At 43.3% G+C, this 121,472-nt stretch overlaps 4 protein-coding genes and 1 long non-coding RNA gene across 11 annotated transcripts; 2 read left to right on the forward strand and 3 right to left on the reverse strand.

The window, feature by feature from the left end:
- Window positions 1-35,096: 35,096 nt before the first annotated feature.
- Window positions 35,097-41,439, reverse strand: LOC143442793 (putative olfactory receptor 2W6). Its single transcript, XM_076936739.1, has 2 exons — window positions 40,537-41,439; window positions 35,097-38,755 (listed from the first exon to the last, which is right to left on the reverse strand). Exons 1-2 carry the CDS (start codon window positions 40,558-40,560, stop codon window positions 37,787-37,789), a joined length of 993 nt encoding a protein of 330 aa, XP_076792854.1. The 5' UTR covers window positions 40,561-41,439; the 3' UTR covers window positions 35,097-37,786.
- A 3,534-nt stretch (window positions 41,440-44,973) lies between these two features.
- Window positions 44,974-63,405, reverse strand: LOC143442794 (uncharacterized). Of its 3 annotated transcripts, none has more exons than XR_013111285.1 (3): window positions 63,018-63,405; window positions 50,125-50,422; window positions 44,974-45,576 (listed from the first exon to the last, which is right to left on the reverse strand). It is a non-coding gene; the product is annotated as an uncharacterized LOC143442794 (long non-coding RNA). The 3 variants fall into 3 exon arrangements; XR_013111286.1 differs by lacking the exon at window positions 63,018-63,405 and adding an exon at window positions 59,230-59,293; XR_013111284.1 differs by lacking the exon at window positions 63,018-63,405 and adding an exon at window positions 59,182-59,293.
- Window positions 63,406-64,024: 619 nt separating this feature from the next.
- On the forward strand, window positions 64,025-68,793 carry LOC117709855 (olfactory receptor 2B11-like). Its single transcript, XM_034504258.2, has 2 exons — window positions 64,025-64,153; window positions 67,294-68,793. The coding sequence occupies exon 2, from the start codon at window positions 67,303-67,305 to the stop codon at window positions 68,260-68,262; it is 960 nt and encodes a 319-aa protein (XP_034360149.1). The 5' UTR covers window positions 64,025-64,153; window positions 67,294-67,302; the 3' UTR covers window positions 68,263-68,793.
- A 10,909-nt stretch (window positions 68,794-79,702) lies between these two features.
- On the forward strand, window positions 79,703-85,432 carry LOC117711278 (olfactory receptor 2B11). Of its 3 annotated transcripts, none has more exons than XM_076936740.1 (3): window positions 79,703-80,054; window positions 83,251-83,373; window positions 83,683-85,432. In XM_076936740.1, the coding sequence occupies exon 3, from the start codon at window positions 83,991-83,993 to the stop codon at window positions 84,945-84,947; it is 957 nt and encodes a 318-aa protein (XP_076792855.1). In that variant the 5' UTR covers window positions 79,703-80,054; window positions 83,251-83,373; window positions 83,683-83,990; the 3' UTR covers window positions 84,948-85,432. The 3 variants fall into 3 exon arrangements, with proteins under 3 accessions (XP_076792855.1, XP_076792856.1, XP_034362722.1); XM_076936741.1 differs by having other exon boundaries at window positions 83,251-83,348; XM_034506831.2 differs by lacking the exon at window positions 83,251-83,373.
- Window positions 85,433-88,665: 3,233 nt separating this feature from the next.
- Window positions 88,666-111,374, reverse strand: Nlrp3 (NLR family pyrin domain containing 3). Of its 3 annotated transcripts, XM_034506525.2 has the most exons (10): window positions 110,841-111,366; window positions 110,252-110,571; window positions 107,090-107,203; window positions 104,445-106,200; window positions 102,976-103,146; window positions 98,418-98,588; window positions 95,918-96,088; window positions 90,223-90,393; window positions 89,584-89,754; window positions 88,666-89,432 (listed from the first exon to the last, which is right to left on the reverse strand). In XM_034506525.2, exons 2-10 carry the CDS (start codon window positions 110,532-110,534, stop codon window positions 89,333-89,335), a joined length of 3,108 nt encoding a protein of 1,035 aa, XP_034362416.1. In that variant the 5' UTR covers window positions 110,535-110,571; window positions 110,841-111,366; the 3' UTR covers window positions 88,666-89,332. The 3 variants fall into 3 exon arrangements, 2 of the variants coding, with proteins under 2 accessions (XP_034362416.1, XP_076792857.1); XM_076936742.1 differs by lacking the exon at window positions 88,666-89,432 and having other exon boundaries at window positions 89,649-89,754; window positions 90,242-90,393; window positions 110,841-111,370; XR_004607107.2 differs by lacking the exons at window positions 88,666-89,432; window positions 89,584-89,754 and having other exon boundaries at window positions 90,355-90,393; window positions 95,918-96,010; window positions 110,841-111,374.
- Window positions 111,375-121,472: the final 10,098 nt, after the last annotated feature.

A 121,472-nucleotide genomic window follows, 5' to 3' on the forward strand; every position in this document is an offset into this window, starting at 1 on the left:
ACGTGACTTGTACAAATTGTTGTAGCTGCCCAAGCTTTACAATTTTTCCCACTCTAAACACACACACACGCCTAATCATCCTAATTTTTGTCAATAATTAACAAGCTGAACTATGATGATCTCATAGCTGCGCTCTTGGTTTTGAATGAGTGTAAATTGCAGAGAGAGAAATGCAGCAATACAAAGCAAAAGATCATCTAATTGATGTGTACAATATCCACCAGAGTGTATCTAAGGAAGCCATGATAGAACCGTGATGCTAGAGCTAAAAGCAGCTAGAGAAGCATGGTGTGGGTTAAGATCAGATAGACTTGTGAATGTTGAACACGTGAAGAGATGATCTGGGCTGCCGGGGAGATGGTAACCAGTGTATGGAGAATGTTTTCTTAGAGCTCTTTTTACCTAATTGTTTCCCATCCTAATTTTGTAAGATTTAAATTGTCAGTATCTCAATTCTACATAATAAAGATTTCTCCTTGCTGGGCAGTGGTGGTGCACACCTTTAATCCCAGCACTTGGGAGGCAGAGGCAGAGTCAGAGGCAGGCAGATTTCTGAGTTTGAGGCCAGGACAGCAAGGACTACATAGAGAGACCCTGTTTCGAAAAACAAACAAAACAAAACAAAACAAACAAAAATCAAAACAAAACAAATAGATTTCTCCTGCTCCAATAATAAATCAAAACTTCAACCTTCCAGAATGGAGAGTTTTTTTGTTTGTTTGTTTGATTGGTTTTGTTTCTTTTCTTCTTTATATATTCTGATTTTGAATGCTTTGTCTATTTCCAACTGATTCCCTAGTGGGGTAGTGTCCCATACTAGGTGCTTCTTAGCAATCAGAGCTCACCGAAGACGTCCACAGAGCATGGCTCAGAACTCCACATTTGCTTCCTTCCACATCAGTGGCACAGTTCACTCACTGTCTCTTATTCAACCTCCAGGTTGACTCAACCAGTGACAAGGTACTTTACAATTCTTTGCATTTCCCCCTTGGTTTTGTGCACAAGAATTACTTAGTCACTGTAATAAGCCTAACCCAGGTTTCTGAGAAACTTTCCATCCTGCTATCATTATTGATCTGAAAGAGTGCCATTCATCTGAGATCCTGGAGGCCACCATCATGGGGGTGGAGCAAGCCTCCTCCAAGGGAGAGGATCTGAAACTTGCCTGGATGGACTTCAGATGGATTCCAGAGAATCCCTAAATTGTAGGGGGAAGAATAATCTTGGTGTCTCATAAAGGAACATATGAACAAGGTGAAAGTAGTTTTGCAAGGGCAATGTTCAAAAAGCAGATTGCCAGACCTCAAACTGGCCTAGCAAACACACTTACCCAAAATGGCCTTTGTCTTTAATCCTTGACATACCTGTTGATTGCATCCCACTCCATTGGTGGGAACTTGACTTCATACTCTGACATAATTGGCTGATCCACACAAAGTGGAAGGGAAGGTTCAGGAACTATGGGCCCTTGTTAAGCTAATTACTTTTTATAAAAAGACAAACAAAACTTTTCTCACATTAATATGCTCAGGGTTCAAGGGTCAATCTCCAGTAACACATACACAGATACACACTTGCACGCACACACACACTCACATGAGGTTGAACACCAATAGAAGCCAAGAATGTCAGGTATGGTGCACGGATCTCTAGTTGCTTAGGAAGGTTAAGTCAGGAGGTGACCCAGACCAGCAGGAATAAGGGTCTTGAACAATGAGGTGTTGAGTGGGAAGATGGGGATGAGGAACAGAGATGAGGGAAATAAAGAAGACAAAAGCAATAGCTGGGACCAGGAGGTTGTGCATAAGCTCATGACTAATGTCAAACAAGTTTGTTGAGAGGTACAGGATCCTATAGTGTGTGTGTGTGTGTGTGTGTGTGTGTGTGTGTGTGTGTGTGTGTGTGTAATGGCCAAAGCCAGCAGAGACCTACATTAGGCAAAGCTGGCAAAGAACATAGAATACCTCAGATACAGCTGCCCAAGGACTGATAACAACAGAAGATGCTTCTGAAGGAGCACTGGTCCAGCCTTGCAAAGTTCACTCATGGACAAGGACCTTTAACTCAAATTCCCTTTGTCATTTTATCAGGGCCTCTGAGAAAGTCTTGGATCAATCTGAATCCCCACAAAGAGGATTACTTTGGCCTAGGAGTTTGGAACCAGCCTGGGCAACATAAAGAAATCCCATCTTATGAGGAGTAGAGGGCTAGAGCGATGGCTCAGTGAGCACTGGTGGCTCTTCCAGAGGTCCTGGTTTGATTCCCAGCACCCACATTCCCAGCAGATCACAACGGTCTGTAACTCCAGTTCCAGAAGATGGAACAGAACACCTTCTGACTTCTATGAGCACAGGCACACATTGCACAGACATATATGCAGGCAAAATACACACATTAAAAAATTAGTATTAGTGGAGCTGGAGAGGTGGCTCAGCAATTAAGAGCACTTGTCTGGTTGCTCTTCCTAAGGTCCCAGGTTCAATTCCCAGGACCCACATAGCAGCTCACAACTGTCTGTAACTCCTCTTCTGACCTCCTTGGGCACCAAGCACACATGTGGTGCACAGACAGAGAAGCATGGAATATATATATATATATATAGACTACTTATAGAAAAAGAACAGAAGGAAGAAAAGAAGGAAGAGGAGGAAGCAGAGATGGCTTCTAGTGGGAAATTGCACATATGTGCATCATTACAGTGCATTTCTTCTTGAAGAATGTGTATGTTTGAAAAATACATAGATAAGGTCACATATATTATATAATATACCTGCTATAATACCATGTATTACATATACACATATACCTGCTCATGCACAAGACAGTTCTTTTTAGTTAACCTATTCTATAGATTTATATTGTGTATAGCCGGGCAGTGGTGGCGCACACCTTTAATCCCAGCACTTGGGAGGCAGAGGCAGGGGGATTTCTGAGTTCGAGGCCAGACTGCTCTACAGAGTGAGTTCCAGGACAGCCAGGACTACACAGAGAAACCGTGTCTCAAAAAACCAAAAAAAAAATATATATATATATATATATTGTGTATAAATTGTTTTTATGGTGTATTCATGCTTTTGCATGCACCAGAATTGCACCGTCAAGGGCAGAAGTGACAAGTGATGGTTTTCTGTTCAGACTCACCTCTGCTCCCCTGTCTCACTAGAGCAAGTTCCAATGTCATACAGTTTCTTCCACAAATATTCAGGTATGTCTGTAAAACATAAGGACTCTCTTAACAAAGTAGCTGCACCATCACCATCATGCCTAAAAACACCTCGAGCATAATCTACGCCATCAAATTTCCATAAGTTACTTCCAGCTATCTCATAAAAACATGAAGTATTTTTTGTCTAGAAAAAAGAACTTGAAAAAGAAGGAAAATGTTAGTCCAGGGAGTAAATTGGTGTAATTTCCTTGGAGTTTTGTTTAATGATATTATCAAAAGCCTTCAAAATATGCTTTTCTTTTGCCCTGGCTATCCCAATCTAGAAATGTATATGAAAAGAAAAGAGAGTCCCATAAATGTAGCTCAGCTGAGTACCCCACTGCACCACACTACATATGGTGAAGGCGCTTGAGAAAATATCGGCTGGAGGTGAGTTACGGCATGCTTGGTGATGCCATTGTCTATAGAGGGAAAACTAACCATAAGGTTAGCTCAGCAACAAGGTAGATCCCCAGGTGGAGTGCTGCTTTGCTCTTCAGAATGAGAGCCTATTATTGATGCTGTAGAGACCAGGGTGCACCGGTGTAGAAATGTAGTCTTTTTACAGAATAGAGAAAGAACAGACAGCACAAGTTATATAGGCTGTCATATACCTGTGATGTACATAATGACAAGGACACCTCATCTTGATGGTTTTCTGTCCCAACCCCATACCCTCAGTCTTAAGAAAGAAACATCAGCCCCACACAAACAAGGAGCATTCCCATAATACACGAGTGCTCTGCACAGTTCCGCAAATGCATGAGAGGGGTGCACAGTTCCCCGAACTCCCTGATGACCCTCTATCATTTTCCAAAAATGTCTTAGAACTCCACAGTTTCCCAAATACCTGATTGCTGTGCACAGTTCCCACAAATACTTGAGCACTCTTTATAGTTCTCAAAATACTCAAATACCTTGCACAGCTTTCCAAAATTCCTGAGCACCCTGAAAAGTTCCCCAAATATCTGAGAGCTTTGCACAGTTCTCCAAGTCCCTGAGCACCACGCACAGTAACTACAAATGCCTGAGCACTGTGCACAGTTCCTCAGAATACTGGAGCGCTCTTCACCGTTCCCCGAGTGCCTGAGGATTCTCACAGCCCCCAAAGAATCTGAGTGCTCCTTATAGTTCTTCAAGCACCATTACTAAGCTACCTAAGAGCTCTACACAGTTCCCACGGACTGGGCAGCATACACCACGTCCACTGCAGCCTGCTCTGCGGCTATGAAGCTCGTGTATGGTGCTGAGGGCTAGTCTGATGGCTGAGAATGATGGTATCTGAGGAGCCCTGCAGAGGGGCACCCAGTGTGCCAGCAGAGCCATAGCACAAGCAAAGGATGCGAGGTAGAGGTGAGCAGGTGAGCTCGGAGGCAAAGGGACACCCAGCCAGGGGAGAGAAGAGTTGGACCTAGGGTTTATGGAGGCCTTTAGACCTCATTAGGAGGCTCTGCTTTACTTTAAGAGCATCCAGAATCTGTGGTGGGGGGTTGTTAGACACAGGAGTGGCTTTTTAAAAAATTTAATCAATTAATTTATTTTTCCTTATTCACTTTACAATCCACTCATTGTCCCCTCCTGGTCACCTCCTCCCACAATACTTCCCCCAAACTCCCTCTCCTTCTCCTCTGAGAGGGTAGGGACCCCCTTGGGTATACTCCCCACCCCCTGTGGTGGATTGAATATGCTTGGCCCAGGCAGCAGCACTATTAGGAGGTGTGGACTTATTGGAGTAGGTGTGGCCTTGTTGGAAGAAGTATGCCACTATGGGCATGGGCTTTAAGACCCTCATCCTAGCTGCCTGCAAGCCAGCCTTCTAGCTGCCTTCAGATGAAGATGTAGATCTCTCAGCTCCTCTTGTACCATACCTGCCTGGAGGCTGCTATGCTTCTCGCCATAATGATACTGTACTGAACCTCTGAACCTGTAAGCCAGCCCCAGTGAAATGTTGTCCTTCTAAGAGTTGCCTTGGTCATGGTGTCTGTTCACAGCAGTAAAACCCTAAGTAAGACACCCCCACAGGGGTGGCTTTTAACATGCATGGAATGGATGGATGTGGGGGGGGGATGGCAGAAATGAAAGGAAAGAGGAACCTGTAATTATGAGGTTGGACTACACAGAGGAACATGTCTGAGATTTGGTTTTACAGTAAAAACAAGAGGGACAGCAGTCCCACATACCCAAACCTCAGGACCAGGAATCAGGCTGTGCTTGAGGCTCACTCATTTGACCCCAAAGCTCTACCCCTTCTTCTGTTGGTGACTAGGCACTAATCTGAGCACTCTCTTCCTTAGTACACCCACCTGTCCCTGACAGTCCCTGTCAGTCACTTAGAGTAGGTGCCAGGCTGCATGTGGTGTTCTGGGTCTGGTGTCTTTCCCAGGGTCTGGGCCTCACACTCTTTGGGGGCTAGGACAGTCCCTAGTTAATGGGATGATAGCTTAGGCCATTTGGTGTTTTGTTAGTTTTTCCCACCAGGAAGCTTTCCTGAGAGCTTGTAGGATGGAGGGGAAAAGAACTAGGTTGCTCTGGCACTGGGGATACACTAAAAGAGAAGAATTACTTCAGTTGCACCAGAAGGGTCTTTGGTTTGATCTAAGGATGGTCATTTAAAACAAACAAGCAAGCAAACAAAGCAAGCAAGCTGGATATAGCCCAGGGTTACAGTACTTGCTTAGCATGTACTTGGTTCAATCCCCAGCACTGAAACCAAAACCAAAAAGCTGACATCCCACCCACAAAGGGATCCTTTGAGGCCCCCAAGAATGTGATGGCTCACTCCTGAGAGGGCACTGCTGAAGCTTAGCCTAGAGGGTTCTTTTCCCAGCATCCCAAGGGGAGAGCTTTCTCCATCTCCAGAGTCCCCTCCTCAGAGGTGACAGAGTTGGTCTATGCATTACATCTCATTCTAAAGCCACCTTATTTGTCCTCTGCAGCAGAATGCCAGCTCTACAAGACAAGATGGTTGTTCTGTCTCCCATCTCCGGCTGGAGTCTGGCACATACTGGAGGCTCCATAAGGCTTGTGGAGAGTTTGGGTAGAGTAGGTGGGCATCTGCCCTCACAGAGCCAAGCACACACAAGCCCTGCCAATCTGACTATATGGTGCCCTCCAGCATCCTTGTAAATGAAGTACCCTAATGAAGGAGGTCTTGCATTGAGATGCACCAGACCCTCCCAAAGCTGGAAGGTAAGATCACTATCCATGAGTGTCCAGGCAGCATATGACAGTCTCAGGTGGTTCTCTAGAGGACCAGAGGTTGGCTACAGGTCTGTAGGCACACCACCTTTCCACTCACTGGTTGGTTCTCCATCCAAGCACAGGTTTTACTGTCCTCTGCCATCACCACGTGGGTATCTAGACCTGCTTAGGCACAATCTGTTTAAGAGCATTTGCCTGCCTGGAAGAGTGGCTGGCCCTGCAGCCCAGTGCCACATAACAGCTGGATATCCTATTGCCCATGGCCTCAGCTGGATTCAGCTCTGGGCACACATGTGTCTCCGCCCAGGTGAGGCCTTCAGGCTTGCCCTTCTAGGTGCTGTTTGTCATACCTGGCTGACATCAGCTGGGTGTGCTTAGACCACCTGGAGTTTGCAAAAGCCTTGCTGCCTGGCTGATGAGGACTCCTTCCTGACTGGCCCCACCCAGAGGTGAGTCAGCCCGTGTTGAGCAACGATGAGTGGGAGTCAATTCAGCTGCCCCTCACAGGAGATGGTAGAGAGAGGGGCTCCAAGGAATAAGAATCAGAGTACATGTCTTCATAGAACCTTACTGCCATGTGTGCATGGGCATGACTTTCAACATTATGTGCCATAAAGATGGCCTCTCTTGTGTGCCCATTTCAGGCCCGAGCTAGGCTCTAAGTCCTTTCGTCCTCACTATGGCTTCCTGGCTTCAGTATCAGTTTCATTACGCAGAGAAGAAACCAAAGCTAGAGGAACATGTCCGTGTACCTAGAGTCAGCTGACAGGAGCTCCGAGTCAATTAGTGTGATGCCATGACTTCCTAGTTCTTAAGCAATACACCCAGCAGTTCACAGAGTCATAATGGGTACCCAGTGGAAGGGTAGAGGAAACAGGAGGCACTTGGGTAGTGCTCTGGCTGGGTCTTTCTCTTGCATTGACCTTGGTTGCATCTCCCAGTCCCACTGGGCTTCAGTTTCATCTCTGTGAAAGGAGAGGTGGTGGTATACACCCATTCTAGCCCCACAGGCTATTAATGGGAAGGGAATAAAACCAAGCCCCCGTGAAAACTGTCAGACCCTGCACCTTTGGTGTGTTTGCCCCACAGGTCTATTCTGCATGCTATATGCTCATTTCTTCCCGTCCATCAGAACCTCCTGCCGTGTAAGAGACCAGGACAAAACAGCCTGCCCCTCCATAGTTCTCAACCAGAATTGGCTCAAAAGAGTCTTTATTGGGCTAGACATTGTGTTGAATGCCTTAGGCCCAGCACACTGAAGGCAGAGGCAAGTGGATCTCTATGAGTTTGAGGCCAGCCTGATCTACATAGAGTTCCAGCCTAGCCTGGGCTACATAGTCTATAAGTTTGAGAGGAGTTCTGGTCTCAAGAGGAAAAAAAAATTTGTCTGGGGTGTGGCTCTGTGGTAGAAACCAGCATATGAGAGGCTCTACAAAGGAAGAAAAGCATGAAAAGCCAGTGCTGCCACAGTAAGGAGCTCAGCCCAGCACCAAAGGGCCCCATTAGTACACGGATGAGACTACATGTCAGCCACTATGACTACTTCCTGGAGTTAGGATGATGGGGGTGTTCTGTCTCCATCATGTGGTCAGTGTGTTGGTGAGCACTACACTTCAAGTGTAGGCTTGTGTGAGACCAAACACTGTTTTTAAACTAAAATGTAAAACAAGGATGTCTGGGGGGGGGGGGGGACCATGGGCTCTGTCACCTGGGATAAGGCTCAGATTTATTGTTTGTGAGCTGGGTGACTTTGGTTACCATCACTGTGTCTCTTCAGGTGTGAGTGAATGGCAGGTATGAGTGAGAATGGCAGGTGTGAGTGCTGATGGCAGGTGTGAGTGGGAATGGCAGGTGTGAATGCAGATGGCAGGTGTGAGTGGGAATGGCAGATGTGAGTGAGGATGACAGGTGTGAGTGGGAATAGCAGGTGTGAATGCAGATGGCAGGTGTGAGTGGGAATGGCAGGTGTGAGGGGACTGTGGAGATGAAAGGCAGGACATCCAGTGCTTCGCACCAAGTCCAGAGCACAGGGATTCTTCAATAATTGACAGCTGTTATCAATAATTAAAGAGTAACACTGGGAACCACAAATATTTGCTAAGCACTCTGTGTGCCAGATACCCAGCTGGGCTCCAGAGAGAAAACAGACCTGGATCCTTTGCCTGCACAGCTGACCTAGCTCGTTCTCTCCATCAACACATTCACCATGACATGCCCAAAGCTGCACATCTGGTAGACACCCTGGCTGGGGCCCAGGCTGTCCTTCTTGGGCTATCTGTCCCCTTGCACTGATTCAGATGTCCTGGCCACATCCATACCCTCTCACCGATGCACAGAAAAGTTAAACTTCCTCCTCCCACCACTGTCTCACGTTCTACTGGTGCTTCCTAGGATTGTGCCACTCAAACAAGGTGCTCAGTGCTAGCATCTTCGTCTCAACATCTGTTTCAAGGAGCCCTCTTCTGAGACAGTCAGTTGGGCAAGTGTGGTATAGAGGCAGCGGGTAGGGCAGCTTGAGAGGTACAGGATGGTGTGGGGTGAGAAGCCTGCTATCCTCAGAAGGTGCATAGCAGCACCGATGCCTTGGAATTCTCTGCACCCTGAATCTCCAAGGCATTCCTGGCTGCCCTCCTCAGTCCTGAGTGGACAGTCATCTTGAAGACAGGAGACCCATTCATGTAGGACTCATTGGTAGATCTGTGCATCAGATGTTGCTACTCCTGCCTGCCATGAGTACCCACCCCCTTTCCACTTCCAGCCCTACAGAAGCTAACTGCCTTTAGCCAGTAAACTGAAGCTCTGGGCTGAATGGCACTTCCAGAAGCCGTGTAGCCATGCCATTCCCCCAGGCCCGGTCTTATGGTCTCCAAGGCCAGATAGGCTTTTATGAAACACGGGTCTGGGAACTATAAGACACAGAGCTGGGTCAAATAAAGCAGGAGGAACAGGTGACAGGGGTTCATCAGAGGGAGGGGAGATAACACAGGCCTAGGTTTAACAGCCAAGAATCCTCTCAAGACCCTGCTTCTGGCTGCGAATCCTGCAAACTGTGCCTGCAGCTGTGCAAACAACTACTGCATCTTCCATGCAGCTAGGGTAGGCCCCACCACAATAGATTAATCTCTTCATATCAAGATGAAACTGGGTACAAACCCACTCACTGAAGAGGCCTGTGTAATGACATCAGCTGTTGTCAGGCTGGCGCTTGGAGGATAACATTCACACAGGGTCCTGGGTGGGCCTTCCTGCATGGGGAGAGCGATTTCACATGTTATTGCTGCCCAGCCAGTGGCACTTGGTCAAACTTTGGCAGACTAATCCATCTACATCTTTATGGAGATATCATTCATATACCTTATATATGCCTAGATATCCGTTCTGCTTTCTGTCCTGTTCAATGGGCAACTGCCACCGCAGCCTAATTTTGCACATTTTTTTGTTAATTTTTTTTTTTTTTATTTACATGTTTATGTGTATGTCTATGTGTGGGGATGTGCACATGAGTGAGGTGCCTATAGAGGCCAGAGACAGAGGGAGGTCCCTTGAAGGTAGAAGCTAGGCTGTTGTAAGTCATGTGACATAGGTGCTGGGAACTGAGCTTGAGTCCTCAGCAATAGCAGCAAGTACTCTTGGTTGCTAAGCCACTTCTCCCATTCTTACGTATTCTCTTCATGCCAGTGTGAATCTATGTCTACACCGGGCTGCAACTCTAGTAGCCCCTGCTGTGTCACGTTCTGTATGGCTGTAAGGGTTGACCTAAGTGGGGTGTTGAAGGGATGAAGAAAGGATACACACAGAAAAGCTGGGTTCAAGTGGGTTGTGCTCACCTTGATGGAGGGCACCAACTGTGCCACCAACAATGGGGAATCTCAGCACCTTTAGTTATACGCTGAACCAAGGTAGATAGAGTATCATATATAGCTGGATACGGAAGCAGGCTCATGGTATACAGCCAAACAAGGAGACAAGTTTAGTTAATCTCCCTGAGAGGTCTTTGTAGGGGATCAGTCTTGGGCTGCAGTCATCTCAGAGGAGGAAGTTGGGTGGTAGTATCTGAATACACTGTCTACATTCACACTCGGACCAGATGAAGGCTTTGCCAGTCCCCATGGGTCTGAGGCACTGGGGTCCTTGACACAGCTGTGTTCAGCAACACACATGCACTCAGACCTTTCTCTGCTCTTCCCATGCTGATGGCCCTCATCTGACCTCTGACTCTTGGACTTGCCCATTTGGACATTTCCCATTAAAGTCATATGTCATATGGCACATGATCTATGGTCTGCTGCTTTCAACCAGCATCATGGTTTCAAGCTTCACCCTCCTGGTACCTGTGGGCATACGATTCTTCTATGGCCAACTCATAGGCTGTTACATGGATGTAGTGCGCGCGCGCACACGCACGCGCGCGCGCACACACACACACACACACACACACTCACACACACACACACACACACACGTTGAGATAGGGTTTCACTATGTATGTAGTTCTGGCTAGTATGGAATTTCTTATGTAGACCAGACCAGACTGGCCTCTAACTCAGAGATCTACTTGCCTGTGCTTCCTCCCGAGTGCTGGAATTAAAGGTATGTGCTATTACCACCCAGCCAGATTTCATATTTTAGTATTAGCAAATACATTTCAAAATATATGTTGAAAGAAGCCAGGCAGGAAGTTACAATTGAGCACTCAGGATGCTGAGGTTGGAGAGATGCACAGGGTAAAACCAGCCTGGGCAGGAAAAGGAGACCCTGTCTGAAAAAAAAATTAAAAATAAAAAAATAATAATAAACATCAAAAGAGACAGAGACTGCATAGCAAGACATTAAAGGGAGATAAAGAGTTGCTGACCCACAATAGGGAGAGACGGCCCTATGTGACAGTTTGTATGTGCTTGGCCCAGGGGGTGGCACTATTAGGAGGTGTGGCCTTGTTGGAATAGGTGTGTCACTGTGGGTGTGGGCTTTAATACCCTAGTTTTAGCTGCCTGCAAATGAGGATTCTGTTAGCAGCCTTCAGATGAAGATGTAGAACTCTCAGCTCCTCCTGCACCATGCCTGCCTGGACGCTGCCATGTTCCTGCTTTGATGATAATGGACTGAACCTCTGAACCTGTAAGCCAGCCCCAATTAAATGTTGTCTTTTATAAGACTTGCCTTGGTCATGATGTTTGTTCACAGCAGTAAAACCCTAACTAAGACAGCCTAGTATGAAAGAAAGAGAAAAAGATTCCAGAGTGTTTTTTCCCAACTTCCTGTTCTATATAAACAGAAACATTTCCCAAGCCTTGGTCTGTGAGGCTACATTCTGTATGATGCCTTCTTGTCTATATTCCCAGAAGGCCAATGCTCAGCAAAAGTATGGAATGTTTCCTGAGAGCAGAAGGGTCTGGCCACACCCCACTTAGCCTAACCTGTGTCCCCAGCCACTGTAACCAACCACAGATGACCTGCTGCAAACGCTGAAGAGGAACTTCCTACCTCTCATGCTAACCACTGGGATGGGTGCCTGAGTCACTTCCTGCTTGAAAGATAGATAGCTTGGTGCATACCCCAAAGCTCAGAGGTTAAACATGTTTGGGAGCTACGGTGTGGGCTAGCCTGCCACCTCTACTTATCCACTGCGGGCCTATGCTTTACATTCAGTGTTCTATTCAGTCTTCCAAACAGATACAAAAGGGACTGAGAGTCATGCATACCTAAGGTGGAGCTCAGAGACATAAAACACTGACCAAAGGTCCCAAGACCTGAACTTAAACATGTTCTGCAACTGCTGCTACACCCTCCTGGTAAACCTGACAAAATATTCTTGGACTGTGGAGCTTTCTGTGACCCAGAACCATCACATTTCCCTGAGCTGTGAGGCTACCTGGAAGGGACCTTTTGTTTCTATGAGTCCCTGTGGACTTTCCCCTGCTGTCACCTGTGACAAAGCCATGCTGACAGCATTTGGAGCACTTCAGCTATAGTACAACCTTGGCCTAGAGAAGAAGCCATTTCAGAGTCCTTTGTGAGCTACAGATGAGGAGAACAGACTGGTTCACATCATTTACTAACTGGGCCATGCCAGCCCTTGACCATCCTCCCCAAGGCCCTGCCTGGCACTGTGTCAGCCAGTCTTGTCTGTGCCTCGGGTATATGAGGAGGTACTCCCTTCTCAGTAACAATGTTCAGAAGGAGCCAAATGGGGGTGGGCGGGCAGACCCAGAGTCCCCACCTACAAGACTGGCATTTTCCCCTTAAGTTCTTGCAGAATGAGGCTATGTGGCTTCCCTACTATGGCTTGGGTACTTGTGGCATTGTTGAAATGCCAAAAAGGGCTGGTACCCCTGCTTCCAGTGGCCCAACAGCCACTGCCCTCATCTTGGCAGCCCTGAGCTATGTGCTGAGCAGGTGGCCCTTCCCACTCAATCTGAGTCCAAGAATGTTGTCATCTGCTTGCCCAGGGCCTTTATCAGTGTGGCCTTTCTTAACGGTGGCTGGGACAAAGGGTGTGGGCGTCCTCAGGACTCTGGGGGATTCTGGGAATGTATCTTTGCCTCCCCAAATTCCAGCTGTCCTAGCTGTAAGGAATTCTCATCTATCTTGCTGAAGAGATTTGAGACCTGTTAGTAGGGTCAGGATACAGTTCAGTTGCTAATTGCTTTGTTAGTGTGCATTGAGACTGACTTAGAGTCTTCTTACCATTTCTGAGTCATGCAATGAGAAGAAAGTTCTTTTTTTCTTTTTTTTTTTTTTTTTTTTTTGGTTTTTCTAGACAGGGTTTCTCTGTGTACTCCTGGCTGTCCTGGAACTCACTCTGTAGACCAGGCTGGCCTCGAATTCAGAAATCTGCCTGCCTCTGCCTCCCAAGTGCTGGGATTAAAGGCATGCGCCACCACTGCCCAACGAGAAGAAAGTTCTAGATCATCACTCAGATGCCTAAGAGCTGGGCATACGGCATCAAGAGACAGAGTGGAGTGGCCTGGTAAGAGGACTGTGTCCTTCAAGCCTCAACCTTTTCTGACAGAGGTACTTTGTCAGACAGCAGACTCATTTTTCCAAAGATTCAAACAATTAATCAATACATTTAAAAAGTAAAAAAGTTGTATTTCTGTAAGGAAACTACTGATATTCAAATGTTGGCAATGAATTCAATTTTTAAAAATTGAAGTTGTCTTCCACTTAAGCACATCTGTCCTCCAGATGCAGGCTGGGATGGCCAGGTTATAGCCTGGCTCTCAGCCTGACTCTACAAAAAGGTACAACCCACATTTGAACCTAGGAACCACAGCCCCTCATCTAGTGGTGTGGCAGCCTCAGGCTGGAGGTGACAGAACATGGGTAAGCAGTTGAGGTCAGGCTTTGACCTCCACTTGCCTGGACTTGTTAGCGAGAACTCCAAGGGCTGTCTAGTTTCAGTGTAGGAACACCCACAGTGGTTAAACAAGCCAGCTGGGGAGCAGGAGGGAGGAAGGAGCTGAGATCAGAGCAAGGAGTCTGCCCCAAGTCATGCCACAGAGCCTGGGAGCGAGGGGGTACAGGGAGGTAGATGGTCAACAGACATAACTCAGCTCCGTTCCGTTTGTTCTGCCTCTCACGCTTTAGTTCTACAGAGTCTTGCCACTGACTCATGTCTGGAGTCAGAGAGACCTGGAGGTAGAGAGTGACTAAACACTGCAGTCCTTAAGTGTTTATGGGACTGGTTGTAGGGCCCCATGCAGATGCTCAAACTCACAGATGCTCAAAGGTCCAATGCACATGCTCTCCTGGACTTCAAAGTTCACCTAGATTGCACATAATATCCAGCACAATGTAATCATGTAAATTGCTATATTATTCAGGATGTAATGACATTTAAAAAAAAAGTCTGTTATATTCATCACAGACACGATTTGAAGGGAATATTTCCTCTTTTTCTTTTCCCCCTCACCCCCTTTCCTTCTTTTTTTATGGATACAATGTATCATGTATCCAGACTAGCCTGGAACTCACAGGTGGCAGAGAATGAATACCAACCCCCACTTCGGTTTTTTTGCCCCATGGACGCTGGGTCATAGGTATGTATCGTCTAGTGCACTAGCACTATAGATGGAACAAAGAACTTCATCCATGCTGGTGCAAGCACTCTGCCAAATAAGCTATGTCCTCAGACTCTTTTTGGCTTTATTTATTTATTTATTTATTTATTTATTTATTTATTTTTGAGACAGGGTCCAACCCTGTAGCCCAAGGTAGCCTTGAATTCAGTCTGCATCTGTAACTGACTCTGAATCCATGGTGATTCTTTGACTATTCATTCCTCAGCACTATCTTCCTTGACCATCTGCCCCTCTGTTCTTGGCTCCAGCTGCTGTACCTCCCATCCCTTCCTCTGAATGGCCGGAAGCTCTACTATGGGCAGCAGACCCCTGGGTGTCCCCTGTCCTCAGCCCTAGCCTGGTATGCTACATATCAGACTGTTCGGGATCCACAAATGAGTTCTGGAATCCAGCTTGGCATCTTACAAAGGCCAAGGATTTCGTCCCTCCCTGGGTGTGGCCTAGGACAGACCTGGAAGGAACCCTGTATAGGAAGGCATCCTGGATTGGGAAAGCCATTGTGGCCCCTGACTGATACTGCCTGCCTCTGGGTGAAGATTGTGATCCCAGAGGCTCTGCACTGGCTGAACAGGTTTCCCAACTGGCTTGGCAGGATTGCTGGGAGAGCACTCAATTTCTATGACAGAGTAGTCCATCACTTGTGGGCTGCCTACCATGTAAAGCATCATGGATCTGGGTAAGGGCTCTCTGGCTGTCTCTATGAGGACTATAACCCAATTCCTCTGGCCATTTATGTAGCCATTTCTTCCACAGACTAGCAAAGAGCTCTTACTTGGGGTCCCAGGCTTGTATAAGATTTGTGTAAGTTGCTGGTGCCTAGTATACAAGAGACGGTACAGAGTAGAGTGGGGCGCACCTGGTTTCTTGGTAGGACTTGTCCCTACAGCAATCTCCCCAATATAAGCCTAGGATCTAAGTGCAGGTGGCTCCTATGGGGTCCACAGACTGGCAGGGGTGACCAGGAGGCAAGGAGACCACAGTCCAGGAGCCAGCCAGTGACTACAGGGCCTTCTGGGGAACTTCCTTCTAGGTTTTTTTCTAGTAGCATTCTCCATCCTGAGCCCCTCCTGTACAGTCGTGTGTGTGTGTGTGTGTGTGTGCACGCACATATATATATGTGTGTGCATGTGTATGTGCGCGCATGTATGTGTATATGGGTATATGTGTATATGTGTGTATATGTGTATGTGCATATATATGTATATGTGTGCATGTGCACATGTGTGTGTGTGCACATGTATATGTGTATGGGTAGGTGTGTGTGTGTGTGTGTGTATCCCATTATAACGGAATCTTGCTGAAAGACAGTGTGGGCCCTTGCCAGTTCTCAGCCCATTTGCATTCTTTGCATGGTTTATTAGTTACCTCCCCATTTCTTTGGTAAAACAGCATGGCCAAAAGCAACTTCACAGAAGAAAGCATTTATACGTGCTTATGGTTCCAGAAAAAGAAACTTTCATCATGACAAGGAAATGTAGCAGCAAATGGCAGGTATAGTGACAGGAGAAAGAAACTGAGAGCTCAACCAGAAGAGTAAAGCAGAGGATGTGAACTGGAAACTGCTCAAGGCTTTTAATCCCAAAGCCCACCCCCAGGGACACACTTCCTCCAGCAAGGCTGTGCCACATACCCCCCCCCAAAAAAAAAACAGTGCCACCAACTGGAGACCAGGTGTTCAAATGGCCAAGACAATGGGGTAATTTCTCTTGCAAATCACCACACACAGTGTCTGGGGCAGGCTTTCGAGGATCCACTGCCTCTGACTTTGGAGGCTCTCATGAGCACAAGAGAGACCCACTGTCCACCCTTCAGAGACACTCAAGAACTATGCAGTAGGGGGCTGGAGAGATGGCTCAATGGTTAAGAGCACTGACTGCTCTTCCAGAGGTCCTGAGTTCAATTCCCAGCAACCACATGGTGGCTCACAACCATCTATAATGGGATCTGATGCCCTCTTCTGGTGTGTCTGAAGATAGCTACAGTGTACTCGCTTACATAAAATAAATAAAATATTTAAAAAAAAAAAAAAAAAGAACTATTCAGTAACTCCATCTTCTGGCGGTGAGGCAAGGACAGAGTAGAGGAGGGTGCAGTACCCAAGTCTGGGCTGACTAAGACGGGTTATTCATCGCATGGACCTGGTAATCAGGGGACCCAGGTTATCGGGAGGAGCACTTGCTTGGAGGAAGAAAAACACGCCATTCAGACCCTGCTCCTAAGAACCTTAATGTGCGGAAATGCAGATATCATGTTTTCTTTCACCACTGAAACCAATTCTGGGGATTTTAGCCAGGACAAAGTAGGCAGGAAATGGAAAGACAAAGAAAGAAGCGAAGAACTATTGGCTGCAAAGGACGGATCTGGAAATGAGACAGAAGAGGCAGAAGTAATATGTAGCGTTTTCCCTCCCTTTGCTCCATTGTTAAGTCACTCAACACAAGATACAAATTACTTCCTCCTCTGCCTTCTCCTCCTCTTCCTCCTCTTTTTTTATTATTATTTTTTTTTTGTTTTGGGTTTTTTTTGGGGTGGGGGCAAGGTTTCTCTGTGTAGCTCTGGCTGTCCTGGAATTCACTCTGTAGACCAGGCTGGCCCTGAACTCAGAGATACTCCTGCCTCTGCCTCCCAAGTACTGGGATTAAAGGTGTGTGACACCACTGCCTGATTTAAACTTCTTTACTATGTAAACTAGTTCTATAAGTTGATAAAGCAAGATGGTAAAAGAAAAATGAGATACAAAACAGGCAATTCATAGAACAAGAAACACAAATGGCTCTTAGACGGAGGAGAAGCATTCAGTCAGGGATCACTGGCGAAGTGTAAATCCAAACTGTAGTCCAAGACCTATCTGATTGGCAATGATCCAGAACTGTGATAACACTGTTGGCACGGGCATGTCAGTTGCTATAGACATTATAAATTTTTAAAACACACATGCCTTTTCATCTAGAAAGCATTTATCCCACATGGACACTTTGTGTATTGCCTGTGACAAGCTAGCATGTGAATATTTATCAAAGAATGCTTTTCTTGCAATAGCAAGAACAGGAACAAAACCCCACCCATAGAGGTAGGTAATATACATGATAATGTATCCAGTGACAAATGCTGCATAAAAGCTAAATTGAGAAAGGCAGGTTTATAAGCTGGAGCCTGAACTTGCCTAGATATACTATGAAGTAGAAAGGACAGAAGATTAACTACATGTGTGTGTTGCCGGAAGCTTCAGTGTCCTGTCTCTTTGTTGGGACCATTCCCGTCCATCTTGTGACTACTCTCCTTGCTGGGTGCATGCTGAGTCCTCATGCTACTGTCTTGTGTGCATATGGCCTAAATATACCTTTACTTTCACTCTGCACACTAGTGATTCTTTCCAGGACAGTCACAGTCCTTCTAAGGCCTCTTCAATTCTACCTACAGGGCTGGAAAGTGCCACCATTTTCCAGAGAGACCAGGAGGAGAGATAGCTTAGGCTGGGATCCTGCCTTGGGACCTGCCTTGTGGGGCTGCCCCAGAGAGCAACTGAGCCTATGGTCTGTAAAACTATGCCTTGTGTGGCCCCTCTCCCATTGGATATCCATCCTCTTGCCTGTTCCCTTGGGCACACATCCTTAATGAGCTGTTGGCATCCAAACCTGTTATAATTTCAAGAGAGGCCCAGTGTCTGCTTTCCTCAGCATGGAGCCCAACAAATTCTTGGCCCAGTTGGTGTCATGGAACAAAAGCAAGAGCCCTTCTCTAAACACAAATTCAGGGAAGAGGAGGAAAGGAAATGGGCCATGTCTCCTCTCATCTCTGTTGCTCACAATCTGCAAGCAGGCTGTGAGTGTGGACATGAGGTAGCACAGGGTGCAGTCAGTCCTATCAGATATATGAGGGAACAGAGGCTCTGTGGGCATCAGTTAGAAGTGGTGGGTGACTTCATTACCAGAGAGACCAGCTCAGTGTCAGACTCAGGCTCACGGAAGAGGAGAGCTCCATGAATAGAGAACACGCCATGAATGGAGCAGGCCAGGGAACGAGAAGTTGCTTAATTTTCTAGAAGATTCTCCTTTGCAGTCATCTCTTTGTGACTACATATTCACTCCCAGATGAATCCTGGGCATAGATGTGGCGCCTGAGGGAAAGCTGACGTCCTCAGAACAGCAATCTTGAGGGATGGGAAGGGACCTGTTTCTGGCTTTGCTTTTATGCTACCTCTGCTCTGCATCCACAACTGCTGGGATCTCCATCAGGTTTATAACGGAGGATGGATAACAAGCTCATCCTCAGACCACAGGAAAGACAGACTGCTTTCTAGTCTTGTTCTTTCCCACTTACTGTGTGATGGGTTGTCAACGTAACTACATCTGGATTAACTAAAACCTCCAAATTCCTTTGAGGAATTTTTGCTCAATTTGAAGTGGGAAAACCCACTTCTAATCTGGGTTTTTGAGGTGGGAAACCCCACTCCAATCTGGGCTACATCTTCTGCTGGAAGCCTATAGAAGGTCATGGAAGAAAGAAGCTTTTGTTCTTGCCTTGCTTGCTCTCACATCGATAGCAAATCCATTCCTTCACTGGCATTACAGCCTACTTCCTCAGGATTCCAGAACATACTGAAGACCAGCTGAGACTTCCAGCCTGATGGACTGAACCACTACTGGATTCTTGGACCTCCTATTCACAGGAAGCTATTGTTGGATTATCTGGACCACAGGATGTAAGTTATTCTAATAAATTATATATATCTGTTACTCTACAGAACCCTGACTAATACATTGTATGACCCCATTCCTGGCCTAGCATTCATGTCCTGGTGTCTAGCTGACCAGGCAATGAACAGGAAAGGAAGAAAGATTTTGTGAAGCCAGTCCCACCTGGGGTCACTAGAAACAACCCATCTGGGTCCAAGGAAAAGCCTTCAGACCAATAAAGTGTGGCTTTGCCAGCCTACCATATACCAGCTCTAGGACACTGCCACAAACCCTGGAGCCCCATGCGAGGTGACAGAAGGAACACAGGGTGGGGAGGGGCTGAGGTCTCAAGCTAGATGAGTGGATGTCAACCTCACACACAGTAGAACTGTGACTAAGAAAACCATGGCTGGAGGCCTTATAGGTTCCCTGAGAATCAAGCCTCAACAGCTGTGTTCTGCCTGCTTCTGAATTCATTCAGGAAGCTAGGAAAGAGGCCAAGTCCATAGTTCCTTTTCAGCCCTCCTCTCCCATCTGGCCTTGCTAACCAACCAGTCAGAGGACTCCACTGCTCACAGAAGGCTCTGTTCAAGAGGCCTGTCCCTGGAGAGGACTGACTGCTCAATGCCTTTTGCTCTGTGGGACATCAGTAGAATCTGAGACCCCTATAAAGACAGTGAGGGAAAGCAGACCTCACCCAGAGCAAACAGTGTGGAGAGAGATATAAGAAAGAGAAAGAAGCAGTTGTATTTTATTGGAGACCCTGTGGAGATGTCAGCTCTCAAGGGGAAGACTTGAACTATTTCATTTCCTCCATGCCTAGCCAACAGTGTGGATCCTAGGAGGAATCTGTCTTGTGATGATCTCCAGAGGACAAGACACATGCATCCACCTGGGTTGTTTGAACTCAGACTACTCTGGTACCCAATACAGGCTTCATTGTCACTCCTGGGCTATATATTAGTCCCAAATCATGAGAGTAATTTGGGACTTGATTGCACTTAATGACTACAAACAGGGCTCACTGGTGTGCATGGATTAATGTTGTGTTTCTGAAGTGCACCAATCAGCTCTTCATTACAGCCATAGAGAGAAGCAGCCTAGAAAAAGAAGAGATTGGTTCTGGTTCCCAGTCTTAGAGATCACTTGCCCTTGGAAGAGAGCAGCATGTCATAACTTTTCAGTACACTACGCTGGAGTTTGTAGTGGAACAGAGCTCAACTTATGGTCAAGAATAAAAGTGGCGAACCATAGGCTGAGGTTCTCCCATCCCTTTCAAGGATAGACCCCAACTTCCTAACATCCTTTTTATAGGCTCTGCCTCTTAAAGGACCCACCTCTGACATCACCATAGGATTGCAGTGATCATGCTGAGTAATGAATGCACAGAGGATGCCCAAACTTGGCCCCACAAAATGAAGTATGTCTCTACCCAGGAGTGACGGGGCTACTGTGGTGGGACAAACAGAGGAAGAAGGGCCACTCCTCATCAAAGGTGTGTCTGTCCTCAACTCCCGTGGACTCTTCTGTATTCATGTCTTTGGAAACCAGTTTTTCTCTTTGAACACAAAGTACAATGTGACAATTTGTTGCACACAATGCAGAGTGCTTGAGTGCTTGGTGCTCTGTCTCTTTAGACATATACTATTTCTTGTGATGAGAGTTCGTGAACTCCCCACTTACAAAATGATTTATTTCTTTACGCATTTCTTACTTACTTTATGTGTGTGTGCCTGGGTAGATATACATGCAGATGCCTGCAGAGGGAATTTATTCTCCTGAAGTTACAGGTAGTTTTGTTATAAACTGACCAATGTGCATGCTGGGAACTAAACCTAGGACCTCTGTAAGAGCAAGTGCTCTTAACCACTGAGCCACCTCTCCAGCCCCATTCTCTTCAAGGCTTTAAAAATATATGAATAGTTTCTTGACCAAGGGTGGGAGTTTGTGTCTACCTCCCCTTCTCTGTGCTAGGTTCTGGCTGATTTGAACCCATGCAGGATTCCTGCATGCTGCCACAGTATCTGGAAGTTCATATGTGCATCAATCCCGTTGTGTCTGGAGGATACTGTTTCCTTGGAGCCATCCATCACCCCTGGCTCTTACAATCTTTCTGCCTCTTCTTCCACATAGATCTGTAAGCCTTGTGTGGAGAGGCTTGAAGGGGGGAAAAGTCAGTTTTGTTCAATGCAATGTCACTAGCTTCTATATCAAAGTATACTCCAGGCCAGGCCACGCCCAGGCGTAGTTTACTAATACAAAGCAGACTACTTTTTTTGGTTGTTTTTGTTTCATTTTTTGCTTTTTATTTTGGTTTGGTTATTTTGTCTTTTGTTGTTGTTGCTTTGGTTTGACCTTTGGGAGGGTGTTTTTGTTTTTGATCTGATAGAGAAAACACACATGAAGTTGAGCAGGCAGGCAAGTAGGGAGGATCTGAAAGGAGTTGAGGCAGGGGAATAATATGATCAAAATATATTATATGTAACTTGTTTTTAAATAAGAAAAGAACAAAAGCATACTAAATAGGGAACTGCAATTACCCCACTACGCCGCGTGCTGGGACTTGCTCTTTCCTGAGCAGCTGTGCCGTGACCGCTTTCCATCTCGACCTGTGCAACTGCTACCCAGCCCCTTCCCTCTCTGTCCTCTATCTTATCATTCTGACAAGTTTCAAAATAGGTTAAGACCATCAACATGTATTTCTCCGAGTACTTCAGCATGAATATTATTAACGAGAGGGAAACGACATGCTTAAAGTCATTAATGATGCAGAAGTTCAGGTGCACACATCAAAGAGACTGTGATAATGAAAACTTACACATTGTTCACTGTCTGCTGTCAGGATGACCAAGGCTCCCCAGTCTTGCTTCCTATACCTTCCCTCCCACTTTTCCTTTTCCTGATGGGGGGAAAATCACTTCAACCTAAAAGAATGTTTTAATTTAAGCTGTAAAATTTGGGTGTTGGTGCATCCATAGCGATGGTAGAGTGGGGTGCTATGCTGGTGCTGAACTGCACTGGACGTCGAAGGACCATTTCAAAGGAGGCACAATTGAGACAACATACTAGTGTCTGTGAGGCTCGTTATTTACATGCAAACCCAGATTCATTGGATGAGAACAGCCGTATACACACGTACTGTTACAGAAACAATTTAAATGTAATATTAAAGGAGGGCCCATGGGTATGGGGCATCTGCACTTATGAAAATTCTATAAAAGATAAAAGGATGTACTACTTCATCGATGCACATACACGTATGTGCCGTTACATGCCGTCATTGTATGGAAACACCACACAGCTGCATGTTTGCAAAATTGATGTCGTACTATGCAGAGTATAAACAGATTCACATTTACAACAGAGCGGATGGAGGTTCCTGTACAGCTCTAAAGATGCCTTAATTAGAAATATATGACACATGTTTTTAGGTGTACAACAGTGCTCTGAGATGGACACACACAGGGAAATAATAAACTTATGGTGGCAAGAATGGCTGTACTAGTCTGCACCAAACACAGACGTGTGCAACAGAAGTGATAAAAATAGTATTAGAAATCAGAACATGTGAGCATATATTTTTTTTCTGGTTTTTCGAGACAGGGTTTCTCTGTTTAGTCCTGGCTGTCCTGGAACTCACTCTGTAGACCAGGCTGGCCTCGAACTCAGAAATCTGCCTGCCTCTGCCTCCCAAGTGCTGGGATTAAAGGCGTGCGCCACCACTGCCCGGCTTGTGAGCATATCTTTCTAACAGTGTACTTGGATGTTGAAGAACTAGCTCAGAGGTAGAGTGATTCTAACTGATATCCTAGGATCCATGAGACCAAGCGTTCACAAGCTCATTCAAGCACATTGTTGGAGAACAGTTGTAAACAAATACACTGTTACAGAAACACACACAAATGTAAAAGTCTAGTAGGACTCAGGGGTGCTAGACATCCACAGTCACGGAATTATGACACAGGAGGCCGAGGTTGTACTACCACATCACTGCGTGTGAGTGTGCTAGCAGAGCAGAGCAGCTCATACCCCTTTGTATAAAAACAATTACACATTTGCATGTTTGCAAAAACCAATGTCCTACTGCTGCAGTCCTAATAACACCACACCAGGACATTGACAATTAGTTCAGAGGTAAGGCAATTCAAGCTGCTAACCTAGTGTCTCTGGGACTAATATTTACAAGTACTTCTGTCTTAGTTAGGATTTTACTGCTGTGAACAGACACCATGATCAAGGCAAGTCTTATAAAGGACAGCATTTAATTGGGGCTGGCTTACGGGTTCAGAGGTTCAGTCTGTTATCATCAAGGTAGGAAGCATGGCAGCATCCAGGCAGGCATGGTACAGGAGAAGTTGAGAATTCTACATCTTCATTTGAAGGCTGCTAGCTGAATACACACTTCCAGACAGGTAGGATGATGGTCTTAAAGCCCACACCCACAGCGACACACCTACTCCAACAGGGCCACACCTTCTAATTGTGCCACTCCTTGGGCTGAGCATATGCAAACCATCATAACATCTGAGCCCATTTTATGAAAGAGCCCTAGGCAGATGTACTGCTACTTAAGGCAATTCTAGAAAGCATGACTCATGGATGTCCAACCTCTGCTCTGATGGAACAGAGGAAACAGGAGCTTACAAGGGTGTACTACTACCTCGTTGCACATGAGTGGGCTTGTAGGCAACTTACACCTTCCTCTTCCTCTTCCTCCTCCCCCTCCTCCTCCTCCTCCTCTTCCTCCTCCTCCTCCTCCTCCTCCTCCTCCTCTTCTTCTTCTTCTTCTTCTTCTTCTTCTTCTTCTTCTTCTTCTTCTTCTTCTTCTTCTTCTTCTTCTCTTTTTCCTCCTCCTCCTCTTTTTCCTCCTCCTCCTTTTTATTCTAAAGATTTATTTATTTCATTTATATGAGTACACTGCAGCTGTCTCCACACACATCAGAAGAGGGCATCAGATCCCATTACAGATGGTTGTGAGCCACCACATGATTGCTGGGAATTGAACTCAGGACCTCTGGAAGAGCAGTCAGTGCTCTTAACCGATGAGCCATCTCTCTAGCCCTTATACCCATTTCATATGAAAAGAAACAACACATTTGTAGTTTGCCCCTTTGCAAAAACTGATGCTCTATTGCTGCATTGTAAGTGAAGAAGGGGGATGCTTTTGTACAGTTCTGAGCATGCTTGAACTAGTGCAGTAACCTGGACATTTTGAGTAGTGCAACAGTGCCCTGAGATGAACAGGTACCCAGGAAGAATATGTGAAGCCATAGCAACAAGAAAGGTGCAGTAGTCATGCATCTAACACAGATGAACAGTAGCAAGTGTGATTACATCTGATTAAAGATTTACTGGCCCTGTGCCTTTAATTCCAGTACTTGGGAGGTAGAGGCAGCAGGATCTCTGTGAGTTAAAGGCCAACCTTTTCTACAGAGTGAGTTCCAGGACAGCCAGGGCTACACAGAGAAACCCTGTCTCAAAAAAACAAACAAACTACACACACACACACCACCACCAACACCACCAACACCACCAACACCAACAACAAAATATTTGCTAGAAGGTAGCACAAATGAGAATATTGCTGTAGCTGTGCACCTGAACAATGAAGAAGTCGTTCAGATGTAGAGCAGTTGAGACTGACATCCTAGTATCTGTGGAACCAAGTGTTCACAGGCACATTTGACTGTATTGTATGTGAACTTCAGGACCCACATGTACTGTTACAGAAACACACACAAATGTAGTACTCAGGCAGGATCCATGGTTGTATGACATCCGAACTCACTAACTAGTCTACACTACCACACCAAAGCACATGAATGTATCAGTAATGCACCTCATATCCTCTTCACATGAAAATAACTGCACAGTTGTGTTTGCAGGAATGCAAGCTAAATGTGCGTTTATGGGCTGGAGAGATGGCTCAGTGGTTAAGAGCACTGATTGATCTTCCAGAGGTCCTGAGTTCAATTCCCAAAAACCATATGGTGGCTCACAACCACTTGTAATGGGATTCAATGCCCTCTTCTGGTGTGTCTGAAGACAGACACAGTGTTCTCATATACATAAAATAAATCAATAATTTTTTAAGTGTGCATTTACAGCAAAGCAGACAGAGGTATTTGTACAGTGCTGAACATGCCTGAAGAACAGGACGTATGTTCTTAGGACTGCAGCAGAGCGTCCAGATGAACCTGTACACAGGAAAAAAACGTAAAGCTACACAGTGAGAATGGTTATACTAGTCACACAGAACACACTGGCACAGAGGTGACAAAGGATCTGTTAGAAAACAGTGCACATATTTTTACAGCAGTGCATCTGGACATGGAAGAACTCGTTTAGAGATAGAGCAATCCAAACTGCTCTCCTATGATCTGTGAGACCAAGAGTTTACAACCACATTTGAGCACATTGGAGAGCAGCTATACACCAATATACTGCTACAGTGAAATTATCCAGGCGAGATAATCATTGACAACCACGCTGACTAAGCTAATTAAAAGTTTGGAGTCCTTTTTGTTAATGACTAGATCAAGAGTGACCTGTGCTGCTGCAAAATCTCTTGGTGCCCAGGTCAGGTGTATGGCATTTTAAAAGAAAGCCACAATTACATCAGTGCTTGATGTGGAGGTTACACTAGGGAGGGATTTGGAGTGGCCTAGAAACATCTTTCCTTACAATGCTCAGCTGTATATTCCAGACACTACATAATATGTTTGGACCACGGTCAAGTTCATGGACTGTTCCAAAAAGCGTTGCCAAGGCTGTTGGGGGATGGACGACTAAGAAGCATCTAGGCAGACACAAAATAAAGTTGGCACATGATGGATTTCCTTAGTCATTTCGTTCCTCACCCCTCCACTCCCGTTCTGTTACTTTTGTCTTAGATCTTGGCTAAGGAGTAAATACTGGGTCCTGAGGATCATTAGCTTGACCAAGGCAATTTGTCTGATGAACTTTAAAAGTCATTTTACTATATAAGGCAAGTCTTATAAAAAAAAAAAAAGAATCAGAAGGGGCCATTCAGGCCAATGAGGAAGGTTTTAAGCCATGGATTTTGATCAAATATTTTATGATACCAGGAATTATTGTTGTTTTGTTTGTTTGTTTATTTGAGACAGGGTCTCACTTACCTCTGGTTGTCCTGGAACTAGCTCTGCAGACCAGGCTAGCCTTGAACTCACAGAGATCTGCCTGCCTTTGCCTCCTGAGTACTGGGACTAAAGGCATGGGTCATCACCACCCAGCTATTTGTTTTTTATCTATATGATCTTTAATTTTTCATGAAATTTCTTTATAATAATAATAAATATATAATGTTTTATAATCATGTAGGATTTTAGAAGGCATTCTTTCCAAGCCTGTCAGAGGTAACTTTTAGCCTTGACTGTGGGACGGTTTAAGGTGGCATAGCTTTAGCTCCAGAACTCAGGAGGAGCATGTGGATCGCTGAGTTCGAGGCCAGCCTGGTCTACAGAGTAAGTTTCAGGACAGCCAGGGCTACACAGAGCAACCCTGTCTCGAAAAAAAAAAAAAAAAGTTTTATGAGATCAGTTTTAAACATATGCTGTTTGGCTTCAGTGCACCTTGTCTCTGTCAGGATTTTCCCAGTGTGGAAGAGGAAAGAATAAAGGAATAGGTAGACAGTCTAGCCAGACTCAGAGGGAATGCATAATCAAACAGGAGTAGAGTTTGTGAGAGAGCCTTAGCTTGAGCGCATCTGGTCCAGGAGAGCTGGTTTCCATTTCTGGTCCTGGTCTGGAATAGGCTTGCCATGGAGCGATGAGTCCACGCAGGCATCCTGTTAATCTGGACTGCAATCGGCATTGTCAGGATGATAGAGTGAGGTCCTTTCCAGGCAGGTGTCAAGTTCCTATTTCAGAAACTTCTTGATATACACTTAGTCCCCAGGTCAGAATGAATGACAAGGCACCAAGGAAGGAACTGGATGGGTGTCTCGATCCCTAGAACGGACTGCAGTCTGGACCTGTTAGAGAGACTGGAGACTCTTTGGAAGAGACCTATCAGTAATGTCTGCAGTGATAGTTTCTTTTCTTTTCTTTTCTTTTTTTCGAGACAGGGTTTCTCTGTGTAGCCCTGGCTGTCCTGGAACTCACTTTGTAGACCAGGCTGGCCTTGAACTCAGAAATCGGCCCGCCTCTGCCTCTCAAGTGCTGGGATTAAAGGCGTGCGCCACCACCGCCTGGCTGCAGTGATAGTTTCTTAAACGGGGTGAAAGGGGGAGTGGCTTTTAAACCAAATCTCATGGAGGAGGAATCCTGCCTTCTTAGGGGTTACATCTTGCCCTAGGAAGGGCCAGGGGTAAAAAGTTGGGCCAACTGGTTTTAAAACTTTCACTGGTTTAAAAAATTAATTTAGAGAGGGTGGGCTTAAGTATCTGGTTCATGCCTCTGACCTGTCCATAGCTCTGAGGTCTGCAGCTTTCAGGTTACATTTCAAACTTTATTGGCCTTTTCAGTGATAGGTGAAGTGAAGGCTTGTCCATTATCTGATCCAGGGGCAGCCAGAACTTAGGAATAATATGATGTAAGGAGTCTTGGCCACTGTCAGAGCAGTCTTCCTCCGGGTACCAAAGGCTTTTACCCATCTTGACCAGGTGTCCACAAACACTAACAAACACTCATATTTTTTCTCTGTGAAGCTGACTTCCATTTTTCACAAGGATCCTAGTCCTCTCAGATGAAGTGAGAGGCATAGGGGAAGGATTGGAAAGAGAAGAAAGAGGGAAACAATGTAATTATATTTTAATTAAAAATAAGGATTTTTTTAAAAATAGTATTTACTAATAACAATACTATGCCTTATATAATGACAAAAGTCTATGGAGTCCCATAATACCACAGCACATTTTAAAAACTCTGTGGATTATCTGAACAGCATTGTACCTATGAAAGAAGTAGAACTGTGTTTTTAAACAGCATTCAGATAAGCTTATAGCTTTAAGAAAACAAAACAGAAGTTGGAGAGATGGCCCAGCAGTTAAAGCATGCTGGCTGCTTTTCTAGAACTCAGAGTGGCTCAAAAGTACATCCTCCAGTTTCAGGGGTTCTGATGCCCTCTTCTGGCCTTCACAGGCAACTGGCATGCAAATGGTACACTTACAGACATGCAAAGCAAACACTCACTCACATAAAAAAAAAGTTTATTTACTTTATATCCTGATCTCTGCCTCCTCCTGGTCACCTCCCCAATCCCAACCCCCATTCCCATCCCCTTCTCTGAGAGGGCAGAGGCCCCTCTGGGTATCCCCCCTGCCCCCAACCCTGGCAAATCAAGTCTCTGTGGGACTAGGCACATCCTCTCCTACTGAGGCCAGACAAGGCAGATAGAAAAACATATCCCACAGACAGGCAACAGTTTTGGGATAGCCCTGCTCCAGTTGTTCAGGACCCACATGAAGACCAGGCTATTCATCTGCTACATATATGCAGGGGTGGGGCTCTAGGTCCAGCCTGTGTAGGCTGTGGTTCAGTTTCTGAGAGCCCCAAGGTTCAAGGTTAGTTGATTCTGTTGGTCTTCCTGTGGAGTTCCTATCCCCTTTGGGGCCCTCAATCTTTCCTGAACACAACCCCACTCCCTTCTCCCACCTGTTTCTTCCCTCCATCTGCCTCCTAGGACTATTTTATTCCCCCTTCTAAGCCTCTCAGAGGACAGCCACACTAGACTCCTGTCTGCAAGCATAACAGAGTATCATTAATAGTGTCAGGGGTTGTTGCTTGCCCATGCCCGCCATGGTTCTCTAGTTGGACCTGCTATTGCTAGTCTATTCTCAGTCTCTGCTCCATCCCTGCATTTCTTGTAGACAGGATAAATTTGGGTTTGAAGGTTTTGTGGGTAGGTTGGTGTCCCTATCACTCCACTAGTATTCCTGCCTGGCTGTAGGAACTGGCCTCTTCAGGTTCCATATTCCCAGTGCTGTGAGTCGCAGCTAAGGTCACCCCCATTGACTCCTGGACACCTCCTCTGTCCCAGATCTCTGGCACGTCCTTGAGATCCCCTCACCTCCCCATCCCTGTCAGTTGCAGATTTCCATTTGTTTTCATGGCCATCTGGCCATCTGTCTTGCCCCTCCCTGCACAGGGTCCTGAATGATCTCCCTCCATTCTCCTCCACATCTCCTCTCCCACCCTGTTTCCTCCCTCCTTCTGCCTCCTATGACTATTTTATTCCCTCTTCTAAGTGAGATTTAAGTATCCTTGCTTGGGTATTCCTCCCTCTTTAGCTTCTTTGGGTCTGTGGACTGTAACATGGGTATCCTGTATTTTATGGCTAATATCCACTTATAAGTGAGTACATACCACACATGTCTTTTGGGGGTCTGAATTACCTCACTCAGGATGATATTCTCAAGTTCCATCCATTTGCCTGCAATGTCTTGGTTTTCAATAACTGACTAGTTCTTCATTGTGTAGATGTACCACATTTTCTTTATATAGTCTTTATATATTGTATCCAGTTTCTGGTTATTATGAATAAAGCTGCTATGAACATAGTTGAGCAGGTGTCATTGTGGGTTGGTAGAGCATCTTTTGGGTATATGCCCAGAAATGGTCATAGCTGGTCTTTAGGTAGAACTACTTCCAGTTTTCTGAGAAACTGCCAAATTGATTTACAAAGTGGTTGTACAAGTTTGCACTCCCACCAGCAATGGAAGAGTGTTCCCCTTGTTCCACATCCTCACCAGCATGTGCTATCACTTGAATTTTTGATCTTAGCCATTCTGGCTGATGTAAGATGGAATCTCAGAGTTGTTATGATTTGCGAAATGCAAAGTGACTAAGGACTTTGAACATTTCTTTAAATGTTTCTTAGCCATTTGAGATTCCTCTGTTGAGAATTTTGTTTAGCTCTGTACCCCATTTTTAACTGGGTTATTTGGGTTGTTGGTGTTTAACTTCTTGGTTTTTTAATTAATTAATTAATTTAATTAATTAATTAATTAATTAAATGTTGAGTACACTGTTGTTGTCTTCAGACACATGAAAAGAGGGCATCCAATCCTATTACAGATGGTTGTGAGCCACCATGTGGTTGCTGGGAATTGAACTCAGGACCTCTGGAAGAGCAGTCAGTACTCTTAACCACTGAGCCATCTCTTCAGCCCTTTTGAGTTCTTTATAAATTTTTAATATTAGCTGTCAGATGTAGAATTGGTGAAGATCCTTTCCATTCTGCAGGCTGCCATTTTGTCCTATTGAAAGCATCTTTTGCCTTACAAAAGCTTTTCAGTTTCATGAGGTCACATTTATTAATTGTTCTTAGAGCCTAAGCCATTGGTGTTCTGTTCAGGAACTTGTCTCCTGTACCAATGAGTTCAAAGCTATTCCCCACTTTCTGTTCTATTAGATTTATTATATCTGGTTTTACCTTGAAGTCTTTAATCCACTTGAACTTGGGTTTGTGCAGGGTGATAAATATGGATCCATTTGCATTCTTCTACAAGTATACATCCAGTTATACCAGCACCATTTGTTGAAGATGCTTTCCTTTTTCCATTGTATGTTTTTGCCTTCTTTTAAAAAATCAAGTGTCCATAGGTGTGTGGGTTTATTTCTGGGTCTTCAACTTGATTCCATTGATCAACCTGTCTGTTCCTATATCAATATCATGCAGTTTATAGTATTACTGCTCTGTAGTACAGCCTGAAGGTCAGGGATGGAAGTACTTCCAGAAATTCTTTTATTGTTCAGGATTTTTAGCTATCCTCAGTTTTTGGTTTTCTCTATGAGGTTGAGAATGGCTCTGTCAAAGTCTATAAAGAATTGTGGAATTTTGATGGGAATTTCATTGAATCTGTAAATTGCTTTTGGTAAGATGTCCATTTTCACTATGTTAATCCTACTGGTTAATCCTATTGATTTTTCTGGCTATAGCTTCAAGTGCTATATTAAATAGATAGGGAGAGAGTGGGCAGCCTTGTTTTGTCCCTGATTTTAGTGGAATTGCTTTAAGTTTCTCTCCATTTAGTTTGTTGTTGGTTTTTGGCTTGCTGTATATTGCTTTTATTATTTTTAGATAAGTGCTTTGTATTCATGATCTCTCTAAGACTTTTAACATGGAAGGCTGTTGGATTTTGCCAAAATTTTTTTCAGCGCCTAATGAGATGATTTAATTTTTCTTTCAGTTTGTTTATATGATAGATTGTGTTGATGTATTCCCATATATTGAACCATCCCTGCATCCTTGGGATGAAAACCTACATGGTAGTTTGTGGCTTTGTGAGTATTTGGTTTGTGAGTATTTTATTGTGTATTTTTGCATCAATGTTCATAAGAGAGATTGGTTTGAAATTTCCTTTTTTGAGTCTTTGTGTGGTTTAGGTATCAAGGTGACTGTGGCTTCATTGAATAAGTTTGGCAGTGTTCCTTTTGTTTCTATTTTGTGGAATAGTTTGAGGAGTATTGGTATTAGCTCTTTTTTGAAGGTTTTGTAGAATTCTGCACTAAAACCATCTGGCCTTGGGCTGTTGTTGTTGTTGCTGTTGTTGAGAGACTTTTAATTGTTTCGGCCCGAGCTGCCCCACATTGCTGTGGTCCATGGTCAGGGTTCAGCAAGAGAGAGAGTGAGGATGGACTCGAATGGAGACCAGAGTATGATTCAATCTCATTTATTTTTCAGTCTCTCTTCCTAGTTCAAATCCTAAGTCTTGAGTTCCTAGTCCCTAGTGCCTCCAAGTTCCAAGTTTGCAGTTCCAAGTGCCTAATGTCTAATACTCTTCCAAGTTCTCTAGTCCAAGTGTCTTCTACCTAATAATTTCTTCTGTCTGCCTCTTGCCTTTTATATGTCTCACTTCTAAGCCATACCATTAAGTCATGCCCTTAAATCACGCCTTTAAGTCTTGTCTCTAAATCTGATCTCTAAGTCACGCCCTTTAGTCACATACCTTTAAGTCTCACACACCCAAGGGAAAATCCTAGGTATCTAAAACAAGATGTTATCAGAGTGTGCTCAGCTGTTGTAGGCTGTTGTAAATCAAGTCTCTTGTCAGGGTACATGGCTCAAGATGGCTGCAAGGATGATAGCTGCCTACTGTCGGCTCCCCACATTTAATGACTGCTTCTATTTCCTTAGGGGTTACAGGGTTGTTTAAATAGTTTACCTGATCTTGACTTAACTTTGGTAAGTGGTATCTGTCTAGAAAATTGTCCATTTTGTTAAGATTTTTCAATTTTGTGGAGTACAGGCTTTTGGAGTAAGACCTCATGATTCTTTGAATTTCCTCAGTGTCTGTGTTATTACTCTTTTTCATTTCTGATTTTGATTATTTGGATATTGTCTCTCTGTCTTTTGGTTAATTTGGCTAAGGGTTTGTCTATCTTGTTGATTTTCTCAAAGAACCAGCTCTTGGTTTCATGGTATTGCTTTCTTTGTTTCTGATTGATTTCAGCCCTGATTTTGGCTATTTCCTGCCTTCTTCTACTTCTTTTTGTGTGCTTGCTCCTCCTCCTCCTCTTCCTCCTTCTTCTTCCTCTTCCTCTTCTTCTTCTTCTCCTTCTTCTTCTTCTCCCCCTTTTGTTCCTCCTCCTCCTCCTCCTCCTCCTTCTCTAGAATTTTTAGATGTACTTTTAAATTGCTCATATGAGAACTTGCAATTTCTCTATGGAGGCACTTAGTGCTATGAGTTTCCTCTTAGCACTGCTTTCATTGTCTCCCATAAAATTGGGTATGTTGTGCCTTCATTTTCATTTACTTCTAGAAAGTCTTTAATTTCTTTTTTATTTTTCTGACACAGAGATCATTGAGTAGAGAGTTGTTTAATTTTTATTAGTGTGTATGCTTCCTGGTGTTTCTGTTGTTGTTGAAGTCCAGCTTTAATCCCTAGTGGTTTGATAAGATACAAGGCATTAATTAAATTTTCTTGTATCTGTTGAGGCTTGCTTTGTGACCAACTATATGGTCAATCTTAGAGAAGGTCCATGAGGTGCTGTGAAGAAGGTATATTATTTTGTGTTTGGGTGAAATATTCTGTAGATGTCTGTTAGGTTCATTTGATTCATAATGTCTGTTAGCTTCATTATTTTTCTTTTTAGTTTTTGTCTGGATAACCTGTCAATTGGTAAGAATGGTGTGTTGAAGTCTTCCACTATTAATGTGTGGGGTTCAGTGTGTGATTTAAGCTTTAGTAATGAGCAATGTTTCTTTTACAAATGTTGGTGCCCTTGTGTTTGGGGCATAGACATTCAGAATTGAGATATCATCTTGGTAGATTTTTCCTTTGATGAGTATGAAGTGTCTTTCCCTGTCTCCTTTGATTAATTTGGTTGAAAGTTTATTTTACTAGATATCAGAATGGCTACTCTAGCTTGCTTCTTGGGTCCTTTTGCTTAGAAAACGTTTTTCCAGCCCTTTACTCTGAGGTACTGTCTATCTTCATTTCTGAGGTATGTTTCTTGTATGCAGCAGAATAATGGGTCTTGTTTGCTCATCCATTCTGTTAGCCTGTGTCTTTTTATTGGGGAATTGAGTTCATTGATGTTGAGAGATACTAATGGCAAGTGATTAATTAATTAATTCTTGTTATTTTGATGTTGTTGTTGTTGCTGCTGCTTCTGTTGTTGTTGTTGGTGGTGGTGTGTGTGCTTCCTTTTTTTTTTGCTAGTATTGAAGTACCAGGTATTATTTCCTGTGTTTTCGTGGATGTAGTTATCCTCCTTGGATTGAAATTTTCATGCTAGTATTTTCTGTAGGGCTGGATTTGTGGATAGATCTTGTTTAAATTTGGATATGTCTTTAAATATCTTGTTTTCTCCGTCTATGCTGGTTGAGAGTTTTGCTGGGTTCAGCAATATAGGTTGGCATCTGTGGTTTTTGAGAGGTTCCTAGATATCCTTCCAGGCCTTCTAGCTTTTAGAGTCTCTGTTGAGAAGTTGGGTGTAATTCTGATAGCTCTTCTTGTGTCTGTTACCTGGTCTTTCCCCCTTGCCACCTTTAATATTCTTTCTTTGTTCTGTAGATTTTGTTTTGATTATTATGTGGCAGGAGGATTTTCTTTTCTGCTTCAGACTAATTGGTGTTTTATAAGCTTCTTGAATGTTTATAGGCATCTCTTTCTTTAGTTGAGAAAGTTTTATTCTATGATTTTGTTGAGAATATTTTCTAGTCCTTGGAGCTGGGACTCTTTGCCTTCTTCTAGTCCTATTATTCTTAGGTCTTTTCATGGTGTCCCAAATTTTCTAGATGTTTTGTGTCAGGAAGTTTTTAGATTTAACATTTTATTTGTATCAATTTCTTCCATTGTGTCTTCTCTGCCTGAGTCTGCCTTCCATCTCCTGCATTCTGTTGGTGATGTTTGCATCTGTTGGTCCTGCTCTCTGTGTTAGGCTTTCCATCTCTAGGATTTCCTCAGTTTGTGTTTTCTTTATTGCTTCAGTTTTACTTATTTCCTTTGCCTGTTTGATTGTATTTTTCCTGTATTTCTTTAAGGGATTTATTAATTTCCTTTTTAAAGGCCTCTATCATGTCTATAAGATTGGATTTAAGACCATTTTCTTGTGCTTCGATTGTGTTAGAATATCCAGCACTTCCTGTAGTAGGGTAGCTGGGCTCTGAAGGTGTCACATTGCTCTGACTTCTGTTGATTGTGTTCTTTTGAAGGCCTTTAGCCATGTGGATGGCCTTGGTTCCTGGATGCTCCTTTTGTAGTAGATACTGGGAGGGAGGTTAACCTCCATGGTCATGGGGTTGTGATGGTTCCAGAGCATCAGGTCTGTATGGTTCAGGATCCGCAGGTCTGATGAAGGTGGAGGTCTGCTTGTGATAACAGACTGCTTAGGGCAACTGGGGATGACCCAGAGGATTTGATGAGCCAATAAACAAAATACACACACACACACACACACACACACACACACACACACACACGCGCGCGCGCACATGTATATAAAGATGATGAACTTATGTGAGTAAAATCAGTATACATCTTTAATTAAAACTCCATCTGGAATACATCCAGAAACTTCAATCATATTTAATAGTTAATCTTAATAAAACTATCAAACACAAAGCCTTTATAATGGAAAAGAATGGAGTTAATGATTTCCTTTGTTCAGAAAGCAAAGGGCAGACAGAATCTTGAAGTAGAGCCATTAGACCATTCACATGTTCTTATTCTCTGTGTTATTGTAATATTTATATTTGTTCACTGAAAACTAAACATTCTTTTTTTTTTAAGTGAAAACCAATAGGTTTCATATACATCTTCTAAGCCAGGCGTTGGGTGTCAGCTATGGAAGCTATAGCTTCAGAAATTTTATTAGAAAAGATTAAGTGTATGCATTAAAAGTTGTAAATTAAATTTTACACAGTGGAAATTGCCTTTAATTTTGTGATAATTAATCTTACCAACATGGTTATAATTAATACTCCAGGCATGTAGAAATTAGAAAAGGTCCACGAATAGAAAGTTGCTAATTGTATTTTCCCCCCTTTGGACGGAAATAAAACTGCAAGAAAAAAAAAAATCAAACACTAAAGGATTTATTCCAGCAAAACATAAAATTCTGTTTTAGCACAGCTGTTTGACCCAGTTTGCAGAGACAGGTGGTGCTGAGTGAAAGTCTGCTTAGAGAAGATGGTGCACAGATGCCTGGAGAGCAGCTCATCATGCCCAGTAGATGCAGAACAAAGACAGCAAAACCGTAAATGAGAGAAAAGCAAAAAAGGACACAAAGGAAAAGGACTCCATTGGTTTGCTTTTCTTCTAGCGAGATCAGAGAGTGCACAGTAGGACGATGACCTGACCCCTCCCCACTACACTGCCTGTAACAGCCTCGTGGACAAGCAGCAAAGGTCATACAGTTTGAAGAAAAGGCCATTTGAGCATGAGGAAGGCTGTGAGAAGGGTAGAACCTAAGGCGTTTAGGGGATTTGCTATAAGCAAGCAGGGTGCTGGAGCACAGGTGGGTGGTACAGCTCTTGGCCAGGATGCACAAGGAAGACCCTGGGAGAAGTTCCCAGCACTACAAATAAATCCATGCATAGATATCCAAGCACATTAGTCTCAACAACTTTTTAGAATTAAAGACTACTAGACAGAGTTACTCAAACAGAACTGAGAAAAAGAGAGAGGAGACGGGGAGAGACCTTAAGAAAGGTTCAAAGTCCATGGGACAGGACAGAGACTACAAATGAGGTAACTTTGCATTGAAATCCAAGAGAAGACCATACAACTTCTCTCTTTCCCCTAGTGTTTCCTCTTAAAGTATCACATGATCAGAAGAGGCCCACCAACTGTAAAAGCATGGTTTGTTTTACCTAAAGGCTGATGAGTTAAATGTCTTACCTGAAAAGCTACCCTTGAAGCAATATTCAGCCAGATGTTTGATTAAACATCTGCCTTATAACCAATTTGTCACACAAAATTAACCACCTTAGAAACAATGTGGTTTCCACAAACTAGAAACACTTCAGTGTTCATTTATTTTACAATGTGAGGGCATGAGGAGAAAAGGGGAGAGTCTGGAGTAAGCCCCACTAATGCAAGCAGCTCGTGTATTTGTATAAAATGCTAAAAGGAAAAGAATAAAAGATGTCTACAACAAACTCACATTCTCATTCTGCTATTCCCTGTGGGAATATGTGACGTGAACTGATTTATTATTCAAAGTGAAGACGGCCCTACTTCCTGTCAGCAGGTGAAGGATAACATAACATTGTTTTATCTGCTCATGGTTAGTTAGCACCGCCATCAGCATGGCCATTGAGCGCCTCATCTTGGTTTATCCCTGCTTGCTCCCCAGACACTCCCTGCCCAGGTGTTCCCACAGCACTGCTGCTCTTCCTTCAGCTCCCAGCCTTTCTCTAATGCAGAAGGCCCGACCTAGAACAAAACAACAACAAAAAATGAAGCTAAACATGGTAACCCAAATATTTGCAATTCTAGCACTTGAGAGACAGGAGGGGCGCAGGGCTATAGAGTGAGACCCCGCCTCAAAGGCAACAAAACACACAACTGACTTACCCTACCATGGACCAATGTGTTCTGGTTTGTGCTGTTTTGAAATGTTTGCTGCATTCATAAAACTCATTTTGTGACCTATACATGGCCCATGACCTAAAATTTAAAATAAGCTGTACTTTTAGTCAAACAGTTAAGCCATATGTGCGGGGTGGGGGGGGGGGGAGGGTTGGCTGGTGACCGCCTGAGGACGGTCTGAGGAGAATGTCTGCTCCACAGGGTGGAGCAATAGAGCTGGAAAACTGAGAACACAATATGGAAGAGAGCAAACATTCCTATCACATCTCCGACACACAGGCACATGCCCACACATTCTGTCATACGGTGCCTCTTTCCTCTTGTGTCCGAACTGCTATTGGCGTTATAGCATCACAGGTTAGCTGCAAATAAATCATTATCTCCACTTTGTGCAAAACAAGAAAACCATGGATCTTTTCCTGTCAGTTTGCTGTCTTTTGTAAGTAACCCTATCTCCTTGAATAAAATGGAGGCTCTTTCCTGCAGACAGTAATATACATCACTGATCTGGGACCTATGGGATGCAAGACCCCACATCTTCCCCACTATTGGCTTATTGCCACTATGATTCACTATGGTTCTGAAACACATGAACAGGTGAGGTGAGTCTCAGGTACCATCAGTGCCCCGCAGAGTCCAGCAGGCTTCTATCTTTCCCAAGAACCTTCAACATGGCCGCCTTCATGTCTTTGTTTCTCAGAGAGTAGATGAAAGGATTTAATGTGGGGGTCACCAGGCAGTAGAACAGAGTTAGAAACTTGCCCTGATCCTGGCTTGCCGTATTGCCAGGCTGCATGTACATGTAGATGATGCTACTGTAGAAAAGAGACACCACCACCATGTGTGAAGAGCAGGTGTTGAAGGCCTTGCGCCGACTAGCTGTAGACTTGATCCTCAGGACTGCAGCAGCAATGTAGCTGTAGGAGACCAGGATCATAGTGAGAGGCACAAGGACAATAGGGATGGCCAGGATGAAAACTAGATCTTCTACCCAGCTTGTGTCCACACAAGAGATGTGGATGATGGCCGGCATCTCACACACAAAGTGGTTGATACGGCGACGACCACACCGCCCCAGAGACATGGTCAATGGGGACATCAGTGTGGAGTTGGCCATACCACTGAGCCAGGCAAAGGCTGCCAGCTTCAGGCACAGCTGTGGATGCATGATGGTCAGGTAATGCAGTGGCTTGCAGACAGCTACAAAACGGTCATAGGCCATAACGGATAGAAGAATGCACTCGATGCCCCCCACGGACAGGAAGGCAAAGAGTTGAACGGCACATCCTGCAAAGCTTATGGTCTTTCGTGGGCCCCAGAGGTTAACCTGGAACTGGGGAATGCTACTGGTTGTGTAACAGAGGTCAAGAAGGGACAGGTTGCTGAGAAAGAAGTACATGGGCGTGCGTAGCCTGAGGTCCACGAGGGAAAGGAAGATGATGGTTGAGTTGCCTGTGACAGCGAGGAAGTAAAAGACCATACAGACAACAAAGAGGACCATCTCCAGCCTGGGCTGGTCGGAGAAGCCCAGGAGAATAAAGTCCCCAGAGCTCTCATTGTTCTTCTTCATCAGCTGTGACTCATGTACCTGTTTAGAAAGCACGACACACAAACATTAAGAAAAAGCCAAGATGATCTGGGCACAAAGGGTCTCCTGCACGGACATATTTCATCACACCACTCACATTTTAACTATAGCGACATGTTTAAGGCTTGCCTGCTAAGTAAGGTACAAGGAAAAGCTATTTGTTTACCGTGGATAGAAACTCAAACTTTCCCCCAAAGAGCACTCTAATCCAGTTAGTTAAGGTATATGGATAAGTATTCATTTTTTTTTTTTTTAGTTTTAAAAGAGCAGCTATTGATATTTTTAGAAATAAAGTAACATTTTGAAAAGTCACTTTCCCAGAGTCTTCTAACATTGCAGTGCTTTTTAAAAACTTGATACAATCACCTTTTCATTTTGTGAAATTGTTTCAAGTAGTTTGCTTGGATCTCCCTTTTCCTCACCCCATGTCCATGTTTCAATTTTCATGGATCAATTGCATAAAGAAACTAGTCTATTGTTCTCATGATCTTGTGCCATAAATTACATGTTAGAAGGGAATGAGGCACAAGTTGACATTACAAGTTACTCATAGTAACTATGCTTCCAGGAAATTAAGAGCCCATGGTCCTAAATGTTCTGACCTCTGAAAAGCTAAAGATTTGGTCCCATCTTGTGACCTACAGATTTAAGTGACATTGCCTAAGAGACCCAAAGCAGCTTTCATTGTATGAAGTTTTTCTGAAAATCATGGCATACAGGAGAAAAAAAAAGAGCAAAATGTCTCACAAATGAGACTTGTTGATTTTCAAGCTTTCTGAAGCACCAGCGTTCTAAGATGCTGGTCTGCAAGGAAGAATTCACCTGTCAGCAGGGTGCTTAGGAATTCCCAGGCCCTGTTTGCAGCAATGTCCTCTCCTCAAAACGACCTGCATCTCTAAGAGATGCATGAAGAGACCGAGTCCAGGATTGAAATGTTGCAGCCATATGAAGCCCTCAGATGAAAAAGGAGTCAGGGCATTTTCCCAAGAGAAAAAAATGATTGCTAAAGGCTGAAATACTCCTGGACATGGTTCTCAGGGCTTGGCCTTTCCCTTAAGAAGAGTTGTGGTCATGTTCTTGGGCAACAAAAGCCGGAAGCTATCATCTCTCACACCCCAGCATGCCACGAGTCAACTGCCTGTTACTTGCCTCATGGTCACACTCTAAACATGCTTTGGTTCCAATTCTAGAAAAGGAAATCCAGTAGTATAATGAATGAAAAGTAAAAGCGGTAGAAAACAAATACCACATTCTCGAAGATACAAAAAGAAAATGGCAAAGGGCATGCTCCTCTGACCACGTTCTTTAATTGGAGGTCATAGGCTATTTTCTTGTCCAAAGAAATACCTTGATCCGTGGTTATCTGGTGAGGCTTCAACCGCAAAATCATCGAAACCAGATCTTTATAACAATTCATAAGTTGTCTGAGACAGACTCCTGGAATACTAGTAGTATAAATAAACTAATGGGTTTAATTCATTGCCAGTAGCAAACCCAAATATTCTACTAATGTTTATAGCAGTATATAGTGTAAGCTGAGAGATGTACAATCATAAGTGTTCAGGATAAGCTGGGGGACATTTTTATGGTCCATTCCACACGGCTGCACAAAATACCAGAGAAGGAATAATCTGTAACAAACAGAAATGTATTTGGTTTACATTTATCTTCAGTCTGGGAAGCACGGGGTCATGGGGACACAGTTGGTGAGTGCCTTTTCGCTTTACCATCCAGTAGTAGAAAGACTGCTTTATTCAGAACTCACCTACATGATAACTTACCCAGTTCCATGGTACTAGTGGCATTCATTCGGTGCCTCGGGCAGAGCCTTTGAGACACAGTCACCTTGGACAGTACCTGCTCCCACTCAATACTGCTGCCCTGGGGAGTCAGGGTCCAACACATGAACTTTGGGGGAACATAGTCGAACCATAGCAGTATCTTTGTGGATGGCAAAATTAAAAAGGCTTGTCTGAAGAGAAAAAAAATGATTCTCTGCTGATTGGAAACTGTAATGTAGTTACACAGCAAATATGTAGGGAATAAAGACAAGAATGGTCAAACAGTGGCTTGGTGTTTGCTCTCACTTACAAGGTAAGCTGTAAAAATCAGGAGAAAGTGAAACATTACTTTTCTTTGGAAAGCCTGTCCTGGAAGTGAGTATTCAGCTATTCAGGACATGGTGAACACATCGTGTTTACTGAAATGAGCAACCTCCCCCAGTACAGAAACTATTACCTCACACTCACTCCCTAGAAAGGGGTGAAAAAGATTCCCTGTTCCTACCCCAGCATTTCTTTCCTACTGTGAACGGGAAAGACTTTTAAAGGGTTCAGGCTCATTAGGAAATCAGGAAGCTCCTATAGAGTTCTTCATAAGAAGATAAGTTATTTATGAGACTGAATTCCCTGGGCCCTCCATCCATTCCCAAGAGTTGAAAGGAATAACTCAGTGAAACAGCTCTCAGGAGATTTTTCTTGCAGTGGGTATAGAGAAAGGCAATTAGTCTTAACAGTAAGTTCATTAAGATACATCTCTTAAAATAGACCAAATTCAGAAATAAGAGGAGAAATAATTTCTTCTAAGAGTACTGATTGTTTGACTCTAATGGATTGGCTGGGCACTTTCTTTTCTTTTTTTCTTTCTCTTTCTTTCTTTCTTCTTCTTCTTCTTTTTTTTTTTTTTTTTTTTTTTTTTGAGTTGCAGAGTTATTGGATTTTGTTTGTCTTGTCCTTAAAAATGCTACATTTTCAAATTACAAATTGTTTTACACAACAAGCTTTAATTTCAACTCAATTCTCCTCAACCTGAGACTTGAAAAAGAAAAAAACCTCACGGGGCAGAAATGTTTGTGGAACATTCTTACCTATGTTGCTCACACACGGGGCAGAAATGTTTGTGGAAGATTCTTACCTGTGTTGCTCACACACGGGGCAGAAATGTTTGTGGAACATTCTTACCTATGTTGCTCACACACGGGCAACAGGCAGACAGAGGATTGATGGAATAAAGAAACTGCATGCTGCAAACTTGTCCATGTTGCTGAAATGATCCAGAAAATGTGCACATAGAGAGCAAAGCAGCGGGGAGGGAGGGGCATATGCACAGCCTTCTGGAGTTCGGGGAACTGGAGTTTCCTTTGGATCTGACGATTTCCACTTAACATAAAACAAAAACCTCCAATGACTCACCCACGCTTTGTTATTTCAAAAAGAGTCTTAATTAGCACACAAAGTATCAGGTCCCATTATGACATATGTATTCCACTATGTTGTATGTATTCTCTATCCTCCCCATCCCTTCCTTAAAACTGCTACATCACTTTTCATGAACCTCTTCTGTTTTCATGACCTAAGCCCATACTCACTCCTGCGTAAATGCACACATCTAATAATTAGAAGTCGGGACACACATGAAAGAGAGGACATGCATTATTATTGCGTGGTGGTTGTGAAAATTGTTGACTTTGCCTCAGCAATCTGAATAACACCTGGAAAAAAAAGCTAGCCAACAAGGAGGAAGTTTCCTAGTCAGTACCAACTTTTAACTGGATCTCGAAAAACGCAGTAAAAATTGAAAAAAGAGTCATTAAATAGAAAACATAGAGCTACTTTTAGAAAAAAAGTGTCAATTAGGAAATGATGTAAATAAACTTTAAAATAATCTAACTTGCACAGACACACACTAAAGTATTTGTACAAGTGTATTAATTTGTTTTAATTGAAAAATATTTGTTATGCATGTTATGCATGTTTACAAGATGTATTATGATGCCATGACTATGTACCATAGAAAGAGAACCAGAAAATGATATTGTAAAAACACCACTGACAAAAACTGTTAACAAGAACAAAAAAACTTAGTTATGTTTACTTGCATTTTGAACTACATTAATTATAAATAAGACAATACTTTGAAATTTAAAGAAAAATCTCGTCCTAAAGTCTTTTTCTCACTTAAGAAGATGAAGCACAGAGACACAGTTCAAATAAACCCAAGGATGGGGTAGGGACAGGAGAAAGTCCGCAGAAACAGTAGAAAGTCTGCAAAGTTATGGGAATGGAACAACTCACTACTGGATGAGTCAAGACAGAAATCAAGAAAGAAATGAAAACCTTTTAAGAGTTAAATAAAAATAAAAACACAGCCCACCCAAATCTGTGGGACAAAATGAAGGCAATTCTAAGAGGCTAGCTCATAGCAATAAGTGCCTAGATAAAAAATTCATATTAGTAACTTAATGACACACCTGAAAAGTCTAAAACAAGAAAAAATAACTCTCAAACTGAAGAGATGGAATAACCAAATTCATGACTTAAATCACCAAAATAGAAACAAACAAACATCAATGAGATGAATTAATTTTTTAAAAGAAAATCAACAAAATTGGTAAACTTAGCCAAATTAACTAAAATGTGAAAAGAGAAGATCCAAACTAATACAATTAATGAAGAGATGAAACGAGGGACATAGACATCGAGAAAATTCAGAGAACCACAAGGGCATATTCAAAAACGTGTACTCCCCCAACTGGAAAACCTAGAAGAAATAGATGATTTTTTTTTACATATACAAACTACCAAAGTTAAATCAAGATTAAATAATCAGTTTAAACAAACATGACCCTTAAGCAGACATGAAATAGAAGCAGTTATTAAAGTCTTTCAACCAAAAATAGCCCAGTGCAGATAGAGTCAGCACAGAATTCTAACAGACCTTCAAAAAAGAATTAATGCCAATACTTCTCAAATTAGTCTACAAAATAGAAACACAGGAAACATTTCCTAGTTCTTTTTTTAAATATAAAGCTACTATTACCACTATTTTGATATCAAAACCACAAAGACCACCCCAAAAGAGAAAATTATAAACCAAAAAAGAAAACTATAAAAAGAAAATGAAAAGTTTTCATGGATGAAAAACTTCTCAATAAATACTAGCAAACTTAATTCAAGAACACAACAAAAAAGATTATCTACTATAATCAAGTCAGCTTCATCCCAGAGATGCAGGGATCATTCAGTATATGTAAATCAATAATCTATATGTAATCTACCACGTAAACAAACTGAAAGACAAAACGAGATCATGTTGTTAACTGCAGTAAAGACCTTTGATACAAGATAATGTCTTGTGGGGAGATGGTGGTTCACACTTTTAAACTCAGCACTTGGGAGGCAGAGACAGGCAGATGTCTGAGATCGAGGCCAGCCTAGTTTACAGAGCAAGTTCCAGGACAGCCAGGGCTACACAAAGAAATCCTGTCTCAAACAAACAAACAAACAAATATCTAACATCTCTTCATGATAAAAGTCCCAGAGAGACAAGGATACAAGGACCCTTTTTTTAGCATAATAAAAACAACACAAGCCCACTGCCAACATCAACCTAAATGGAGAGAAACTCAAAGCATTTCCACTCAAATCATGATCCAGACAAGGCTATCCACTCTCATCACACCTACACTGAAGGAGGCCAAGGTTATACAAATAGGAAAGAAAAAGTCAAATATTTTCATTTGCAGATGATACGATTTTATATTTTAAAAAGACTCTAAAATCTCTACTAGGAAACTTCTACAGCTAATAAACACTTTCAGCAAAGTATCAGGTTTCAAAATTAACACACAAAAATTAGTAGCTTTTCTACATACAAATGATAATGTGTGCATGAGTATGTATGTGTATATGTGCGTGTATTTTATCTAATCAAACGGAAGAATTATATATTAAAAGATTTCAGACATTGGAGAAGATACCAGAAGGTGGAAAGATCTCTCATACTCATGGATCAGTAAGATTAATATTGTGTAAATGGTCATCTTACCTAAAGTAATCTACAGAGCCAATATAATTCCATCAAAATTCCAACATAATTCTTTACATAACTTGGAAAAAATCACCTTCATTTGGAAACACACACACAATCCAAGATAGACTAAAACAATACTGAATGGTAAAAAAAAAAAAAAAAAAAAAAAAAAAAAAAAAAAAAAAAAAAAGCCCTGCTGGTGGTCTTGTTGTGTCCACTTAGATCCAACACAACTCAAAAAACCAGATCAATGCAGTTGGCAAAAACAATTGTAATCAAGCCACTACCCATTGATCAGGGCCTAAGAACAGACTCGGAACCTGAACTGAGATAGGAAGGACCTCAGGGAACTGAAAATTTCTGTATGGTAAAGGATCATCACTCCAGCAAAGCAGCAGCATACAGAGTTGGAAAATATCTTTACTAATTATACATCTGATAGCAGGTTAGTATGTAGAACACACACACACACACACACAAAACCTCAAAAAAAGCTGAACATCAAAAGACCCCAGTAAAAACCGGTGTACAAAACTAAGTACAGGGTTCTCAAAAGATGAAACAGAAATGGCTGAGAAACACTTAAAGAAATGTACAATGACCTTAGCCATCAGGGAAATGCAAATTACAACTATTTTGAGATTTCATCTTATATTTCTCAGAATGCCCAAGATCAATAAAACAAAATGGCAGCACATACAAGAAAAGATGTAGAAAAAGGGAAGCATTTATTTATGGCTGGTGGGAGTACCAAACTGTACAGCCACTATGGAAGTCAGTGTGGCAGTTCCTTGGGAAGCTGAGAATAGATCTACCTGAAGACCCAGCTATACCAGTTTGGGGCATCTCCCCAAAGGACTCTCCATCTTTCATCTGAGATAATTGCTCATCCATGTCCATCGCTGTTCTATTCATCATAGGCAGGAATTGGAAACAAGCTAGATGTACATCAATGGAACGGTGTGTCCTTTGCTTTCCCATCCGTAGTCAGCCTTCTTAGAACCAGCTTGCTATGGAAAACATCAAGGGGAAGGTGCAGATGACCGAGGCAGCTCTTCCTATTCAAACGGTAGCTTAAGGGCAAGTCTCTCTTCATGGGGAACCCACACATCCCCAGCACAAAATGCTATGGTTTTACTGATGTTGATGTCTTCCAATGTGAAAAATACCATACTCATAAATATGACAGCTTGGAGAAAAAGTCATGTTTGTTGTCTCATTTTTGTGTGTGTTTCCACAACATTGTATGCAGTCTGTTTAGTGTCTTACTGTAATTAAAATAGGTCTGTGGGTGCACTGAAGTTGTGGATAGTTGATAGAGATAAGGAAAACAGAGTAAAGGCATTCCAGAGTGACACATACAGATAGGGAAAAGATGCTTCCTATTCAAAAATACAGATCAGGTCAGTCTCAAACTCAAAGGCTTCACGCTTGTCAACTCTTCTCTGATCGCACCCAAGATATCAATGCAACCCAAGTCATTGCATTGCACTGATATCTTATTGATATCATTGTGTTGCATGGGTATCTAAATCTTGTCAAACACAAGATTTAGGATGCCTACTCAAGTTAGGCATCCTAAATCTGAAAATCTAAAATCTAAATTTTCAAAGTCCTAAGCTTTTTTAGTACCAATGTGACACTCTCCACTATGAGTGGAAAATCATACCTTTGACGTTATAAAATGGGCCATAGGCAAAGCACAGGTGCACTAAGAATATTGTATAAAGTTACTTTTTGACTCTCTCTCTATATATATATGTATATGTATATGTATATGTATATATATGTATTATATATGAAATATAAATGAACTTCATTTTAGTTTAAGGGTTTTTCCCCAAGTTATTTCGGGCCAACCTTGAATTCACAGAGATCTGTCTGCCCCTGCCTCTCTAGTCCTGGAATTTCAGGTGTAAACCATCACGTCTGACTTGCATTTAACTTTGGGTTTTGGTTTGGTTTGGTTTAAGTACTATCAGTACCACTTCTTGCTTGGAGATAGTAACTTTTTGAGATGTGCAATATGAAATATATACAATATTTGGATTCTGGCTATCCACATTTTTATTGACCAGAAAGACAGTATTGCATACAGTTTGTAAAAGAGGACATTAGCGTCTAACTTTACATAGGAAACGCTAATTTCTAATCATACTGACTGCTTAAGGTCAAATGGCTAGTTGCTGGTGGCCATCCAAAGTAGAGCCCGTTCTCAGAATAGCTTTGTTTTTGCATGCCTGTTTGATTGTTTTTCAAGACAGGGTTTCTCTGTGTAGCCCTGGCTATCCTGTAACTAGCTCTGTAGACCAGGATGGCCTCAAACTTACTGAAATCCACCTGCCTCTGCCACCTGAGTGTAGGAATTAAAGGCATATGTCACTACTTCCTAGCTCTAGAATATTTTTCTTTATGCCTCCATTAAATTAGATAAAACACAACCTGAACTTGTTAAAATGGAAAACAACTAATGAAGAATTCAAACGTTGGTCTTCCAGGCTATAGATAACCAAGTTAAAGCCCCCCACCCCATTTTTCCAAGAAAAAACAACATGTGTTTTTACCAAAAATGATTTGGACCTCTGTCTATTCTTTCAGAGTGTAGACAACGTTTCCAAAAAGTCTAGAGGTGAATTCGAGTGCTCTCCTCACAATGAAGCATTTCTTCACAATGCTTCTGCCTCTAGCATCTGGCATCTGCCCCCTCTCTAATGCTCGGCAGAACAGAGAAAGCAGTCCCAGGTGATATGAAATTGGAGTTACCAGCTTATTTGAATTAAATTCAGGAGTAAGTATATTTCCTCATACCACCTGTTGCTTTTTTTAAATTGCGAAATTTATCTTTGCATGAGGAAAAGATACATAGGAATCTTGATAGACTAACATTGTCTTATTGTTAATGCTACCTTGTTTTCCAAGAAAAAGAAGAGCACAAAGAGCAGGTCAGGTGGTACACTCTGGAGAATAAGCCCAGGGGTGTGCTTCTGAGCTATAACTGTTTAGGACTATTGGCTTTGTTTTCAAAGGGAGAGATAAGAGTAAACCCAATGGGCTACTCAGATTGTTGCTGAACACAACCTCAGGCAGTCCTATGTAGGGTGTCTATAAACATGTACAGATCTGTATGCCTTAACTTTATATATTATGCAAAAGTTTGCATATAAGGTTATTACATGCAAAGTGACCAATGAATGCTCTTCTTTGTGGAATATTCATTATATCTAGATCACCAATACATGAAATGACAATGAAATGCTTTTGATACCTGTCTCTGCTTCCCAAGTGCTGAGATTAAAGGTGTGTACCACCTCTGCTAGGCCACATTTTCATTTTTAGTACATAAAATAAATAAGTTTGGACACTGAAGAGATGGCTCAGCAGGTAAGAGTACTGGCTGGGGCTGGAGAGATGGCTCAGCAGCACCGCCTGCTCTTTCAGAGGTCCTAAATTCAGTTCCCAGCAACCACATGGAGGCTCACAACCATCTGTAATGGGATTCAATGCACTCTTCTAGTGTGTGTCTGAAAGACAACTGTACTGTACTCATATAAATAAAAAAAATAAATCTTAAAAAAAGAGTACTGGCTGTTTTTGAAAAAACCAGGATTCATTTCCCAGAACCCATGCGGCAGCTTACAGCCATCCAACAACTCCAGTGTCGATGCACCCGATACCCCCGTTAGCCTCCGCAGACAGCACGCATACACACAATGCACATACATGTATGCAGGCAAAACACCTATGCACATAAAATAAAAATAAATAAATTATTTTCTTAAATTAAGGAAAATAAGCTTGTTCATGCCTTTCTAAATATGATGATATTTTAATCACACACAGAAGTTATGATTCTACAAAAACTGAAGTGACTCTCAAGACACAGGAAACCAACATTTAAGGAAACTTGGTACATGTAGCAATATATAAGAGGTAGTATGGGTCCATAAATTATTTTATTACATCAAGAACAGTCACTTCTCTTGCTAAAAAGACATACTTTATTGAAATCTTGATTTGTTCTTTTTATATTCCTTCACTTCAATTTCTATCCTGTGCTGTTCTCCCATGAATCTTCCCTAAACCTAATAGAAGTGGTTCTACCATTAAGATCCACGCTCCCTTCCACATAAAATTTAAACCTACTATGATCCAGAGAACATTGGAAAGTTGGTGTAGACTTGAAGGGCACACGAATGTTCTGGCCTCTCTGTGACTAAATCTGTCTTACATTTTAAGGAAATGGGGAGAAAACAGAAGGAAACAGTGGGTATACTTCAAATGTGGGCAGGGGCTTGAAGAGGAAAGGTTGTGACCACTCTGCCTATGATTGGGGCTTACACCAGCTCACCACTAGCTAGGTAGAACAGACATGGTGTCCACAGAAAATTAAAAAACGAAAAAATGTCAGGCTGTTGAGGCTCTGAAGTTCCTTGAAGGTAACTGAGGAGAGCAACATTGGAAGACTAGAGAAAACAGGAACTACAGTGTGGGGAAAGTAAAATTCTAGGAAAGTAGAATTGTGAAATATGTTCCCTCTAGATGCCAAAATGTTTCCCCTATATAGCAACAGTTTTGAGAACTCTAGAATTTTGGTTTCTTTTAAAAACACAGAAATACCAGAAGAATGTGTGTTTGGTTTAACCCTGGGTGTGGGATATGGGGCTTCTTTCAGCTGTCCACAGCAGCTGACTATGTTTTGCCTCGCACTCTAGGGGAAGCATGGTTTTGCCACCTTCAGATAGTTTCTGTGATTGTGTGACATTTGGAATGCTGGGAACTTTTCAGAGGGTCTATAAATGCTAGAGTCCCAATAGACAGGGTGGGTAGTGGTCGTTCAGGGGAATTGTTTGCAATTTGTTAGTAGTCGTGCTCAAAGAAGAAACTAAAGGAAAGAAATTAGATTCAGGAATCTCTAGCTCTCTCTCTCTCTCTCTCTCTCTCTCTCTCTCTCTCTCTCTCTCTCTCCTCTATCCTTCCTTCTTTCTCTCCTATCTAGTGACAGGGGCAAAACTGGGGGTATAAAGAGCAGGAAAAAGAAGAACCCGCAGAGTAGCAAAGACCAGTTACAACACTCTTATAGCAAGAAAATTAAAACCTAGCCAAGCAGTGGTGGTGCATGATTTTAGTCCCAGCACTTGGGAGGCAGAAGCAGGTCAGTCTCTGAGTTTGAGGCCATCTTGATGTACAGAGTGCGTTCCAGGACACCCAGAACTACACAGAAAAACCCTGCCTAAATAAATAAATAACAATCTCAAGTGTTTTGTTGAAGTGACTTGGTTATATTTGAAGTCTACTGTTGTCCTCAAGAAAGTAGACATCAGACTGCCCATGTCACAACCTTAGTTGGGAATCCTGGGAACTCGATGACACCACAGACTATCTCAATTCTGTTTGATGAAATATTTTTTGTCTGGTGTTACGTGTGTAGCTCACTCAGGCATATTCCCCAGAGCAAATATTATTCTAGACACAACAAATTAAAAGAAGCACAATTCCCACTAGATTCCTCTGCTCTACAAACAGACCCTAGACTTAATTATCCTTACAAGACAATTTACCTTAGGTCTCAGAGGATGCAAGGGGTAACCCTCAGAAACCCCAGCTTCCCTCAACATCATCAGATCCCACTTGTCGGCTGGGCTGTGGTTATTCTTCCTTGTGATGCTGAAGAAGAACGTATCTCTGACTAAGGTCTCAGCTTTCCCGTTGCTTGTTCCTTCTACATTCCTTCCTTCGTCAGCCTGGGTAAGCGGGTGGCCATCCAATGGCTCAATGGTGTAATAGACTACCTTCCCCCTTTGTGAGTCTCACAAAGGATCAGAAAGAACGTTCTCTCAGTCAGTGCGGGGGACCATTCTAGCAAATGGGATAGAAAAAAACAAACTTTAAAATAAAAGCAGCTAGGAGATGTTCTTCAACCTAATCATGCTTTCCTTTCACTTACCAGCCTACTGGTTTTCACATCTTAAAGGAATTTACACAGAATTTTTAATTAATTAAGTGTTATTAATGTGTTGCTGGCATGTAATGCCTGTGTGAGGGTACCAGATCCTCTGGAACTGAAATTACAGACAGTTGTGAGCTGCCATGTGGGGCTTGGGAATTGAACCTGGGTCCTCTGAGAGAACAGCAAGTGCTCTTGACTACTGAGCCATCTCTCCAGCCCACATAGGAAGTTTTGTGTGCTTTGAGATGCTAATGGTAAAGAAAATGTGAACTTCAAAAAAACAAAACACAAAGAACAATATCAGAACAATGGATCCAGGACATGTTAGGTATTTGGTTAAGTATTTGGTTACATATTTATATAAGTATTGTAACACAACAAACTAAAATGTCTGTCATCTTGTATTTTATGATACTACGGGAAAATAGCTTCATTAAAACAAAGTCTGAACCAAGTCTAAAGTGATTAGTAGCATTTGAGATGACAAATGGAAAGAATTTTGAATTGTAGCTAAAATAAATACCACTTGAAAGTGACTATGGACAAAAACAGCTACATGTGCTATAAAATTAAAAAGAAAGGCTGACAAAGCTGGGTGGTGGTGGCACACGTCTTTAATCCCAGCACTTGGGAGGCAGAGACAGGCAGATTTCTGAGTTCGAGGCCAGCCTGGTCTACAGAGTGAGTTCCAGGACAGCCAGGGCTACACAGAGAAACCCTGTCTCGAAAAAACAAAAAAACAAAAAAACAACAACAACAAAAAAGAAAGGCTGGCAAGATAATTTATGTGACCATTTGTGTGACACAATGTTTAGAGAAATAACTATGGTTAATAGGATAGAAGCTAATTACATATGCCCATCTGATTAATCCTAGAATCTGTTCATTCATGCATTCATCCAGGGCTCTCTCTCTCTCTCTCTCTCTCTCTCTCTCTCTCTCTCTCTCCCTTCAGGGTTTCTCTGTATAGTTCTGGCTGTCCTGGAACTTGCTCTGTACACCAGGCTAGCTTCAAACTCAGATCCGCCTGCTTCTGCTGGGATTAAAGGCATGTGCTGCCACAACCCCATTCACGTACTAGTTAAATTGTACACAGGCCAAAACTGAGTCTCTGGGAAACATAAACTCCTAAAGTACTTGTAAGGCACAGATAGAGGAGGCCTGAGAGTGACTGGCATGTGGAACACAAATGGAATATAGTAACAAGGGCAGATGATGGGAAGTCTCACAGAGAAAATGACAGCTGTCAAGAAGCCACATCCAGCAAGTGTAAGTAAGGAAAGGCAGACACTCACCCGCACAAAGGTGGTAGGTGGAAGTCAGTGCTTTTATTGCAAAGTGCTGACAGTGGTGGAGGGAATTACTCTGATGAGAGGAAATAACACATAGGCCATGCTGAGGCTCTGAGGGTTCTAATGGGCTGTAATATAGGGTGGTCCAATAAGAACTGCAACTTGTGAAGATTGCTCAGGATTAGTGTGAATGAGATATTAGCTCCGTGTGGGTGTGAACAGGATCATACGCAATATATGTGTGCCACTTAAAATACAAATATGTATACATTTTTAAAAAGTCATTCACAGCGTTACGGGGAGAAGGGCCAGTTTCAGAAAAGACAGGAGACGTCTTTATGTTTACACTTCAGGCAGATGCCTAGCAAAGAAACAGCCTCCATAGTGACAAAATAGCACTAAACAGAATCACGCAGAAAGAAATAAAAAATTAGAGAAGGATGGAAATGGGAAGAATTGTGTTTCCAGGGTGAGGTTTGCTAAGTAGAGAAGGCTCATTCTGAAAGTGGTGGGTACCATCCAAAGATCTGGATCCTGGTCTGACAAAGAGGAGAGGAGAGAACACTACCAACACCACCATTCCTCTCCCTTTCCCTCTCCTCAGATCTCTCTCTCTCTCTCTCTCTCTCTCTCTCTCTCTCTCTCTCTCTCTCTCTCTCCTCCCTCTCTCTCTCTCTCTCTCTCTCTCTCTCTCTCTCTCTCTCTCTCTCTCTTTCTCTCTGCTACACGAACACAATATGACAGGCTGTTTCACGCTTGTGCCACTATAGTTATTGCCATTTTTGTAGTCACACATTTTCTGCTTGCTGGACTCTACCCCCAAATTATGAGTCACAATAAACCCTTTCTCTGTAAGTAGCCTTTGATGTGTTGAAGCAATGAGAAAAGTAGCTAATACAGAAAAGTCATTCATAGGTCTGGGGCTTTTGTAGGCTGTTGTAGAAAGAACGTGTACAGACTAGAGTTATGGGTTACGGAATCCCTGGCTTGGACTGCTGAGGACAAAGCTTAATGAACTTTCTAGTGGGAAATGACAATACCAAAATAAGAGGAGTGAAGATAATAGATATCCAAAGCATGAAGTTTATAGGGAAATGGACTCTATGACAGCAGGACTGGAGACCGTTCATGTTATATCCCAAGCAAAAAATCTGCTGTATTGTTCCCATGTCCTGAAAACTTGAGAGAGGTTGAATTTAAAAGAAGTTGACTAAGATGTTTAGGAGAGGAAATTTCAGGAGGCTAAAATCCTGTCTGTGTCATTGCAGCTGCAACTGATACATAGATCAGTGCAGACGCATCAAGACCTGCATTAGAGGGTTATGAAGGGTGACCTAGGGACAAGGCATCATCATCAAAGACTCCAATTGATGAAAATTCAAATTTATTTAAAAAAAAAAAAGAGCAGAGAAGGCAGATGAATGGTTCTCCAATACTGGCTGATGCATCCATGAATGAGCTGCACAATGTAAATGAAAGTAACCAGCGGCAAGTTTGTAATACTGGGTTATGGAGTTTTTCTAAGGCATTGAATCTAGTTGAAATTAACATAAAACAAGGAAAATGATGGGTATCAAGGTATAGGATTGGGGTGGACATGGAGAGATTGCTTACTGGGTTTAGTTTGAGGGTGTTGTTCTTCTTTCGTTGGTTGGGTTTTTTTGTTGTTGTTTTATACAGCCCTGGCTCTCCTGAAACTTGCTTTGTAGACCAGGCTGACCTCTAACTCACAGAGATCTGCCTGCTTCTGCTTCCTTAGTGCTGGGATGCAAGGTGTGCACAACTGCCATCTTGCTAGTTTGAGTTTGATAAATCAAAATGTTCTAGACATGGATGGTGACAAGAGTTGAGCAAGCATATAAATGCACTTAATAGGATAAAACTCTGTGTTACATACAGCTTACAGTAATTTAACATCATCTGTACATTGAGAAATTCTACCTCATGGGTTCCCGATAGAAAGAGGTCACAGGGTTATATGGCTACATCATAAATATTAACCCCCATCTTTTCATTTGCATCCATCCTTCACCTGCATGGATTTAAATGACACATTATGAGCTATTTAATTATGAAATATATTCTTGAGATATGCTGGATACAAGGACTGTGTGATACTTTCCATATGACATGGCGGTAGTATGAATACGGTAGAAGAACTCAAAAAAATGTTGTGGGAAGACTTTTTTATAAAAATAAATTGTGGGGTAGAGAAACCGAGTGAAAGATTTGCCTAGGCAGATTGCTAGTTGAATTAATGGGGTTATATCAATTTTTCATTAGGTTTAAGAAATCCAAGTTCTAACTAAGCTTACTCGATAGGAAACGGTTCTGCAGTATATAAAGTCAGCTGGGTATTAGAGAAATACTCAAAAGTATTATGGAGAATAATTTACCATTTGTCTTAGGAGTACTAGTGCTGTAATGAAACACTGACACCAAAAAGCAAATTGGGGAGTAAAGGGTTTATTTGGCTTACACTTCCACAGCACCGTTCATCATAGAAGGAAGTCAGGACAGGAACCCAAACAGGGCAGGAACCTAAAGGCAGGAGCTGATACGGAGATCATGTAGGGGTGCTGCTTACTGGCTTGCTCCCCTTTGATTGCTCAACCTACCAGGACCCAGGACCACCAGCCCAGGGTGTCCACAGCTACAGTGGGCTGGGACCTCCCACAGCAATCACCAATTAAGAAAATTCCCGTCGGGCTGGAGTGATGGCTTAGCACTTAAGAGCACTGACTGCTCTTCCAGTGGTCCTGAGTTCAATTCCCAGCAACCACATGGTGGCTCACAACCATCTGTAATGGGATCTGATGCCTTCTTCTGATTTGTCTGATGACAGCAACAGTGTACTCATATACATACAATAAATAAATCCTTAAAAAAAAATGCCCTTCAGTTTGCCTGCAGCCTAATCTTGTGGAAGCTTTTCCTCAACAAAGGTTTTCTCTTCTCAGATGACTTTAGCTTGTGTTAAGTTGACATAAAGCTATCTAGCACATCACTGCATATGGAGTTTTGAGGATTTTCCCATGGAGTTATTAAAGCAGAAAAGTCTCATCTATCCTAATAACCTGTATGATTCCTTTGAGGCATAAATAATGCATGTGACGAAGAAAGGACAAAACATGAGTTTTCCCAATACATTCGAATGCTGGGCTTCTCCTATTATCCATCTGTGGCTAGCGATCCCATCTTTGGCATGGTCCTGGTCTCTTACATCTTCACCTTAATGGGAAACACGTCCATTATTTTTCTCTCCCTCATGGACCCCAGACTCCAGACACGGATGTACTTTTCCCTGGATAACCTCCCTGTCCTGGATCTCTGTCTCACTTGCCCCACTTTGCCACAGATGTTGCTTGACTTCCTGGGCCCAGAGAAGCCGATTGCTGCCGGGGTGCATCACACAGGTCTATATTTTCAGCCGAGTGGGCTGCACTGAATGTGCCCTGCTGGCAGTAATGGCCTTTGATTACTACCCTAAGACATAAGATTTTACATCTAGAAGGCCTTGATTACAAAAGGAGACAACAGGGAGTAAAGCCAATGAACTTGTCAGATTGTTGCTGAGCATAGCTCTGAACATACTTACGACTGAGTACATACTCATAGTCTCATATGAGTACTACCTCATAGTCTCAGGGTTCATTCTACTGTTCTTAAGAATCGTGATGACAAACGTGTGTGTGTGTGTGTGTGTATACACACACATATGGTGTGTTTGTGTGAGAGAGAGAGAGGAGAGAGAGAGGGAGAGAGAGAGAGAGAGAGAGAGAGAGAGAGAGAGAGAGAGAGAGAGAGAGAGAGAGACTGAGTAGATACAGGTAAAATTCTTACATCACCTAACCAATAACTTTTCTGCTCCTGGAAACTCCCAGGAAAGAAAATAGACTGTTCTACAAAAATGCAGAAGCCAAAGGCAGTGGCTACTTGATAGAACTTGTTACTAAATAGTATCCTTATCCATAGTAACCTTATCCATCTGCCTCCATCTCCATGGAAAGAAAGCATGTTTCCATAGTGACTCAGTGTCTTCTTTAGACAATGATGCTCTGCCCTTCAATTCTTAGATGCATTCTGTGGCTGCGAATCTTTCCCAACAGACCCACTGTTTCTTTAAAATCCTCTTGTGCTTTAAATTCCAAGTATAAATGTCTGCAGGGCACTTTGCTTTAATATATAAACAGAAAACATAGATAGCAATAAGAGAAGATTGTATTTTGAAGCAACTCAGCTCAATGAATTAGCGGTTTGTTGAGAGTCAGGCTCATTCAACATTTTCCCTGAGGCTCCGATGCTTGGAGAAGGAACATAATTCCTCGTCTAAAATCAAGAACATACTTGGCAAAGCCAGTAACAGCCTGAAGCCAGGGTCTTGGGGGACGGAGGTCTGTGGCTTTGGATCCTGAGAAATCCTCTTAGCTTAGGTTATCAGTTCCAAGGTAATTATGTCTTGGTCTGTGACAAACTTGAGAGATTTTGTGTTCCTTTTGTACAACATTGTTTGATTAGCTTCTTGCTGATTTTATTCTATTGTACAGTAGCTTTCTGCTAATTCTGTCCCATCCCCAACGCTGAATATGGTTTGTATATAAGAGTCTGTACTTAATAAGCTGGCTTGGCATAGGCATAGCTTGTGCAATAGCTCCCGAACTCTGCTTACTTACTTTTATCTTTTCATCCTCTTATCTTCCTTCCTAGTATCGCTGGAGAAAGACCAGCTGGGCCAGGTCAATGGATTTTCTAGAATTCTCTTTGGATTGACTTCTCTTCATCCAGAAGACAAATTGATTATGCTCTAGATACCTGCTACGGACTGAATATTTATCTCCTTCCCTCCCACCCTGATACACATCTCCATGGGAAGGCGTTAGTAGTTGTGGTCTTAAGTATTGGTTCCTGACAGTATATCAGTGTATTCCCCATAATTAGATCAAGACTCTTGAAGAAATAGAAGTTAGAAAAATGGCAAAAATCTGGAATCCAGAAAGAGGAGTTTTGAGTATAAACCACCTCTGCCAAGCCCACAGAACTATGAGAAGCAAATGCCTGTTGTTTAAAACTACCAAGTGTGCAGCACTCATGATCACAGCTAGGAAGAATAGGATGTTCTGCACAAAGATGCCCTCTTTCCCTCCCTGTTGAAGCAGGAGCCTGTTATACACTGAGATGTGGAACATACTTAGCAGGACTTGTCTCCATAGAAGTCTCACCCCAGAGCAGGCAAGATGTGCAACCCTCAGTGAGGTAAAAAGGAGTCTTCAAGTTGATACATACCTCATACTGTGCCATTTGCACATTGAGCAGTAAGTACATCCGGAGACACTGTGAGTCATAAGAAATGAATGAGAAGGTGAGCACCAGTGCACTGGTTCTGCTAGGGCAGAGTGGCCAACATACCAAAGTGATATGTAATGGTCTGTAGTTTGACGTGTGAATATGCATTTATTCAATATCTTTTGAATGTTATCAAAAGATGTTTGGGTCTGTGAAATCTTTATGCAAATTGAGAGGCCAAATCTTTTAAGTTCAGACTCCATTTTAGAGAACTGGAGTTTGAACTCAGGTAAACTAACAGGCTAGTACCTAGCATTAGTTTCCAAGTTGCCCCCCCCCCCAACAAAACTCAAGCCTAGCTCCAGTCTCTAGGATAATCCCCAACAAGACCAGCATCTCCAGGTTACACCCTCAAAAAGACCAGTGTCTCCAGGTTATTCCCCCAACAAACCTGCACACCCAGGTTACAAGCTAACCTCCTGCCTAACAACACCAATGCAGAAGGAAGCAGAGATTAAGTTTATGATTTGACACTCAGCACCAACCAGTTATGTTAAAGGCCATGATAGCTTTCCAATTAGATGCTTTCACACTTATCCCCCACTTCTGCTTACTATAAAACCTTGCCCTGATAGATATTCCGGGCTCCCCCACCACCAAAACTGTCCTGCATGACAGCGGCATATTGGGGGTCCCAAGCTAACTCGAATAGAATAAAGAGCCTGTTGTGAGTTGCATCAGATTGGCTCCTGTCTGTTTTGTTTTGTTTTGGAATCAAACACTTCCTTGGCTCTACAAAATCTCTAGAAGAATGACTGAGCTATGAAAAACAATGACCTCACTAAGTCATTGGAGGAATGACTCAATAATTAATATCACTTGCTGCTTTTCCAGAGGCATCCTGCACTCACATTACACACACACACACACACACACACACACACGTGTATAAATAAAAATAAATCTCAGAAACTGTAGCTTCATATTTTACATAGTTTTTAGATGCTGCCAAAATGAACTTGGTTCATTCATTAAACAGCCACAAGGGCTGAGTGGTTTTGCTCATTTCCACCATCACTCCGAGATTCATGCTGTAACTGTAAAATCTACATGCTGCATCCCCAAAGCAAACAATCTCCCCCAAACACACAGAGACTTAACAGGGTTTTGAAACAATAATATAGAATTTTCTGCTCACAGTACTAAAGCCCCTAAAACAAATATTCGAAACAACCTTTGTGTTTCAACACAAGATGGTAGGCAAGGAAGGTGTCCTTTAGAGATGGGGGTGCCTGTAGCTTCACAGATGCGGCGTCCCCACAGCTTCTGTAATGCTTTAAACTTAAAGGGCACTCACAGTGAACTTGAAGAGCAGAACCCTAAAGGCAGACTTCCCTCTGCAGACAGCTAGTGATTGAAGTGGTGGGAGATGTAAACCCTGAGCTGAGTTTTTAAAGTACTTTTGAACTTCGTGATTGAAGAGAGAAACAGCTACAATATTCCAGAAGCATCAAAAACACCCAGGTAAACGCAGAGTTCAAAGAAAACAGATAAACATGGCACATCACAGGTACAGTAATGAATTTACTCCATGAGATTGCCATGCCTGTAACAGACAGTGGAATTCATTAGGCTGTGTGCCCATTAGAGCTGGATGTCAAAGACTGCTCTTGGCACAGTAAGTAAACAACAATAGCTAAGCTGACAGTTAATATTTAAACGAGGTGAATGACAAACTAGAGAGATAGAAATAACAAAGAACAGCATGCCCCTCCCCAGCTATTTCCTTTCCAGCCTCATGACTTATGGAAGTAAGTGATCAGAACAGGGAGAGTAATCTTTGTATGTTTTAAATTAGACACGTAAAAGAATTAGGGTAAAGGATGCCTACTTAGCCACTTCTCAATCAGCTTCACCCACAGTTTTGATTGAGACTGTTGTGAAGTGGAAACTTCTGGTTTCTTTGGAAACACATGAAGGAACGTTTTGCTGAAGTGGACGTAGGTGAAAGGATTTTTTGCTAAAGCAAGCACGTGAAAGGACACATGATGAAGAATTCTTTGCTAATGACACACATTTCTTGGTTTGCTTACATGCACTGTTGAGCTCCATTTGTCAGGACTCCATAGAAAGAAACATACCAAAAATCTTCTAGAGAGGTTCCTACAGCTTCTTGGCGCTTCCTCGGACTCCGGCCGATTAGCACAGTAATGTCAGCTGACACATACTCATGTGTAGTTTTGCTAAGACAGACTCATGTGCTGAGGCAAGACGTGGAGGACACGTGATGTTTGGAAGGAGTATAAGTAGGACTCAGTGGACAGTGACGGGGCTTAGCTTGCTTGCATAGCTAGCTTTGCAACTCTTCTTGGTCTCACATCTTTGCTGATCTTCGATTCACTGAGAAAGGCAAGTCAAAGAACTCCTGGTATCCCTGGTGATCCTGGTCCCTTCCTGCTAACTCAATTTGGCTGAGGCCTGGCTGTCTCATCTAGGTCATGCCACCACTGCTGATTTCTGGTTGCTATCCCAATGCTACCAAACTGGACTGCTGGTATATTTGTGTAGTGTTTGCGAGTGGATCAAGCCACCACTGATGATTTCTGTGAACTGAACTGCTGATTTCCTGACAACACAGATGGGATTTGCTCCAAAGAACAATTTCTAAACAGGTCCACTGCCCCCGTATCCTAATAATGGTTCTTTTCCACTACCTCTGGTGAGTGATGGACTAGAAGGGAAGTTAAAGCATTTAAAAATTGGGGCTGGAGAGATGGCTCAGCAGTTAAGAGCACTGACTGCTCTTCCAGAGGTCCTGAGTTCAATTCCCAGCAACCACATGGTGGCTCACAACCATCTGTAATGGGATCTGACACCCTCTTCTGGTGTGTCTGAAGACAGCTACCAGTGTACTCACATAAACTAAATAAATGATTTTTTAAAAAAAGCATTTAAAAATCATTATTAAAAGTAGGTTGAGAAAAATTAAAGACTACACAGTTGAAACCATTAGGTCACCATTTTCCACATAGTTCTTTTTTTTTTTTATCTATAGGAATTGCAGGCCTAGATATAGAACGTGATGTTGTGATTTCTACATATAGTGTGGAATGTCAAGAGTGAAACCATCTATTCATCGTCTCACACATTTGTACAGTTCGTGATGTAGACAGCTTAGATGACCCTCCAAGCCACGTTCTGCTCACGATCAGCTCTGTTCACTGTGTCCAAATGTTAGAAGCCAGAGTGTAGCAGAGATGCCTGCCCACTCGTGTTCATTTCTAGACTAGTCAAAGGAGGACAGCATTCATCAAGGGGAAAATGGAGAAAGAAAAGGTGGCAGTATACAAAATAGGTTAGTAGTCCTCCCTAAAACTGAAATTCTACCATTTGTGACATCATGGCTGGATTAGGGTAACACAAGGTAAAGTGAGGTAAGCCAAACAGAAAAACAAATACTGTCCTCAACTGTTTGCAACATAAGACCTTTGGCTGATCAACACTGAGAGCAGCACCAGAAGCCTGGGCTTAGGGAAACTGGGAAAAGTTGTCAAGCTTGGGTTAAATTAGAAAGATACTCTTGGTTAATTTAAGGTCCTTTGTTTACTCTCTCTCTCTCTCTCTCTCTCTCTCTCTCTCTCTCTCTCTCTCTCTGTGTGTGTGTGTGTGTGTGTGAGAGAGAGAGAGAGAGAGAGAGAGAGAGAGAGAGAGAGAGAGAGAAAGAGAGAGAGAGACTACATATTTAAGCTCAGGAAGCATAATTTTGGTATTATTTAATTTTTAGCAAACCTGGTTCTCATCTACCAGATTTACAGTCTTACTTTTCATCTGAAAGTCCTCTTAGTTAAATAAGTATTTTAAATATCTCTCTAGGGCTGGGCATAAGGCATACTGACAATCCAATCACTCAGAAAGCCAAGGCAAGATTACTCAAGGTCAATTTGGGCTACACAGTAGAAGGAGAGTGACTGTCCTCAAGTAGACAAAAATGATGAATGTCCACAAAGACGTTAAGACAGGTATATGGTGTACAAAGGCAGGTATATGGTGAACATATTTTTATACATTTTATAAAATGCTTTGAAACAGTACTACAATGATGGGTGATTGGCTTACTTGCAGTTTTAGTCCATACTGCATTTTACTACATTGCTTTGGTCCTATAACTATTCTTAACATTTGGCAGAGTTCATGGTTGATCAAAGCCACTTAGCTCATGATGAGGAGGACTAGAAAAAGAAAGAGGGGCCAGGAATAACATACACCTTCAGTCACACCAAATTCCTCCAAAACCACATTTCCCAAAAGTCCATCCGGTTACTCCGTTAGGTTAACCCTGACCATAACCGGTTATAAGGTTATCATCCTTATGACCGAATCTCATTTCAAGACTTTCTATCTGAATATTGCTGAATTAAAGCTTAAACTCCCTGTATATGAACTTTAGGGAACATTTCAAATCTAAACTATAAGAAAGCACTCATAGACTGTCTGTAGAAATGTAAATTAACGGCCAGGCGGTGGTGGCGCACGCCTTTAATCCCAGCACTTGGGAGGCAGAGGCAGGCGGATTTCTGAGTTCGAGGCCAGCCTGGTCTACAGAGTGAGTTCCAGGACTACAGAGTGAGTTCCAGGACAGCCAGGGCTATACAGAGAAACCCTGTCTGAAAAAACCAAAAAAATAAATAAATAAATAAATCTTTTTTAAAAAACCCTTAAAAAGTAAATCTTTTTTAAAATCATAAATGGACTTGATCAAGCCTAGTCAGTGTGAATAAAGCAACATAAGATGCATAAATTTATAAAAAAAATCACACTATACTATGAAAATGTATGGTTATTGTCTGTCTGCAAATGTTTTAATAAAAGTAAATAAAACATTTGGGCTTGACAATATACAAAAATATTGGGCAAGGTATTTTGCTCTCTGATGGACTTGTAAACAAGATAAAATAATTCCTACATACATTACACAGTCAAAAATAGGGCAGAAATCTTATTTTGTTTGCTTGTTTGCCAGTTTGTGAAAAGCCCTAAAATGTTACTTGTATGTATGTTTTCAGGGCTGATACTTGGTTTTGGATAATCAGTTGATGTTGATGTGCTTTTCCCTGGGGACACTATTTCTCTCAATCATAGCATTACTTAGTGGCCTGTAATTCTTTGTCTAGGGTTGAGCTTTTCCTGTCTATCTTGGCATGTCTATTGCTGTTTAGGTAGTCAGGCTAGTGAACATATGTGCTTAGCATCAGATATCATTAGCAGACACAACCCCATAGCAAACTCCATGACTTCACTAGGCCTGGGCGATTTCCAGTATTGTGTATGATTCCCCTCTTAGTGAGTCTTTTAAATCCACTCAGAGAGCTGTTGGTTACCACAGACCCAGCATGCCACTACCTTGTCGTTATGGTCACCCTGTCACGCTAGTCACTGTTGTCTGGGTCACACCTTCTGTGTGCTGCCTCTGAAAGAACTCTTCCCAAAATATTTTTCCTCAATGACGCTGGTCTCTTATTAATCAGAGACAATTCTTTAGCCCTAGTTGACCAACCCCCCCCCCCCAGATTCTTAGTTCAAAATATCAAATGGTGCTGATAGAATCTAAGGGATTCTCAAGCTTTCTCTCAAACATCACCAGACAGGTCTCCATTGTCTACACTGTTCTCAGTAATATCTCCAAGTTCTCACAATAGCCCCTTTAAACTCTGAACACTCAATGGCTTTTGTTTCTAGCCCAAAGTTCTAAACTTCCATAATCCTTCCCCAACATAACGTGGTCAGGTCTGCCACAGCTGTAGTCCACCCTTTAGTACCAATTTCTATTTTTCTTAGGTTTCTGTTATTGTGTTAAAATTTCATGACCAACCAACAAACAAATAAACACCCCCCACAAAACCAAAACAAATACAAACAAAAAATACAAAACCAAAAAAGGAGTTTGTCTTCTCTTTCTCCTCTTCTTCTTCCTCTTCCTCCTCCCATCCTCCACCTCTTCTTCCTCCTTCTTTTTTCTGTTTTTTTTTTTTTTTTTTTTTTTTTTTCAAGACGAGTTTTCTGTGTAGAGCTGGAAACTCAGTCCTGGAACTCAGTCTGTAGACCAGGCTGTCCTTAAACTCAGAGATCCAGCTGCTGGGATTAAAGGTATGCACCACCACCTCTGGATTTGAGTTTGCTTCTTCTTACAACTACCAAGCCACACTTGAGGGAAATCAGGGCAGGAACTCAAAACAGGAGCCTGGAGGCAGAAACTGACATGAAGCTATGGAGAAATGCTGCCTACTGACTTGCTTCTCATGGCTTCTTTATCCTGCTTTATATTCAGCCTAGGGCCAGCTGGCCAGAGATGGCACTGCCCACAATGGACTTGGTTTTGTCACATCAATCATTAATCAAGAAAACATCACACAGACTTGCCTACAGGCAAGCTGATGAAAGAACTTTCTCAGTTGGTGTTCCTCTTCTTAAATAACTTAGTCAAGCTGCCAGAAATAAAAATTAAATGACCAACCAAGACAACTGTGGAATAAAATACTTCATCAAGATACCAAAATGTTTCCCTTACGTCAACAAAATAAAATTCTACCCAACAAAGAACGTCTCAATATGCTGCTGAGCTGATAGTAACTTATCAAGAAATATCTCAATAAATCTTCACTACAGTGGACATCAGACTTCCCGAGTCATAGTCAGTGATGGGAAACCCATAAACATGAGGAGGCCACAGACCATTTCAGTCTCATTGCATGCAGCTAACTCAGGGCATGGTCTCCAGGGCAAAGATGGCTCTAAAGACGATAGATTGAAAGAAATCCCTCCAGAATGTTTCTCTGTACAAATACACCCCCCCCAGCTTAATTATCTACACGAGATAACTCAGGTCTCTGGAGATTTAAGGAATAGACCTCAGGAGACCTCCAGTGTCATCAAATTCTTCTTCCTGCACTCTGCCTAGTCTGCCTACTATTCTCTAAGCCCTTCATTGTCTGGTGTTAACTTGACCCAAGCCTCAGTTTTCCCATCGATGGTTCCTCACTCTGCACCTCTTCTTTCTTCAACCTCAAGGTAAGTGAGTGGCCAGCTAAGGCCTTATGTCTGCAGCAAGTTTCTCTCTCTTCTATCAAATCCCACAAAAGATTATAAAGGACATTCTCACCTGTGGAGGATGGGCTAGTCTAGGAAAGGAGATTTTTTTTAAATCAAGGAAAATAAAGTAAAAACATCTAGGAGGTTGTGCGCTTCAACCTCAGGATGGCCTTCCTCAACAATCACCTCAGGAGTGGGGGTGGGGTGTTCACATCCAAAAAAGTAGTTAGAATGTAGGGTTTTGTGTATTCTAAGTTGCCAGGGTAAATCAAATGTCAACCTAACAAAACTAATCAAGCATAGTAGACCAAAACAGGACAGTAGCCAGTCAAGGACAATTAAGTCCTCACACAATAAGTATTAGGATCTATGAGCCAATGAAATAAGATTTCTGACATATAAAATTTCATGGTGATGCAGAAAAAAAGTGACTTCAAAAAATTAAAGTCTGGGCTAAGTTGAGAGACTGGGGTAGCATGTAGGAACAGAAATAAAAAGAAGTTTAGATTATAGGAAAAAATCACTTGCAAAGAAATCCAAGTGGCAATCCTTGCATGCACTGTGAGGGGTATACCATGCCATCCTGACTTGAGCACTTTTGTGACATGGTGTCTAAAGGAAGAGTGAGGCTGATCGGATGGAAGTTGGTTTTGAAATCTGAGTAGCCCGTGTATAACATACCTACTCATTCCTGGGGGAAATGAGGCACAGCCAGACCAGAATCCGGCCCAGAGACATATGCTGAGCTTCTGGTTCATATGACCTTAGAAATAATGGAATGCGAAGAAGGCTAAAATCTCTGAAGATTATTCAAACAGCTTAATGTGAAGACAGGATGGAAAGGATTTAAACCGAGTCTGGTTCCTGGTGGCACCTTAGTTTTCCTTCATTCTCTTTACTGGGCAATACTGTTCTACCTTGTAATCCAGCTCTGGTACCCTGTTCTGAACCTGCCCATTGTATCCATACGGGTTCTGATGAGCTTTTCATCCAGTTTTGTTTTATTTTTTTAATTTTCAGCATCGTTTTACACTGACTTTCTTCAGCAGTTCTAACTCTTTATTGAACGCTATTTTTGGATTTTTAGATTTTTAAAAATTTCATTCAGCTCCTTGTTTTTATTCTCTTAGAGTGCTTTCATGTTGTGTCTGTGTGTGTGTGTGTGTGTGTGTGTGTGTGTGTGTGTGTTAATTTTATATACATTGGTGATTTGACTGCATGTATATCTGTGTGAGGGTATTGAATTCCCTGGAATAGGAGTTACAGACAGTTGTGAGTTGCCCTGTGGGTGCTGGGAACTGAACCCAGGTCCTCTGGTAGAATAGCCAGTGCTCTTAACCGCTGAGCCATCTCTCCAACCCCTTGTTTTTGTGTTTGAAACACAGTCATAAGCATTCTTTTGAATTCTTCATCTGGAGGTTCTCTCAACTCATTCTCACTGGGCACATTACTGTGGAGTTCGTGATTTTTGGAGCGGACATGCTACCTTGGTTTTCACGTTGCTTTTGTTTCTGCACTGGAACTTGTGCATCTACAGTTGGTTGCTTTGAGTCCTGTTTTTTCTTTTAATGGCAGCATTTACAATGTCGTGAGAGGGCCAAGTTGTAGCAGGGTTGAAATAGCATTCTTCTTTGTTCACCTGGTATTAGGACCAGAGGCTCTATCTTTAATCTCACTCTCAGGGTCAGGGACTGTCCTGGGTTGTCACCAGCCTCCTGTTTGTGTCTGTAGCTTCCACTCCATGTTGTAGAGCTTCCTGCGCATGTACACCTTGCTCTGGGACACCTCAGGCCTCCTTTCTGTATCCAGCTGGCCGTTTCTTTGCAGAGCAGAGAATTGAGAATAAAAAGATAGGTAGATTTTTACATCATCTCTTTGCTATGGGAGAATAATAAGTATTAATGAGAGTGTGGAAAGCAGTCCCTGGTGGTGGGAAGGTAAACTGTACAAAGATTCTGGAATACAGCATAAAACATATAATGACAATAAAATCCAGAAGTCCCAGTTTTGAGTACATACTAAAAGTATCGAAGCTAAATCTCAACGTGCTGTTTGGAGACCCACATTCACAGCAGCAGTGTTTCCAGTAGGCAGAGTATAGATGTGCTCAGGATTTGTGAGTAGGTACAAAAGACAGCAGACACATATAATTAGTGTTAATTGGCCCTTTAAAAAGTAGAAAATCCTGACTTAGCCTAGAGCATAGATGAATCTAGGGGAGATGGTGTAAATGAAATAAGCCAATGGCAAAGTTTCAAATATGGTTCAATGAAATTCCTTTGGGATAATTAGACTAATGTATTTAATAATAATAATAATAATAATAATAATAATAATAATAACTCCCTAGAGTGATGAATGATGGGTGCCAGGTTCTGGAACTGTAGCAGACAGGAAGATACTATTTGATAGGACTTGATTGAGTTTGATAAAAGTAATAACTCTAGAAATGAATGGTGGTAAATGGTAACATAAATACATTTAATGTAACAAACCTATGTATTTAAATGTAGTTAAGTGAACTTGGTTTTGAGTTCACATCAGCACAATAAAGTCTGGGGCAAAAAATGAGAGTTGACCTCTCCCAGTAGAAAGAGTCCACCAAGAGGTGTCCGTGTGTTACAAATCCAAGCTTCTAACTTCCCATCTCAGTCCCAGCATCCTTCGCCTACCTGCACTTATAGAAAACATTAGGTGGTGTTTCCCTCAAATATAGCCTTGAAAGAGATGCCTAGTGAAAGGAAAGCATGATGAAATTGCAGCATCACGGTTGCTGAACACATTAGAGGGTGGAAGGCTGCTAAGACTAACATAAGGAGGTGTGGAATCGCAGGAGGAAAGAAGCAGAGTGAGTCTCACAAACACATCCCTACTTGGCTTGATCCGGCTTTGGTAAATATTTTCATCATATCTTGGATAGTTTCGCTCCAACCTGACTTGTAATTTAACTACTGAGCAATATATGAAACCAGCCATGTTCTAGAAAACTGTTCAAAGCACTCATGGAGAATATCGTGCTAATGCTATATCATAAATTCACTGGGCATTTTGAAGATGTTGCCTTGGACGTATTAAAAAAAAATCTTGTTTACCTTCAAATTTTGTCTTTTCCCATACAGGCGTATGCAATGCAGGTGGCCATGAAAGGACAGAATGGGAGTTTCCCCAACACATTTGTTCTGGTGGGCTTCTCTGATCACCCCTGGCTAGAGATGCCCCTCTTTGGAGTGCTTCTGGTCTCCTACATCTTCACCATGATAGGAAACAGCTCTATCATTGTCCACTCCCTGCTGGAGCCTAGACTCCAAACACCCATGTACTTCTTCTTAGACAACTTGTCTCTCCTAGACCTCTGTGCCACATGCACCGTTGTCCCACAGCTGCTAGTCAATCTCTGGGGCCCAGAAAAGACAATTGCCTCCTGGGGCTGCATCGCCCAGGCCTACCTCTTCCACTGGACCAGCTGCACTGAATGCGTTCTGCTGGCAGTAATGGCTTTTGATCACTATGTGGCCATCTGCTGTCCCCTCCGTTATGTACTCGTCATGCATCTCTGGGCATGTGTGTGGCTGGCAGCTGTATGCTGGGCCAGCGGCCTGGCCAATTCTCTGGTTCAAGCTACACTCACCCTCTACCTTACCCTTTGTGCCAAAAACACACTGGACCACTTCTTCTGTGAGGTGCCTGCTTTGATTAAACTGGCATGTAGTGACACCACTACAAACGACCGGTCCCTGGCCTTGGGGGCTATTCCCTTTGGGATAGTGTCTCCTTTGACAGTGCTCATCTCTTACATCTTCATTGCTAGGGCTGTGCTGAAGTTACCTTCAGCTGAGGGAAGGCGCAAGGCTTTGCGCACATGCACTTCCCACTTGCTCGTGGTCACCATGTTCTTTGGACCTGGTATGTACACGTACCTCCAGCCTCCAGGCAACAGCACTCAGTCCAAGCTCTTGTCCCTCTTCTACTGTGTCTTCACCCCACTACTCAACCCACTCATATACACTTTGAGAAACAAGGATGTGAAGGAAGCTTGGAAGAAGGTCCTAGCATCCCAGGGTAAGGGGATATCATTGAAAGGCCAGTGATCTCTGTCTGGCTTCTGGAGCTACCATATGTAAATTAATGCTGGCAGGTTCACTTTTCCAAAAAGATAAGAGCTTAGGCTGGAATTCTCATCTCTCAATGTCAGCCACTCTGATAACAACCAAGACTCTCTTGACCAGAGACTTCTGTCTTCTAAAATCCCAGATAGGACCACTGTACTTTTTTGGACCCTTCCGGGATATTCGTATCCACAGAGAGAAAAGGGAGATGACCTATAGACCTTCTGAATACCGAAAGAAAAGCATTGTCTATAAATCCCTTCTAGTAGTTGCTCTTTGGTCACTGCTGTCAAAAAAAAAGTTGCTGAAATTATTTGGATACATTCTCTTCAGTGATGTAGCTACTGGTAAGCCATCCATGCCCCTGTCAATACTCCATAGCCTATGTTTCTGTAAGTGACCCTAAATAGACTCATTGACTCACCAAACGAACAAGCAAAAAAACCACATGAAACTTGAAGATGACCAGTTGGGAAGAACAGGACCCCCAGCAGCGAGAGGGCTACAATAAGATAATAGGGATGTGAATACGATTAAAAATAAATTATATGCATTATGAAACCCATTATCGTATAACTAACACTTGCCAAGAAAACATTAAAAGTTTCTAAAAGATCTAAGTGAGAATTTTAAGCAGATTTCATTAGATTTCTCCAGGTACCTACTCAAACTATTTTAACCTCTCCTATCTGAGAATCTCATATCTCCCTTTTTCTTCAAATACTTGGCCAAGCTATGTTATCATACCCTTACCTCATCCATGCCAACACAATTACCTTCATTATGAATGTGAAATAATCATAACAACACCATTATAGATTGGCTTCATTTTCCTCAAATCATTTAAGACAATCATCACTCAGTGTCTTTATGTGACATTTTACTATTTATGCCTTATCACTCTAATTTCTCTACTTGACTATACTTTCACAGACTAGAAAGAGCCCTTCTGCAAGGCTCCGCCCACTTAATGCATACCTGCCAAGCAGCAGCAGTTGAACAGGGGTGTGATCTAAGAGAGAATATGGGTTTGTCTCTATTGAATTAGCATTTGTCGGATGCCAGCGCTATGGGTGACTCCATTCTTTGGGGTGTTGGATTAATTATTGTCTCATCGGTGCAACGAAACGCTGGATAAAGTGCCTTAAGGAAAATATGTTTTTGCTCACACATCAAGGGTGTCATCCATGAAGACATCATGGAAGCAGGAGCTAACAATGGCTGGCCTTGCTACGTCCACAAACAGAACCAGAGAAAGAGAAACGCAGGTGCTCAGCTCACTTTCTCCTTTGTATTCGGTCCAGGAACCCAGCCCATGGGACGAGACATCTCATAGTTAGATAGGTCTTCCTTTCTTAGTTAACTTAATCTAGAAATCTCTCACAGATATGCCCGTGTTTGTCCCATGGTTCCAGTTCTATATACTAGTTGATGGTTAAGCTCAGCTACCAGAGTTCCACCCCTTGTCAATCTAACGTTCAAACACACCACTTTAAAGCCATAGCCTTCTTCTTCCTCTTGCCCCAAGAAGTTCCAGTCTACCTTATAATGCAGAGTGCATACAGTCAACTTCAAATATTCTCATAATCTTTAACAGTGTCAACACTGTTTAAAGGTCCAAAAAATGTAAGTTTCATCTGGAACACAACATGACTTCTTGACTATGAATATCTACATAATAGTTTTAAAAAACCAAGGTCTATATTTCCAATATACAATAGTACAGAATGAATATTCCCATTCCAAATCAGAATAATGGAAACATAGCAATGAATGATCAGACCAAACCAGCAATAAAACCTATCAAGGTAAGCACCAAATCCTGCAGCTCCATACCAGACATCTGGGGCTCATGATTGAATCATCTTGGCTCCAAAAAGCTTGGCTAATACTTTCCCTCCATCTCTGCTACCTGCAGCATACATAACTTCTTTCTCTCTTAGGCCAGTACTATTCCATAACTGCAGTTTTTCTCAGTAGACATTCCCTTAGTCGATGCATCTCCAACATCCTGCTCGCAACCTTGAAAGTGTCCACTCTGGCCATATAATGCCTGATTTCGGTGGCCTTCTGGAACCCTGACAGTGAACTCCATGATGCTCTCAACTTTGCACCTTTCATGTCTGAAAAGCTATTACCTCATGGATGACACTGCCAAATTCTGCTGCCCTCTCAGGATGAAGTTTGTCCCCCTCACACCACATTTTCTATCACCCCTTGTGTGCTACCCCAGGGAAACAATTTCCTTGGAATCTGTTTTTGAGCAAAGTACCTCTCCAGGGGCATTTTCAGTTTAGGCGCCTTCCTTTCAAATGAATTTGAATTTTCAAAAGGTGGATTCTGTGATTCTATAATTAGATTCTTTAATTCTATATTATGCCTAGATATATCCAGACATGCCCAAAGGTTCATTTCCATGGTGACTCCAAATCCCATCAAGTTCACAATTGAAATTAATCTTTACAGGCTTTGTCGACCTTTGATCATTATAACAAAAAAACAGTAGGATATGTGCTAATGTTTTGAATCCAAAAACATTCTTGCTGCCATTTTAACCTCTACGTATGAAATGACTTGAAATGAGATATGAAAACCAGTTGGCTAAAAATCTCCAGAGATCTTCCTCTCTCTGCCTCCCCAGAGCTAGGTTTACAAGAACATGCTGCCATACTCAAATTTTACACGAGTGTTGGGAATCCAAACTCAGGCTCCTAGGCTCACACAGCAGCCACTTTACTAACTAAGCCACCTCTCCAGCCCTGTGGATCTTTTTAAGTTGGGAAACTATTAATAATGGGGTCCAAGCTTGCCTTTCAAAAGACTTACCTTTGGCCACATTTTCAGCAAAAGAAAAAACTCCTTTGTGAAATGCAAAGTATGTATCTGTCTGTCTGTCTGTCTAATGTTATTGATTATGAATTTTTATCTTTCAATTTGCAACATTTTTATTAAGCAAGCATATCAAATACAAATCTCTGTGATTTCCTTCTTAAGTCTGGGTTCTAATCCTAGAATAGACACTGTAGAGGAATGAGAAATGGAGAAAAACTAGATCTTCATGTATACCACTTGTGTTTTTATTATGCAATACAATTTATCACACAAGTTGACACATCTTTTTTTATATACATGCTGTGTGCTTCTGTGATCATGGAGGACTCTGCTCAAGAAAACCAGTACAGGGCTGAAGAGACGGCTCAGTGGATAAAGGCACCTGCTGCCAAGCCTGACATCCTGGACCTGCTGGGTATAACATGGTGGAAGGACAGAACCAACACCCTCAAGTGTGGTCTAACCTCCATACACACCATGGCTCACTCGTGTCCACAAACATATCTATATCCAACAAATAATAAACTTTTTGCTTGTGTTTTATCTTTCTTTCTTTCCTTCTTTCCTTCTTTCCTTCTTTCTTTCTTCCTTTCTCTCAAGAACATAGTAACCAGGCATAGTGGTGCATATCTGTAATCCCAGCACTCAGGGAGCCAAGTTAGGTTGATATCTGTGAGTTGGAGGTTAGACTGGTCTACATAAGAGCTCCAGAGCATAGTGAAACCCTATCTCAAAACAAAACAACAAAAAAACCAAAAACATTGTGTTGTGGCATTGTTACTTACATTTGTACTCCTGGCTTTTGAGAGACTGAGGCCAAATTGTCATGGATTTGAGGCTGGACTGGCTACATGCTGAGGTCATGGCCATCCTGGCCTACAGAGTAAGACTCCATCTCAAAACAACAACAGGAAATTACCTGCATGCATCATTCCAGAACAGAGAAAAGCTCAGTGTTCTGCAGGAACAGAAATCCAGAGCCTAGGTTTTCATGCAGTTTTTCAGCACCTGGACAGCGCCTCACGCACCTCTGCTAAACCCTAATCCATAAACCTCCATGCAGTTAAAGGAGATTCTAAAAAAAAGGCCTCAAAAGTCCTTACCCATATTCCCCCCTTTATCCTGCACCCCCCACACACAAATATGGAAACATGCTATTGTAGAAGCTTCTCAAAATATATACATATATGAAAGGGATCTAAATGAAGACAATGCCCAAACTAGACATTTTATGCCATCAAGTAAAACTTTCTGTGCCAGGAATAGTTACATCCTGTTGACTCATTGGCTATGGGTCCCCTGGAACCCCAAAACATCTCAGGCTATTGCCAAGGCCATTGGATACTCTCCACAACCTGATGGTAAGGCCTTATTGCTGAAGACAGCACTTATTTATGTTGTCACAAATACAAAGAAGTCAAGCTGGTGTCTGACTTAAAGTTTCACCCCTTAAACTTAAAGTTTCATTAACTGGCTCTCATGGTGCTTGTAAGGTTCTCTGCACGCTTCAGGAGGAGAAAATAATTGTCAATGTCACCATCCAAAAACCCTGCAACCTACAACACTAACCTACCTGCAATGTATCCTACTGCAACCGTGGCATAAATGTTGAGGTAGTAAAAGCAACCACTTTTAAAATTGTATTTAAGCCACACTCCAGAGATGGAGCCCATTCCTGACGCTGCTAATGAGCCCAAGAACCCAATACTGGATGGGTCATGGGCCCTGGGGGGAAACCAGCTACTATCTATTATTTTGCTAAAGAAACAGCAATGGCTGTCAAAATGACTCCTAATGAGATGCTGCTTTCCCCATAGATCACTGCCTTGCTCAATTCTCATCAGAGAAGTTTCTTACAGTAAATGGGAATTAACAGAGAGACCCACAAGTAGACAGTGTGACAGTGAGAGACTCTGGCACACTCAGCTCTAAAGGGGATGTCCTCATCAGGCTCCTCCCTTCAAGCCTCAGGAATCTATGCAGAAAAGGAAGCAGGCAGATGGAAAGAGCCAGAGGTGGTAGTCGACACCAAGAAACAGTGTCTCCCAGACACGACAGGACTGATAACACATATGAACTCCCAGGGACTGTGACAGCATGCACAAGACCTGCACAGCTTCAAACCAGACAAAATCCCACCACTGAGAAAGGAAGTGGACACAAAGTCCTACAGCTGGCCAAGAAGATATCTGCAAATGATATCTGCTAGGAAAAGGAAAATCAGTTTTCTCCACTGGGTTGTTTCTGGGTATGTCAACCACAATCCATGGCAGGACCCATGCAGAGGAACAGTTAGCAAACACAAATGAGCTCCTGTTTTTAAAAGTGGGATTTTAAAAATTGTTTCGTTATTTTTAATCTTATTGGGTTTTTTGTTTGTTTTAAATTTTGAGAGAGAGAGAAAGAGAAAAATGTGAAGTTGGGAGGTAGGGAGGAGATGGGTGAAGCTGGAGGAGGGAGAAAACATGATAAAAATATATTATATATATAAAAAAAGAGACAAGCTCTCTCTATGTAGCCCTGGTTGTCCTAGAACTCACTATATGCTGATCAGCTTAGCCTAGAACTCATGGAGATCTACTGGTTTCTGCCTCTAGAATGCTGGGATTAAAGGTGTGTGTCACCATGCCTGGGCTGGGGGTGGGAGTGGGGCGGTGGAGGAGCTGTGAATAGCTGACAAATTTGGGTTACCGCAGAACCTCATGCCAGGTGCGACAAAGGCACGATGATAAGTCCTTGAGCTAAGCCTATCTGGCTAAAGAAGTCCAGTCCTTAAGAGCACCAGCATGGCAGCTAACAGTACACCCATTGTTTCCTGCAGCTTAGGGAACAAGAAGGAAGCTTGGATGAAAATGAACTGTGTTATTCTGTGTGCCCGTGCCACTAACATGGCTTCCTGACCCACACTCTCTTCCATCACTGAACCTGTACCTTAGATGCTGACTTTGCTTTTGAGGACAAGATTCCATGTTTTTCATGCTTGTATCACCAGCATACAGTGGAATGGCATATAATAAGGACAATAATAAATGGCTTTTTAATCATTGCTATGTAGTATATTTTGCTTATATTCTTTTCTCTCCTCCGGCTCCTTCAGTAGTTTTCAATCTGTGGGTCAGGACCCTCTGGAAATTAAACAACCCTTCCACAGGGGTTACATACCAGATACCCTATATAACAGATATTTACATTATGATTCATAACAATAACAAAACTTAGTTATAATGTAGCAATGAAATAATGCTCTGGTTGGGAATCACCACAACATGAGGAACTGTTTAATTAGGAAGGTTGAGGACCACTGAGATCCTCCTTACCTCCATACCCACCCAACTTCATATCCTCTCTCTCTCTCTCTCTCTCTCTCTCTCTCTCTCTCTCTCTCTCTTTCTCTCTCTCACTCACTCTCTCTTTCTCTCTCAAAACTAAAAAAAAAATCTGAAAATTAAAACAAACAAACAAAAAACTAATGAAACAAAAAAATTACCAACACACACACACCATGGAGTCTGTTTTGTCCTAGCCAACTCTTCCAGTGCATGGATCCTGCCATGGAGTGTGACTGATATCCCACAGTGACAACCCACTAGAGAAAACTGATTTCCCTTTTTGCAGCAAATGTCAATTGCAAATATCTTCTTGGTCAGGAGTAGGATTTTGTGTCCACTTCCTTTCTCAGTGCTGGGATTTTGTCTGGTTTGAACTTGTGCAGGTCTTGTGTGTACTGTCACAGTCTCTGCGAGTTCATGGGTGTTATCAGTCCTGTTGTGTCTGGGACACACGGTTTCCTTGGTGTCATCTACCATCTCTGGGCTCTTTGAACAAGGGAGTCATGTTCCAGGCCCAGCAAACAGCAGAACTTGGCAGCTTTGTCCATGTGGTTCTGGCTTTAGAGTCAGGAATATAAGATAGGGATTATGGGATCTCCATCTGCAGCTAAGGAAAGCCACTGAGGCCAGGCGTGTGTCAGGATTATCCCTGCCATGGAGCCCAGAGAGACCACTGCATGAAGATGTGAATGTGAAGCCTGGATTGCCTTGGAGACCCCAACATGTTGGAGATGCCAGAGAGGTGGGATACCCACCAAGGAGAGCTGAAAGGAATTAGGAGGTGTGGCTTGATGGAATAGGTGTGGCTTTGTTGGAGGAAATGTTTCACTGGGAGTGGGCTTTGAAGTTTCAGAAGCCAAAGCCAGGCCCAGAGGCTCTATCTTCCTGCTGTCTGCAGATCTGTAAGTAGAACTTTTCTACTTCTCCAAAACCATGTCTGCCAGGATGATAATGGACTAAACCTCTGAAACTATAAGCAAGCCCCAGTTAAATGCTTTGTTTTGTAAGAGTTGCTGTGGTCATGGTGTCTCTTCACAACAATAGAACACTGATGAAGACAAATAAAAAAAATACCAAAAAAGTGCTGGAGAGATGGCTCAGCAGTTAAGAGTACTGATTGCTCTTCCAGAAGTTCAATTCCCAGCACCCACATGGCAGCTCAAAACCATTTGTAGCTCCTGTCCCAGGGGATCTGACACCTTCATACAGACATATATACCATCTAAACACCAATGCAATTAAAATACAAATAAATTATTTTTAATGTGACAAAAAAGCCAGCACATTTACAAAGACATGTTGATCAGAATAACATTAGATCTGGCAACAGAAACACTAAAATCCAGGAAAGTACTAAATAGTACAGTTCAAGCCCTAAAAGTAAATACTGACAAACAAAATTATGGTATCAGCAAAGATACCTCATTTTTTAAAAGTTACCTGTGTGTGTGTATGTGCTGGTATCAGCTATGTGTTTGGGTACCTGTGGAAACCAGGTGGATCTCTTGGAGCTGGCAGTACAGGGAGTTGTGTGCTGCTTGACATCGGTCTTGGGAACTAAATTCAGGTTCTCTGGAAGAACAACAAATACTCTTAACCTCCAAGCTACCTCTTCATTCCCAATCTCTTCCTTTCTCTTTTCTTAAAGATTTACTTTACTTGTGTGTCTGTGTCTATGTTTACCACATGTGTGCAGGTCTGGCAGAAGCCAGAAGAAGGTGTTTGATCCCTTCTTCGGCTACTGCTACTATGTTACACATCATTTGTGAGCATCCTGAGGTGAGCACTGGGATTAGAACCCAAGTCTTCTGAAGAGCAGCAAGCACTCCTAATCACCAAGACAATTCTCCAGCCCCCACCAAAGAAACCTTTTTAATGAAGAAATAAATATTCCAAATAATTACCAACTGAAGCAAGTCATGACCACCAAGCCAGCACTGCAGAAAATAGATAAAAAACAAAACCCCTACACACAGGGCAAGAAGTAAGGCAGTCCCTGAATAAGAGACCATGAAATAACAAATCTCATGAGAACAATAGACAAATGAGTGAGAACAAATGAATCAGACACCACCCAACTCAGTAACTCCCTAACACCAATATGGGAGAAAGAAAAGGACAAGCAGTATATGAACCTGACAGATGAAATAAATAAAATTACAGGCATAACCAAATTTCTCCCAATAACCATCCAAATGTCAATGGTCTATACTCTCCAGTCAAAGCATGAAAATGAGCTGAGTGGGTGAAGAGACAGATCTAACTATCTGCTGCCTTAACGCTGACACACTGAATCTGTAAGGACTCAGATTAAATGTCAAAGAAAGAAACACTATATTCCAAGCAGACACAGACCAGAAATAAGAAGGCAAAACCATTTTTCACTTAACATTGCAAATATCAAGCCATAGTTAATCAAAAGAGGTTTTTCTAAGTCAGTACATTTTTAATAAAAGTTGCAGACTATCAATTAGACATGATGAGTATAAACATACATACTCAAATGTTAGTACACCCAATTCCATAAAACAAATGCCGGTCATACAGCTATAAATAAACTCAGGTTCAATACTAGTGGACAACTTAAATAGCGAGATGATCCTGATCAAACCTACCCCCAAGCCCTCAAGTTTAAGCTGTCCCATACATCAGAAGGATGACACGTTTATCTGCAGAACATTCTTCACAAGAGCTGCAGGATACTTGTTCTACTCAGCACACGGACTTTGTCCAAAAAAGACAATGTTCTGGACCATAAATCAAACTTCAGTTAATAATAAGAGCAATGCCAGACACTATATGAACACACTGAAACTGAACTATGTTCTTGGATGGCCTGTGCAGTCATTGAAGAAAACCACAAGAAAAAGGTTTAACACTGTAGGCCACCGACCCGACTCGGCCGGTCAAGATGGCTCCCGCCTCAGCCTCTGGTATCGGCTACTGGTGAATATAATAAGGTACCACAATCGAGCAGGGTATGCTAATGAAGCACCACAATCCTGACCAATCACCCCCTCCCGAAATGGGGTATGCTAATGGGGTATGCTAATAAGGCACTGCAATTCTGACCAATCGTGCACCTCCACGCGCTCCCCCCCCCCCCCCCCCCCCCCCGCCTAGGGCTGAGGGTATATAAGTAGCTCGCCCTGGGCACTCGGGGTTCCCTGCAAGATGATGAAGCGCTTCTACAATAAAGGCTGTTGAGAAGGATCCGGTTGTTCGCGTCTTCCTTGTTGGTCGAGTGGGGCGTGACATAACACATTCCTGTAATCGGTTGAAAATGAAACATGGGCCACTAGAACCCTTGGTATGCGGCAAAGGCAGTTTAGACAAGGAAGTTTACAGCTGTGAGTGAGCATGCCAAAAAGTCAGAGAAATCTCCAATCAGTGACCTGAAGATGTACATCAATACATGGTAACAAACTGAGAGTGGGCTCCATGACCACCATGGCCAGCAGAGTAATGATCTGTGGGAGGCAAGAAGCCAGTTCAGCCCAGCATGACTAAATAGCCAGCGTTGGTTCAAACTTTGAGATTCTGATCCTTAGCAGTTTATTTTAGGTATATTTAAGCACAACATGAATTGGTGAAAACACTCCTGGTAATAATTAACTCAAGCCTATCTGTACGATAACACTTACATAAATCTCCTTGAGGAACAGAATAAGCTAAATACAGATCAGATGTGAATACCTCAAAAGTCATTGTAAAGAACATGTGAACCTTCCATAGAGATGGCTTCTATAGCTTGACTACATCTGACACCTTCTATAAATGTGGGATCTATAGGCTGATTAAAATGAGCTCGTGATTAAGGTCTGGGGAAGGATCTGGTGTGGTCTCAGCCACTCAGGTAACACAGAGGTCACCAGGCTATTAACCATGTTTGCTTCCATCCTTCTCAGTGAATAATACCCTCCCTTTAAAGGGACAGCCCTGTGTGTCTAACATTCCTGTTTCCCCCAGAGTTATTTATGAGCACAAGGATTTCCATGCTTCCTGCAATAAATTATCAAAAGATAAGCCCATGAAATACAGACGAAAAGAACTATAAAAGGAATAGACAGTATTTTGAAAAGGCAGACAAAACTGTCCAATCTTCAGCCTATTTAGCAAAGGAGGGAAAAAACACAAATATACACTAACAATTTTTCAGATTTTATATACTTTATCTTATGTATATCTTATGTATTTTATCTTATGGTTTTGCCTGCATGTGTGTATGTGTACTATGTGTGTGTCTAGTAACCAGGGGAGTCAGAGGAGTCAGAAGAGGGTGTTAAATCCTCTGAAACTGGAACTACAGTTGTGCACCACCATATTGATATGGGATCAAGCCTGGGACCTCTGCAAGAGCAACAGATGCTCTTAACTGTTGAGCCACCTCTCTGGCCCCTATAATTTTCTTTAACTGGTAGGAAGAAGTAACTGTCTAAAGCAATCCCATTTATTGTGGTTCCACAGCTAGCTTAGTTCACAAAATTTGCTGTCCATGACTAAGGATTTGTCCTCCATTCTTGGTCTCTGTCCAGAGTTTTTATCCCTTACATGCAGCAAATGGAACAGGCAGCTCAGACATTAGCACGCAGGAACAGATCTGAACTTGGATTCCTCTACTCTAGTTAGTGTTCTATGTAAGTTACAGACAGACTCATTTCTCCCTTGTACTAGGCTTTGGGGAGCAGGATCTCCCCCCAAAAAAGTAGTTCTGCTTTGCAGATAGAGATGGGGCACAGTGAAGCCAGGTGACCTGTCTAGAGACCAGAGATTGATTTGGGGGCCGAAACCAGATCAGCTTGTTCTCTACCTGAACCGCAGCTCAGGCTCTCACAAATTAGTCCTCTACTAACTTTACAGTGAACACCTCACCAACGTCAAAGAGGAGAAGAAGAAGAAGAAGAAGAAGAAGAAGAAGAGGAGGAGGAGGAGGAGGAGGAGGAGGAGGAGGAGGAGGAGGAGGAAGAGGAGGAGGAGGAGGAAGAAGAAGAAGAAGAAGAAGAAGAAGAAGAAGAAGAAGAAGAAGAAGAAGAAGAAGAAGAAGAAGAGAAGGAAGAAGAGGGAAAAAGAGGAGGAAAAAAGAAATAAGCCTTCCACACCCTGTGGCTGCTCCATTTCCTCTGGCCTTCTGGTCTTCTAGGACCTACCATTAATTACAAATACTAAAAGTTCACACTACATCAATTATCAGCTAATCCCTTAGACACTAATTAAATAAAACATCAGGGATAACTTTCCAGCCAGAGGAGAGCAAGCTTCCATACCGCGTCTGGGGAGAAAGAGCAGAACCTTCCTGGAAAAGAGCGCAGAGGATGAAGTCGAGTTGAGCCTGGGGAATAGTTGTGAAATTACAGGGAAGTGTGATGTGAGCTGGCTCGCTGCCTAAGCACCCTGGCTTTGGCAATAAGCTGAGCTGTCTATATAAGTGTAGAAGTTGCTCCACCATATCAAAGTGTCCACAGCACAAGGTCATTGCAATTCTGTAGCCCTCCTGTGGCCAGAGGAAAGCACAGCTGGCCCTGGGGACTTCCCAGAATATCTGCAGCAAGGAAAAGTCCTTCCCACTTCCAGGCCAAGAATGACCTCTGTCCAGCTGCCGGGGGCCAGGTCCAGGTAAGCATGAGGTCTCAGCAGCTTCATTGGAACAAACAGTCTCAGCATCTTTCTTGAACACCTTCTGCATGTGTAGTGAGTGCCCTCCTAAGTACTGCTCCCCAGTCCAGACCAGCACAGGCTGCTAAGAATGCTGCCTTCCTGAGCCAGGTCCCCTGTAGATGCCAGAGAACCATGGAAGGTAAGGGTCAGCCCTGGTATCTGCACAAGCTAGAGTCTGCACCACAGGGAGGCTTTGTGACATCTACTTTTGGACAAAATTATAGGTGGAGGATAGTTCGTAGAATGAAGGTTTTGCTTCACTGAGCAGAGTGATGCTGGCCAAAAACTGTAATGGGGAGAGTGTATGTTTATTCCTCATCGTGCAGGGAATGACCTAATTTTACTGTAATCAGGACACTAAGGGGAAGGCTGCCATTGAGACAGGACGTAACCCTGCGTAACCACCCTTGTCATGAACACCTATTAGCATCAGTTAGGGGAAACGCTACCATCCACACCCTGACCACCGAGGCTCCCGTGGTGCAATCCTGCCCACTACGGCAGGAACTGAAACCTTGATTTGACTGCCCAGATTGAGGAAATTTTAAACTGAGTTTCAGATGGAAGAAAGGGCTAATAAGAAATCCATCTCATGGCTGATTATTTTGTCCATCTCAGTAGCTGCTTTGAAATTATATTTAGGGCTCTGAGCTTGCTTTTCCTTCATGAATGGTGGGATAAATCACAATTCTATCAGGTCCCAGGGGCATTTCAACAGTAGATGTTAAGGATAAGATGGGATAAATAAGGAGACTGATGATTTAATAGATGGTAGATAGATAGATAGATGATAGGTAGACAAATAGACAGATAGATGATAGATGATAGGTAGACAGGCAGATGATGGATGATAGGAAGACAGACAGATGATAGATGGATGATAGGAAAATAGACAGACAGACAGATGATAGATGATAGGAAGATAGACAGAGAGTCAGACAGACAGATGATAGATGATAGGAAGATAGACAGAGAGTCAGACAGACAGATAGACAGATAGACAGATAGATGATAGGTAGATAGATAGGTAGACAGACAGATAGATAGATGATAGGTAGATAGATACATGGATGGACAGACAAATAAAAAGATCAGGGTTGTATATCACACAAAGGATAGCACATGTCATAAGAGGGTATCTGCATGTCTGTATCCTCAGCTCCCCCAGAAGTCCAAGGACTGTCATCAAAACATCCACAGCATGTTTCTGGTCATTGAAGGAGATGGTCCTAATCTCTCAGGAAACTGGATTACTTGAAGGCATTTTGCTCTTAAGACCTGAGTCTAGGAAAGATGCCATCACTGTGTGTGGCTACAAAGTAGGGGAGTAAAGAGCATGCCAGCAAGCTCTGGGGTCTTACTGCCCTGGACAGAAAGGAAGATGAGACAGCCCTTACCAGCCTTGTGATGATGGAATCAATACCACAAGATCCTGGCTGGAGGCCAAGATGAGTAGAACCTCCTTAAAATCAACCTGGATGCTTTAAGCCATCATGACCATGGAGAAGTCAGCGCAGGTTAAGAGGAAGAGGATGCATTGGAGTTGGGAACTCAGTTGATAGATGAAGTTTCAGATGTGTTGACTCACAATGTTAAGAGAGGGCGGGGGTGGGGGCACTGCCAAAATTACAACTGCAGGCATAGGTTCAGAAGAACTGTGCTCTACTGTGTGACTATGCCAGATGTGGAGATTAATGTGTTCACCCTGGGAGGGATCTTAAATCTCAGAGAACACTTGAGGCCAAGGATTATGTGTAGGTGGTACAGTGACTGGAGAGCTGCATTCCAGCAAGAGAGACAGGAAATGCAAAGACTGAAGGGAAGGAAGAGCTGGAGAGTAGAGTCAATGGCAGCCTGGCATCCAGCTGTTTTGTCCCCAAGGAGGCTGCAAAGGACACCATAGGGCTGCGATCCCACCACTACCAACATGAAGGCAGACTGCTTCAGTCTCCAGTGTATACCTTAAAACATGGGTTTCATAGTTCACTGTGTTAAAACAGAGTTCCAGAGCTCATTAGAGATACATCCTGCTCACTGAAGTAAATGCTTGTAAGAGTTTTTGATAGAATCGTACAATAATTGAATGTTTCACACGCCTCATGAGAACATTATTGCAAAGAACATTAGTTTTGAAACTACATACAGAGCAGAAGAAATTAGCACTCATCTATCTAAACTCCAGGGTTTGAGTTGTTTTCAAATAACACTCGAGTTCTTTGGAATATCAGCTGGAGGGGGTGTGCCTGCTGCGATGTCTAACTTAAGGGGACCTTTATTAATTTTCCAATCTGTGCACGAAGTATTAAATTGAGAATTAAGAACAATACTCTGTAAATTACCTACATGTGAGATTGATTTTCAGTTTTATCCTGAAGCACTGCATCTCCATTGAGAACTAAAAGGCATACTTGGGGAAGACTGGGAAGTCAGAACTCTAGACCGTCTGTGCAATAGGTCAGGCAGCAAGCTGTCACAGCTGCGACAGCAAACTGCCTCGACGATGGGGTCATATCTTGCAGACAATGAAGAATGAAGGCCATGGACTCAAGAGTTGAACACTTCAACCCACACTATTTATTGAGAGAGAGAGAGAGAGAGAGAGAGAGAGAGAGAGAGAGAGAGACCTTGTGGAAACAGAAACGGTGACTTGTCCTCTGCTTGTAGAGATGACAAGTTTCTCCTTAGCCCTAGGGCTCCATCGTGAGCTAACGTAGTTCTCAGAGGCCACCACAGAGAGAGTCTCCACTCACACAGCCCCTGCAAACAGAGGGGCTTTAATCCACAGAGCAGCTTTGGTAGTCGTGTGGGAAGATTTTCCCAGATGGTTGGTCTCCAGGCTGTTAAAGGCTTACTGGGGCCAACTCCTAATGATCGAATTTCACTTTGTCTCCTACCTCAAGCCCATGAATCACTGATAGCAGCTCATTAGTTCTCTGCTGTGGTAGCACCCAGAAGTCAAACTGGCTGTGCTCTCTGTCTCTGTCTGTCTCTGTCTGTCTCTGTCCCTCTGTCTCCAGGATAATATCTCCTTGGCAAAGTTGTACCTGGGATTTAAATGTCACTCTAGTATGTAACAAATAACATTCCAGAACCATCTGATCTTTCGTCAAACAATTCTAAGGGCTTGCCCATGCTTACCATTGTGTGCTTTCAGGTCTCATTGGGAATCAGGAACAAATCAGCAGCTAAAGTTTCCCTCCCCCTGGCTACTCCAGGTCTTCAGAGAGCCTGGAACCCTGCTGTCTTTACTGTGTGAGTGAGTGATAGAGCTGCCATGGTGAGTAGTCATAGGGCGAGAGCTTCTGCAGTCCTGTGAGCCAGAGCAATCCTCACAGTGACCAGGCCAGGTGTCGTCCATCAGCTGCATGCCTGTGATCAGGAGAGCCCCTCCCTGCTCACAGAGCGTTCCTTTCTGTCTTAGTTCACCTCTTTCCTCTGTCTTGTGTCTGTCTCCAGAAGACAAAATAAGAAAGCCTCAGAAAGTGAGCACTTTCCTGTCAATGTGTCCGTGGAGAAGTCGAACATTCCAGTGTCCGAGGGAGTTGTGGCTGAATATGAATGAAACCTTTTTCCTTTTTCCTTTCAGAGTCTGTGTGGAACTCTGTCACAGAAGAAGCCTCTATCTTCTGCAAGATCTGCAGCCAAGCCACGCCTCATTCCCCACTCCCATTGTAACAGATGCAGGAACTGAAGTTTAGAAACACTGGCTTGGTGAAGGTCGGAGTAGGAGGCGTGTGAGACGTGCATACCGCTGCCCTGACTCCCTGTCCAGAGGAAGGAGGGTCAGATAGGGTGAAGCCTAAGAGAGAGCAGACACAATGACTCATTTTCTCCAGTGACAGCCACTCATCTGAACTCTCCTGAGTCATCGCAGCTCCCAGAAGATGCCTGAGCATGAGAAGTGACAACCAAAGCTGCCTCTGGGACACCCCAAAGGATTTCATCCTCCTGGGCATTTCTGACAGGCCATGGCTGGAGCTCCCAGTCTTTGTAGTCCTCCTGGTGTCCTACATTCTGGCTGTGCTGGGAAACATCTCCATCATCCTGGTATCCCAGCTGGATCCTCAACTCCACAGCCCCATGTACATTTTCCTCAGCCACTTGTCCTTCTTGGATCTCTGCTACACCACCACCACTGTACCTCAGATGCTGTTCAACATGGGCAGCTCCCAGAAGACCATCAGTTACAGTGGCTGCACAGTGCAGTATGCCATTTTCCACTGGCTGGGCTGCACCGAGTGCATTGTCTTGGCGGCCATGGCTCTGGACCGCTATGTGGCCATCTGTGAGCCACTCCGGTATGCGATCATCATGCACCGCCCACTCTGCCAGCAGCTGGTGGCTACGGCCTGGCTCAGCGGCTTTGGCAACTCCCTTGTACAGGTCGTCCTGACAGTGCAATTGCCTTTCTGTGGCCGGCAGGTGCTGAACAACTTCTTCTGCGAGGTGCCCGCCATGATCAAGCTGTCCTGTGCTGATACTACAGCAAATGATGCCACTCTGGCTGTGCTGGTGGCCTTCTTTGTGCTGGTCCCTCTGGCCCTTATCCTCCTCTCCTACGGCTTCATTGCTCGGGCAGTGATGAGGATCCAATCCTCCAGGGGACGGCGCAAGGCCTTCGGGACTTGTTCTTCCCACCTGCTGGTGGTCTCCCTCTTCTACCTGCCCGCCATCTACATGTACCTGCAGCCCCCATCCAGTTACTCCCAAGAGCAGGGCAAGTTCATCTCCCTCTTCTATTCTATAATCACCCCCACCCTCAACCCTTTCATCTACACTTTGAGGAATAAGGATGTGAAGGGGGCTCTCCGAAGACTCCTGGCAAGGATCGGGAGGCTCTGTGGAAGGTGAAAGTGTAACCTCAGAAGACCTACACAGCTTGTAGAAAGGACTCTGGGGGGTGGGGCTGTAACTCAGGGGTGGTAGGCACTTACTTGGCATGTGGGAAATACTGAGTTCAACCCCTAGGGCTACAGGAAATGCTTGGAACAGTAGGTTCTTTGAGAGATTTGTAGGAAAAAAAAATCTGAAAGCATTTCACTTTCCATGTGGTGATGATGCTCAAAGTCCCGAATCTGAGAGTACAATTCTAAGAAGCCATATATCTTCATGAAATGCTTAAATGACTTGGTGTTCACGAGTACTCGTTAGACTGCTCAACTTATAATTTCCTAGTTCTTCCCTTTTCCTTCCTCTTCCTATATTCCCTCTCTCGATTCCCAGGTATCTTTTTAAGCCCCTTTCTTCCATTACAGTCACTCCAGATGTGTACAATATGAACCCGACACAGAGTCTTACCTCGCTTATAATAAACGTCTGTTCTTCATGGATCAAAATCGATAAATTTTGTAATTTTTTCCCAACATGTCACAAGAACAACACGACTGTGTCCTTCTTTTCATAACCATCGATGCTTTTCTTTTTTCCTCTGGTTCAAACTGTCTTTATAGAAAGTTTTCCCACTGTTGAGTGGGAACTTTCTGCTGGGAGGTTAGATGACTAGGGTACAGGGGTACAGACAAGTGCATCTCCCCTCTCCCCTTCCAGAGGGCATATTCCAGTGGAGAATACAGCAACAAGTACACTACAGTTAAAATGATAAAACCTAACATAAAAAATTGAAGAGCTGAAGAATTTTTAACTCAGCCTAAAACTCCTGCCTAGCCTGGTCCTGGCTTTGCTGCTTAGAACCATACACAAGAAATGTTGAAGGTTGTTGATTATTCAATCTAACATTTGTAGAAGGTATTTGTGGTGCTGGTGATACACTGAGTGTTTATAAGTGTAAATCTGTGTGATACTGATGTGATACTGTGTGATTCATTAGCAAATCTCATTTTCATGTAAGAATCAATTATTAAAGACTGCAGTAATTGCTCTAGTTATTATAGAGTTCTGGTAGCCAAGGAAACGAAGATTCTACCATCCTACTGGCCGCCTCCTTCAGTGAAATGGAACCATTTAAGGTATATTATATTTATTTGCATTTGGTTTTCTTTCTTAGATAATTCTTTAAGATTTTATTTTATATATATATATAATAAATTCTTTAAATTTTTATTTTATAAAAATATTTATATTTTATATATATATATATAAAAAATTCTTAAATTTTATATATATATATATAAATGAATGAGTGGAGTGTGTGTAAATGCAGTTACTCACAGAGACCAGCAGAGGGCATCAGATCCACTAAAGTTGAACTAGAACTCAGGTCCTCTGCAATAGCAGCAAGCAAGCCACTGAGCAGTCCCTCCAGTACCTTGCATTTGTCCCCCCCATTCCCCCTGCACTGAAGATCCTTTTATACTTAGCTCGTTGTTTCTATGCCACTGCCTTGAGAGACACTATTAATGTAATCAAGACTAGCAAGTTAACAATAAATGGATGGAAATTACAAAAAGAGAAAAATTAAGAAAGTGTTTCTAACTGTGAAGGCAAGGCTTAAAAGCAAGTCACAGAGCTGAAGAATCTGATTTAAGAAATGTGAAAAATAATGGCCATGCCATTCCAGGACCATGGTGCTTGTTCCGATGGATTTCCAGAGAGCTAGCACAGTGTAGCAGCTTGAAGCCCTTTATGTCCCAGAGTAACATAGGAGAGCCCTAAAGCAGGGGTACAAATCCAAGCCAAAGTCAATAAAATCAACATGATAAGAATCACCAAGAGAGGTAATCAGTACATATATCAATGTAATGATTTGATCTAATTCTAGGAAGCATTTGAGAATTGTGTTTCCTAAAACAGCTGTGCTAACTGACAATCTCGAATTCTCTTAGATTTGTGAAAGGCTATGCTCTGTGACCTGTTTGACCTCTAAAACGCAGTGAGAGAGTCTCTAGGGCTTCCTGGACAAAGCTGTAAAAACCTGGAACTTTTAGTTAGTGATATTCTCAGGTACCCCAAGTCACCAAGAGGTCCATCGTCTGTAAGACTGGCCATGCTGGAGAGACCGTAACTGAAGCACCATGTGAGCCAGGCCTGCAGCCAGCTCTGTGACTCTTAAATGGGGCTAGATCCTCCAAACAGGCAACTTCAAGGTTGGACAGAAGAACCACTCAGCAGAACCCTGAATGAATCCATGGGCCCTCAGGATGAAGTAGAGTAAAGAGTCATTATTCTCAAGTCCCGGGTGTTGGCCTGGGCTGCCAAGCAGCATAGGTACTTGGAGCAATAGGGGACCCTTAGAATATCCATTTTCATAGATGAGTAATGCCACAGGATAAGCATAGAGAACTTCTATTTTAAAAAAAGAATCACCTTTAATTTATGTTATGGGTGTTTTGCCTGTGGATGTCAAAGAGGTGTTCAGTTCTCTGGAACTGGAGTTACAAATGGTTAACAGCCACCATGTGGGTGCTGGGAATCAAACTGGGGTCCTCTGGAAGAACAGCTAGTGCTCTTACCCTCTGATCCAGCTCTCCAGTCCTGAGAACTTCTATTACTCAGGGTTATAAAATATCTAAGTGATTAAACTCTCGAGTAAATTAAAGCATTTTGACATGACAAATTGATATGTAATAGAAAGAAAAAATATATTTTCATAATTCATGTCAAAATTTTACAACATGGAGATAACATGTCACAGTTCAGCTTACCATGATGCAGAAAGCAATTGTGTAGATAAATATTCCAAGCCCTAGACTAAGACTTGGGGTACAGCTCAGTACTCGAGTTTAATCACCATCATTACTGCTGCTGCTGCTACTACTGTACACAAAAAGACACACATGCACACACACACACTACACACAGACACACATGCATACACATGCATGCCTTCACACATCCCCACCACACATTCCTAAGCAGGCAAAGAGTTTGCACTGAATTCCGCAGCACATAGTTTTAAATTAGTTTAATTTAAATTATTAAATTAAACAAATTAGCCTTACTAGAAAGAGATAGCCCAGTTGGTGGGACGCTTGTCAAGCATCCACAGAGCCCAGGTTTGAGCTCCAGCATCACATAAACCGGGTGGTGGCACATGCCTGTAATGCCAGCACTGTAGAGGTGGGGCGTGGAGGACCAGACATTCAAGGGGAAAAATAGGCTCTATTTGTAAAAAGCCACCTTCTGCAAAGAGACTGTTTAGTGGCATGGCTGCTTTGCCTGGCATAATCTCCTTATATTAACAGCTCATCAGCCACATCTCCATAGCAAAGGTCTGGCGGCCCCACTGGACAACGTGAAACAGTATTTCCACTCTGAGCAATGCTGTGTCTAAAAGTGGTATCTGTATACAGGACAATTAGTCAGTATTTATTCACGACTTAGTTCTCAGTGCCACTTGGGAGAGGAGCTGCCCTTCAAATGGATAAACCTAAGGTAAGCTGTTGTCACCCATGGGCAAGATGAATCTAGGTTATGCTTCTATTTGAGAATGCCGTAGGATTCATTTCTCCATGCGAGCTAACCTTCCCCTGTGTGATGTTACCCTCTGTGCTCGTAGAGCTGAAATCCCTCCTCCAAAATCGAAGTGATGTGATATTTTCCCCTCATTAACCAAAGTTGACTGATTTTGCAAAGAGATATTTTAAATGTGTAAACTGATTTATTTTAGTAGTTTGGATAAATAACTTAAAAAAATTCTAGATACATTCTTAAATTAAGAAAACAGTACAAACATACAATAAATACAAAAATGGGTTTTATAAATCTTTTAGTTTTTAGGTAGCTAAACAGAAAACATAACTATTTAAAAAAAAAAAAAAAACCAAATACGTAGCTGAGAGGCTGCCACAAAGTTGCCATCTAGCCCACAGGCAGATACTTATATGATATGGTCAGTTAAAAGGAAGACAAGAACAATGCTATGAACAAAGCATTGTCAAGAAAATGAGAGAGACAGAGAGACAGAGACAGACAGAAGGGGGGAGAAGAGGAGGAGGAGGAAAAAAGAGTTTAAAAAGTAGCAGAGGAGGAGGAGAAGGGAAAGGACAGAAAACGTGTTTTCTAGAAGCTAGTTCCATGAAGTCACCAAGAGGGAACACCTTGCCCATTGAGGACATGACGGGAAGGGCATCCTCCGGCAGTTTCACATTATCAGTGTCTTCACTGGAGAAAACATGCCTGGTACCACACAAGTCTTTGCTCCAGACCCTATACCAGAAGAGCCGGGGCTGTGGTCCTGACAGTGAAGGAGGACTTGATAGCAGTGAAGAACAGTGTGCACTGAGGCTGGGGCAAGACTTGGGGCTGGACTGTGGCCCCTGGCAGACCTGCTTCCACACCTACCAAGAAATCTCAAAGACAACAGTCAGCTCAGGCTTTTCTTCCTGGAGGGCTTCTAAGGCACGTTTTGTTTCGTAATTTAAATACATTTCACCCAACCTGTGAAAACAGAAAGGAAGCGTTGAGTCAGACGCTTCAGAAGACACAAATCAACCCAGAGGAGCTCTAATTTTGTTTTGTTCCGTGGTCACCCTCCCCTCAGCACCCCGCTCCCCCACCCCATGAGAAGCTCTCTGTAAAACACACTCACTGTAGGCTCTGCAGGAGGCAACTCTGCTGTTTCAGAACCTCACAGAGCGTCACCACACACAGATCGCCCAGGTCGTTGTTGCCCAGGTTCAGCTTCCGAAGGCTCTGGTTATGGGTCAGAATTGTGGAGAGATTCCAGCAGCAGTGTGAGGTGAGGCTGCAGTTGTCTAATCTTTAAGAAAAGAAGGGTGATATAGAGAAAATAGTCTTAACCATCTGTACTCCAAGCCTGCATTGTTTCATGTGCATAAAAAGCGCAGGTTGACCAGTGTGAAGCTGCTTTATGACACTGTTGCTTTTCTTCCCTGTTTAGACGGAAGTTTCTTTTCCCAAGGTACTGGGTTACTGGGTTGTGCAGACCAAAATAGTAACAGAAATATGCTAATTGACTCTTTTTAAACATTACATTCCCCCCAGATTTCCACAAAGTATCAACGGACCAAATGAATTTGTTTGCAGTTCTCAGGACTGTGGTGGCAAGGGCTCTACTTTTAAACAGTACACTCTCTAGAAACCTCCCAGTTCTCTCTAATGGACACCAGGAGCTCCTCACTCCCCAGACACAGATCTGCCTCAGGATTGCTCCACAGCCTGCCTCACACCACATATTCCCATCACCTCAGGCAGCCCATGGACTCACTCCAGCATCTGTAGCTTACAGTCGGGGTGCAGAAGTCCCTCACAGAGGAACTTGAGTCCTGTATTGCCAAGGACATTGTTTCGTAGGTAGAGGTGTGTGAGGTTCCGGTTGCTTTTGAGCACAGAGGTCAGAGCTGAACAACAAATTGAAGTAAGGCCGGAGTTCACCAACCTATAGGAAGAACAGAAGAGGGAGTCCTCAGTGCCCAGGCTCTCTCAGATACTGTATGTCACTGTGAGCTGTATCCTTCCAACTTAAAGGTCAGAAACCAGCATCTTGACTATAATCTGAAGCATGGCTCCACATCTCTGACTCCAACAGGCAAGGTGGACAACAGCCTCATGCTCTGTTTGGATGAGCATGAGAGAGAGAGAGAGAGAGAGAGAGAGAGAGAGAGAGAGTTTTCACATGTTTGGAGATCAGAAGACAACTTTGTGGAATTGGTTGTTTCCTTCTGTGGTGGTTTGAATATGCTTGGCCCAGGTAGTGGCACTATTAGGGGATGTGGCCCTATTAGAATAGATGTGTCCTTGTTGGAGCAGGTATGGTCTTGTTGGAGGGGTGGGCTTGGAGACCCCCTCCTAGCTGCCTGGAAGCAGTCTTCTCCTGGCTGCCTTCCTATCAAGATGCAGAACTCTCAGCTCCTTCTCCTGCACCATGTCTGCCCAGATGCTGCCATGCTTCCTGCCTTGATAATAATGGACTGAACCTCTGAATGTATAAGCCAGCCCCAATTAAATGTTGTCCTTTGTAAGAGTTGCCTTGTCATGGTGTCTGTTCACAGCAATGGAAACCCTAACTAAGACACCTTCCCTTCTGTGAGTCCAGGAATTGAACTCAGGTTGTCAGCCTCGATGGCAGGAGTCTTTACCTCTGGAAACTTAACAACAATCCAAGAATTTTTGATTTACTATTCTGAGGTCAAATCAAACACTGTCCACAACCAAATATTGTACTTTAAATATATTTTCCCCTACAGATTCACTGAATGATTGTGGTGCTGTTTAGCCAGGCTGTGGAACCTTCAGGATGTGTGGCCTGGCTGGAGGGAATAGACCACCAGAGGGCGTGCCTTGTAACTCAGTTTCTGCTTCCAGACCCAAGCTCTGCTTCCAGTGCCTCCCAGAGAGGAACAATCTCTCAATGTCATGGGGTCATCTGAATCCAAGCCTAGCATGTGTGAGGTCCTGCATTTCATTGATAGCACCTCAGAAAAAAAGACAACTTCAAAGCCATGTGATTAGGATATTGGTAACCACTGAGGCTGAGGGGAAGGTATGATTAATACATGGTATAATGCTTAGAAAATCAAACAAATGCATATTGTCAGCCCGCCCACTGGTAATAGCTCAGTTCCAGCCAATCTAGATGTGACAATTTATGCATTGACTGTCAACTCGACAAGACCTGAAATCACCCTCAAGACAAATCTTTGGGCATATCTGTGAGGAATTTTCTAGATAGGTGAACTAAAGTGGGAAACCCTTCCTTAAATGTGGGTGGGACCATCCCATTGGCTGGGGTCCCAGACTGAATTAATGGAAAAAGGAAGTGAGCACCAGTACTTCTCTCTGCTTCCTGTTTGTAGACACAGCATGATCGGCTGCTTTACCACTGCACCTCTCCCCACCCTCCCTCTCCCTCGCTCTCCCTCGTTCTCCCTCGCTCTCCCTCGCTCTCCCTCACTCTCCCTCGCTTTCCCTCTCTCTCCTGCCCTGTGATGAGCTGTACCTTCACAGTGTAAACCATAATAAGCCTTCCTTCCTTAAATGTGTTGTCTGTTGGGTAAAAGCCACTGATCTCCGGTGGCTTTGTTCTGTGTGTCTTGAACGCAGATGCTATTTGCTGCGTTCAGTTAACTCCACGTGGCCTTTCTATTTGTCAGCAATCCTCCTTGTTCCCTAAAACTGCCTCCCAATGAAAACCGAAATTCCCACGGTATTAGCTACTGACTTTGTTGGATAATGGCATTGAGTGTGATTGTTTTATTTCATTATTACAAACTCAAGACAGGAGTGTTGTTTTTATTCCTTTTCTTGTTTCTTTTTTGAGACAGAATCTCTCGTAACCTAGAATAGTGTTTAACTTGCTGTATAATCTAGCATGAGCTTGAACTTCTCATCCTCTGGTCTCCGCCTCTGGAGTGCTGGGATCACTAGCATGCACCATCACACCCTATGTAAGAGGTGCTAGTGATCAAACTGAGGGCTTTGTTCATGCTAGGCAAACACTCTATTGACTAAGCTACATCCCCAGTTGTCATAACTCTACTTTTAAGTTATAAAAATGGAGATCAGAATAATTATTTGAGGATGATGAGATGAATTGGTAGAAAACGGCTCTTGCTACCAAACCTGATGATGTGAATTTGAACCCAATGACCCACAAGGCGAAAGAAAGAAGAGAATAAGGCCCTACAAGATACACACACACACACACACACACACACCATAGAAAATAAATAAATATCATAAAATTGCAGAATAATTACTTGAAAAATAAGTCTCATTATTTCGTACTTGTCAATGGAAAGAGTGGGATCCAAACTCCCATACGAAAGAGATTGTGAATAATAAAGAAAAGCAGAACAGGCCAGGCCTTTGGAACATAAAACTAATACAATACAACATAGAACCAGGAAAAAGGGGGATGAAGGCTGGTTTTTCTCTGAAGGAAGTGAGAAAGGAAGGAAAGAGAGGACAAAGAAGGAACTGAGAGTAGTGAAAAATGTAAGGGCCCTCTGTGAACTTGTTGGGAAACCTCTAGACAGTCCTCTGCTCAGCAAGTTCGAACAGGGGCAGGGAGGGATCTAACAGTGGCAGACAGAAGGGATGTTATAATAGCTAGGCCCAGTTTTATGTGTCCATGTGTGACACTTCTGTAGCACAGGGGAAGTGAGATTAGAATATATTATGCAACTAGAGACTAGAACATATTGTGCTGAAGTTCAAGAGGAGAAGATAATAATATATAAAGTGGTTAGAATTTTTAGTTCATTCATGCTACACATTAGGGAGCCTATTATTAAAGAAATACACATACATGTGAGCACACACATGTGCATCAAGTTCCATATACAAGCATGTGTTTTACAGAGTGACTTGTAACAGTAAAAATGTAGAAACTTACCCAGAAGTCCTTGACTTAATGAGTGGCTGGATAAATGCTGGTGGTGGGTACTATGAGTTTTTGTGCTCCAAACTAGAAGCCATACATAAATGTATCCAGATAAATGAAAAACAAGTCAAAGAAAAATACTTGTATTGTGTTTGTAGTTTGAATAGCTAACTACAGTGTTGGGTTGAATTCTGTTCTTCTGAAACTTTATATATTGAAATTCCAGATCTTTAAAATGTGATCATAACTGTACACCAAACCTCACAACCTCGAAGATGTAATCGGTTAAGATGAGGTTACCAGATGGGCCCAAATCTGCTATGACTGACATCCTCATCAGGACAGGAGCTTCTGACTGGAGAGGTGGCTCAGGAGTTAAGAGAGCTTGCTGCTCTTCCAGAAGACCCAAGTTTGGTTCCTAGCACCCATTTCAGACAGACCACAACCACCTGTGATGCTAATTCCAGGGGTCCAATGCCTCTTCTGGTCTCTTTGGCACTACATTTATATATAATGGTCTCCCCAACACACTCATACATATAATTAAAAATAAATAAATACAATCTTAGAACCAGAACTTGAGACTCAGCATTACACACAGAGGCACAGAGAACAGCTTGTGTGGAGATGAAGGCCACAATCAGGTGACGCCTCTGCAAAGCAAGGTACCAAGGACGGCCAGTAAGGGCGACAAAAGAATGTATTCTTGCTCATGGTCCTCAGAAGCACCAGCTCTGCTAATGCCTTAACCCCCACCTCGAGAACTGAGAGACAATTTGTGTTGTCTACACCATTATGTTTTGGGTACTGTGTTATAGCAACCTTAGTAAACTCAGACATATAGAATGTTATGACAAAAAGATGCATAGTAGGGTAAATATATTGGTGAGCAAATTCATGGATCAATATGTGGATTGATAAAGCAATTGACGACGTATGAGCGTATGGGTGGATGGGTGTTTGTGTATAACACAGTGCCTCAAATTTTGCTTGCCGGGTTTGTAAGTGGCTTTTTCTAGAGGCAAAAAGATTTTTCACATTTAACCTTACATATCTGGGTAATTCATTATATTAAACTAAGTATATGTTGTTTTTGTAGCAAAAACAAAACACCTCACTAATGGTATCTGGATGTGAGATCTACTTGGAAAGACATTTGTCTATGAATGGTCACTGGTGCTTAGGGGTACGTAAGATATCTCAGAGAGTGTAGAAGCAATTAATAGAAAATCAATGGCAAAACCCAAAGCTCACAGGAAGAGAAGCCAGTGCAGAATTTACAGAAGAGGAAGCTATCAAATCAATGAAAAATTCGGGGAAAGGAACTTGAAGAGGAAGTGATGGGTGAACTAAAGCTCAAGGCAAGAGCAGTGAATGGTCATAGCTGGTAGTCTGTGTTTTCATTTGCTGCAGAATTCCAACCTCAAAAACCTGATATGGGGCCAGCAAATGGCTCAGCAGGTAAAGGCACTTGCTGCCAACCTGGATGACCCGAGTTCCATCCCTGGAATACATGTAAAAAGTAGAACTGAGTCCATAAAGTTCTTTTGACCTCCACACATGTACTGTGGTGCATATTAAATAAGTAAATGAATAAATACATAAGTGAATAGATAGATGTAGTGAATTAAAAATAAAGTTTAAAAGCTATCAAACCTAAGGAAACCACCCTGAAAGCAGAGCAGCCTGACACAGAAGGTAAAAAAAATCTCACTGTCTTCAGGTCTGGATGCCAAGAGGAAGATCCACAATCCAGTTGTTACCTGAGAGAGCACGGCTAGACTGGTGCTGATGCTGAGCTACACCACAGCGGAGGATGTAAAGACATCTGTGCCACATAAGTATGAGGTTGTCTTTGAGAACCAGGGACTGGAGCTGCTGCTCCGAGCCCTGTGGAGAAGGGCAAGCACCAGGGCTCAGAATCTAAAAAGCTGCTGTGGGGTTGGGAACTCAGTGTGGAGGGCTTGCTCTGCAGAAGTGTTCACACATGAAATGGCTTACTGTTCTTGAGCGTGTCTTAGTAGCAAGTTTTGTGCTCCATGGGGGAAGTAGAGCTGCCAACTCTTAAGAAGCTCTGACTATACAGCCATAAGTCAGTAGAACCTATCTCATCAGCCGTAATACAACTGTCCCCCAGTGTCCTTAGGTAACGGGCCCCAAGACACCCCCACAGATGCCAAAATTTGCAGATGGCCATGTCCCTCATGTAAAATGGCAGAGTGTTCGCACATACATCCTCCTGTGGACTGTACTTTATCTCTAGATTACCTTTGGTACCCATCATGGCTGATATTACACTGTAAGTAGTTGTGCTGAGTTGTTCAGAGAATGATGACGAAGAGGAAGGTTCAATATGTTAAGCACAGACATAACTTTTAACACACAGCTGACTAAACCCACGGCTACCTGAATCTGCAGTACAGAATCCCAACTGTGTGCTACATAAAGCTTAGCTTCAAACGACTCCTGATGCTGATGCTGTGCTTCCCACCTTCATCTCCAGCAGATGAACCTTCTCTAGAGGGGCCCCATCCATTGAATTCCCAAATAAATCATCTCTGAAAAGAATTTGACTTACCCCAGCTTCTGCAAGTTACACTGTGGGTCCTTCATCTTTTCACACAAAACTTGAACTCCTGAGTCCCCCAAGGCATTTTCTCCAATGTACAGTCTGGTCAGAGAATGGTTGGAGCTCAGAACCAATGCGAGATCCTGACAACACGCAGATGTGAGACAGCAGCTGACCAACCTTCCATGCAGAGGGGACAAGGTCAGTGCCATTTCTCATGTACTTTGCACTATAGGCTAGGAGACTGTACCTGCTACCTCCTCTGCTAAAATCTGCACCTTAGCTCCATACAATTCTCATCCCCTTCCTCGCTGGGAGAAGTAACAGGCAGTAAGTCCATCCCAGCACAAGAACATCTTTCCTTCTCCCTTCATCTGTTTTATTGAAATAAAATGTATATATGGGGTCAAGGGAGACTACTCAGCAAATAAAAGCACTTGCTACTAAGCCTGACAACCTGAGTAGGGGACAACATAGTAGGAGAGAACTGACTGCAAAAAGTTGTCTTCTGACCTTCACACAAACTCCATGACATGCACACACACACGCACACACACATACACACACACATACACACACATACATACATACACACATACACACAATAATAATTAATAATAATAAACAGGTTTTTAATATATGTGTGATAAAATCTGTCATCTTATCCACTTTCAGAGTAGAATCTTATTGAAGCCTGGTAGCATGGGCCTGCAGTCCCAGATACTCAGGAGTCTAAGGCAAGAGGATCAAAAGCTAAGGGGTACCTGAGCAACTTAGCAAGACCCTGAGTCAATATGAAAAAGGAAAAGGAGTGGGATAGAGTGCTTGCCTAGCATGTGAGAGGACCCAGCCTCTAGCACTGGAAGAAGAGGGAGGAGGGGAAGGAGAAGGAGGAGGAGGAGGAGAAGAAGGAGAAGGAGAAGGAGAAAAGGAGAAGGAGGAGGAGAAGAAGGAGAAGAAGAACTCAGTGCCCTTAAAGAGCAGCCACCATCGCTATCCATTTCTGATCACCTTTATTTTACAAAACTGAAACTCTCTCTACCCATTAAAACAAAACAAAACAAAACAAGAAAACAAACAAAAACCTCCCATTCATTCCTTCCCAGTCCCTGGAAGCTACCATTATGCCCTACGTTATGAACTTAAGTAACATTATATAAGTGTGGGATAATAGTGTTTGCCATTTGTGACAGATTTGTCTCATTTAATAGAACACCCTCAAGGCTCGTGAAGACTTTAGCAAGTGTCACAGTTTGTTCAAAGCTACGTATGTGCAGAAGCACCTTCTTGACCATTGTCCATCACAGACATGGAGAAGTCTCTAACCTTTGTCTGCTGTTACTAACATGCTCTGGACTTGATGCGTGCGAACAGGGTTGCATGGCTGGAGGACACACCTGAAAACACATGGATCAAGTGCAGGTCCATACCGGTTGTGTGAGAATCACCGTGCTGACTGCCATGTTTTACATTCTCGCTTGTGCTGTTTGACATTCCTACTAGAGCAGGGGTTCTCAAACCTTCCTAGTACTGTGACCCTGGAACACAAATCCACGTGTCGTGGTGACCTCCAACCGTAACGTTATTTTTGTTGCTACCTCATGACTGTGGTTTTGCTATGGTAAATATCTGTGTTTTCTGATGCTCTTAGGCAACTCCTGTGAAAGGGTCGTCTGACCCCCAACAGGGCCTTGACCCACAAGCTGAGAACTGCTACATTAGAGAGACAGAAAGTTCCAGGGCTCCAAGTCCTTACCACACTAGTCTGGTTTCTTATTTGTTTGTTGTGGGTTTGTTTTCTGTTATCATGGTGATGAACTATGAGCTATCACCACCTGATCAAGTGGGGTTTTGTTTCTGTCTTTTTGTTTTTTGTTTTTCTTTTGAGACAGGGTCTCATGTAGCTCAGACTGGCCAAAAATATGTAACCAAAAATAAGCTTGATCTTTTGATCCTTCTGCCACTGCATCTGGTTTGCTGGTTTGATCCGGTCCTGAGGATCAAACTTAGGGCTTCATGTATGCTAAGCAAGCACTCTCAGTTGCTTCCCCACCCTTCAAGTGCTCTCTTATCTTTTTAGAATTCTTGTCTCCTAGAAGTGTTCAGTAAGGACCCCACGCAATAAGTGCCCCATCGCTTCAGCACTGTTTTTTTTGTTTTTTTCTGTTTAGTGTGAGGATTTAATATGAACTCTCAAAACTGTTCTACCTCGATGCTTTGCAGTGCTTCTGTTTTCTCAGGTATCTTAAAGATAGACATAGTTTATTTGATGATTCATAAACACACACACACACACACATACACACACACAAAACTGCTATATTTTCACATGTAACTTCCCCCACGGAAATCGTTGGACTGGGAAACTAGCAGAAGGGAGGCAGGAAGTCCTCCAGGCCACCTAGAATCTCATTCTCACACATGAGCTGATGGCTCTTGTGTCTCCCTGAAGCAGAGTTCCTGAAAGGGGCCTCCACAGATCTGCCTACGGGAGGTGGGCCAGACTCACCAGAGTTTCTGTAGGTTGCAGAGCAGATGCTTCAGTCCCACACACAGCAGTCTGACTCCAAAGTCCCCCAGGGCATTGTCACTGAGGTCCAGCTCCACCAGCTTCTGGCTGCTGCTCAGGACTGAGGAGATGTCAAAGCAGCATTGATGGGACAGTCCGCAGCGCCCCAACCTTCATCAAGTACAGAATCAGGCATCAGAGTGCGACCCCTCTCAGGATCTAGATCCTACATGTGTTCCACACCTACATGTTCAAACTATGGGGAGGGGGTGAAACCTCTGGGAAGTGGAGCCTAGAGGAAGACACATGGGACGTATGGACACTGATGGAGTGGCCTTAAGGAGCTATTGAAATACTATTCTGTCTCTCTGTCTCTCTGTCTCTCTGTCTCTGTCTCTCTCTCTATCTTTCTGTCTGTCTGTCTGTCAGTGGTGTGTGTGTGTGTGTCTGTCTGTCTGTCTCTTTCCCCTTCTTCCTCCTTCGTTCCTTAACCATCATGATGTGTGTTACCCCCTGCCCCCAGCACATAGAATGCTACCACAATATTCTGATTCATCACAACAGACTCAACTGACCACAGGTTAGAACCAGGAGCAGAAACAACTCTTTCCTCCTTTTAAATGACTGTCTCAGGTACTTATCTAATGGACGGAAAGCCAGCTCACACAGCCCCCTTCATTGCTATTGTTCTCCAGTCTGAATGCAGTCTCTGCATCAGGCAGGAGTGGATATGTTCTGGGATAACCAGCATTCCTGAGCAATGCACAGGGCACCTTAGAAGTGGGAGGGGGCCTTGTGGTGAATACACCAAGCTCATGTTAATCTATGTTTCAGGTGCACTAAGGGGACATCCTGGTTTGTAAATGACAAGGGTGGTGAGTTTCTAATGGTTGAAGTCCCTTCATGATGCATATGTGTCGGATGCATGTGTGTCGCTAGAGTTCTCATCTCCGTGACAAAAGGTCTTTACATGCATTATGAGAGTTTAATCCTGGCGGCTCTTTCTCTACTCTGAGGAGAAATTTAGGAAGCAGAACTGACAGGTAATCTCATAAAGTTCCTATTCTGCTGAGTGGGTCAGGGACACCAAAGTCACAATCAGGAAGACACAGATAGGAAGGGTGGGGAAAAGTTAGAGTCTCTCTATGCTTCCCAAAGTGCCAACACCTTGGTACATGTGGCCTTCACTCAGTTTCCTTCTTGGTGAACAAATCTCCGTGAGCCACAGAGAAGAGCTGTGGGGAAATGTCAGCTAAGCAAAGCTCCTCTCTGTCAGCCCTCAATTTGTGAGTCCTTTTATACACTATTGTTTGCCTGTGGTTTGTCCCCAGGAGGCCACAGCCAGAAGCTTGGTCTTCAGTGTGGTGCTGTGAGAGGGGCTGAAACCTTTAAGGGATGAGGCTAAGTCCAAAATACTGATGTCACCTTAAGCACTACTCTCTAAGGAGTTAGAGAAGTTTTCTCAGGATTCAGTTAGTTACTCACAGTGAGGCTAGAAAAGTGACTCAGTGGGTAAGTGTTCTTGCCACCCTCACTTAATGACCTCAGTTCTATCTATGTCAGGAACCAATTTCCAAACTTGTCCTCTGACTTCCACATGCATGTTGTGACATGTGCAGGCCCACATACACACAGACATGGATAATACAACAACACACAACACCAAAAAGTTTTAAAGAAAAGAAAATTAGAAATTTTATTTTTTAAGTGTATGAGTTTTTTAATTTTAAAATATCCTGTTCCATATATTTGGAGTTAGAGAAAATAAAGCACAGAATGGAATATATGAAATTCAGAAGCATAAGACAATTTTATAGCTCATAAGCTAAAAGGGGAGATATTGAAATATACTATGGGGCTGAAAAGATAGCTCAGCAGTTAAGAGCACTGGCTGCTCTTCCAGAGGTCCTGAGTTCAATTCCTAGCAACCACATGGTGGCTCACAACCATCTGTAATGGGATCTGACACCCTCTTCTGGTGTATCTGAAGACAGCTATAATTGTACTCACATACATTAAATAAATAAATAAATAAATAAATAAATAAATAAATAAATCAGTTTTTAGAAAGAAAAAAGAAAGAAAGAAAGAAGCTGTGGAATGGACTTTGTGGCAATGCTATCGTAAGCTAAATATGTAGGGAATACATCCAAAAGAAAATTCATCAAAATAACACAACAAAAATCTGCAGCTAACAAACCAACAAAGGGAAATGGAATAATCATTAGTTTTCAATAACTCTCAGAAATAATAAAATAATTCTCAGTAATATAAAGCTACTTGAAAAGCAGAATGGGGGAATTATTTACTTTTATGTGTTATGAATGTTTTGCCTGCATGTATGATTGTGTACCAAACTTGGGACCTCTGCCAGTACAACAAGAACTCTTAGCTGCCAAGCTATTTCTCCAACACACCAAGTTTGGTTCTCAACACCAAGCTTACAACTACCCATTACTATAGTTCCAGGGAATCCAGTACCTTTCTCTGACCTCCAAGGGCACCAGGCATAGTACACAGACATACAGGCAAAACACTCATACACATAAAATATATAAATCTAAAAGAAAAGAAAAAGCAGATGTAGAGAGACAAACACCCTACACTCTTCTGATGCGTGCTCTTAAAGACTAACATGCCCTAGTGCTGCAAAGACCATAGGGAAATAACAGGAATTCTTCCCCAGAGAGCCATAGGCTAAGCTCACTGTAACATCCAGCACAGCGTTCCTGGCACTGGGCTGGCCAAGTGAGGATAAAAGAAAGTGAACAGCAGCTTATACGGAAAGTAAAAATGAGTTTTAAAAGATGGTGTTGGGATGGTGTGTAGTATGAGCAATATGGAGACATAGAAATACTCTAAAAAAATGAACTTAAACCGGCGGTGGCACAGCCCGTAAGGCGTCCGCCTGCAGAGGGCGCGGGTTCGTTCACGCCCTCTCTCTCTGTGCGTGTTCAAATCCCGCTCGCTCCCGCCCGCCTCCTCCCGCGTCTCGTGGGAAAAAAATGAACTTAATGGCCAGGACACCACCTTACACTCATAGTCCCACTAAAGAAGCTGAGGAAGGGAGATTTCTGGAGCCAGAAAGTAGAAGGCCAGCTTGGGCAACATACTGAGATCCTGTCTTTCAAATAAATAAACAAACAAAGAAACAAAATTTAAAGAGCTATGTAACTTATTAAAAATTCATATGCCACATGCATCCAGCCCAGCTGGAGGGACGGTCCAGGGGCCCAGCTAAAGACTCAGATGCTCAGACTACAGCACGTAAATCACAGTAGGCTGAACACGTGGGTAGTACTAATGAGGCCAGCCATAGGAGATACACTTTCCCCCATAACAGCATCTGTGATGAAACTTCCCAGTTCTCACCCAGAATCCTGGTCCATGAAAAAACGGACTTTGTTTTGCCACCAACAAGTAGCTCTTTTCAGTTCTTCTTCATCTTCCCCATCTACAGTTTTCTAAACTCACCTCCAGTCCATTCAGTCAGAACACTTATAATAGAATCAATTTGTCCCTCCAAAGCTTCATGTATCAAGCTCCACCCCATAAAACCACAGCGTGTGGCCATATTTGGAAACAGGCACTTCAAACAGATAGTTGAACTGAATCCAGTGTTAGCCCTAGTGCAGTTGGACTGGTGTCAGTACAAGAAAAGGTTGTTAGAGTTTAGAGAACAGACACACAGCTGGAAGATGATGCAAAGACTCAAGGAGAAAATGGCCACCTACAAGCCAGGGAGAGAGACGCAGAACAAATCAGCCAATGGAGACATGATTTTAGACTTCTAACATTAAACCTGAATTAAAGCCATTAGGGCTTGCCCCTTGGTCCCTTTTCACAGTAGCCCTGGGGACAACTAACCAGACCAATCAATCATTTTCTCTACTGTCTCGTCCCAATCATTCTACACACACACACACACACACACACACACTCACACACACACACAGAAACACTCTTACACAGACACTCACATACACTCACACTTTCACACTCTCTCTCACACACTCACACACACTCACACAGAGACACTCTTACACAGACACTAGCACACACTCGCACTTTCACACATTCTCTCTCTCACACACACACAAAATTTACCACAGTCTCTGGATGTTACAGCTCACACAAATTCACACACACTCTCTCACACAGTCACACTTACACACACACACACACTCACATACACTCACACAGTCATATTTATACACACTCACACTTTCACACTTCACACACATACACTCACATACTCACACACACACTTACACATACACTTTTACACAGAGACACTCTTACACATATAGACACTCACACACAATCACACTTTCACATTCACACACACTTACATTCACCCTTTCACACACACTCACACATACTCTCACACTTACACTCACACTTTCACACTTACACTAACACTCTCACACTTTCACACTTATACACATTTACACTAACACTCACACACACTCTCACACACTCACACTTTCACACTTATACACACTTACACTAACACTCACACACACTCTCACACTTTCACACACACACACGGACTTACCACAATCTCTGAATGTTACAGCCTGGGTGCTGGAGTGCCTCACACAGCACCCTCATTCCCGGATCCCCCAGAGTATTATCACTGAGGTCCAGTTCAGTGAGACTCCGGTTGGTGCTTAGACTTGAGAAGAGACCTCGGCAGAAGCTAGAAGTGAGGCAGCAGCTCACCAGCCTAGAATGGCAAGGGCAGAGGCAGAAGAGAACATTAGTTTCCAATAACAACAAAGTGGAACTCAGGACTAGCTAAGTGCATATCCCCCATCAGAGGTCCAAAGTCCCAAACCCAGTCCTGCATCTAGACAAAGAAGCTCTGTTCTTTTTTAAAGCTAGGGTCTCGTGTAGCCCAGGCTAGCCTTAAACCTGAGTTCATTCTATAACTGAGAATGACCTTGAACTCTTTTTCTTCTAGCCTCCATGTTTTCAGTACTAGGATTATAGAACTCTTGAAAGGTTCTGTGATAAACTTAGCCTGTACCCTGTAAGGAAAATGGCTGGTACCTGAAGTAAGAGCTCACTTCTCATCAGGGGCTGTAGCAGAGTCCCTGACCTTTCTCATCAGTGTGTGGTCCTTGTCAGTCCTTCCATCCTTTCTCTGCCTTGTATTAGGTACTTAAGGATCAAATCTGCCTTCTCTTATCTCTACCCCCCACACACACACACAGTCCGAATGTCCATCCTGCCCTTAAAAACCCATTTAGACACCCTTGTCTCAGAACGACAGGATCAGGAGGTGAGGAGGATAGTTGGCCATGCTGGCAGACCCTCACATAGGATATCAGCATCTTGTGAGACCTGTGGAGCTGACATCTTCCTTCCGCCAGATAAAAACAGCCCATGGAGCCGGGCGGTGGTGGCACACGCCTTTAATCCCAGCATTTGGGAGGCAGAGGCAAGCAGATTTCTGTGTTCAAGGCCAGCCTGGTCTACAGAGTGAGTTCCAGGACAGCCAGGGCTACACAAAGAAACCCTGTCTTGAAAAAACAAACAAACAAACAAACAAAAAAATCCCATGGGACCCCCTGTCTTTAGACTTCCCATCCTCTGTAACTGTAATAAATAAGTCTTTTGTCTTCAAAAATAACCTAATCTCTGGCCTCCATTACAGCAGCGTGGGTTGAAGAACAGTGTGCTACAGCTATACTAGGATACAAGCAATGGACGTCTACAGACATGTCCACCCGATACTGTGCACTGAAGCGATATTATCCCAAATGCTTACTTCTTAGTTCACTGGGTTTTGTTCTCAATCCTATTCATCCACCCAACATAAGTCACTCTCAACCAACGAAAGGGTGACAGTCATGTTATCATGAAGCTTAGAAATTATATGTGGAAAATAACCAGACATAGAGGAGAGAAAGGAAGGAAGGGAGGAAGAGGAAGGAAGGAAAGAAGGAAGGGCAGACCAAGAAGAGTAGCCAGAAAGCATACGACACTTGCTACCATTTGCCTGAAGCCAAGTTTCTTTACCTAGAAGAACAGGCAACACTAGGGTCTGGGAAAACACACTGGACCTGGTCCAAGTGTCGATTTCCTCTCTTCTCTTCTTCTTCCTCCTTGGGTGAGTTGTGGAAAAACCCCAGGGAAAGTGTTTTTACCCTATGACAGTTCTTAATACAAAAGGAAGAAACCACATGGTCCATTCTGGTAGAGAGGTTGATCTCAATTTTGGGAAAGTGGTCCATGGCGCTCTGCACAAAGTCTTCCTCCTGCATCTCATACAGGCAGTAGAACAGTTCCAGCTGGCTGGGCTGCCTCTGTACCTTCTTGGCCTTGGCTTTCACTTCAATCCACTTTAGCAGCTCCAGTCTGACTTGCTGAGAGATCTTGCAACTTAGCTTCTTCTCCAAATAGGAGGTTCTCTCCTGGTTTACCAGGCCGAAGAGGAAACGGACGACAAAAATTAGATAACCTTTTTCAAACTTGCCGTAGTTTTCTAGGAGAACCTTCACGTCTCGGTTCGGAAGATCTGAACAACCAGCCGGCCCCTTCCGCACAGTCACCCCTTCTTCCTCCTCTTCCAGCAAGTAGTACATAGCAGCGAAGAACTCCTGGAAAGTCATGTGGCTGAAGCTGTAGACCCTCTCACAGTCCACTTCCTTCTGAAACACGTTCATCCTCAGGAAAGCAGAGACGTCGGTCTTCTGCAGGCCGTGTTTCCGCAGATCACACTCCTCAAATAGGATTTTCTGGTTCCAAATTCCATCCGCAGCCAGTGAGCACAGCCCCTGCAGGTGGGCAGAGAAGAGGTGCTCCTCGACGCCCCCCCGGGACTGCAGCAGGCTGGAAAGGAAGAAGACATAGACGGCAGTAGTGGTCTTGGAGGTCTGGGCCAGGCTCTTCCCGGCCTCCATCTGCTGCTTCAGCCCTGTGCACACAATCCAGCAGACCAGGGGGATGAAGCACATGGTGAAGAGAATCTCGTTCTCCTGGATCAGCCTGAAGGCTTCCCTGGCCTGCAGCTCGTTTGAGAAATACTTAAAGAAATATTCCTTCCTTTTGGCCTCAGAGAAACCTAGGATTTCCATGTGGCGGGGATGGTCCAGGAGATGCTGCAGCTTCTCCAAGGCCACGGGCCTCGTCGTAATAAGCAGAGAGGCCTTAGGCAGCAGTTTCTTTCGGATGAGGCTGCTTAGCAGGATGTCTCCCCGCACAGCCTTCTGCCAGTCTGTGCAGACCTCCTCAATGTGCTCATCAAAGGCCCCTTGCAGCTCATCAAAGCCATCCATGAGGAAGAGGATCTTGGAAGGTTTGCGCAGGATCTTGCACACTGGTGGGTTTGGGTCAGGCCAGCAGCTGACAATCAGGTCTGCTAGACTCCTTGGTGTCCTGAGGCTCACCTCTCGACAGTGGATAAAGAACAAATAATCAAATTTGTCTTTGAAGAGCTTCCCCAATGCCCAGTCCAACATGATCTTCCTGGCTAGGATGGTTTTCCCGATGCCTGCGGCTCCCTGGAACACTACTGTGTGCACAGGCTCCAAGTGCCCATCCTCCGGCTCAAACAACAACTCCAGCTTAAGGGAACTCATGGGTCTGTCCCACATCTTAGTCCTGCCAATGGTCAGGAGTTCGTGCTCCCTCTCCTGCTTGCTCGGATGCTCCTTGACCAGTTGGAGCTGAGTGTAGCGTCTGCTGAGGTCCACACTCTCACCCAGACGTGCATTCCTGTCTTTGATAGAGTAGAACCTGCTTCTCACATGTCTTCTGTACATCTTACAGTAATCTGCAACAGAGACAGAAAGGTAGAATCCAGAAAAAAAGCCCACACATCTATTCCCCAACAATAAGCCATTAGCGCACCTCTGCCGTTACAGGAGGAACATAAAGAATTGGGAGGATTCAACAAACAACAACAATAACAACAACAACAACAACAGAAATGCAGAGTGCTGACTGTCAACTAGAGAGCGACAAGCTCGCAAGACATTCAAATGTATATAGTGAGGTATAGTCATTGATACAGTAGTGGCAGAATTGTTATGGCAACAGCCAACCATTTTATAATTATTTGGAAGCCTATGTGGTTGGGATCTGCAAGTCCTGGTGGCAATGTGTTCTCCAGGCATCTCATTAAATCTATGACTGTTTTCCAAACTTGTATGAAGGCGACATAAAAATGCAAGTAAATATCAAAACATGGGCCATGTGCCTAAAAGGAAAGATTGGCTTATACTCTAGAGGAAGTAAGAATTGGCTTAGGAAAAAAAAAATGGTACGGCTGGACAGAGGGCTCTCAGCCGTTAAAGGCTAGGCTCACAACCAAAAATGTAAGAAAAATAGGAGGTGTAATTTGTCTTTACTGCTCCAGTGTATCAGGTCCCCAAAATTCTGGTGTCAAGTACTTCCCACTCACGATAGGGCAGAAGGCCAGCACTGTGGCCTCCAGCCAGAAAATCTGTTACTCAAGCCTTATACCTTTAGTCTGAAGCCCATATCTACCTGCAGTAAATAAACCCCTCCCCCAGGACCTTAGGAAGCCATGTGAATATGCATCTGTTTCTGCAGTGAAGGCGGATTTCCTGAGGCAGGCCAGGATTCCCTGCTTTCCAGTTCCTTACCCCTTGTTCCAAGTCTCAAAACAAAGTTGAAAGTGGCAGCTGCTTGATGCTTACCTTTCTTTCTTTTACAAATCGAGATTCGAGAGAGATAGCCCAGCAAACCCAACCACTCCTCTTCAAGGCTGTCTTCCTGGCATACCACAGAGGAATTAGATGCACATGCATCATCTAAACACAAAAGAAAAAACATAAAATACATCAAAAAGTCCTAACACAGAGGACAGAACTAAGCCTAGTCTATGGGGTAAGTCGAAGGCCCCTACTCCTTATTCCTTCTGAATTAAATGTGGCTTAGTCAGGCAGGAGAGCATATGCCTCTAAGCTCAGCTCTTGGGAAATGGAGACAGGAAGATTAGAACTTTAGAGTTATTCTCAGCTACATAGTGAGTTCAAGGCCAGCCTAGGCTACATGAGATCATGTCTCAAAGAGGAAAAAAAAATGAAAGAAAAAAAAAGCAGGGGGACATGGGAGTAAGCATGGCTCAAGGGTTGCAGACACTTGATAGTTATGGCATCAAAGGCCTAGTAGACATGATTCTGCTCGCCTCACTTTGAAAGGGGAGCCGTCAGTCTTCAGGCAGAACTGTGTTCTCAGGCTCAGAATGTCTTTCCCAGGCCCAGAAACTCATTAGAGAACTTTGCCGTTGTCATCTGTCCATGGCTGTCCCCGGCACCCTTACTTAGGGTCCATGTGCAAGATCCACAATGTTCTCCTGCCAGGTTCACCTTCCCCTGAGCTTAGGTGGATGTATGTAGCCCATGTGGGCCATTTCTGTGCTGTTGTGTCTAGATTTCTAGGTCTTCAGAAGGGAACATTGTCATTCAGTCCAATTAAGTAGTTCAGAACAATGGCTTACTAAATTCCCATGGGAACGTTTGAAAATGCTGGGTAACACTCTTTCTTCTCTGTGCTGAGGCTTAGGCATCGATATCCATGGCAAAGTCCAAGGTGGTTCCAACAGGTACCTACAGCCAAGAACTACCTATCCCAATAATATGGACTTTCCTCCTAGGGGAAATTCAGGAATACAACAAAAGTCCCCACCAGGAAAAGACACAACAGATCAAGGCCACAGACATACTCCTGTGGATGTAGAATTATTCTGGAAGATAATGTCAGGGATGTAGCTCAGTTGGTAGAGTGCCTTCCTAGCATAGATATAAGCCAGGCATGGTGTTAGTACACATACCTAGCATCCAGGAAGTGAAGGCAGGAGGATCAGGAGTTCAAGGTCATTCTCAGCTACACAGTGAGCTTGAGGTCAGCCTGTTCTATGTGAGATCCTATCTAAAGAAGGATGGGCAGGAGAGAAGGAAGGGAAGAGAAAAGAAAAGAAACCACCACTGGCAATGGAGTCACAAAACAAAAATCTAGATATTTACTCAACCTCAAACCTCAACCTAACCCTCACATAATGTCTCTGACTAAGAACTACATCAGAGGGTTATTGAAAGAAAAACAAAACCCATTAAAACTGCCTTGTACAGGGCACCTGGAGTGATGGCTCAGTGATTAAGAGCACTTGATGCTCTTCCAGAGGGCCCAGATTCAGTTCCCAGTACCCACATGGTGGCTCACAACTGTCTGTAGTTCCAGTTCCAGGGAATACGCCACCCTCTTCTAGCCTCTTCAGGTACCAACACATGAATGGTGCACATATAGACACAAAGTAAATTTTTTGTTGTTTTTGAGTTTTTGTGTTTTGGCTTTTCTTTGAGACCTGATCTCTTTATTATATAGTCCTGATTGTCCTAGAACTTGCTCTGTCAACAGGCTGGCCTCTAACTCCCATAGATCCACTTGCCTCTGCCTCTCAAGTACTGGAAATAAAGACATGTACTACTACATCCAGCCCAAAATAAATCTTATAAACAAACAAACAAACAAACAAACAAAAACCAACTATCTAGTTATAGAGCCAGAGAGAGCTGATTCAGGGAGTAAAAGCACAAACCTGATGACCTGAGTTTGATCCCACAATAAAAAGAAACAAGCCCTGCAAGCTGTCCTCTGACTTCCACATATGTACCATAGCGTGCATGCAAACACACAAAATAACTAGCTAAAAACGTTTAATGTTTTAATTTGAAAAAAAAAATCTAAAATTGCTCAGTCAGGACTTCTATTGCTGAGATTAACATTTCACTCCTGTTGCCCACATTCTCAGGACAGGAACAATCACAGTTGCATCGTGATGTACAATTTGATTGTCACATAGCTCCATCTCCTTCTCCTGGATCACCATTGCCTTGCCACACACCTCCTCATCTCCAACTGGCACAGTGGTGTAGGGATGGAACCCAGGTCCCTGTGCATAACAGGGAGGCCTCTACTACTGAGTAACACCACCCCAGCATCCTTATCTCCTGTGATTACTTCCTTCAGCCGCCCCACTCAGCATCCTTTGCCTGGGACATCTCTGGTTACTCTGAATCCCCTCCACTGCTTCCCTGGTTTAGAGCAGACAAGCATCTGCTATGAGCTGGTTGAGGAGCCAAAGGAGGACCTCAGCTGAGCAGACTTGAGAGTGTGGTACCAGCCACAATGGGGAGTAAGTGGAGACTGAGACTGGAGTGTTTACAGAATTAGGAAAAGCACACTGCATCTCCTCCACACCCACCAGGAGAGAAGGAAAACCCATGGTAATAAATTAACATTTCAAACATGCTAACTTCTGTGTAGTAAAGGACATAATCACCCAGCAGGTAGAGAAAACAGGATTCTGAGTTTGGAGCCAGCCTGGGATACTTGGGACTCTAACTCAAAACCAAAGAAAGGAAGACGTTGAATAAACATAGCTATCCATAGCAAATGGATATGTGCAGACGAGACAAGCACAATGTAATCTAGACGCATGAATATTCATCATCAATCTTTTAAAGAAGGAAATTCTGACATACCTGAAGACATTGTGCTAAGTGTCATAAGCCAGCCTCAAGAGACAAACACTTTATGATTCTACCTGCGTGAGGAATCTATAGTGGTAAAGTTCACAGGGACAGAAAACAGAATGGTGGTTGCTAGGAGACGGGGATAGGTAATGGGGACTTATCATCTAGTGTGTTGGGAGCTTCAGTTGTGCAAGATGAGAAGTTGATTACACAACCATACGTTTCCTTGTTACCGAGCCATATACGTAAAATTACTAAAATTCCACCTTTTCTGTCGCATGTATTTTACTGTAAGGAAGAAAAAAACCCTTCTTGTTCACTCACTCCATTCTGGCTGGTCCTTGTTGGCTTTTTCCCAGAGGTCTCGCCTGTTGATTGCTGCAAAGATCCACACTGCCATGGCCCATGCCTTCTCCTCCCCGTTGAAGTCAATCATGAGTGTGGCTAGATCCAAGTGATCAGCCTTCTCCGTCTGGCCCCTGGGGATTGGGATACAGCCTTTCTCGGGCGGGTAATCTTCCAAATGCATTTTGAATTTCTTGAGGTCCACATCTTCAAGGTCCTCTAGATACTGGGCCAGCTTGCAGCGGACACTTGTCATCTTCATCAGCAGCCCTTTTGAGGGTCTTTGGGCTTAGGTCACACTGCAAGAGCAGGAATAAAAAAACCATGTGAGTAAAGATGAATGGTAGTAAAAGCCTCCACTTCCAGGAAATGATGTTATCAAAAACCCAGAAAACTAGATGCTAATATTGAACCATCTAAGGGTACCCCGTAGACTGGTACAGGTTTTTTAGTTTCTTAAATCAGAAACCTCAAAAAGAAAAAAAAATACCACTTGACTCTGAGTCACCATCTCCGACTGAGTACTGTTAAGACTGAGTACTGAGAACTGAGGAAGCCAACTGTTTACCAGAAAGTTTTCTTAGCTTGATCCGGAAGTATGTCCTGAGCCATGGAAAAAAAAGTCCCTCTGTAGAGATTAAAAATAAGAAAGCCATTAACACAATCAGATATGGTATGCAGAGAACAAGCATACACAAGGTCATCAGGACTCGTGTATGACCAGGACCCATGGTGACGAGGAGGTTGGGACCTGGGACCTGGACATGGTCCTCACTGTTTCTCAACCTCAGCTTCCTTGTTCAGTCACTGAGAAAGCAGAAGAGATTGCTTCCCAATTTCTTTTAATGGAAAGTTCTGGTTTCTTGCTTCTATTTTCATCTGAGGTAAAGGAACAAAGGAAGGAGAAAGCCAGGAGAAAATGAGCTATAGCAACCGCAGGGCAGCCAAGTGAGGGACTCACAGCCCAGACAGAAGGACAGCCAACCCTTCAGTGCTCCTCCATTTCCCACTGTTGGACAGAAAGAACCCGATCAGGTGGAACTTGGGTGCGTGTGAAGAGGAAGACTAAATGTGTACATGGTTCTAACGGCTCTTTGTACATCTCACCTATAACGAGCATCATGGTTCACATTTAGCCAGAGCTCCTCTAGGCCGAGATGCTGCCCTAATTCTATTTATTTTTCTCACCTAGTTTCTCAGCTGAGGTGTGTGGCTTCTGTCTGCTGAGTAGTAGAGACACTAAGTGGCTTTCTCAGACTGAAGTCATAAACGGTGTAGGAAGGGGCCTGGAAGATGGTGACGGCCTCCGAATTGATATTCATGTAACAGCAAGTTGACATGCCAAGTGCCCCAAGCTCACTGTCCTTGTTTTATATCCATTCTTTCATCTCCTCTCCCGGTCTCCTGCAGCACCTCACATCTTTCTATCATCTCCAGTGTTCTTGCTGACTGCTGCCTCAGCTCCACAGATCGTCCTAGCTTTTTTACCCCTCAGTTCCCAATCTTTCCCAGGAATTTTCAGCCGTCTGCGCCCTGCTACTAAGACCTGCCACAGTAGCTTCGGTCTTTACATTAGCTGCCTCCTAGGCTTCCAGCACATTCCCTCACAGACAGTCCACCCTCTGCTGCCCTGAGTGAATACTGTTGAAGTCCTAGGAAGCTATAATTGCTTTTCTTGTGTGTGCGTGCGTGCGCGTGCACACACACACACACACACACACACACGCATGCACGCACACACCTCCCCAACATACACAAGCCACACACACAATGACAAACAGAACATCTCATGAATATTTTAAAATTAGACAAGTCTAAAAGAAATTTTTTGTCAATTGACTAAGATAAATCATGCCATTAAAAATAGCCTCCCATTCCTTCCCTGGACATTTTACCCACACTGCTCCATGAAACTATACTCACCCAGATAGTAGCCTTGAGTACAGATAAAGAGGAAACGAGATAAATATATAGGGGTCACTGTGACACTGGTGGCAGGAAGGATGTGGCTTCAAGACGTGAGCAAGCTTGCATCACTGTCAAAGGCAGACTAGCAGATATTCATTTGCATGGATTTTCCAAACCCAAGCAATAGAGTTCTGAGTCTAAGCCTAGGCTGCACACCAGAATTCCCCGGGGTTCCCTGAAGAAGTCTTTAGAAACCATAGGAAAAGGTGACACGTCAGGGCTAGCACAGGCTGTGATCAGCTCTGTGAGGGCTGGGACCTCAGAGAGAGGGAAGTAAGCAGTGGTAAGCAGAACTGGTATGTGGAGAGTTGAGGACGGGGTCAGGCTCTGAAACCCCAGATTCCAATTTCTTTCTCCTCACATGGAGGTGGTCAGCAGGCAGCTCCAAGTGTCCTCCATCTCCTGTTAATTTTAAAGGCAGGAGTCTTACTCCATGACTTTTGGACTCACCTGTCAGGTTGAGGTGGAGAGTTGGTTGTGTCCCAGGAAAAAGCCAAAGTGGTTGGCTCTTTTTACCCCTGAAGAACAAGGGAACTGATGGCCACACAGACCTGTCTCCCCTGCTGCCCTTGGGAACTGTAGAACCACTGTTTGACAAGGGCACAGGTTCCAGCCAACTCTGAGCAAGAGGTACTCTCTCAGTGTCCTGAGGGAGGCAGCCACTCATACTAATCTACAAGTGAAAGGGCAGAGCCACATCTCAGAGACTCTACTGAGACAGGGACAGAAGCAACAAGAACTAAATGCTAAAACTGAAGAGGAGTAGACCAGCCATACTCTGGAAGACGGGAGCCCCCTCTCTGCACCGAGAGCTTTTTCTTATAAGTCAGGTTGACTACACTATAGTTTGCATGTAACAGAAATCCACATTTTTATAAAAGCATATACGTAGATCAATAGAAACAGATAGAAAGTGCAAAAATAAACCTGAGTTTATGCGAGCAGCTGATTTTTGACAAGGACAACCAAGAAGGTGAAAAGGAAAGGTTGATCTCACCAACAAATGTTCTTCAGCCAGACCTAGTGGTACAAATCAGTAATAACCAGCTGGTTGAGAGGCTGAAGTGGGAAATTGCAAGTTCAAGGCCATCCTGGGCAGCTTAGTGGGACCCTGTCTCAAACTAAGAAGAAGGTAGAGTGATACAGCTAGCTGGTAGAGCCTTAGCTAGCATGCCTAAGACCCTGGGTTCCATCTCTAGTACTGCAAAACGTAAAAAGTAATAAATGATTGGTCTCCAGAAAACTGGATAATTACATGCCAAAGAATAAAACTGGATCCTGCCTGATCTCACACCACGTTTAAATCCACTCAAAGTGATAAAGGCCTAAGCAGATCTGGCCCTAAAGGCTCTGGAAAAACCAATATGGAGGTTCTAAATAACTTAGAAATAGAATATCAATTGACTCAGCTATTCTTCTGGTTTTAAAGGCAAAGGAAATAACTGTGCCTCCTTCTCATGCTTTCTACACACTGCTATGTGTATGAAGATCGAAAACCTCAGGCCTGCTACCCTGTTACTGCAGCACAAACTTGATTAAGGCATTGCCAGACTTGGAAAACATCACCTTTGCTTTTCACAGTAGGGTGTGAGGGCCCCACTTGCTCCGCCTCCTTGCCAGCATTGTGGTTCCAGAGCTGGCAGTCTTATTTACAAAGCCAGCCATCCTAGTAGATGTCTGTGGAGCTAGGGAAGTCAGCAGAAATGTTCTGAGGAGGAATAGTGCAATTGTAAGCTGGTTGCAGCCATTTCAGAATGCGGTTCACTCAGAAACGGGAGACTCCTGGAGAGCAGGAGAGCAGGCAGCGTTCCAGCCTGCAGGCTCAATGGTGCCTCCAACTCCCAAGCATGGCAACCACTTGATGGCCCAGCTCCCACTCACTGCCTCTTCTGTAAGACAACGGTCAAGAGTGGGAGACCAGCCGGGCGGTGGTGGTGCACGCCTTTAATCCCAGCACTTGAGAGGCAGAGGCAGGCAGATTTCTGGGTTTGAGGCCAGCCTGGTCTACAGAGTGAGTTCCAGGACAGCCAGGACTACACAGAGAAACCCTGTCTCGAAAAACCAAAAAAAAAAAAAAAAAAAAAAAAAAAAAAAAAGAATGGGAGACCAAAGAAGTGTGATACGGTTCCAAATGTCTTAAAAGATACTCTGGTGATAATGACATCTGGTCAGGAAAACAATCACCATGCTTCCTTAATCATTTCAGATATGAGAAGATCAAAACCAACAAACATTGCCAGGACATAAAGTAGAACCCAGCGATTTCCTGCATATCTGGTGAAAACACAAGCCACACAGAGGCAGTAAGTTATACATGAAAAAAAAAAAAAAAAAAAAAAAAGACTGCCTTTATTGAGCCCCAAGCTTACTTTGAACAGTGACCTGAAATGGAAGGCTAAACTACCACAAGTTATTTAGAGTCGAATAAACTCAAGGGAAACAACAACAACAAACATGTAAAACTCACACTAACGTTTGGTACAAAGACAACCTACTAAACACATGAAGAAAGACTTAGGCTAGGAGCAGCTAGCTACATGATGCCCAGGGCAGGCCTGCTCCTGCAATTAGAGAAGTTTAAGATGATGCCATAGGGGAGTTAAACAGAATGTGGGATTTGCTCATAAGCTGCTAGCTACTCCATTCTGAATTAGGGCTGCTCTCGGCCTCCAGCAGGCTTACACACTAGCTAGCTTACACACTAGCTAGCTTGCACACGAGCAGGAATCCACATCCCTGAACCTCTGATCCCTCCTCGTAAGTGCTAAATTGAATTTGCAAGCTAACCCCCCTCAAAGGCTTTATTTAACCACTGTGGACCACCGTTGTGACAAGCTAAGAGGGGTATGAATATATGATAGAAGCAGGAGGTTGTCTGTGATCAGTGTGGAGAGGAAGCTGCTGTTTTGGAACGGCGGGGTAGCCCGAGTTAAATTACAAGAAATCTGTGGTGTGCGGTGTTGGATATGTGTCAAGATTTTCATCAACCTTCAGAGGACCACGCCCCGCAGAGCAGCAGAAGCAGACGAAAGCAGCAAGGCTGGATTCATATGCCTGCGCTTCCACCCCACTGTGGGCCCAAGGCAGATTTGGATCCTTTCTAGAATAACATTTTCAAGTACATCAAATAAGCCACAGATGACAAAGGGGTTAAGGTTTGGAATGTGAAATGTCTTGCCAGAAGCTCATGTGTTCGCCCGCCTGACCCCCAGCAGGTGGCGCTGTGTCGGGAGGGTGTAGAACATCTAGAGCCCGGGACATTTTTGGCTTGGTGGAGCAATTCGGCCTGGAAGGTTTAACTCCTTTCTGGATCAGGGGTGCTCTCTTCCTCCAGCAGGCTGCAACCACACACTCCCACCTCCATAAATGGAGCTACTCCAGGCACCTTGCCTTCTCCACCATGAGGGACTGAAATCCCCTTGAAACCCTGAGTTAAAATAAACCTCCGCAGGGCTGGAGAGACGGTTCAGCAGTTAAAAACCCTCGCCCATCTCAGAGGGGACCTGGTTTTCAGCAGCCACGTGACAGCTTGCAACCTTCTGTAATTTCAGTTGTGGGGATTCCAATGCCTCCAAGAGTACCACACAGAGGTAGTGCACAGACAGCAAAACATTCATGCACATAAAATGAAAATAAATAAAAAATTTAAATGTTTAAATAAATCTTTCCTGCCTTAAGTTCTGGGGACCAAATTCAGGTCCCTGAAAAAGCAACAGGTGCTCTTAACCACCAAACCATCTCTCCATCCCCCTTCTAACTTCTTTCTGTCTTTCTTTCTTTCTTTCTTTCTTTCTTTCTTTCTTTCTTTTCTTTCTTTCTTTCTTTCTCTTTTTCTTTCTTTCTCTCCTTCTTTCCTTCTTTCTTTCTTGAGACAGTGTCTCATTATGTAGCCCTGGCTGCTCTAGAACTCACTACGTAGACCAGACTGGTTTTGAACTCACAGAAATCTGCTTGCCTCTGACTCCTGAGCTCTACAACCACTTTTCAACAGACGGAGGGAGGAGGAGGGGAATCTGTTATCTCAAATGAAAAATGATGCTTTTCTTAAAGAAACAGTAATGGAAACTGTAGAAAATCATGAAAGAAAATACAAGAGAGGAAAGGCATAAATAGAACAAAAACAGAAAAGGCATATGACAGACACAAAAGTTGGGGACTCGCGGCCACTTGCCGCAAAGCAGTGAGTCACTGTGGGAAAACTCTTGGTTCTCGTGCGGTAACCCCAGAGCCTTCTGTTAGATCCTGGTGCTTGGTGTGGTCATTTTCATGGAAGTGTACCCCTGAAAAAGATTGAGATAGACCTCATGGAGCCCCTGAGCTCTTGAGTTATTAGAATGATAAGCCTGGCTCCGAAATGCTCTCTGGCTTCTCACACTTGGTATGTCCCTTACCATGCATGAGGTGATAGAGCCAAGAAAGCCACACGAGAACATACCCTTGAACTTTGAACTTTGAGCGTGCATGTGTTCCGAGAGAGCACACACACACACCATCTGGGCTGACTGTGATCAACAAGACATCTTCTATTTTTTTTCCTTTTTTTTTTTTGAAATAAATCTCACTGTGTAACCCAGACAGACTGAATGTGTGATCTCCCTGCCTCAGCCTATAAAATGTTGGGATTATAGGCCTATCCATCACACCTGGCTAGCTTCTTGAGTGTTATTCAAATTTTATTTTTAAAAAATACAGTTTTTTTTCCATTCTTCATTAACAACAACAAAAGCACAGTTTGTTTGGTAGAGTACTTTACCTCGCTTGCAACAAATCACTGGGAGTAGCCACCAGCTATGGATGAACTGAACATCTGTAATCTTAACACTTGGGAGACAGAGGCCGAAGAGTCAGATATTCAGTTCAGTGTCAGCTACATAGCTAGTTGGAGGCCAGCCTGGGAGTCATACGCCACATTAAAAAAAAAAAAACAAAAAAAAAAAACAAAACAACAACAACAAAAAAAACAGCTGGAGAAATGTCTCAATAATTCAGGGATTGAGAGTACTGGTTATTCTTCCAGAAGACCTGAGTTCAATTCCCAACAGCCACATGGAGGCTCACAACCATCTGTTACTCTAGTTCCAATGGACCCACCACTCTCTTCTGACCAGCATTGACATGTACATGGTACACAGACATCCATAGGCCTGAAGATGGATAGACGATAGATAGATAGATAGATAGATAGATAGATAGATAGATAGATAGATAGACAGACAGATGATACACAGATAGACAGATAGATAGATGAAGCAGAAGAAGAGAAGATTCCCATCTGTCACTGAGGAGATGTTACTAGCACCATGTTCCCAAGCACCTTAGACCCCAGAACTGTGATCCAGATAAACCTCTATTCTTTTTAAATCACCTGGACTCAAGGATGTGGTTATAACAACAGAAGCAAATTAGAAGAAGCAGCTTGTTCAGCATCCTCTGGAAAGTGAGGTTCCCAGAAGCTTCTCGGCTGCCTCTAGGCAAAGTCTCACCATACAACTGTGACCACAGGTTCAGCCAGCAGCCCACAGAGCACCATGTCTAGTTCCTTTCTCCGTTTTAGTCAAGGTCCTCGAGAGGAGCCAAGCGTGTGTGTGTGTTTATACATATGCACCATATACATACATACGCATGCAGAATTCATCGAGTGAACTTTAAAGTAGTACTGAAAGGAAAAGTATCAGCTCAGGACGCCCTAAGACTACGTTCTGACTACAAAGATTTATCTGCCCCAGAGGGACAAAGGCAGGAGATAGAGGACGAAGGAGAAGGGGAAAGGGAGAAGGAGAAGGGGCATTTGTCCCAGAATGGGGCAGAGCACTGACTGCCTCTGAACAAAGAAGACATAAGTGGCACATAGGCAAATGACTGTGTATAAAGGTAAAGTGGAAATTCTGTGTTAGAATAAGGTGTTTGGTTTTCATTGGACGTGGTAATTAGGTGACCCAAATGGGGCTTTTGATTGCTGGACTTCAATATTTTGATAGCTGGACCTTGGTAGTCAGCCTTAGGATGAGGAAGTGACCAAATAAGGGAATAGATCTTGGCGGCTAGCTTTAGGGTTATAATCTAACAGTTTTTAGAAAGGCAGAGGAAATGAGGAATAAGGGCAAGATCTGCCAGAGCCGTGTTTGCCATGCTGGGCTGACTAGAGTCCCTTTAGTAACAATGATCAAATCACACCTTAAACACCAAGAACCCCACACTTGGTACTTGAGGCTAGGTGCCCAACAGTTAGACTATCCCACAATAACTGTCTCTTTGGGGGAGGGGAATGGGCAATACTCACTAGTCATTCGGCCCACAGGGCAGGAAGCCTCAGTAGTTCCAGCCTGTCGCCAGAAGCCAAAAAGTCTCCTGGACAACTATAGTCCTTATTCCAAGAAAAATGCTTAGAAAATACTGTTTCTACTGTGTTGACTAGCAGTTGCCTCAAGATAGAAAGTCTCCATCCTTCAGGGAAGCTTCATAAAACAGAAAATAAGCAACTCAAAAAACCTCAGGAAGTCCCTGAAAGTGATCAGATTCACTAGGCCCCTCAACTGTAAGAATGAGCAGTAAAAGCTGCTGAGAGTCACTCTCAGACAAGCTAAGCTGCAAAGAAGAAGCAAAGATTCACCAAGCTGTCTGGAAAGAAGCAGAGGCCTGCCAAGCTGTGTGGAAGAGCTGCAGATCATCTGGGGCACCAGGAAGAGACACTCTCCAGTCTATTGAGCTGCCTGCAGACTGTACAGCATACTCCAGGTTTCCAGCTTTAGCGAGATGTCACCCATTTGGAATGACCATTGGTGATGCAACTGTCTTTGAGTCATTTCCACTCCTGTAAATAACCATATTCACTCATATCCCTGAAAGTAACCCCAATAACACAATGGCTCAACAAGTTGGATTTTGGCGATATCCATAGTTGGGTCTGCAGTAGGTTCCCAATCTGGGGTGAATAGACGTGTATGTTGGGTTTTCCCAAGAAAAGCCTGTCACACAACATACTATTAGCAAAGGAATCAGCAGCAGCAGCAACTAACAGGGAAAATCAACCCAGCAGCAAGAAGGAAGGCCAGGAGAGAAAAAGGCAAGACGGTCTTCCTTCTGAAATACTCTTTTTCTCTGGGCTGCTACCAGAAAGCACAATTAGGGTGGCTCTTTCCACATCAACCAGGACAGTTCTACAGATGAGGCCCCCTATTCATGTGATTATAATTTGTGGCAGGTTGACATTAAAACCAACCATAATAATTTTGACCAAAATACAATGGAGTTTGTTTTGTTTGTCCCAGTGACCCCACTCACAGTAGACAAGAGTTCTACACTAAGCTATAGCCTCAGCATATATAGGTATGTATGTATGTATGTATGTATGTATGTATGTATGTATGTATGTATGTGTGTGTATGTGTGTATGTATATATATATATATTTTTTTTTTCCAAAGTAGCTATATATACCCCAAACTAGGTGGGGGACTGTCTGTGTAGCTGAGGCCTACCTTGAACTTCTAATCCACCTATCTCAGCTCATGAGTGCTGGAATTATGGACATACATCACCATGACTGTCTCAAAACACAATGGGTGTAGCACAGTTAGGAAAGTACCTAGCATGCAAGGGGCGCTGGGTCCAATCCCTAGCACTGCATAAAACCAGGTGTGGTGGTGCATATAAGAGAGATGTGTCAGAAGGATTGTCATTGGTGTAAGCCCAGCACTTGCGAGGTAAAAGCAGGAGATAAGTTATCCTCCACTACACTGAGTACTGAGTTCAAGGCCAGCCCAGGTATATGAAACCCATCTTCTTTTGTTTGTTTTTTGAGACAGGGTTTCTTTGTGTCGCCCTGGCAGTCCTGGAACTCACGTTGTAGACCAGGCTGACCAAGAACTCACAGAGATCCACCTGCTTCTGACTCCTGGGTGCTGGAATTAAAGGTGTGTGTCACCATGTGCAATCTTATTCTTTAAAAAACAAAACCTTTGTATTGATTCGTTGTGAGTTTCACATCATGCACCCCAGTCATGCTCACTTCTCTGTCCCCTCAGATCCACCCTTTGCCTTTTCGACCTCCCCCTCAAGACAAAACACACCAACAAACAAAAACAAGCAAAAAGCATAGAAAACATCTCATGGTGGAAGCTATAGTATGTCACAGTGTGTCCCACAGTATACCCCTCTGTCCACACTGCAACAAGTCACTGGTCTGGATCAAGGTCTCTGGCTTCTGTGATACCATCAACATTGGATCCTCATCTGGACTCCTCCCAGTTATCCTGTTGTTGCCCTGTATCATGGAGATCCTGCATCAGGACTGGCCCTTTCATGCATCCCAACCATTTAAAGATGATACAGATTTTGGGGTGGGCCAATTCAGAACCCTGGATCTGTGCCTGTGTAGTAGCTGAGCTAGACATTCTGCCAGCTTTCTTATCCGCACCACCAAGGCAAGCTCTCCAGCACTGCTCAGGCTAGGCCACCCAGTGCCACAATCAGCAGAAAACAGGGTCAGCTCTCCTGCTCTCATCCCCTGGGGCTGGCTCATGCATGCCTTCATCAGGGCCAGCTCCACTGTGCTTTCCAGTCAAGGTTTGGAGACCACTCTCCCCAGTGCTGCAGTCTGTGAGAGGCTGGGACAGCCCTCCCACTCTCACACCCTTGGGGCTGGCTCACCTGTTCCCTTTCCAACAGGGCCAGCTCCACTGTATTGCCCAGGTGAGGTACAGAGCCTGCTCTCCCAAGTGCTGCAGCTGGCGTGGGGGCGGGGAGGGGGGCCGGGGCGGCGGGCAGTGACAGTTCACTAGCTTTGGTGACCTCAAGGCCAGTTCTTCCAACTGCCACAGAGGTGAGAAGCAAGTGGGGAGGGCATCACCACACACACACACACACACACACACACACACACACACACACGCCACCTCACAGCAGAGAAATGGTGGGGCCGGCTCTCCCTTGCACCATCAATCCTCAGGGATGGCTTACCCCCTTGACCAGGGCTGCCCAGGTTAGGTGCAGGGCCTGCTTTCCTGAGTGCTGTTGCTGGTTAAGTGAGTGGTGTAATTTTGCTACTTTTTTTCTCTGTGTGTGAATTGTAATGTAAATATTTTTGGAGACAGAGGCTTACCAAAGGGCTCACCACCCACATGTTGAGAACCATTGCCTTATGCCTTTTCTGGATATACAAGAAACAAAATGTGTTGTATAACCTAAGAATGTATACCCATAATGCTTGATAGAAGAATGAGACATTTTCTTTA

Source organism: Arvicanthis niloticus, chromosome 6, assembly GCF_011762505.2.
Source record: "Arvicanthis niloticus isolate mArvNil1 chromosome 6, mArvNil1.pat.X, whole genome shotgun sequence".
Taxonomy (NCBI): domain Eukaryota; kingdom Metazoa; phylum Chordata; class Mammalia; order Rodentia; family Muridae; genus Arvicanthis; species Arvicanthis niloticus.

What these genes read in the sequence shown, in the direction of transcription:
- LOC117711278 (XM_076936740.1), top strand. Translation starts at nt 83,991, where the DNA reads ATGAGAAGTGACAACCAAAGCTGCCTCTGGGACACCCCAAAGGATTTC.
- LOC117709855 (XM_034504258.2), top strand. Translation starts at nt 67,303, where the DNA reads ATGCAGGTGGCCATGAAAGGACAGAATGGGAGTTTCCCCAACACATTT.
- LOC143442793 (XM_076936739.1), bottom strand. Translation starts at nt 40,560, where the DNA reads ATGCCACTAGTACCATGGAACTGG. An exon ending in CACTAGTACCATGGAACTGG is followed by an intron (nt 38,756 to 40,536) that starts GTAAGTTATCAT and finishes CTTTCTAAACAG; the next exon opens with GTACATGAGTCACAGCTGAT.
- Nlrp3 (XM_034506525.2), bottom strand. Translation starts at nt 110,534, where the DNA reads ATGAAGATGACAAGTGTCCGCTGCAAGCTGGCCCAGTATCTAGAGGAC. An exon ending in CAAGGACCAGCCAGAATGGA is followed by an intron (nt 107,204 to 110,251) that starts GTGAGTGAACAA and finishes TTTTGTGTTTAG; the next exon opens with ATGATGCATGTGCATCTAAT. An exon ending in TGCAACCTACAGAAACTCTG is followed by an intron (nt 96,089 to 98,417) that starts GTGAGTCTGGCC and finishes TCTGCATGGAAG; the next exon opens with GTTGGTCAGCTGCTGTCTCA.